Consider the following 121896-nt stretch of genomic DNA (forward strand, 5'->3'; position numbering starts at 1 on the left):
AAGCTGATTTTCTCGAACTTTCCTGCCTTTTTCTGTACCACCTCTAGATATTTGGTCATCCGAGGGCACCGCGCCACGAATCCTCCATTGACTTGGCATATTACCAAATTAGAATCTGAAAACACTGTCAATTCGCGCACACCCAAATCTTTGGCCAAATCCATCCCTGCTATCACTACCTCATACTTAGACTCGTTGTTCGAAGCCGCAAAACCCAGTTTCATTGACAACTCTAGGCAAGTGTTCTCGGGTGTAACCAGCACCACCCCAATTCCGTTCCGAGCATCTGTAGCTGAACCATCCGTGAATACCCTCCAACCATTCCACATGTCCCACGGATCCAAGGGGTCGTGATTTTGGTCCGTCTCCTGTTCCATAACCATCTCTTCTCCCCAAGTGGGTCCTCGGTCGGAAACTGGGCCAAAAATTCCACCATTGCTTGGGCCTTCTCTGCGGTTCTAGCTTGGTATTCGATCTCATAAAAGCTGAGCAGCACTGCCCACTTTAGCATTCTTCCTGACTTCTCGGCCCTCAATGCCTACTTGAGTGGCAAGTTAGTCATGACTACCACAGAATGAGCATTGAAGTATGGTTTCAACTTCAGCGCTGAGAAGACCAGCACCAGGGCATACTTTTCAATCCTATTGTACCTTGTTTCGACATCCAACATTGTTTTGCTGTGGAAGTACACCGTTCTCTCTGTCTTTCCCACCATCCTTATCAATACTAAACTAATTGCACACTCTGACACCCCCATATATAAGTATAACTTCTCCCCCTGTCCCGACCGCGACAGGATCGGGGCCTTGCCCAAATATTCTTTCAACTCCTGGAATGCCCTTTCACATGCCTCGGTTCACTGGAAGTTACTCGTCCTTCTTAACAGTAGGTACAAGGGCCGACACTTGTCCGATGACTTGGATATAAATCTATTAAGTGCCGCGACCCTACCGGCCAGCCTCTGAACTTCCTTCACATTCTGCGAGGATGGCATTTCTAGTAAGCCCTAATCTGATTTGGGTTTGCTTCTATACCGCAATATGTGACTATATATCCCAGGAATTTTCCGGATGTTACCCCAAATGTGCACTTCTCTAAGTTCAACATCAGCTTGTGTCTTCGCAATATGGCGAATGTCTCTCTCAACCCCTCCAAATGCTCCTCTTCAGTCATACTCTTCTCTACCATGTCATCTATGTAGATATCCATCCTCTTTCTGATTTTAGACTCAAACATCTTCTTCCCCACTCTCTGAAATGTTGCCCCCGCATTCTTCAGACCAAAAGGCATCCTGGTGTAACAGTACGTTCCCCCTTCCACTATGAACGATGTCTTTTCTTGGTCTGAGCCGTATATCACCACCTGATTGTAGCCCATCGACGCATCCATGAATAAAAAGAACTTATACTCTGCGGTTCGGTCCACCAACACATCTATCCGCTGCATCAAGTAACAATCCTTTGGATACTCCTTGTTGACGTCTGTGAAATCCACACACATTTTTACTTTCCCATTCTTTTTAGGCACTGCTACCACATTCGACAGCCATTCAGTGAACTTGCATTCACGGATGATACCCGCCTCTTTCAGTTTCTTTACCTTTTCCCGAATTCCTTGCTCATACTGTGGTTTCATACTCCTTATTTTCTGCGGGACTGGGCGGGCCCCTTCCTGCATATGCAATCTGTGACACGCCAACTCCGGGTCCAACCCTACCAAAACCTCGATTGTCCATGCAAACACATCACTGTTCTCGGCCAAAAGGGCGATCAGTTTTGCCTTCCTAATCCTTTGACAAACTTGCCCCCACATTCACAAACCTCTCCTTCTCGGCCACTCCAATGCTGACAACCTCAATCTCGTCCATTGTCTTGCGGCTGACAAGCGGCCTCTTTTCTTCGGCCGCGATCTGTAATTGCTATGCTAGATTGTCCCCTGTCTCCGGCGTCCCCTTACCGGGCGCGCGCACAAGACCCTTCGCTGTCACCTGATGGAGGTTTTGAGCTGCGACTTGATCCCCTCTTATCTCGTACATTCCCCTATTTGTCGGGAAGCGGATCACCTGGTAATAAGTGGAGGGAATCGCCTTCATCTCATGAATCCATTTTCTTCCCAGGATCGCGTTGTATTGCGAGTTAGTGTCCACTACCATAAACTTGGTGAAAACAGTCACCAGCCCCGCGGTCACCAGCAGTACTAGCTCCCCCAATGGCTCAGTCATGCTGCCATTGAATCCGAACAAGTTAGTCTGTGGAGGCTTCATCTGCTCCTTTTCTATCCCCATTTCTTCCATCGCACTCTGAAACAGCAAATCCACTGAACTTCCACAGTCTATCAGCACCTTCTTCACCATGTAATTCCCCATTGCTATGGTAATCACCAGCGCATCTTCGTGCGGCGAGCTCACCGATTCCAGATCCTTTGGAGTAAATTTTATCCTGTCCTTTTCTCTGCTACTTCAACTGGCCGCGGACTGTTCACGACTTCGTTGACCTGCTGCAGACTGGTTGTCCTCCTCACCTTATCCCTATGAGCGTTTCTCCGCTGAAGATAACATTTATCGTGCCCAGGATTCTGGCCATGGCAGGAACCCTTTCGATCAGCTGAACTTCCTTGACATGTTCCTTTAGCTGCCCTCTCCCAATCATTCTCTCTACTAACCATTGCAAAGCAAAGCATTCATTGGTAGCATGATTCCTAACATGATGGTACGCGCAAAATGGCTTTCCTTCTATCTCCTTAAGCGAGCTCCGCGGTTCTTCGTAATGTCATTGTCCCTTGATCAGAGGCAGGATTTCCTCCAACGGCTTGTTCAGCGGAGTCAAGTCTATCTCGCAATAGGGTTTTCTTTCCCTGTACTCCCATCGGGCTTGGTCCCTGCCCCTTTCTGCCCTCTGTGTCTCCCCCCTGTATGTTCCTCCATCCCGTGCCGCGGCCCTATCTCTGTCTCTCCCGTCCTCCGCGGCCACGGCGTGCACTGTCTTGTCGGGTTTCTTGGGTAAAAAAGTTTCTCTGCAAAATGTCCTCGTATTGGATATACCTCTCTACCTTCAAGTACAAAGCATGCAAGGTGGTAAATTCAATCTTTGATACCGATTCATGCACCCTAGTTCCCTACTTTAGCCCATACTGGAATGCTATGACCGCGGTGCGCTCGTCCAAACTCTCCACCCTCAGGGTCTCTTCCTTGAATCTGCATAAAAAATCTCTGAGCGTCTCCGCAGACTTCTGCTTGACATTAAAAAGATCCGCTACGTCCACCACCCTCTTCTTCTGATGGATGAAGTGATTCACAAAAGCTTGCTCCAACTCCTCGAACCTTTGTATACTCCATGACGCCAACCGATAGTACCAATCAAATGCTCCCCCTTTCAGACTAACGGGGAACATCATGCACCGGAGGCCATCGTACTTCGCCTCTTGCCACAGTGGCATCTGCTGACGGAAGTGATGCAAATGGTCCGCTGGATCTCCTTTCCCGTCGTACCTTTCAAACCGCGGCTGGGTGAACCTTTTGGGTACCTCCGAATTCCAAACTGAGTCAGCAAGTGGATTCTGATTCAGGCTCTCCACCACCTTCTTGGCTGCGCCGTGTTTCTCCTTTTCCACCGCGCGGTTAGCCTCTCTATCTCTTTCGATCATCGCCTGTACCATTTCCATGGTAATGCCCCTTGCATGGTCCACCCCGACTTCCTGAGGAAGTTCCTCACCTTGCACTTCCACTTCACTACTCGTAGGCACTACGGTTTCTGCTCCCTCCTGAGTGTCTTCCCTTTCTCTCCTCAGCTCCTCATTTTCTTCCCTAAGTCTGCCTACCTCCTCTTGAAGCAACCTAGTTGCCTCAGCCACCACATCTTCGACTTCCTCTTCCCCCACTTCTATGTTTTCCACGCTGTCCGTTTCATTCCTAACGGCCTCCTCCCTCGCCAGCCTTCCTCTGCCTCGTCCTCTACCTCTTCCCCTGCCTCTTCCTCTCTTAGTTGGAGCCATGTTTCGCACCTTCCCCTTCTTCTCAAATTGTGGACCTACCTCGTCCCCACAGACAGTGCCAAATGTATGAATTGAAATATACCCTTCTAAGATCCTATGTCTTGGTCTCTCCTCCCTCTCACTATATTTTTTCCTTCTTTCTTTTTCTCCCCCTCTCTTCTTTCCTTTATTGTTCCTCTTTATATCCTCCTCCCTACTTTCTTATCCGTTAATCTTCCTCCCATCTTCTGGTCCATATTGGCATACCTGTCTTCTTAGGGTTCCGTGGCCTTACTGTTGTACCCCCCGTTCCTTCTTTATTAAGTTGCCTCCTCTTTGACTCTGACCGCTCTGCTTCCATATGTTGTCATACTGCCCGACCACTTTTTCAGAGTCGCAGCCCTGATCAGGTGTTTCGCGCCTTCATTTTCTTATCTTACTTCAGGCCGGTGGACATGCCACCTCAGTGGACTAAAAAGGGGTTAATACATATTCATATTGGTTGGACTTGGAGGATGGAAGCTTCATGGCATCGTGAAACCCAATCGAAGATCTGTCAGTACAATTTGTCTTCCCATCCTCCTGAAATTTGTATGGCAATACTCCCAAGTGTGTTATCAATATATTATTTTTCGTTTTTGTAAGACTGCTAATCCTTGCACTTGGTGCATATGCATTAAGTGTGGAAGCACCTTCTTCAGAGGCCAGTACATTTTACCCGAATGAGCACTCAGTAAAGGCTAGAAGTATGTAGCAATGCATTGAATGGGATCAAACTTGAGACCAGAACTACTCAAGTGCACTTTAATATTAAGCTTACAACCTTCAAATTAGAAAAAAAAAATCAAATAAAGCAAATTGAGAAAAGATTGGAGCCAGTGTTGTGGAGCAACTATAAATTTCTACAATGTAAAGGTTTTGGTATATGTAATAAAATTTTCCACTGTTGATCAGAGTTTAGAATTTTGCACATGAAAGAAATATCACTCTTGCATTTTCAAAAAAAAAAATTATTATCTAATTTGTTTTTAGGTTGCCTATTTTAGCAACTATTGTGAACACACTAACACAAGTTCATAAAAGGACTTCAGAAACTGAGGATGTACTGGCCATGCTTCATTCATCTCTTACTCACATGGCAGAGTACGTGCATTTTTGCTAGTATATATATAGAGAGAGAGTTTATGACTATTTAATTAGTACCACGTACTTTCACTTTTTTTCCTAAATGGTACATGTACTTTATTTCTCGCCTATTCGTACCACGAACTTTCAATTTGTTTCAATTTAGTACCTCAGTCTCTTTTCCATCCAATTCCGTCCAATTTCACTAACGGCGTTAGCGAGCTCACGTTAACAGTTTTTTTTTTTTTTTTTTTTTTTTTTTAATAATCTTTAATCAATCTTAAAAATTCATTCTTAAAAAAGCAAAAAAACACACACACACTATTTACATGAACAGTGTTTTTTTTTTTTGTAATAATTTTTAATCAATCTTTTTTAAAAAACACTGTTCACGTGAATAGTATTTTAAAAACACTATTCATGTGAATAATGTTTTAGTTTTTAAAATACTATTCATGTGAATAGTTTCTTTTTAAAATAATCTTTAATCAATCTTTAAAAAAAACACACACACACACACTATTCACGTGAACAGTGTTTTTTTTTTTTTTTGAATAATTAATTTTTTAAAAACAAAACACTATTCACATGAATAGTGTGTGTGTGTTTTTTTTTTTAAGAATTAATTTTTAAGATTGATTAAAGATTATTAGCAAAAAAAAAATGTTCACGTGAGCTCGCTAACGCCGTTAGTGAAATTGGACAGAATTGGGCGGAAAAGAGACTGAGGTACTAAATTGAAACAAATTAAAAGTTCGTGGTACGAATAGGCGAGAAATAAAATACAGGTACCATTTAAAAAAAAAGTGAAAGTATGTGGTACTAAATAGTCATAAACTATATATATACACACACACACACACACACACACAGAGAGAGAGAGGCCTAATAATGATGCACCTTTAATTTGCTCTGTATTCATAGATGAAAAGTGTCTGCCTATCTTAGGCGAATTGAAGTTAATCATTAATTAGGGTAAAATGGCCTTATGTAATAGTTCTATTGCATCAAATAAGCGTTGGAAGTCTTGCTATTCTTGAATTGAATATGGGAATTAACTTGATTCTTTTCCATTTTGTTTTTATTTTCCATTAGTGGAAGTCAACCACCGTAGACCATCGTAAAAGTAATTAGGACAGTGGTTCCACTGCATCGAGGCTTCTTATCCTCGACTTTGTGTGATTAATAAGAAGCACTGGGTACAACATTGACTATAATATTTCTTTCGAGCACGTAGAAGGTTCTTGATGTCAACAACAACTCTTTGCATTTGATTTGCTCTAATCCTTCTTAAATAATGGATCATAAATGCACTACTTCGTGGAATGTAATATTGACTGCTTTGTGGAATGTATTCCTGACATGTTATTGGTTTCTATATTCTAAAGTAGACCGAGACATCTAAGAGAGATTTTTCTCTCTCCTAAGTAGCACTCTAATATGAGAGAGATATTTCTTTCTCTAGCCCTACCGTACCACGTCAAACCTGTACAAAATTTATAGAAAGGGCTGACTAGTTAGGAAACTGGAAAATCCTAAAATTCAATCTTATTAATTAGGACACACATTTTAAAAAGTCAACTTATGAAGAAACTAAATGACATTCTCTTCTAAATTAATGCAATGCATCACTTTTAGACTTTAAGTAAATAAGAAAAAAAAATCTATAATATTTCTCACGTATGTCAACCATGAAAATTGAACTCAAACTCCATTTCTTAAATAAGTAACTTTTCATTAAAATCAAACAATTAACACCAAAATTAACAATTGATTGAATCTTTGACTATTTTCCTTTTATTCCAAGAAGCTCTCATTGTCAATAATTGGTACATTTTCCAAATTACGACAAGTGTTTCTTATTTAAGGTGCATCTTTGTGTTTGAATGAATCTAATCAATCTAAATCCTATGATAATCCAACAAAAGGATCTTGATCACCTGAGGATAAAAGGATGTCGCTGAAAATAGAGAAAACAATTAATGAATGAGAGCATATCCCCTATGTGTCTATAACATCATATGTGATCTTTGAAGTACTAAACATTCATATTCTACGTGGATTTGTGCTTGATATATATATACTCGCTCTTAGAAGTACATACTTATTTTAATTTAAAGTAAGTACGTACGTAAAACATCACCTAGAAAATAAATTAAAACCTAATGTTTAGTGGATATGATATACTCACCATAAATATCATCTCCACAAAATTGCAGCACATTTGAAAACTTCTAATAGACAAAATATGATTGAAGAAACTCAACATTTTTGGACCGTTAGATTTCTTTTTAAAAATATTGACAATTTTTATATAGGTTAGAGGTTTCCAAATGAGCTGAAATTTTGTGGAGATGATCTTTATGGTGAGTATATCATATCCACTAGAAATTAGGTTTTAATTCATTTTCTAGGTAATCTATATATATATATATATAGCCCCGCTCTTAAGCGGATGTACTTAAACGGACTTTATCTAAATATTGAAATTTCGCGAAATAAAATCCACGATCCCTCAAAACCCAAAATCTCTCCCTCGATCTTTCTCTCTTTTTCTCTCTCCCATCTCTTTCGTAAGAACACTCCTCTCTCCCTACTCGCACTCTTTGTCTCTTTATATCTCCTGTTTTTCTGTTTCTCTCCTTCTCATCTTATAGCAAGTCCTAAACAACAAAAGAAAGGCAAAAACTAACTTCTCTTCTTCCATCTTCACTCCATCAGCCAAATAACAATTGATGGTCTGTTTCTTTTTTGCATCTAAATTTTCTTTCCACTTAAATTGATCCAGACTAGTAGCCTTAAAGTAGCATTTGTTGGAGAAAAGACAGAAGAGAAATGAACCCAATACAACCCATGAAGAATCTACTATTTTATTTCTGTGTCCTTTTCATTTCCATATCCTTTTTACCAACACAATCATCTGCATCCAAATTATCAGCATATGAAGTACTGAGAAGCTATGATTTCCCAGTAGGTCTATTACCACAAGGTGTAACTGGATATGAGCTAGAGCCAAAAACTGGGAAATTTGCAGCATATTTAAATGGGAGTTTTAGTTTTAGTATTCAAGGTTATTAGTTGAAATACAAGTCTAAAATTACTAGGTACATCTCAAAAGACAAGTTGACTCAATTAAAGGGAGTAACTGTTAAGATTCTTTTTATCTGGGTTAATATTATTGAAGTTACTAGTAGTGGTAACGAGCTAGGTTTCTCTATTGGGATTATTTCTGCTAATTTTCCTATTGAAGGTCAAAGCGATGGTTGTTCTATGCCTCTCATTCTTTTGAGAATGTGGAACTAGTTGCAGTTTGGTCCTGTCATTTTCGGTCCTGTAATTATTCTATTCCTACATTGTTTTCTGCATTTGTCAATGTCGACAATTTTTTTTTATAATTTCAATTGTTCTGTTATTTAGAGTAAAATAGAATTTTAATTTTGAGGTAACTACTTCCATCTACTAGAATTTGTTTAACGTTGCATTCCGCTTATTAGAACTTGGGTTTGTTATATTTTTTTTTTCCAGGTTACATTGAGATGGAAAATGAGAATTTTGAAATTGAGTGTGGGAGTGTAGTTGGGAAACCTAATCACATTTATAATCCCCAAGTATCAAATGATACCAAACCTAGAAAAGAACAGGAGTTTGAATCACTTGATGATGTCTACAGTTTCTACAATAATTATGCCAAAGCCGCTGGATTCAGTGTTCGTAGTTGGTCTGAAAGGAAGAAAGATGGTGAATGTGTAAGAAAGGAATATGTGTGTTACAAGCAAGGAAAAAGTTCAGAAATAGCGAACGTTGATACAAAAAGGCGTCGGGGCAATGTAAAAGAAGATTGTAAAGCAAAAGTTGTTGTGACAAAGTCAAACTCTGGTACATTTGTTGTTACTGTATTTGTTGAAGGGCATTCTCATCCGTACATCTTCTAAGATCTTACCGTGGTGTTTCTAGTGCCCAAAAATGTTTGACACAACAACTTGGCATGGTAAAAATACCACAACATCAGCAATTCAGTCTTCTTGGAGTTTAGTCAGGAGGGATAGAAATATTGGTTTCACACAGAAAGATTTAAATAACCAGGAAAGGGACAAGCGTAATAAGATGAAAAGCCATGATGGAGATATGTCTTATGAGTTTTTAAAATTGGAACAAGGGAGGAATCCTTCTTTCACTTTTAAAATTGAGACAAACGATGAACAGAGAATTGCACATTGTTTTTGGGCTGATGCAACCTCGAGACAAGCATACAAATTTTATGGTGATGTGGTTATCTTTGATTCTACCTACAACACTAATTGATATGGCTTGATTCTTGCACTGCTGTTTGGGGTTAATAATTATGGTCAGATAGTTGTTTTTGCTTGTTCATTTTATGTGATGAGACCACAGAATCATTTATTTGGTTGTTCAACCAATTTTTAGAAGCTATGTCAGGCAATCCCCCAAAGATGATTATTACAGATCAAGATCCAACAATGACAAAAGTCATTTCTCAAACTCTTCCAACCACTTTTCACACGTTTTTTATTTTTCTTCTTTTTTATTTTATTTTATTTTTTTATTTTTTATTTTTTTATTTTATTTTTTATAATTAATTTGCAGATGTTATTTTTTTTTATTTTTTTTACATGATGAAGCTTTGGGTACTCTGTCAACAGTATTTGCGGTTAGCTTTATCTTGATGAAATTTTCGATGAAAATAGATTCAGTTATATATAGTAAGTACTACACTGAGTTTTCAAACTGCATTTGGGGATCTAAGATGAAAGATGAGTTTGACTTGAAGTGGAATGGTATTCTTCATAGGAGTGGTTTACATGAGAACAATTGGTTGGAGTCGATGTACGAAATCCGATCACAGTGGGTGCCCACACATGTGAATCACATCTTCTCTGCAGGTATGTCAAGTAGTCAACGAGCGGAAAGCGCTCATTCATTTTTCAAAATCTATGTTTCAAAATAAAATTCTTTGGTAGATTTTATGGTTCAGTTTGGTAGGGGACTTGTGCGCCAACGTCATAGGGAATTAATGGAAGATAACAAAGATATGATTGAGAAACCAAAAATGAAAACGCCCCATAGCTTTTTGGTACACATGGTTGATGTTTATACACATGAGTTTTTCTTTAAATTTCAAGATGAGTTATGGGAGAGCTTGAATTATAGATTTGTACTTGTTAGTGAGAATGAGAAGTGTTGCATTTATAAGGTTCATAGAAAAATGGCGGCCGAAAAGTCTAGAGTGCAGAAAATTTCTTATCAAAAAGATATAGATTTTGCTTCATGCACTTGTAAAAAGTTTGAGAGGTTAGGGGTCCCTTGTAGGCATATTTTAGCTTATTTGAATATGATGCATGATTTTGATAAGTTGCCGAATCAATACATTTTGAAGAGATGGTGCAAAACTGCAAAGTCAGGGGCAGTCATTGATGATGGTGGAATGGAGATTCAAGATGATAAATTATACATCATGCAGCGGAATGAATTGATTCAAATGTCAACACTTGTAGTTGATAAATCCCTTGAAAGTGAAAAAGCAACTAAAGTGTTTACAGATGCTTTAAGTGGTGCACCTAAAAAAATTAGTAAGTTGGTTGGTTATGATACAAGTGTAGCAACACCACATAAGAAACGTAGTCAAGCGTTTGGTTGTGATACAAGTGTAGGAGTTTCTAGAGCAAGGAGTTCTAATTTGGCAATTAATTATCATGAACCGAGTCAAGCAAGACCAAAAGGATGTGGAAAAAGACTTAAAGGAGATAAAGAGAAAACACTCAAAAAGGCACAAAAATATAAAAGGAGACGGTATAATGGATGTAACAAGGTTGGAGTGTCACACGATAAAAGGAATTGTCCGGAGCTTAAGAAGAAGGGTAAAGAAGAGCTAAACAATGGGTAAGAAATGCAAAAAAAAATCTTCCTTTCTTTTTATTCCTATTAGAGTATTCACAAATTCTTTTCTTATGTTAATTGACTTGCAGTGAAAAAACTTGCTTGTACAACGAGGACACAACTTTGGACTCTAGCACAGATATGATGATGATTCTTATTCATCTTCGGGTAAATATAAATTTTTAATTATTTATTTATATGTATGTTTATTGTATTTTCATAGCTTTGAATATTCATATGTGTTTGTTGTAGGAATGTCGCTTGATTAAAGAGAGTTGCACATAATTAGATTTTGAAGGTCGCATTTCAAAGGTTACTGCCATTTTGAAGAATACAAGCTATGATGAGTGATGTGGAGCTTGCTTTTGGAAGTTTCATTTGAATGGTTCTGCATGTATTTGGAAGGGTTTATTCTAAGTTTTTTTTTTGCATTGAATGTGTAGAAAATTAACTAGAGTGTTCGCTATATCATTTACATTCAGCTGTTGTGTCGTCCTAGATAAGTGAAACTTCTATTTCTTAGCTAGAGAGTTGCACCATGGCAACTAGTTTCGCGAGCTAGATTGCTAGATATGTAAGACTCTTTTTCGGCCATACAATCAACAAAAATAAAGTCAAATAGTCGCGTGATATGTTTGATCGAGGTTGTATCTATTTCATAGTAAACTTTGCGACTATTTTTTAAGGTAAATTGGAAGTCATGCAGAGCTACATATAAATATAATAATAATTTCACCACTGGTGAATCATTTGCTTTGGAGTTTGGAATAAACTAGATTCCCATATTCTTTACTCAGATTTTAATGATTAATTTTCTTTATCATTCAGCAAGGAACTCCCAACGTCAAGATAGTATAAATTTTCTTTGTTGTATCATATAATGAGCATGAGAAGATGAAGCTCAACCTATCAATTGATTAAAAGGTCCATATTGCTGAATTTGAAATGCGGAGGAAAAGAGTAGAGAACTACTCAACTACCATCCTGAAAATTTCATGTGGCTCATTGCGAATAGATACCTGCACCAGAAGATTTAACAAGCATTCATGGAAATACTTACCATTTCATACGCACTAGTCTTTGGGACTTGAGTTTTTATGGATGACAAATTGACGATGCTGCTGCTAGAAATAAGATGCATGTCCCTTATTCAGTCAACCAAATAATATGTATATAGAGTATCAACCTAAACTTGCCTGAAGCTAGGCATCACATCTAGTTGATCACCCTAGGATTTGATCTACAAATCAATATATATGAGAGGTATAAAATGTTAACAGCAGGCATAGGCATTCATCTAGAGATGACTATTGTGACCCTGATCGCGACCTATAACTTTACTCGTACTCCGGCTCTCATTTTGGATCAGCTGCACCAATTAGGTTGCATACATACCCGTTTCGGGATCAAGCCGCCGTAGTTCACCTCCACTCCTTCTCTTTACCTCTCTCTCTTTTTTCATGAGTTGCCTCTCCTCTTTTCTTCTTCCCCCTCTCTCTCTCCTCCCCTCTCTTTCTTTTTATATCCCTCTCTTAGGTTCACTTCATGGGGCATAGTATGGTATTAGGCCTATTCCCTGGGCCCAATACATGCTATGGTCCATCTATGAAAACGGCTACTATATTTGTCCCCTCTCGGGTTTTGGCGGCAATGATGACGGCGGACCCGAGAAGTCTCTGAACTTCCTTCTCTCCTCTGTGAGCTCTAAATACCCGCAGTATCCTGAGATTGTACGCAGTCTTCTTCTCCTCGGGACGTTTCATATCCATGTACTCTGCTACTGGATTGTATGTCTGTAAAGTACTCAGTCCCTATATATTCTCTTTGTCTGCGTACTCTTGAACTTTGCACTCTCATCTTTCTTGACTCTGTGACTTTGTTGGCCGCGAATTGTATTATAATCCTCCACTCATCTCGCTCTTCCTTCATCACTACCCGAGTTCTCCAACCTCAGCCGATAAACTATGTGTATCTCAGATCTCTATAAGTTTTTGTTATATGTAGGTGCATTACATCTCTTCTATCCCCTTTCCTTGATTACACTTTCTCTATCTTTCTAGCCTCTTTGCTATGGTTCTTTTTGCAAATCTCCAATGGTTCTGCGAGCGTCAGCCGTAAATAAACTCTACTCCGCAATCCCTCTTTCGATAGTCTGGGACTGAAGGAGTCTTACTTTCGCAGTGTTTTCTTTGCTAAACGTCCTTGATCGCGTGACTCGAAATCCTCATTATCTTTCTACTATTAGCTCTCCTTACAGAATTCACTACCAATCCTCGAAGGGTCTCTTTCCCTTGGCACTCACTCTTCCACATCAATCATCATGTCTGCGAAGTATCTCAATCCATCAGTTCTCATTCATATAACTCATTAGCGTATCCACGAAGGGTCTCATCCCCTTCGCTCTCACTCTTCAAACTCGATCCTCATGCCAGCGAAGTGTCTCAACCCAACTATCCATTTTCCTCTACAAAATTCACTACCATGTCCGCGGAGTGTCTCACCTCAGCCATCTTCTCTCTTTCATAGATCTCGCTACCATGTCCGCAGAGTGTCTCGTCCCCTTCATTTCTCTTTCATAGAACTCAGCATTGGATCCGCGAAGGGTCTCATCCCCTCCACTCTCATTCGGAAAGCACGAAGCATATCCAGGGACAGCTCATCTTGCCCCTATGTCTGCAAGGTGTCTAACCTCAGCCACCATCTCTCTTTCATAGAACTCGCTACCATGTCCGCGGTATGTCTTGTCCCCTTCGTTTCTCTTTCTCGAAACTCACTACCCTGTCCGCAGAGAGTCTCAGCCCAGCAATAAGCTCTCCTTCACAGAACTCGCTGTTATGTCCGCGGAGTGTCTTAGCCTAGCCATAAGCTCTCCTTCATAGAAATCACTACCATGTATGCAGAGTGTCTCACCCTTTCATTTCCCTTTCGTAGAACTCAACCTTGTATCCGCCAAGGGTCTCATCCCCTTTGCACTTACTCAAGGAACTCGATATCACGTCCGCAAAGGGCATCATCCCTTTTATTTCTCTTTTGTAGAACTCAATAGTATTGTTTCTTCTGGATATATTGCTTGCTCCCAATTGCAATTTGGAACTCCAGCTCGCGGAGGGCTCATCCCCCCCACTGTCTCTACTCAGGAGTGGAGTCTGTTGAGGGGCAACTCAATTTGCCCCCAAGCTTGATTCGGATCTCATGTCCGCGGAGGGCTCATCCCCCCCGTTATCTATGCTCTGGAGTGGAGGTTGATGAGGGGCAACTCAGCTTGCCCCCATGTTTGATTCGGATCTCATGTCCTCAGAGGGCTCATCCCCCCCCTGTCTATGCTCGGGTGTAGTCCCCCATGAGGGGCAACCTTCAGTTTGCCCCACGCCACTCATGTCCCCCACGTTTGATTCAGATCTCATGTCCGGAGGGGCTCATCCTCCCCTTTGATGTCTATGTTCGGAGGGCTGTAGAATAAGTCCCATGAGGGGCAACTCAGCTTGCCCCCATGTTTGATTCGGGCATGAGGGATCGCGGAGGTCTCATTCCCCCCGCACTCATTCGGATAGCTCCACGCCATATCCGCGAAGGGTCTTCTCAAACCCCTCCACTCTCGTTCATAATACACATCTGGGAACAGCTTAGCCTGCCCCATATTTGATTCAGACACGAGGGTTCACGGAGGGCTCATCCCCCGCACTAATTCGGATAGCCCCACGACATATCTGCGAAGGGTTTTCTCGAACCCCTCCGCTCTCCTTCGGAATGCACATCTGGGAACAGCTCAGCATGCCCCATGTTTGATTCGGACACGAGGATCAATGGAGGGCTCATCCTCCCCGCGCTCATTCGGATAGCCCCACGACCTATCCGCGAAAGGTCTTCTCGAACCCTTCCACTCTCCTTTGGAATGCACATCCGGGAACAGCTCAGCCTGCCCCATATTTGATTCGGACACGAGGGTCCGCGGAGGGCTCATCCCCCCACACTCATTCAGATAGCTCCACACCATATCTGCGAAGGGTCTTCTCGAACCCCTCCACTCTCCTTCGGAATGCACCTTCGGGAACAGCACAGCCTGCCCCATGTTCGATTCGGACATGAGGGTCCGCGGAGGGCTCATCCCCCCCCCCCCCCCGGCACTCATTCGGATAACCCCACGACATATCCGCGAAGGGTTTTCTTGAACCCTTCCGCTCTCTTTCATAATGCACCTCCGGGAACAGCTCAGCCTGCCCCATGTTTGATTCGGACACGAGGGTCCGCAGAGGGCTCATCCCCCCCATACTCATTCGGATAGCCCTGCGACATATCCGAGAAGGGTCTTCTCAAACCCCTCCGCTCTCCTTCGGAATGCACATCCGGGAACAGCTTAACCTGCCCCATGTTTGATTCAGACATGAGGGTCCGCGGAGGGCTCGTCCCCCCGCACTCATCCGCTTAATTGGGCTTCATTGTTCCTCATGAGATATAATATCTCCTCTACATGTGGGTTTTTCTTAGCTTTCTGAGTTCCTCAAATTTAGCGAACAACCACATATATGTATTTCCTAAGAGCAGTTTCATACTCATGACCTCTGAATGCTACACTTACCTCACTATTCATTCTGCTCATACTTCGTGAAGAACGTGACACATCTGAGCCTGATGCTTGAGGCTCCATTTCAGTGCCTTGTCTCTTTGAACTAACAGGAGCAAGGTCTTCTAATCTCTCCCTAATGTCCATCTCGGAAGCAGAATCAAGGAATGCCAAAGATCCCGAGAGCTCTATGGTAATACATCATGCCTCTTACAAGATTTGAGCTAATGTCCGCCTCTATAATGCATTCCCGAAGCGGAGATCTTTTAGCTTGTTATTCCCTATTTCATTTTCATACACCATGCCTTCTCTGCGCATCCTCTCTAAGAAATTTCTCCACTCATCATCGTAAATTTTCTGCAGATAGAACTGTGTTGAGACGCCATCTTCATTCTCAATTCGCAACTATTCTTTGTTGTACAAAACTTCTTCGTTATAGTAAGGAGTAAGGACACTGAAAGCCATCATTTTTTCAACTTGGGGAGCATCGTGTATATTCATAAACAAGGAGTTGTTGAAGAAGGCAATACGGCGTCTTGCCTCAAGATTAATTGGGACGTTGACCATAGAGTCCCTAGATGTTAGAATTATACGCAAACAACGAACCTGGCGGTAGAAGGTAGCATTTTCAATGTCAGGCAACTCGATGGAATTCTCAAAAAGCCAACCTGAGTTAGTAGCTGGACTCAAAGGTGCTAAACCATCTTCTTTTAGTTGTTCTAACGTCCTCTTCACCTTTGGGAAATCTCGAATCAAAACCTCGTACAAGGCCTGCAGCGCGTTCACCAACTTGTTGAGATCTTTCTTAGGCTTATTCAGGAAATCCACAAGGGATACTAACTTCGCATGAATCTGTTGTACTGCAGTCGTTTTGTAGATTTTCATGAACTTCTGAATCCAAATTGAGTCATCATCTAACTCCACAAAAAGGTTGAAGATGATGCTTTTATCTTCTGTATTGTCTTTGAGAATGACACTCAACAAATGCTTGGTGCTATCATATGCTTCAATAGTAGCACACCCTCTGTACTCATGCTTGGATATTTTCCTCCAAATCCTCTTGTCTGATGTGTCTGACAACTCTCTTGCTTGACCGAGCCCGCCAATATTCATTGGACAGGAGAAAACAAGGCCATCTAATAACTCTAATGTTCCACTCATTTGCTGGCAATTCCAAGAGTTCCACCTCATGGTCACTTAAGATGTCTTCTTCCCTGAAAATTGAAATAATCTCATTCCATAGGAGGGTGACTTTGTTCGCCCCAAGCTGGTTTGATTCAAGCTTATTATAAGGCCAGCCTAGTCCATACCGCAACTTCAGTCGGTGTATAACATCATTGAATTTATTCATCATTGTACTTCTTGTTCTAAACTGTTGCTCCTGGGGTATGAGATTAAACTGCAGTGTACTTGTAAAAAACTGAAACCTTAGCCTCAACTGTTGGATGTTCCGAATCTCACCCAAATGGTCAAATAACCCACCAATGATCCAACCAAAGAAGAGAATATTGAGTACCATCTCTGTATATCCATAAGGCAAATCAAAAGCACTGGAAGCCATAATAGCCCGACCGCCAATCTGTTAGTGATACTAAATAACTCAAGCCAATCATAGTCTATTCTTTTAAGCTTCCATACAGCCTTCGTCGATTCAACCATGGGCATAATCTGGAAGTAGAAACTGAAACTAAACTTCGCGGCAAGAATGAGAATCTAGAAAACTGAGCACTCCATGTTGTCAACAATCCCTTCACTAAGGCCACGGCCAACAAAAATTCGCATCTGGAACCACCAAGTTAAGGCATTAAAGATTCTCCAGTTAGTTTCCTCGAGAAAGTTCCGCACCCAAGGTAGAACCAATAGAACCATTGCTAGTACCTCTGGGAGGAGATATACAGGTGCTGCTATAAGGAAAACCTTATGCATTACTTCTGCTTTGCTAGACCATCTCCAAACCAGTACATATATAACAACAAATGCAGCTGTCCATACTATAGCAGCAACACTCTTTAGCACCATCCTCAGGCCAGGCTACCTTGTCTCGCTCGACACCAATCCATACTGAGTGAAAAAATCTAGTAAGGATTGAAACAATCTAAGTCCTGCCCAAGTGATAAACACACTTAGTACCCGAAACTGCGCGTCAAAATTTCTCAAAACTTGCCACGGATAAGCCCACTTTGACTCTTCCTCCCACGCAACTATAATTGCAGCTTGAAGAAACAATAAATGCATAATCCATAGTCAATCAAAGCTCCTAAACACATTCAAAAATGACCTCTGCTCAACAAAACCTGTCTTACCAACACCCTTTCGCTTCCCTTTAGTCACATAAAAACTAGCATATATATAGTTACCCGAAAGGCCCAAGCCCAAGACCATGCCCAGTTTGCCAAGATCTGAAATGGGTCCAAACCGACCCATTTCCTCATCTTCTCCACCCGCCGCCAGACCTGATTGGAGCACCACCACCCAACATCAATCACTAACCAAAACTCCTAGAAACACGTATCAAATCCAACTCCACCACCTCATATCTAGCAATAACTCATTGTGTAATTTACAAGACTGAGTAAACTATGTTAGCAACGAACTGAATCCCGAAATTTTGCTGTACTGCAACTTGCATCGGCAACACCATCCCTCTTATTTTCCTTCAACTTAATCAATAATGGCAAAAGAAGAGAACACCAACACCCCCACCACTAACAACGACGAAGAAACAGAGATTCTTCGACCATCATTCCCACTGGGCAGATCGATTAAAGAAGATATATAATGAAACTAGACCAAGACATCACATAAAATAACATCAGAAACCCTTTTACTAATATCTCTATCCATTGATCTCTTCCTTCAGTTTCTCGCTGAGAAATCATCAGAAATCGCTGTCGAGAAGAAACGAAAGATTATCAAACTAGATCATTTAAGAACTGATGTTAAAGGACACCAACCCACCAACAATTTTCTCATTGACTCACTTCCGGTTCCGAATGAGTTCGGTGACAGAGTCCTTAGTGGTAAAAAAACGAGCTGAGCCTATTGAGAAACCGATCCCCACAGATGACGCCAATTGTTGCGACCCTGATCGCGACCTATAACTTTACTCGTACTCCGGCTCTCATTTTGGATCGGCTGCACCAATTAGGTTGCCTACGTACCCGTTTCGGGATCAAGCCGTCGTAGTTCACCTCCACTCTTTCTCTTTGCCTCTCTTTATTTTCTCATGAGTTGCCTCTCTTCTTTCCTTCTCCCCCCCCCCCCCCCTCTCTCTCTCCTCCCTCCCCTCTCTTTCTTTTTATATCCCTCTCTTAGGTTCACTTCATGGGGCATAGTATGGTATTGGGCCTATTCCCTGGGCCCAATACATGATATGGTCCATCTATGAAAACGGCTACTACAATGACAATACAAGAAACTTTCTTTTTCTACTATTTGAGAGTTTTCTTTTAATCTGAACTGAAACAGTAATCTAGGGACAGGTAAGAAAGTGTACCCTGAACCATGGCGAGATGGTGATGTTCCAGTAGATTGTCAAAACAAAAAGCTCAGTTCAGCTGACAATATAGTTCAAACTGTCTTTGCCAGTAGTCTTTGTGTTACTGGTGCGATTTCTGTTACACACTTCTAACTCCACTATAATACCACCAATTGATGAGAAAATAATAGCTATTTACGTTCTAGCTGCACAAAAAAATTCTGAATTGCAAAAAGTAAATATGAGATACGATAAACTGACATTGGCTTATAAAGCTTTGCAAATTGCAAAAACACAATACAGACATTAAAATTTGCTCCATACAGGTTAAACTTACAAAAAGATTAGCAAAAAAAAAAATGATCTCCCACTTTCCCAGTCACAAATACGCTTTGGTTCTTGGCTCCGCAGACACCTTCACCATTCACGGCCACAAGAGTTAGTCTCTAACTTGATTTGAGCTTTAGCCCTCTCAAAGTTATCAAACACAGGCAGGATGCACATTCTGAACTCACAGTGGTTCCTTCTCAATTGGACTATCAAAAGTAAGAAGCAAAAGCTCACATGTTAAACCAGTAAGAAACCCAGTATCGACTGCAAAAACCGTTGCTACGCCGAACCCATTTCGAACTGTACATATCCCACTTCCGAAGATTAACTAGATAACCCTTGAAAACAAGCAACGACACCACAAAACAAGACATTATAATCGCAGTATGAATCAAATATTTTTCATCCTTGTTTTTAATCAGATTCCAAATTCTATCCACAAAGAGAATGATGCCCAAAAAAACAAAAGGCTTAACAACACATATTTTCTTTTTAAGCTCCTCCAATATCAAAGGTTGGACACTCCCTCATCACTTCCATGATAGAAAATTCAGGGGCTTCTTTGAATGCTAAATATCACTCCGCAACTGACAGAACCCAGCCAAACCAACCAAAGCCACACCAAGCTAAGTAAAACAAATAAAAGAATACAAGCTTGTTTTTCGTACAAATCATGAGCCAATACTGGGAGCATAAACACTATAAGGAAGAATGTATTAAGTCCAATCCCGACCTGAATCAGCATCAAAACAAAATAGGATTGTACTTGTGGGGATTATGAAGAAGTGTAGTTGAAGCTTCTGACAATTTATATCTTGAAATTGCCACTCTCCAGTTTATATACATACATAATGAGATTCAAAACACATATATCATCTATTATCGGAAACACACACACACACACACACACACACACACACACACACACATATCATCTTATGTTTGCGCAGTTGAATTAAGTACTTGCCCTAAGAATTCTACAAATAGATTTTTATTTGCAACACCACATCAATAATTTCAATGGTTTGTCCATTAATTTCATGACTACTAGCCCAAATTCTCGCATCAACCATTTGATACGATTAAAGCCAATTATTCCCAACAAGGTATATGTCTTAAAAAAAATAGAACCAATTAATGATTCAATGGTGTAGCAACACTGTTTTTCTTTTGTTAGGAAGTAGATAGATAGCTTGCAAAGTTTCAAGTATGAGACAGTGTCAAACCTATTTTGAGTTTTGACAACATAATTCTACACAAAAGCACCGTGACTCCTGACTCACCCAAACAATGAAGAGTTGCAGACTACACTAAGTAAATTAACTTTATGTAAGTTACTTCACAAACTTGAATCCATATCTCAATTTTCTGTTTTGAAGCTTCTTATTCAAAAACAAATACTCCAAATTATTGCAAGCAACTGGAGCTGAAGAAATGGAGAAATGATCTTATGTTTACATCAGTTTGTATTAAATCAAATCTTGGAAGCTAGACTCAGAGCTTACCAAAAATACTCACTGATAATTATAAAATGAGTAGTTTACCTACGAAATGAACTATGAATTCAAAACGTAAGTAAACTAAAACTTAACTTTTACGAGTCTATTATCAAAGCTTCTACTCTCGATGCGAATTGCACTAAGTGGAGTAGGAAGTTCGTTCCACTCCTAGTTCCCTAGCATGGATTGTTTTCTAAGTCTAAGAAATCTCTCTTAAGTCAATGAGAGCTTTACGAAATGTTATGCTAACAAGACGCGTTATTTTAAATAACTAGATATAATAAATAACAAGATAAAATATAACTAAAGATAATCTACTGGCTACGGAAATACGATTGTTTGACTCTAGATAAAGGAATAGAGGGGAATTAAATCCACCTCGACTCCAACTTAATAACCTAGTATAGATTATTGTCGTATCTCGATTCTTACATTTTAACGGCAAGAATTTCGAGTCTAATCCCTAGTGTTCATGGCATTACTACGGATACTAACTAGCATGTGAGGTCGTCCACCCATTCTCATGGCATGAAAAACACTCGACCTTCTAGAGTGGAATAGATTCTACTACCAAATTCTATACTAACCACTAAGTTTTCATCAAGGCTTCATCAACCCCTCTAATGGAGGTTTAGCCTTGAGTCATCAACCCAACATTTCCCATTGAATCTAAACTAAACATAATGTAAGAAATTGAGATTTACTTAGTTAACAATAATGAATCTAATTTAATGGCTGGAATGGAATAATAACAAGAATTTAATTTAGATCTAGAATGGAAATGACAAAATTCGAAATTGACAGCTAACTATTTTATTAATCTAATCAATCAAGAACAATCATTCAAAGATTTAATCTAAAACAGGAATTCAAATGGAACTAAAACTTAATCTATTAATAAAACTAGATCTAGAATTCTATATATTAATTTAGGTCTAACTAGCTACCATTAACAAAGAGCTAAGCTTTTGTTTTTATACATCCAGATCCAAAATTCGTGCATGGGCTTGGAACCATGTTTTGGGCCAGAGAATCAGGCCCAAAACCCAATTCTTTCAGTCCAAAAAGGCCTCTTCAGCTGCAGTTGGCTTCCACAGACTTTTCATCCACTTCTGCTCCTCTGATTGGGTCAAGGCTTGGACCATTGGAAAGCTCTTTCCGAGACGGTCGTTTTGACATAAGGTAGGCCCAATTCCGAGGTTTGAGTCCAAAGATATGGCATTCGAAGTTCTGCTGACTGTTGCTCCTTTATCTCGCTAAAGTGGCACAGTTCTGCACATAATGGACTTTGAAGCCTGAAATGCATAAAAACACGTAATCAGTATTAACTCTTACTTATTATTCACATAATTGGTCTAACAGTATGATTATTAAGGGGTTAAAACTACAGTTTTGGGCTCTTATCACTCACCCAAGCCGCAACCCTTAAAATCAGACCCCAAGAACACGATCAATTCAATTTGTTTCAAAACTACCATACTCGGACTCCATAGCGATAGAATTTCAATCTCATGAATTTTGTGAACCGATTTGAGGAAAATAGGCGAAAGAGAGAGAGAGAGAGAGAGAGAAAGTGGTATGTAGGAGGGAGTGTTCTCACGAAAGAAAGATATTGGGGAGAGAGAAAATAGGAGAGAAGTTTGGGGTTTTCAGTTTTTAGGACCCGATTTTTAAAACCTTCACAAGTATATTTCGCGTGATATTTCAAATTTTAGATAAAGTCTATTTAAGTACATCCGCTTAAGAGCGGGGCTGTATATATATACCCGATCTTAGAAAATGAATTCAACTCTAATGTTTTGTGGGTAATACCTACATACCATAAAGATCATCTCCACAAAATATGAGCTCATTTGGAAATTTCTAACCTAGCTAAAAATTGTTGTCATCTTTAAAAAGAAATCTAATGGTCTAGAAAATAGTACTTTTGCAATCATCTTTTGCCTAACTAAGTTAGATATTTCCAAATGAGTTGAAATTTTGTAGAGATGATGTTTATGGTCAGTAGATGATATCCACAAAAAATTAGGTTTGAATTCATTTTTTAGGTGAAGTTTTACTTACGTACTTAGTTTAACTTAAAATAAGTATGTACTTCTAAGATCCATCCTGTATATATATATATATACACACACAGATCAAGAGGCCTCATAATGATGCACATTTAATTTGCTCTGTAATCATAGATGAAAAGTGTCAAACTATCTTAGGCAAAGTTAATCATCAATTAGGCTAAAATGGTCTTATACATGTAATAGTTCTATTGCATCAAATAAACATTGGAAGTGTTGCTATTCTTGAATTGAATATGGGAATTAACTTGATTCTTTTTGTTTTGTTTTTATTTTCCAATAGTGGAAATCAGCCACCGTAGACCATCATAAAAGTAATTAGATTAGTGGTTCCTATGCATCGAGACTTCTGAGCCTCGACTCCATGTGCTTACTAAGAAGCATTGGGCACAACGTTGACTATAATATTTCATTCTAGCGCATATAGTAGAAGGTTCTTGATGTCAGCAACAACTATTTGCATTTGATTTGCTCCAATCCTTCATAAATAATGGATCATAAATGCACTGCTTCATGGAATGCATTATTGACATGTTATTGGTTTCTATATTCTAAAGTTGACCGAGACCTCTAAGAGAGATTTTTATCTCCCCTAGGTGGCACTCTAATATTGAGATATAGCTATTTCTCTCTCTAGCTCTACCATACCACCTCAACAAAATTTATAGAAAAGGCTGACTTATTAGGAAACTAAAAAATCCCAAAATTCAATCCTATTAATTAGGACATGCATTTAAAAAAGTCAATTTCTGACGAAACTAATTTACATTCTCTCCTAAATTAAAGCAATGCATAACTTTCAAACTTTTAATAAATAAGAAAATCACTTTTAGACCTTGGACCATAGAAGAAATTTATTCAGCAGGAAAAGTCTTCTCCTCACCCTTGTAATTGACAGTAATCACAGGCTTGTCAGCAGGCCCAGGCGTAACCTTGAATGACCACAATTTCATGTCACTCTGAACAGAGGTATCATTAAAGCTCATTCCAATCAACCTCATCGCATCTAAAATCAAAATAATTAAAAAAAAAATAGTAAGCACTTCCCCAATCAATGTATTCAAAAATACTACAAGATATCCTCACCAAATACACACATTTAAATTAAATATCCAAATGTAATGCAATCATCGATTTGAATTACAAATTAAATTCATTATTCCAACATACAATCAAATAATTCGTACACAAATTCAATCAGTTGATTCAACATTCATTCATCTACACATTCTTCCAACTACTACTAACATATCAAATAGTTTACAAAAGATCTAAATCAATATAAATTTAATATCTTGAACATTAGATCTTACCAAAGACAGTGTTGATTGGGTTCATAGCAACTTGATTCTTAGCAGCATCGCCAATCAAACATTCAGAATCAATAAACGAGGGTATTTTACATTGAGCTCCCAAAGAGTGCAATTCTATGGTATTCAGCCCAAAATGATAGATAGTTATTGTTGATTTCAATTTTCGGTTTCAATTTTTGATTTACCGAAAATTGTTGGGTTTGGATTTAGAGAAAATTGGAGAGAGGAATAGGAGAGAGAAAACCCTTCGTAAGAGGTGATTAGATATATTTGGGTGTTTTGATTTAAACGTGATCCAACGGTGGATATTTTTGATCGGTTGTTTGATTTTGGTACATCTACCTAGCTCGATATATATATATATATATATATATATATATATATATATATATATATATATATATATATATATATATATATATAGGTTCCATTTACCACACTTTTTATATCATAGTTTATACCACACCCCGCTACAAAATAAGTTAAGGGCTAATAATTTGTGGATATGATCTACTAATCATAGATAGCATCTACACAAAAATTTATCTCATTTGGAAATCTCTAACCTAGTTAAAAATCATTGTCAACTTTGAATTTTTGTAACGACTCAGATTATTCGATGTTGCAATCATCTTTTGACATAGTTAAACATTATCAAATGATTTGAAATTTTATATAGGTGATCTTCATGGTTAGTTGAACACATCCACAAAAAACTATGTTATAATTCATGTTGTACGTAAAGTTATGGGGCATGGTATAAAAAGTGTGGTAAACGGAACCTGCTCGTATGTATATATATATATATATATATATATATATATATATATATATGAGAGAGAGAGAGAGAGAGAGAGAGAGAGAGCCTAATAATGATGCACATCTAATTTGCTCAATCTGTATTCATAGATGAAAAGTGTCAGACTATCTTAGGCAAAATTAATCATTAATTAGGGTAAAATGGTCCTATGTAATAGTTATATTGCATCAAATAAGCGTTGGTGGAAGTCTTGCAATTCTTGAATTGAATATGGGAATTAACTTGATTCTTTTCCTTTTTGTTTTTATTTTCAATAGTGGAAGTTAGCCACCGTAGACCATCATAAAAGTAATTAGGATATTGGTTCCTCTGCATCGAGACTTCTGAGCCTCGACTCCGTGTGCTTACTAAGAAGCATTGGGCACAACGTTGACTATAATATTTCTTTCTAACACGTAGAAGGTTCTTGATGTCAGCAACAAATATTTGCATTTAATAATTGATCATAAATGCACTGCTTCATGGAATGCATTATTGACATGTTATTGGTTTCTATATTCTAAAGTTGACTGAGACCTCTAAGAGAGATTTTTATCTCTCCTAGGTGGCACTCTAATATTGAGATATAGCTATTTCTCTATCTAGCTCTACCATACCACCTCAACAAAATTTATAGAAAAGGTTGACTTATTAGGAAACTGAAAAATCCCAAAATTCAATCCTATTAATTAGGACATGCATTTAAAAAGTCAACTTCTGACGAAACTAATTGACGTTCTCTCCTAAATTAAAGCAATGCATCACTTTCAAACTTTTAATAAATAAGAAAATCACTTTCAGACCTTGGACCATATAAGAAATTTATTCAGCAGCAAAAGTCTTCTCCTCACCCTTGTAATTGACAGTAATCACAGGCTTGTCAGCAGGCGTAGGCGTAACCTTGAATGACCACAATTTTATGTCACTCTGAACAGAGGTATCATAAAACCTCATTCCAATCAACCTCTTCGCATCTAAAATCAAAATAATAATAATAAAAAATAGTAAGCACTTCCCCAATCAATGTATTCAAAAATACTACAAGATATCCTCACCAAATACACACATTTAAATTGAATATCCAAATGTAATGCAATCATCGATTTGAATTACAAATTAAATTAAAATTAAATTCATTATTCCAACATACAATCAAATAATTCGTACACAAATTCAATCAGTTGATTCAACATTCATTCATCTACACATTCTTCTAACTACTACTAACATATCAAATAGTTTACAAAAGATCTAAATCAATATAAATTTAATATCTTGAACATTTTACAACAGAAATAATATATATATATATATATATATATATATATATATATATATATATATATATATATATATATATATATAAATCATTAGATCTTAGCAACCATGTTGATTGGGTTCATAGCAACTTGATTCTTAGCAACATCACCAATCAAACATTCAGAATCAATAAACAAGGGTATTTTACATTGAGCTCCCAAAGAGTGCAATTCTATGGTATTCAGCCCAAAATGATAGATAGCTATTGTTGATTTCAATTTTCGGTACAATTTTCCATTTTCGGTTTCAATTTTTGATTTACCGAAAATTGTTGGGTTTGAATTTGGAGAAAATTGGAGAGAGGAATAGGAGAGAGAAAACCCTTCGTAAGAGGTGATTAGATATATTTGGGTGTTTTGATTTAAACGTGATCCAACGGTGGATATTTGGTTGTTTGACGGCTGTCTCGATTTTGGCTGTCTACCTATCCGGCCCGATATATATATATACGAGTAGGTTTCCATTTACCACACTTGTTATACCATAGTTTATACCACACCCCGCTACAAAATGAGTTAAGAGCTAATAATTTGTGGATATGATCTACTAATCATAGATAGCATCTACACAAAAATTTATCTCATTTGGAAATCTCTAACCTAGTTAAAAATTATTGTCAACTCAAATAGTTTACAAAAGATCTAAATCAATATAAATTTAATATCTTGAACATTTTACAATAGAAATATATATATATATATATATATATATATATATATATATATAAATCATTAGATCTTAGCAACGACAGTGTTGATTGGGTTCATAGCAACTTGATTCTTAGCAACATCACCAATCAAACATTCAGAATCAATAAACAAGGGTATTTTACATTGAGCTCCCAAAGAGTGCAATTCTATGGTATTCAGCCCAAAATGATAGATAGCTATTGTTGATTTCAATTTTCGGTACAATTTTCCATTTTCGGTTTCAATTTTTGATTTACCGAAAATTGTTGGGTTTGAATTTGGAGAAAATTGGAGAGAGGAATAGGAGAGAGAAAACCCTTCGTAAGAGGTGATTAGATATATTTGGGTGTTTTGATTTAAACGTGATCCAACGGTGGATATTTGGCTGTTTGACGGCTGTCTCGATTTTGGCTGTCTACCTATCCGGCCCGATATATATATATATATATATATATATATATATATATATATATATATATATATATATATATATATATATATATATATCTGAGTAGGTTTCCATTTACCACAGTTGTTATACCATAGTTTATACCACACCCCACTACAAAATGAGTTAAGAGCTAATAATTTGTGGATATGATCTACTAATCATAGATAGCATCTACACAAAAATTTATCTCATTTGGAAATCTCTAACCTAGTTAAAAATTATTGTCAACTTTGAATTTTTGTAACGACTCAAATTATTCGATGTTGCAATCATCTTTTGACATAATTAAACATTATCAAATGATTTGAAATTTTATATAGGTGATCTTCATGGTCAGTTGAACACATCCACAAAAAACTAGGTTATAATTCACGTTGTACGTAAAGTTGTGGGGCATGGTATAAACTATGGTATAAAAAGTATGGTAAACGGAACCTACTCGCATGTATATATATATATATATGAGAGAGAGAGACTAATAATGATGCACCTCTAATTTGCTCAATCTATATTCATAGATGATAAGTGTCAGACTATCTTAGGCGAAGTTAATCATTAGTTAGGGTAAAATGGTCTTATGTAATAGTTCTATTGCATCAAATAAGCGTTGGTGGAAGTCTTGCAATTCTTGAATTGAATATGGGAATTAACTTGATTCTTTTCCTTTTTGTTTTTATTTTCAATAATGGAAGTCAGCCACTATAGACCATCATAAAAGTAATTAGGATATTGGTTCCTCCACATCGAGACTTCTGAGCCTCGACTCCGTGTGCTTACTAAGAAGCATTGGGCACAACGTTGACTATAATATTTCTTTCTAACACGTAGAAGGTTCTTGATGTCAGCAACAAATATTTGCATTTAATTTGCTCCAATCCTTCTTAAATAATGGATCATAAATGCACTACTTCGTGGAATGTATTATTGACATGTTATTGGTTTCTATATTCTAAAGTAGACCAAGACCTCTAAGAGAGATTTTTCTCTGTCCTACGTGGCACTCTAATATGAGATATAGTTATTTCTCTCTAGTTCTACCGTACATACCACGTCAACAAAATTTATAGAAAGGGCTGAGTTATTAGGAAACTGGAAAATCCCAAAATTCAATCCTATTAATTAGGACATGCATTTAAAAAGTCAACTTATGACGAAACTAACTGACGTTCTCTCCTAAATTAAAGCAATGCATCACTTTCAGACTTTTAGTAAATAAGAAAAAAAAAATCTATAATATTTCTCACATATGTCAACCATGAAAATTGAAGTCAAACTCCATTTCTTAATTAAGTAACTTTCTATTAAAATCAAAAAATTAATACCAAAATTAACAATATATTGATTGAATCTTCGACTATTTTCCTTTTATTCCAAGAAGCTCTCATTGTTAATAATTGGTAAATTTTTCAAGTTACGGTAAGTGTTTCTTATTTAAGGTGCATGAATGAATCTAATTAATTTAAATCCTATGGAAATCCAACAAAAGGATCTTGATCACCTGAGGGTAAAAACATGACGCTGAAAATAGAGAAAACAATTAATGCATGAGAGCATATCCCCTATGGGTCTATAACTTCATATGAGATCTTTGAAGTACTTCATATTCTACACGAATTTCTTTCTAGCACGTAGAAGGTTCTTGATGTCAGCAACAACTCTTTGCATTTGATTTGCTCCAATCCTTCCTAAATAATGGATCATAAATGCACTTCTTCATGGAATGTATTATTGACATGTTATTTGTTTCTATATTCTAAAGTAGACCGAGACCTCTAAGAGAGATTTTTGTCTCTCCTAGGTGGCACTCTAATATGAGAGATAGTTATTTCTCTCTCTAGCTCTACCATACCATGTCAAACCTGTACAAAATTTATAGAAAGGGTTGACTTATTATGAAAATGGAAAATCCCAAAATTTAATCCTATTAATTAGGAATGCATTCAAAATGTCAATTTATGATGAAACTAAATGACGTTGTTTACTAAATTAAAGCAATGCATCACTTTTAGTAAGTATGGAAAAAAAAAACTATGATATTCTCACTTATGTCAACAATGAAAATTGAAATCAAACTCCATTTCTTAAATATAATTAACTTTCCATTAAAATCAAACAATTAACAATTGATTGAATCGAGAAAACTCTTTTTTTCTCACACAACTATCAGCATGCTCTTCAACTATTATTTTTTTATTCCAAGAAGCTCTCATTCCCAATAATAGGTAAGTTTTCCAAGTTACAACAAGTGTTTCTTATTTAAGGTTCATCTTTTTGTATGTTTGAATGAATCTAATCAATCTAAATCCTATGATAATCCACCAAAATGATCTAACAGACATAAAGATGAGGTATATGTTATTGACTCAAAATCCATATATGAGCACTCAATGACCTATCCACAAGGTCCATTTAAATGGAACCATGTTCTGGGGTTACATTCTTGGTTTTCAACCACCAATAGGAAAGGTTACATTCTTGGTTTTCAACCACCAATCGCAGATGCCACTTCATTCTCAGCATAATACAAAAAAACATATGAAGTAGTAATATAACAACTTTTATATCAAAGTGTTAGTTTTTGTAATAAAAATGGTTTAAGACATTTTCATAACGCTGAAAAAATCTAAAAGTGGTAGAAGAGTCCTTTAATACCCACAACACTAAATAGGAAAGGTTTCCTTCCTAGGCGACCTCTTCTGATGGAGTTATGGTGACGTGTATATCTACTTGGCACTATCAATACCTACAAAACTAAGTAGGAAAGGTTTCCTAATAAATCGAATAACAAGGAAATTTTATAAAAAAAAAATTATTTTAAAGTACACGGGACTTCTCTAACATCCATGATATATACTCAATACTCATTGTACACATAATATTATAGATAATATATTGCTTAGAGATTACAAAGTGCAAAATGAAATTGGATTAGAAAAAAATTGTCATATCATGCACAATAACTTGAAGAGACCGTTGTCCAAAATCTAGAATAGTACCTATAATAAATTCATTTTGGAGTTTTGCTAGGAAAAATTGTACTTCCAGAGTTCCGATAGGCTACCAAGTACCAATAGTCCAATACGTCCCAAAACCTATATTAGAACTCGGTCAAAAAGATATACTATATAAAAATCCAATAGACTCATTTATCCCTCATTTTTACATTGAAAATTATGTTTCTTCCACATGGCATTGACATCTCATCCAACTTCCTAAAATCCGTAAATACCATTTAGACTGGGGCCACATATAGTTGGATCTTGCAAGAAATTGGTCCCAAGGCCCATTTTCAAGTGAAAATCACTCTCAGAACCAACGTTTTTTTTTTAATCACTCTCAAGGACAATTTTCAGGAGAAAATAACCCTGAAAAACCAATTTTCGAGTGAAAATAATCCGTAAGGACAAATAACCCAGATTTGAAATAAATATTTTCCACTTTTACCCTTTATGTCGATTTGCTATAAACAATGAGTGTTCATAGCTTATATTGATGTATAAATAATGTTTGTTCATACCCAAATAGGTGAACGTTGTACCTCATACAATATATTAAAGTATGAACAATGATTGTTCATAACTCATGTTAAGGTATAAACAATGATTGTTCATACTCTAATAGGTGTTCTTATTGATCATACATTATGTTGATACCCCAAATAGATATGAACAATTATTCATACCCCAAATAGATATGAACAATTATATACACCGAGTTGTTTCGGTTAGACTGGGCCTTTTATTATTTCACGACAGGAGTATACTTGATTTTTCATCTACTCGCCGTTTTTAATTTTGCATCAAGAGTATACTTGACCTTTTATCTACTCCAACCATGTGAGTGATTAAAAAAAACATGGTTCTGATAGTTACTGTTTTCCCCAGATCTGTACTGGGGTCACTCCCTGTGGATCTTGGATCAAGTTGTTGGGGTGTCATCCAAATTATGTATGCTGAATTCATTACGAGTGCGAATTTATTGCACATGCAACTGCTATATCTATGTGTTTGTTAACACTCGAGCTTATCCCTCCACGCGTCTTGTGTCTAGCTTCAAAGAAGTGAAAGTTAACAAAATCAAATAAAAATATAAAAGAAATAAATTATTCTTCCCCTTCTCTCTCTTCTTCCTTTTCTTTTTTCTCATAATACTTTCTTCTTTCTTCTCTCATGCTCGACCACTATACCACACGCCCACCTGCGCCAGGACATAATTAATTGATTTTATTTTAAATTTTTAAGCAACAATCCAAGTTCTCATTAAGAGCTTTTGAGTTATTCTCATTTTATTTCTTATTTCGATCTTAAATACCATTTTCCGGCCAAAAATCCATTAAAGTACGATGAAATTCCGGTGAACTAGACCGAATCAGAATATGTTTTCCACCTAGAAACTCCATGAAAAATTCACAAACTACAACACGTCAACACTAACAAAAGATGATGTGTTCCAAACACCAAATTCATTCTTAATGGATCTTAAACTAATGGCTTTGAAAAATCTGTTGAGGTTGAGGTGGGTAGTGATAATGCGTTATTAACTTGGTGATTTCATGAAACAAGAAATTTAGCTAGAGAGTTTCATTTTTTTTTTAAAACAACTCAAAAGCCCGACCAATGCTTTTTTTGGATTTTAATACCCCCTGCATTGTTTTTATCCACGTAAGTGTTTTTTTATAGAAAATCTTTAGAATCTAAGCTTTTGACTCGAGACCAGTTCGCCACCTATTATTTTTTAATATAATTTTTTATCTTTTTCACCCTTCCAAGATAACTACCAGAATAAGATCGAATAAGATAACTATGAGTAAAGCTAGTGTACGCAAAAGAGAGAGTGGTGTATTGAATCTAAACCACTCATAACAGCAAAAGGTACTGGTGTGATTGCTCCACAAAGTATTGTCCAAGGGCCTACAATATGAAAGGCGTAGCAATTTGTAAGTTTTTACACCATATGCATTTTAAAATGTAAAATATGTTATTATAAGTAAATTCTCTTGACTATTTATTAAAAATGTTGAGTTCAAATAATTTAATTATTTAGTTAAAATGCATTAAATCAAGTGTATTTTAATATTTATAAAATTTTAAGAGATTATGGAGGAGGAAATCTCGTTATTTCCAATAGTTGCAAATAAATAAAGAGGTTATTCTTGTCCATAACTTCCAAAAGTGACTGTCGAATTCTGGTTTTGGTCCAACTTAGATGTAAAAACTAAAAATATTATGCCTCTAGTTTTGGAGTCCAAACAATTCTCAACGGACTCCCTTAAACCAATTTTCTAGAAGCAGGAAAAGTGTTTAGAGAGAATAAAATGTAGAAGAGAGATAAAGGAAAGAGAACATTATTACTTTATTTTTTTCAGTTTATTTCGATTAACTTTATTTTTATTTAAAGATTGGACAGGTGGAGGATTAAGTTGGAGTGTTAACAAGCACACGGACTAACTGTGTGCAACAAATTCTCACCCTCTAATATAAAAAAAAAACAATTTCTCACTCATTGATTACTAAAAAGTCGCCACCCCACCCTAACCTGATTTTTTGCTCTGAAAGATATTTCCTCCAAAGTCTCCAAACCCAATCAACTAATCAAGAAGCAACACATGTCTATATATAATATTTTGAAATCCAACTATTAATAGCCGTTTTATTAGACTTACCAATTTGCCCTAGTCAAAATTTAAAGAGAAAATCTAAAATATTTGCTTAAAAAAAACAGGAAATGGTCTTTCAAATGTGTTTTTTTTTTTTCATTTTCTATGTCGACTAATGAATAGAATGATTCCCCATAAATCTCCTTTTTATTGGGGCTCAAATGATAAGGGTGATCTTGGACACACCCATAAAAATACTCATGTACCCCATAACTAACTAAGTTTTTGTCATACCCCAATAACCGCTTCAATCCAATAATATCTCCCAAATTAATTTGGGAGATTTCCAATAGGGGCAAAGAAAGAGAAAAAACAAATAAACTAGAGATCTGTTCCAAAAGGAAACAACAAATAAAAAAATTTGAAAGTAATACTCTAGAAACGACCTTGAAGAATCTTTGTGTTACTGTAGCACACTGCCATTATAAGAGAACTTCTAATAAAGGTAAAAAAAATGTCCAAATAACAAATTATCTTTTTCCTCTTCTAGAAATTGCTTCAAATTTTATTCTCTTTTTCTTATTGCAATTATTTATTCTTCATCATTGTAGTAACTTTAATAATTCAGATTCAAGTTCAAGGGGAAAACAATTATTAGTACTTCAAGCAATTTGCAAAATTTTCCATTAAAGGTTCATAAAAACACCATCAAATTTGAGACATTCAAACCCAATTTCAACGAAAAAAAAATAATAAATCTCATACGTTTATTAAGAACCAAAGAGAAATTGATTAGAACATTATAATGAAACTCAAATACCATATATCAAATCACCAACCCACTGTTGAAAAATTCAATGTCAGTTAAAAGTAATAGAACTCAGTAGAATGGCTAAAGGAGTTTAGTAGAAATATATCCAATTGGAAATTTCTCAAGCGAAAAATGAGAAAGACAACAAGGAGGAAAAAATGCATTAATAGGTGATGAGTGAGAGGAGGAAGACTTCTTTGTTTTCCCAAATTCTACAATTTTACCTTTTTCTAATTCCTTTCATATAGTTGTGGGGCCGGGCTAGAAAAAAAAAAAAAAAAAAAAAAAAAAAAAAAAAAAAAAGTGCGAAGGGTTTGTGTTTGCTGGAAGGATAAACACTTGTTTTGTTTTGTGCTGGATATACTTAATAAAAGAAATGGTAATTTAGGAACCTAAATGTGTCTTAACCAATTTTATTTATTTATTTTAAAATTGGGGTACGGGAGTGTTTTTATGAGTGTGTCCAAGATCACCCAATGATAATTATTGAATTTTTTTATTAAATAAAAAAACTAAAGAAGGAATTGTTGACCAATATTCTAAGGGTAAAATCGGAAGTGCAATCTAAATAAATATGTTTCTAGCTGGATCTCCACTATAGTTGACAGGTATTGTTTCTTGATTCGGCTTGGAGCCCTTGAAGGGAATATGGCTGGGAGCAAAAAATCACTCAATCTCCTTTATAAATCCACTTGTTCTCCTAAATAAGTACCTTAATTAATATTTAGAAAAAAACAATCTTACTATATTAGAAAAATATGGGGGTTAATGAATAGTGTTTTTCACGTACGTCACAGGGGTATTTTTATCTTTTTGCATCTAAACAACAGGGGCAGTTTCGTCATTTCACAACCAAGAGAAAATTCTTTACACTTTTTGATTTTTCCTCCTTTCTTCATCTCCACTCTTTCTCTCTCTGCTCAACCTTCCAACTCTCCTCCCCAGCTCTATCTCTATCAAATTAATCTGCTTAACGAGTGGAAGTTTCGTAATTCCTCAATTTAGCACAGGAGTAGAAACGTTATTTTGCACCTAATAGAGAATTCTCTAATACGCTTCTCAATTTTTCCTCTCTCTCCATTCAGTTTCTCTTCGTCTCCTCTCTTTCTCTCTCTTTGCTGAAGCTTCGAACTCTCCTCGCCATCTCTATAAATATGTTATAATAGCCAGTATTTGATTGTGGAAACTTGGTGAATTTGATTGCGGTAAGAAACTCTCCAACTCATAATTATTTTTGTTTTCGACATTTTCCTTCATGTTTTATTGTAATTAGACAATATCCTTGATGCATTATTGTACTGTAAATCGAAAATATAAAACTATCTCAATCAACAATAGTCGTGAGTCAACTTTCATATCAAATATCCCCAACACTAGAAGCGCAATTCAATTTACTAAATTTACGAATTCAATAATTGATACCAAGTGTTGAAATCACACAAATAAAAAATTTACGAGATAAAAAAAATAATTTACTTGATGCAAGGCATCCTACTCTTTTGATTGGTCTATTTTTTCATAGTACTTCATACTAATTAAAACAATAAATATCTAAAATACCGTGATAGAGTTCTGCATTATTGATTGAAACATTATCTGTTGCTACACTTACATTGATGAATTTTGTTCAATATGTCCAGTTTTAAAATTTGTTTGTGCGTTCTTTTCAGTGAAAAGACGAAGCAAGGGATGACATATAGATAAAACCTTTCGAAAGTTGGATTATTGGTCATTGGCATTAGTAGCAAGTATGCCATTCAACTCCATTGTTTTACTTATTTTTTTGATAATTTGTTTGATTATAATTTTAGCGCACATAGAGTTGGGCATGAATGAAAACATGTTCGGGTAAGTAAAAAATTATAATTACACAAATTATCAAATAAATAACGGAGTTGAATGGTGTTCTTGCTGCTAATGCTAATTGCGGGTGCAAGAATCATACACATAAAAACCCCGAAAATGCTTTGAAATCACAATTTTATGCCAACCACTTCTGATACACGTACAGTGCATTCTAACACAATACATTCTATGGTCGAACCTTTATCCGTGAGGTATGCATCTTTTAATTTATTGGCCCCTAGCTTAGTGAACACAATAAGTCCTAAGCCCAAGGTGTGGACCGAAAACCGGACTGGCTGGTAAGTGTCCTGTATCTACTGCAATGAAAGCTTCTAATTGTTCTGTCTACAATAGCTTTTTTAAGATATGTTTATAGAATTATAATCCCTTAGAGGCAAGTCCAATCTAATTGTCATTTCCCATCTGTTTGGGTCCCAGGTTTACGGGATTTGGAGGTCCTGTTCCTCACCGACCAGCTAAAGACGTAGCATTTTCAGTTGCTAGGTTTATACATAAAGGTGGATCATACATGAATTACTACATGGTAAGCGTATCTTTGTTTAATTAATTGAAAGCTATGTATCCAACTCATGTTTTCTTGAACTGTTGAGAGTGAACCTCTATCTCTCCATTTTGCATTTTCAATTTCATGCCAGACAAATTTCGGGCGTACAGCAGGAACTTTTATAGCCACTAGCTATGACTATGATGCTCCAATTGATGAATATGGTAATTGAACTATTTGGGAAATGTTTTTCTTCCCGTTCTTTGTCTTATTAATTGTCTACTGTTAGTGCTCCATTCACTAACGATCAATGTTACTAACTGAACTCTGCAGGAAATGGGCAGCTCACACTCGGTTGTTATCTATTCGGTCTTTAACTGTTCCCAGGATTCCATTTCTATACAGTGGTGAGATTTCATTTTTTTTTTTAATAATTAATTGAATTAATTTATCATTGTTTTGGTGTTATTTATAACTATTCATATGTTTATTCTTTTTATTCATTCATTTGTTTAAGTGTATAATTGATTGCTTAATAATTTAAATGTTCAATTGCTTTAATGTTTTTTATAACTGTTCTAATTAGATGCATTCACTTGCCCACCATTTATTTCAAGACGTCCATTTTTATGTGCCATTGTTAATCTCTACATAGATTTGAAAGTTAAGGGCATCTTGGAATTTTGAAAACAAACAAGAAGAAACATTATAGGCAATAACAATTTTTGTATTCAGCCCCACACTTTCCCCATCTTATCCTGCCACAATTGCTTTTGTTGGCTCTCTTTTAAATTTACCTTAATTATAGAGCTTTACATCTATAGTTCTACATACAAATTCATTGTTATTGCAATAAAAGTATACTAAATGAGTCGATCACAACTTTACTTTTCTGCATAACTACATTTTTGTCTTTATGCTCCCATTGCTTCAAATTCAAAACTTGCACTATTGGTTTGCCCTTGAGTTATATTATATAGGCGAATTAAGTATGTTTATTTATTCTGTAGAGAAAAAGGTATTTTTTTTTTCTCTTTCACATGTAGGGCGCGACCCGTGCTCACTTTTGCCTTGATAATGGCACGCCCTACCCTCATGCCTATGGTGACCTCCAGGAGCTTAAGCGCGACCCGTGCTCGTTTTTGCTTGGCCGAGGGCGCGACCCGCGCTCCACCATTTTCAGCATGAAATTCACTGTTTCGGAAGTTTTTCTGAAATAGTATAAATATAGGATTTTTCTGTAGAAACCTAACTTTTCTAAAACCAAGAAAGAGAGAGATTATAAGTGACCAATTCTTTATGAGTTGAGTGTTCATTCTTTGTGAGTGAATTGAGAGACTTATAATCTGTTACTCCGGACATCTAGTAAAGCTTGGAACTCTCAGTGTGGAAGTAGGCAAATTGCCGAACCACGATATATCTCGTCTTGTGGTTTGTTCTTCTTTTACATTAATTGTTTTACTTTATATGCTTGTTATTTGATATTGAGAAGTGTTGGGATATTGCTTGGAGGGTGTTGAAGTCTTGTCTATTGAGAAGGATCAATCCTTGTGTAGGATTGATCTATTTATTATGGGTAACGTTGTTTCCGCAGTTATTAATTCACAACAATTGGTATCAGAGCGTAGGTATACGACCTAGGATTTTGAGTTTAGTGCTCAAAATATGTGTAGACAAGGTGTTCGATTAAATTCCGAAGTAAAATTGTTTTTTGGGTTATTGTGTGTAACTTGAAAGATGACTCCCCAAGATGTCAAACGCAAGGTTTGAAGTAGAGAAATTTAATGGGAAGAATAATTTTGGGATTTGGCAAGTCCAAGTAAAAGACATCCTCATCCAACAAGGTTTGCACAAGGCTTTAAAGGGGATTAAATCTAAGGCGGCGAGTATGAGTAATGATGATTGGGAAGAGTTCAATCTTCAGGCTTGTTCATCAATCTGGTTATGTCTTGCTAATGAGGTCATGGATAGTGTGATGGGAGAAAATACCGCTGCCAGTATTTGGCTCAAACTAGAGTCTATGTATATGACCAAGAGCATGACGAACAAGATGTACCTTAAGAAGCGTCTTTATCGATACATGATGGTGGATGGTTCAATAATGCAAGAGCACGTTAGTGAGTTCCGTCGGCGCCTAGCGGATTATTTAAATGTGGGCATGAAGATGGATGATGAGGACCAAGCGGCATGTTTAATATTTTCCTTGCCAGAAAGCTATGAGCATCTAATTACTACATTTATGAACAGAGAAGACGTCAATCTTGACAAAGTTCAGAGTGCTCTTCTTTTTTATGAGTTGATGAAGAAGACACGTGTAGAGAATAACATTGATGCAGGTCAGGGGCTAGTGGCAAGAGGAAGGTCGTATGAAAAGGCTTCTACAAGCAATGAGAAGTCTAAGTCCAAGTCAAAGAAGCCTTTGACACATGCGAAGTGCTATAATTGGGATGAAAAGGGACATTATGCAAGTAATTGTCTTCACCCGAAGAAAGAGAACAAGAGAGATGGTAGGAAGAAAGGTAAGGCAAGTTATGCTTCAGGCTCTGAAGGGGACGAGTTGAGTCTCTGTGTGTCCACACAAGACTATATGGCCGAAAGGTGGATTCTTGAATCTGGATGTTCCTACCATATGTGCCCGAATAGAAAGTGGTTTACTTCTTATGAGAGCATTGATGGTGGTTCCGTTTTGATGGGTAATGACGTTACTTGTAAGACAGTAGGAATTGGAACTATACGGATCAAGATGCATGATGGTGTAGTGAGGACTTTAATTAATGTGAGGCATGTTCCTGAGCTAAAAAAAAACCTTATTTCTCTTAGTACCTTGGATTCCAAAGGCCACAAGTTTGTGGACAAAGGTGGAGTCCTAAAGATTGTCAGTGGCTCTTTAACTGTTATGAAGGGTCAAAGATATAGAACCTTGTATACTTTGATGGGTAGTACGGTGATAGGCGATGTAGCAGTGGTTGCATGTAATGATGATTTTGAATGCACTAAGATGTGGCATATGTGACTAGGGCATATAAGTGAAAAGGGTTTGTCTGAGTTATGCAAGCGAGGGTTCTTGAAGGACTTGAAAAAGCCAAGTATGGGGTTCTCAGGAGCATTAAGGCCTATGGGACGCAAAGGAGTCAAGCTCAAGTCAAGCAAGCACACGACAACAGGCATCCTTGACTATGTGCATACAGATGTTTGGGGACCCTCCAGAGTGGCTTATAAAAGAGGTAACCGTTATTATGTCTCATTCATAGATGATCATACCCGCTATGTGTGGGTGTATATGATGAAAACGAAAGATGAAGTGTTTGAGATATTTAAGAAGTGGAAGGCAAGGGTTGAGAATCGCACAGATAGGAAGGTAAAGATACTACAGTCTGACAATGGTACTGAGTATACCTATGGACCTTTCCAAGAGTTTTGTGCACAACAGAGAATTGCCAGACACTGGACAGCCAGGGGCACGCCTCAGCAGAATGGAATAGCATAGAGGATAAATAGAACCTTGCTTGAAATAGCGAGATGTTTGTTGTCTAATGCCAGTCTAGGCAAAGAGTATTGGGCAGATGCAGTGTCTATGGCGTGTTACCTATATAATAGGTCACCAGTTCCAGCTATAGATTGCAGGACACCTTATGAGGTGTGGTCAGGTAACCCAGCTGATTATAGTATTTTGCGAGTGTTTGGATCGACTGCTTACTACCATGTGAGGGAGAGCAAGCTAGATCCTAGAGCTAAGAAAGTCATATTCTTAAGCTTCGCAAATGGGGTAAAGGGATACATATTATGGAAGGGATACAGATTGTGATGTCTAGAAAACCACAAGTTCCTGGTCAGTAGAGATGTTACATTTGATGAGACTTCCGTGTTATCTTTCAGTAAGCCGGAAAGAGCTGGGCAGAATGGTGAGTCTATAGAAGTTCAAGCCACTGAGCTTGAGTTGTCTGATGCAGCAGATGACTGGTTGGTTCATGATGAGGTACCAAATCATGGAACCACACAGCAACAAGAAGAAGAGCAAAAGCATCCACAACTTGTATTGGCTGACCCTAGGCCAAAGAGACAAGTTAAAGAAGTGCACAAGTATGGGCATGAGAAGCCAGTGAAACACTATGGTCAGGTGGATTTAGTGGCATATGCACTGAATATCAAAGATGATGAGCCAGATAGTTTCAAGGAAGCTGTTAGAGATGCTCATTACAGAGATTGGTTGGTTGCTATGCAAGAAGAGATGGAGTCTCTTGATAAAAATCACGCATGGGACCTAGTTTTATTGCCAAAGGGCAAAAGGACTATCGGCAGTAAATGGGTGTTCAGAAAGAAAAAGGTCATTCCTGAGTCCGACAGTACTGTGTCTACTTTAAAAGGCTTCGTAGTAATGACTTCATCTATCTCCTACTTTATGTGGATGACATGCTTATTGCTTCAAAAAATATGGTGGAGATAGACAAGTTGAAATCTCAATTTAGCTCTGAGTTTGAGATGAAAGACTTAGGTGGAGCCAAGAAGATACTGGGCATGGAGATCGACAGAGATAGGAATAAGCGACGGATAGTTGTATCTCAGAAGAAATACCTTCAGAAAGTAATTTCTCGATTTGGTATGGAGAATGCAAAGTCGGTTTCTACACCTTTAGCTGGGTATTTTAGGCTTTCAGCTAAGTTCTCTCCTAGTTCGGTGGAGGAACAAAACCATATGGCAAATGTTCTTTATGCAAGTGTCGTGGGCAGTTTGATGTATGCTATGGTGTGCACACGCCCAGACATTTCACAGGCAGTTAGTGTTGTAAGCAGGTATATAGCAAATCCTAGGAAGCAGCATTGGGAGGCAGTGAAATGGGTACTAAGGTACTTGAAAGGTACCTTGGATGTGGGATTAGTTTATGGTGAAGGCACTTGTTATGTCAGTGGGTATGTGGATTCAGATTATACAGGTGATCTAGATAGACGACGATCGACTACTGGTTATGTGTTTATGATGCATGGTGCACCGGTTAGTTGGAGGTCTATGCTACAGGTTATAGTTGCTCTATCTACTACTGAGGCAGAGTATATGGCAGTGGCAGAGGCAGTGAAAGAGGCATTATGGCTTCGAGGTCTTCTGGATGATATGGGTATTGAGCAGAACAATGTTGCTTTGTATTGTGATAGTCAGAGTGCTATTCATTTGGCGACGAACCAAGTTCATCACGCTCGAACCAAGCATATTGATGTCCGTTATCACTTTATACGGGATGTCGTTGAGGATGGTGATGTAGCACTTGAGAAAGTGGACACCCATGACAATCCTGCTTATATGTTGACAAAGATTGTCACCGGAGTTAAGTTCCAACACTGTTTGGACTTGCTCCAAATCCTACATACTTGAATGAGCCCTTTGTGGGCATGGCCCTTTGGGGCAGTTGACTGCGAGTCTTCTTTGCTGGATGTGTTCCGACTGGATGTGTTCTTGTTGGATATGTTCGGCTCGGTTTTATGTGTTAAAACCTCACAGAGGTAGAGAATGTAGAGAAAAAGGTTTTTTTTTTCTCTTTCATGTGTAGGGCGCGACCCACACTCACTTTTGCCTTGACAAGGGCACGCCCTACGCTCATGCCTTTGGTGACCTCCAGGAGCTTAAGTGCGACCCGCGCTCGTTTTTGCTTAGCCGAGGGCACGACCCGCACTCCACTGTTTTCAGCATGAAATTCACTGTTTCGGAAGTTTTTCTGAAATAGTATAAATATAGGTTTTTTCTGTAGAAACCTAACTTTTCCAAAACCAAGAAAGAGAAAGATTATAAGTGAGCAATTCTTTGTGAGTTGAGTGTTCATTCTTTGTGAGTGAATTGAGAGACTTGTAATCTGTTACTCCGGACATCTAGTAAAGCTTGGAACTCGCAGTGTGGACGTAGGCAAATTGCCGAACTACGATATATCTCATCTTGTGGTTTGTTCTTCTTTTACATTAATTGTTTTACTTTATATGTTTGTTATTTGGTATTGAAAAGTGTTGGAATATTGCTTGGAGGGTGTTGAAGTCTTGTCTATTGAGAAGGATCGATCCTTGTGTAGGATTGATCTATTTGTTGTGGGTAACATTGTTTCTGCAGTTATTAATTCACAACATATTCCTATCTGATAAGTAGTCTTTAAGGACACCTTTCTGTTATATGGTGCAGACTGACTGCATTATATGGTGCAGTCTAAGGTTTGTTATGATTGGTTTTCTTTTCAAAGTCTATTAATCTTTGAGTTTTATAGTATGGGTCTTTTTTATTTTTAAGAAACTTTCTCCATTTACTTTATAGAAGTTTACCAATTTGTTTGTTTATTCTATGGTTTTATGCTTTTTGCCGAAATTTTGAAGAAACCGAAAGTAATGTAGCATGCAGTTTTTAAAACTTTCATAAAACTAATATGATTAGAATTTAGTATAAAATAAATCAATTTTTATGCTCTGTTGATTGTTGCCTCTATGTTGACATTGGAAAAATTCATGCATACCAAGAGATTGATGTTTTAAATGGAATAGCATAGGACAATGAGAATAACCGCCTTTTTTGTCTATCAGGTGCACCAGGAAACCATGTCTGAAAAAAAAATCCACCCTACTTGGCTTATGGCTTACCAGGTTGCTGCATTTTTTTTACTTCTGGTATTGCTAATTGCCAATGTTATTGTTGATGGTGGTGGCATTTCTTACTTCTACACACAATAAGAAAACTCTCTCTTCACATTTGTTTTGATAAAGTCCATGTTAATTGGAGAGCAACATACCTTTTCAGTTCTAATTCTATAATCTCTTTTGAACACACAATTTTATTATTATGTGAAGTTCAACAAATATGTTCTATATAGTATATGTCATTTTTCAGGATAATTATAAACAAACTTTCTAATTGTTTTGTAATTTCCAGTACAATCTTGACAGGTGGACTTTCACATTGGTTACCATCTATTTTGACAGGGACCCCATCTCGTGTCTCTCAAGTCACATCGACTGATTTGTTTCTATTTTAACTTGTAATCTCTATTTAGAACTTGTAATCTCTATATAAAAAATTGTAATCTCCTTAGAAATCAATCAAGTAAATATTCTCAAATCTCTCTCTCTCTCTAATTTATCAGTTATACCATAGGCAATAGAATATTAGTTGATAGAGAGGGAACACCACCACCACCACCACCACCACCACCACCCCACCACCACCACCACCACCACCACACACCACACACAATAAATGCTTAAAATTGTAATTGTCTATCTGTGCTCAATAGTATTATTTTCTTAGAATATACTATCTTCAATTACTTCCTGCGGTTTAATTTTACTGTTGTTTATGTATCTCATCATTCTCATGTATATTGTTTATTTTGTTTTATCATCCTAGCTCCTAGCTTGGGTCTTTGCTCTCTGTGTATGGATGCTACAAATATCGCAATAAAGTTAGTGGTGCCCGAATAGGTTCAGATGCAGAATGGTTTTCCAACACACGACGAAAATACAAATGCATTTGACTCAAAAAAGAATTTAGTTCCCCTGGATCAAGACCCTGTTCGTCAAACAGATGGTACTTGGGGTTACATCTTCCAAGTTATTTTCCAGGTAAGTGCTTGAACACCGGGATTAAGAGTTATTTTCAAATAACTATTCCATAACTAGAAAACCCAAATGAATTGCTCTGTACTATGAATTTTCGAACTCTTGCCACACTAGCTCTATCATCTTGCTTGCCTTTGTATCTTCTGTACATATTACCTGGAAACAATGGGAAAAATACTTATGCTGACGTAATATAAGATATATTCAATATATTGTAAGCAATAAATCAAGAGCTTGCACTTTGTGCATTTGCAGGTTTAGAGATTATTTTTGTTGGTTTGAAGTCTAACCATTTAATCAATAATCAGTAATCACTCAAACCTCCGATACATTAAAATTGGTGCTGATTGTTGAAATTAACCCGTCTTTCTTCGTGTTTTGAGTTGTAGACAGTGCATACCTTGCAAAGAAAAGAGGGGACAGGATGTATGTGGATAATCATTGAAGGATTGAAGATCGAGAATGCAAAACTGGAGGAGATTGACATGCTTCAAGAAGTTACTAAGCAAATTGAGGGGCACACCATCTGTGCACTAGGTGATGTTGTAGCTTGGCTGATGTAGTGTCTTATTATACATTTTAGGCCTGAGCTTGAGAGGAGAATCAAGGAGCTTGCAAACAGAGAATTATTAGATGATGTTGCTTGAGTCTTGCACCAAGGGTATATCTGGTGGCTATTGTAGAATAAAGTTTTTGAACAGCTCTATGTTTGGGGAAATAGCTTTTTCATGTTGTCCTTCTATTTATGTACTGAATATATTTTTTCAGAACTTTAATGATAGAAAAAATCAATGTTACTAAGTACTAATTGAACTGTGCAGGAGCTGGGCGGCTCAGCGTTCGATTATTGTTGTTGTGTTTTTAGACAGTTCATGTTCCCGTTGCATACGTTACTTGCCAATTATAACTTCGTGATTTCAGGTCTATTTTGTTTAGACGTGCGTAGCACGTGCATGATGCTAGTAATAATAATATTCAGAAACACTTTAATTAACATCTTGACCACGTCAATTTAAGATGGCCAACTAAATAAGAGTTATATGATGACCAAGTTCAGATCGGCGAACTATATATTCATCCCACCCCCAATGAAATTTAATTAGGCATAATTGAAAACTTCAGACTCCTCAAGACCTCGACAAGCAATCATTACACATACTTTCACTTCAGATTGAAAAAAACAAAGATGCCAGGGCCTGTGGCTGTAGGCTGTAGCGTCCTTCACCAAGCTAAGGATGATCGTGCCATGCCACTTTATAGTACAAGTACACCCATGATCTCACCAAAGTCGTACTCCTTTTATGATGAGACCGTGTCGCCAAAGAGTACCGATGATGAACAACTAAACGATGATGATTTTGACTTCCGCTCAGTATCCTTCAGAATGCCGCAAGGACAGATCAATCTCCAAAGTGAACTAAGCATTCCAGAAAAATGTTCTTGGCTTCAATCTCAACTAATAGGGAACAACGTCAAATTCGACACACCATTTGGGAAGCGATATATGACATATGTTGATCATACAGCTTCAGGAAGGGCCTTACACCACATAGAAAATTTCATTATCGATAGTGTCCTTCCTTTCTATGGTAATACACATACCGACGACAGTTTTGTAGGCCATCGTACTACAAAAATGGTGAATGAAGCAACTAAGTACATAAAGAAATGTTTGGGAGGAGCACAAGAAGATTCCTTATTATTTTGTGGTTCAGGTACTACGGCAGCCATAAAGAGGGTACAAGAAGTAATGGGCATCGCAGTTCCTTCTGTTATAAGGTCTAGAGTTTTGAAACAGCTTAGGCCTGAAGAGAGATGGGTTGTCTTTGTTGGGCCTTACGAGCATCATTCTAATATTCTTTCATGGAGACAAAGTTTGGCTGAAGTAGTGGAAATTGGAGTAGATGAAGATGGATTGATTGACATGGAAATGCTTAGAAGAGAATTGAGATCATCAAAATACTCTAGTAGGCCTATGTTGGGGTCTTTCTCCGCTTGTAGTAATGTTACTGGAATTTTAACTGATACCAGAAGTCTTGCTCGAATTCTACATGAACACGGTGCATTTGCATGTTTTGATTTCGCTGCAAGGTAAGAAAATTTATTAAATATGAATCCGTTGCATTGCCAGAAGAAATAAACATAAGACTGAAAACCATAATTCCTAATTATGCATTGAATTGTTATAGCTATTCTCTCCAATTCACTTCTCCTATAGTCTGATATGTTACTGTACGTTCCCCTTCCAATATTATGCTTCAATTCTAATTCTGAATATTCTTTAATTTAGATTACATTTTATAATATCATTTGATCTTCCATTGCAGTGGACCATACGTCCAAATAGATCTTCGATCAGGAGAACTGGAAGGCTATGACGCTGTTTTTCTTAGTACTCATAAATTTGTAGGAGGCCCAGGTACACCTGGGATTCTGCTTATGAGCAAAAGCCTCTATTATTTGAGATCCTCTCCTCCTTCAACTTGTGGAGGCGGAACAGTCTGCTTTGTCAATGGTTTCAATGAAAAGGTATTAATATTGCTATCGCAGCTGGAACCAAATGTGTATTGGCCATAAAAACTTTTTGTGCGGACCGAGTCTCACATCGGCAAGAGATTAAGAATAAGTGGATCTCGGTAAACTAGCTAGCATTGAGGCCTTTTCAGATAAAATCGCACACCTTGTTAAGGTCCAAGGCTCCTAGGTGGTTAAGCAGGAACAATTTCGTTGGTAGTGAGATCTTTGGTCCTAAGTAGCTCTTGATCACAATGTTAAAATCCAAAACATGCGGAATTTTTTTGTTCTTACTGTTAACATCAGAATATACTATAAATTTGAATTAAAATGATTTTAGCTCCATATTCCAACCAAATAATCCTACTCGAGTTTACAGGATACTCTATACTACGACGATATTGAAGAGCGTGAAGACGCCGGAACACCACCAATTGTTCAAAAAATCCGAGCAGCATTGGCATTTTGGGTGAAGGAATACATGGGCAACCACCTAATTGAAACACGAGAAAAAATGTGGACTGATAGAGCACTCCAAAGACTATTGCCTAATCCTAACATTCATGTACTAGGTAACACTTCGGTTAAGCGCCAACCAGTTATATCATTCCTTATCTACACAGCTTCACTGGATCGAGAGAAGGAAAGTAGAGAAAAGAGTGCTTATATGTGGAGAGAAAGAGCAACGAAGAAGGATAAACCTCTTCATGGACGGTTTGTGACAAAACTACTAAATGACTTATTTGGTATACAAGCAAGAGGTGGTTGTGCTTGTGCTGGTCCTTATGGGCATATCCTCTTGAATGTTGACAATGAACAATCATTGGCATTTCGTGCAGCAATTCAGAAGGTAGAAAATTTTGATCCTTTTTTTTTTTAAGTGTTTGAGAAATAGCTTGAATTTATACATTCTGATAAATAAGTAAATTAAGTTCTACAGTACATAGAGAAAAGTGGTTTGTAACCTTAATCTAAACTGATCGATTATTAAATCTTAATTTACAGGGACACAATGGACTTAAACCAGGATGGACGAGGATAAGCTTCAGTTACTACATGTCCATCACCGAATTTGAATTTGTTCTAGCTGCCATAGAATTCTTGGCAATGTATGGCCAGAGGTTACTCCCTCTCTATAGCTTCAATTGGAAAACTGGAGATTGGACATTCAGGAAGAATGTTCTGAAAAATGTTGAAGGAGAGGAACATGTATTGAATCTAATTAAAAATCTCAAAGTGACTAGTGGTGGTGGTGGCGGTGGTGCACTATGTAGTTATGGCTCAAATGATTCAAGCGAAACTGGTGGACATGAACATAAGTACGAAATGTACCTTGAGACCGCAAGCTACGTCGCTCGATCCCTCCCGAAATTCCCACCAAAACGACGGGTACCCGAAGGAGTTAATCCAGATTTGATAACGTTCAGAATCTAAATTAAGCGCGCCATGTGAATCTGTAGTATGCATTTTTATTGGTGTTTCAGTATCTTTTTAAATTGTTGGTTCCTCGTCCTTATATGGTAGGAAACTAGTGTAATCGTGAGTCTTCTAGTTACACTTCAATCCCCTACAGTCGGCAGGAGAACTAGCTCTTTCCTAAGCGCTAGGGGAGCGAATTTATTTACTAATACTCCAGTACTATATCTTTGGTTGTGTTATGAAAATCTTTAAAAAATGGGTTGAATTTAATGGAAACACAAAGTCACAAATATGTCTACGTTGATCCAACGAGCACTTTCAAACAAAGTAGCAAGCCATCCATTAGAATTGGGACCCCACTTCCTGATCTTTAACAAATTCCAAAACCTACCCTAAAAAGTGAACTTGATTGAACTCTTCCCAGATAGTAAGTTATAGTATCTTTTCCCTTGACGAATAAGTTGTGAGTTTTCAAAATGTTAATCAATTATATACAAAGACATTAAGACATAGGTAGTTCAGTTAAGTAAACCAAAAAGAGCTACTATGTCAGTGTGACCTAAGCAGTTAAAATCGGTTTTGAGACCTAATCCGTCCAAGAGCAATATGCGATTAATCGGTTATATCATATCTATTATTATAATATGTTAGTATTAGTATATGTTAGGGGTGTCTCTTTTTGCCGAATTTCCGATTTTTCTGAAATCCGACCCGAAATTGGTCTGGCTCTGGGTGTAGTTTTCATGGGCCGATTTTCCGATTTTCCAATTTCCGAAAATTCCGAAAAAAAATTGGATCGGATTTGGATATAATTCTAAAATCCGATCCAAAAATTCCGAAATTTTCGATATTATTGCCAGTTTATTCCGAAAATATATACTTCTCTCACTATCCACTTGATTAGATTTCGACCGTTCATTCATTTTCTAGTTTTTTACTTCCAAAAACAAAACAAAAACATAACCTAGCCGCTACTTCTCCACTTGAATTGGACCACTCTCTTTGTCATTTATACGCCCGCATAACAACAATGATATGAAAAAAAATGTCATTGAGTCATACAATGACTTCCAGGCCAATCCAAAAACCAAATTCCAATAGATAGAATATTATGTAAAGCTACTTAGAGTCCAAGACCATAATCCATTATTTATGTAGACACTTCACGCTTCAATTTCCACACACGAAAAAAGATTGAAACATTACAAATACCTAGACCTCAACAAAATGCAATGCTTGCTATTGGTGGCTGCAGGTTCTTTTTCTCTTTTTTTCTTGGATCACTTATTTGAATGAAAATGTGTTTTCTCAGTAAACAAGTGCGTATTGTTGTTAGTACATTGGTGTTGTGGACATGATTTTCTCTCCCTACAATGAACATTGGCATATGATATTCCAAAAATAATTGAAAGTAAAGAGATCTTTGAAAATTTACCAAGTATTCCGAAATTTCCGAGTTATTCCAAAATTTCCGAAAGTTCCGAAATTGGAAATATATTTTGAATCGGAAAAAAAATTGGATCGGATTTGGCTAGCATATTAGGTTCCGAAAAAAATTTGGAAAAATTCCGAAGGAGGTTAATCCGATCCGATCCGAAGTCACCCCTAGTATATGTCCAATATAGAAAGTCTCATATTTCTATAAGTGTGGACATCCATATCTAGTAGTTGCTATTATCATATTTTAGGTTAGTATAAGTATGTAATTCTGGATAGAGAACAAACTCTCTCTGAGACTCTAAACTCCAACCCTAATCAATCTCTAGTCTTCTCTGTTCTTATTGTTGGTTTCTCTAATATATCAATGTTACAACTCTCCTAGCATCACCACTAACATAGAATTCAACATGTATATATTTGACACTTTCAAAATATAATCATACTAAATATTTGATACAACAAAAAATATCAAATTCTCATAATCACAACTAACTAACTCATCAATTTTGAAGTACTACAGAGATGTCAAACACAACAATTAAATTAAATATTAAAAAGAATAAGGGGAAAGAGAAGCGATAATATATATTAGAGATATAATACAATAATTTTGTATATTTAACTTTCTTTAAGGGAAATAAGTAAACTATTAGTTTTGTGTGTTGATTAGGTTCTATTATTATTAATAAGGTTTAAGAATCCAATTCGTTAATTTTATGTATTTTTTTGGGTGGAGAACCGATATTTTTTTTCTCGGTTTAGCGAGAAATAAATCGGTCATCTCGGTCGATTAATCGGTCAATTCAGTGATTAAATCGGGTCGGTGAGAAAAGTTTTAAAATCGGTAAAAAATAATCGTTTACAAGCGATATGCGATTAATCGGCCGAGATGACCAATATTGATAGCATAGTGTATGACATAGTACAAAATATCGCGATATATTTTGAGAATTTAGAGAAAGATATCCTATGGGGATATATTCTAATGTAAATATCGTCAATATTTTTTGATATATTGCGATATTTTAGCAATAGGATGGATATGACAATATATCACTAAACATTTGAATTTATCGTGATATATATTTCAATGATATTTTTTATTATTGGTGTCAATTGCTAAATGTAAAACTTATTCATACAGATTGTAAAAATTAACAAAATAGAGTTTTTAATAACAATTAAGTATGTTGTTTGGTGGTTTTTACAAATTTGAAATAGGGGCAAAATTGTCAATATACAAAATACTAACGTTTGTTACACATAAAATTGACGGAGTGGGGGGCAATCAGTAATGATTTCTAAAATGGGGGGTTATCTCAAAAAGGGGGTATACTTTCGGGGGGTTAAGTCAAAAAAGCTCTTCTTTGTTTGGATTCATTTGTTGTACTTCTTAAAATATTTGAACTTGTACTTGGAACTTAAAACATGGTTTTATAAAGATATATAACAATCCTAAATATGTGCAAATAAGTTAGTTAGCATTTTTCGACACTTGAATAATTTATATTAAAATGTCGACGATTTGCAGTCAAAAAATACTCACTCGCAATCTTATTGTGTTGATATTTGCAGATATGTGTTGATATATCCACAATATTTACAGATGCCCCAATGTAAAATTCAGAAAATTAGTTTAAGGGAGTTGGTTAAGAATTGTTTGGACTCCAAAGCCATAGGCATAATATTTTTAGTTTCTACACCAAAACCATAATTTGACACATGTTAACCTATTTTCTAAAAAATACCATCTTTTAATTATTTGCACATATTGAACAACTATATTTCCTCTCCCATAATCTATAAAATTTCATAAATTTTAAAATGCATTTGAAAGTAAGCATTTAGTATTGCACTTTAACTCAACATTTTAAAATTCATTAAGTTATTTTGATCTCATCAATGTTTTACAATGCATTTTCAAAATATTATAATTCACTTATAACCGACCACCTGCTTTGCATTTTAAAATGCATATGGTGTATCACAAATTAAACTTGTTGACACTAGACCATAAGCCTAAACCCTAAACCTCTACACACTAAACCCTAAATCTTTGTAAACTAGACCCTAAGAATAAACTTTAAACCCCAATAGGCTAGACCTTAAGCCTTACCCCTAAAAACCTCTAGACACTAAACCCTAAGTGCATAAATCATAAACCCTTATAAACTAGACCCTAAGCTTAAACCCTAAACCTCTAGACATTAAAACCTAAACCAACTCATTGCAATTCATATTAGTTGGTTGGAACTACTAAATAATAAAATACATTTTGTGTATGCACTTTAAAATGCATATCATTAATAATTATGCATATACATTTTAAAATGCATTAGTATTTTAAAATAAGTTTACTACGTTGGTGGTTTATATTTGTGCATATGTTTTTAAAAATACAAAACATGTGATTATAATTGAATTATATTGTTTTTAGTGAAAATATTTAATTTGGTAATTATATAAGGGTAAAAAAGAGAATAAAATGGTTACAAATCTCAATAACATTAAATTGTCCACTTCCTAAAAACGTGGGTAGTTATAGATAACACCTTTGAATCTTGTTTTTTCTGTTGTACAAGTAGTTTTCACTATATAAAAAAGGTAAGTAGTAATAAATCTATAAAATAATATTCCTCAATCTTTTAAGTGTAAATTTTCTAAAAGAGGCTCCCTAATCTAATTTCTTTAATGTAAAATATCCTCACAGAGGGGGATATATCAACGATACATATCCATAAATCAGAAGTCGATAAATAGTTGTATCTTGATATTTTGTACTATGTTGTGTGACATAGAATATATAGTTGATTTGCAATTTGGTGGAGATATAAAATACTGTCAAAAGCACTCGAAGTCTCAATTAACTATGTTTTTCCACTTCTAACATGCTCAAGCATATATCTTTCGATCTTTTCATTTTGTATGGTAAAAGAGTATATATTTTTACTTGTTATTTGAAGCATAAGAGCATCACAAATGGTTGTGTCAAACGTTATATTTGACGTGCACCCCAATGGCTGAGTCATATGCTAAATAAGCATGTTATTTGTCATTTTGTTTTGTATATAGCCATCGGTTATTTTCCTAGCCAAATATAGCAAAACAAAATGACAAAATAACATGCTTATTTAGCATATGACTCAACCATTGGGGTGCACGTCAAATATAACGTTTGACACAACCATTTGTGATGCTCTTATGCTTCAAATAATTAACAAGTAAAAATATGTACTCTTTTAGCAAACAAAATGAAAAGATCGAAAGATATATGCTCGAGCATGAGTAAAATAAAGACTAAATGCGGCAGAAGATTTGTCGTATGGTAGAAGACTTGCTACATTGTGAAGAACTATGACTAAAAATCAACTTTTACAGTTGGGTTTGTGGTTTTTGTTGCTGAGTTTTAGTGTTATAATCAGATAAGACTCACTTACGTGACAAGTAATATATGAAACCACCTTTGGTATGCTATGAGCTAGGTTGAGATTCAGGGTTCACCCACCGAGTATATTATGGATTGTAGAAAATCATGCCCCTTGTGAAGTTGCAGACTAACTCTATGAGGACAAGGATTTCAGAAACATTTTTTGTACTTGTTGCCCAGTTAATGCATGATATGTTTTCCAATGGGGAGTCGAACTCAACAAGTAAAACTACATTGATACAGAAAAAATAACACAGTCAAGACATAGTGACATGGCATGTTGCAACATCAATGTTGCAGTGGTAAAAACATATTGAACTAGTATTACTCCCCCACTAAATGAGCCAATTAGGATCCCCCCCCCCCCCCCCACTAGATGGGAAATTAAGGTCTTCCCAATACAAAAAAAAAAAAAACATGATCAACCCAATTTGACTTTTTTTTGTGTGTATTTAGGGAGGAGATCCTAATTGGCTCATCTAGTGAAGGGGATAATATTAGTTAACCCGTAAAAATAAGAGCAAAAAATCTCTTCTCTCTCTCAAAACACTTCTTCTCTTTCCATTATTATCTTTCTATTCTCATATTTTTTTCTTAGCAAACCATCCATTTAATTGATTTTTCATGGTGCAACATTGATGTAGTAGTGGTATTCTCGGTGCAACATTGACGTTGCAATGATATTTCTCGATGCACATTGATGTTGCATGTAGTGGTATTCCTCGGTGCAACAATATTGATGTTGCATGCAATACGTGGTATTTCCAAGTGCTACAGTCTAAATAGTTAATATCATATTAAATCGTTGATGCAGTGGTATTTCCAAGTGCTGCAGTCTAAACAGTTAATATCAGATTAAACAGTCGATTAATCGCTTATCGTGGTTAGAGCGATGAAATTTTTTCAATATTTTTGGTTTCTTGTCAGTGACTGATTAATTTGGTGATTCCAGCCGAGGTGACTGATTTCTCACCCCTATCGCTCAAAATTAGCCGTCGTGATTATCGGTGCCCAAACAAAAACTATGAAAATAACTTTGGCTATCTCTACAAGAGATGAGAAGTAAGATAAGAGAGAGGAGGGAAAGTGTCGCCATTTTGTTGGGAACTACACACATATGGCTTAGGCTCAAGACATAGTCATTTTTTTTCCATTCTAAGACATAGTCATTAAGGTTTGTTTTCTGATGGGCTACCTATTAAAATAAGTAGTGTATTTGATGGAATTACTAAATCAATCAATATATTAATATTAAAGCTCCCGTAAAAGATATTTTTCTAGCTCTCTTAAAATTTCACATCATCAACTCAAATTAAAATGATAATTCATCTCCTATTGAAAAGAGAAATTATAGCACTTCTAATCAAAACGTGAATCACACTTTTAAATTAAAACGAGATCTCTTCCCCGATTAAAAAATGGGTTTTTGGATCTTTAAAACTTAATTAAAACAATTTATTGAGAAATTAAAACAGGTTTTTAGACTTGATTCAAACAATTTTTTACGAAATTAAAACGGGTTAGCGATGAAAACATAAATAATGATTTGTTAGAAAAATTTTATATATATATATTTATAATTGTTAAGTAAGTTTTTAGAAGAGCTGGTGCGTATACACAGATCTACTTTCTAGTAAGTAAATAGATACTCTATCACTACTAGCACATATGCACGCCCTCTGGGCGGCAAATTGAATCAGTGCTACACCAGCGGTTCTTCTAACATTTTGTCCGATAAAAGAACTTCAACTTTGACATACCTAAGCGAAATAGATTCAAAAAGAAAATTGACAAAATTTGCAGAAACAATAAGGAAAGAGAAATGTATGGTGCTAGATAACAAAATTGCAAATTAGGTTATAATGTTGTGTATAATTGCACAAATATGTACCAACTTACATGATTGTGTTATGGCGTGCGTTCACCAAACCCATGCACACAAATTTCAAGTGGAAATTGCAATTACAATGTGATGAATTATTGTCAACAATCATCGACATGCTACAGGACGAAACTATATGAAACTTGAAACCATGCACTCACATACTCTAGCTGGTAGTTTGCTTAATACATGTTTAGGACTATATCACATAAGATGGGACTCGGGATATTTGAAACAAAAGTTCAAATTTGGCCTCCATGCCCGTGAGTATATCATCCCGCTTTAGTGCAATTGATTGGTGATCTTTGAGTGAATTTCCTTATTAACATATTGGATATTCCGGCATTCTACTCTTATATCACCCACTTATAGCTCCAAGAGCTCCACTTCTGCTGCTCACGGTTTTCTTATAAATCCAAATATTTCATATATATCCAGTTTCTCATAAAACTCTTTGAGCAATGTTATTCACCATAGCAGCTACAAGTGGAGTTAGAATCAAATGCTAACAATTAAATCACACATGCAAATCAATCAAATGATAGGAAGTACATGAATGCAAATAATTGAAATGGAAAATACCATTTTTTACCAACGTTTTGAGCTTCCTCAAAGGCCTTGTGTGCAATATCCAAAACTAAATGTTTCTTTTTATTAAAGTAATCCCAAATACGAACATGAGAAAATACTAAAGAAGACACAACATTTTTTTTATTTTTCCTTCTCTACATAATCAGTCAAAAACACCACGTAAAAGTTTGTAGTAGTACTGAAAGATAGAATGTAACCTAGCAAAGAATATCCTTTCCTCTCCTAACCCAAGAAGCACTCTAACCTTGTCGTAGAGTTCGCCTACAGAAGGCTGCAAGACAAACTTTTAAAATCTTGCTAGAAATATTTAAATAAGGTTCAAATCCATTGATAAACGTAACAAATGTAGGGCCAACTCATTACAACGTTTAATTCTAAGCTACTGCACTCAGCTAGATGTAAAGTAATCTAGTAAAAGGTTGGTGCCTCGCATAAGTTTCACTTTCACATCTAAACGATGTAGAAAAAGAAACTAAAGTGCAAGAAACCCTTTTAATTATCCAGATAGCATGATATCTGCCATCTCTAGCAACAATTAGTTGAAGGCGAAGGGGATATACTTCAACAGCGAAAGTCTTTTTAAGTTCACCTTGGGAAATCACTTTTCTAAGTATTGTAGGTCCATTAATAGGTTTCTTTAAATGTTCACAGCTATAATATCATTTGTTGGGCATCGATAAAAAAAAAAAAAAAAAAAAAAAAGGAAAAGTCAGCACTGCAATGACAGAATTAGAGGCACAATAATATTTTACTTTGAGATGAGGTGCTCTTACCCCTTGAGCTATACATGAACAAAACACAAAGAATTACTTTCACTCCATATCACCATCCCACCCGTCAATTTTCCCTTTACTCTATAGTGACCATCTCTACAACAAACGATAAGAAGAGGTACATCAGCTGCAGTGTGGGTGGCAAAACAGTTGATGAGCCTGTTGATGTGAAACAGGGAGAAAAAGTCCGGGAATCCCGCAAACGCTTGAGGATTGTCGATGTGAAACGTGGACTGGACGAAGGCTTGGATTGGTTAGGGAAGAAGCTTGTTGTGAAGGGCTGGGTTCAAACACTAAGAGTGCAGAGCAGTGTTACATTTCTCAAGGTTGGTTATAAAAACATCCTTAAACTTTCAATTGTTATGCTCTTACTGTTTGTTTGTTTGTAACAAACTGTCTATAATAATGGGAATATATATTTCTGCCCCTTACTGTTGCCTATGTTGTGGTGGATTGTGTTAGCCTCAGGAAGGACTAATGGTTATTTTCTTCATTCTGTAATGTGTTCCTTGTCTGTTCTACAGGTTAACGATGGCTCATGCCTTTCGAACATGCAGTGTGTGATAAATTCAGATGCTGATGCCTATGATCAGGTATATATTCAATGCAATCACAACCACTCTGTCTCCTCGAGTTGTTATTTTGTTTCATTAAATACCTTTATCAATTTTCAAAAGAAAGATTCATTGTACTAATTTGATTTGCTTATAATTACTGGACCTCCATATTTATAATGATTGTGAGAAGTATTCGCGATTGCCTTAAATTAGAATGTCTTTGTTATGAGCATTTGAGATGACAATGATGTGTTAGTTTTTTAAAGTATACTATTAGGGGGAGTAGAGATTTCCAAATTCTTATATCTTCTTATCGTTGCTTTACGGCTTGTTATAATCTTGATGAACACTAACTTGTTGGTCCAAACATAAACTTCATAAGTTAATCTAGTTTTCTGCATTTTCTATTAATTGTTACCCCATAATCCTTTTCATTTATTACTCTGCCTCCTCTCTTCTCTATTTTCTGTCTTTGCATAGCATCTCCTTAAAAATGCTTTTGGTCTTGCTAGGTCGAATCTGGCTTCATTTCAACTGGTGCATCAGTATGGGTAGAGGGTGTTGTGCTTATTAGTCACGGATCGAAGCAGAAAGTTGAGTTAAATGTTGGGAAAGTCATCACAGTAAGGAAATTTTCTTTTCTTGTCAGAAATTTAATTCCCCCGCTCCACCTATCTGTTCTACATGTCATGCACATGTTGCCTAAAAACCATGTGAAGAACAGACCATGCATATGGCTCATGATTTTAATCTAGTTGATCTATCCAACTGTAATAAATGCTTGCAGAGAGGATTTCTGAAGTTTGTAGTGCTCCCAATTTCAAAGTTTTTGACATGACTACAATAATAAAATAATAAAATGTAGGATGAGGTGTCTGACAAACTTCTACTCACCCTCTTTACCCTTTAATCTTGTAGGTGGGGAGAAGTGATTCTTCTTTTCCTATTCAAAAGAAAAGAGTGAGCAGATAATTTCTGCGAACAAAAGCTCATCTTAGATCCCAAGGACAAACACTTTTGGTGCGGTATGCTTTTGTATCTTGATACATTGGTTTGGTATTTTGGTATATTCCAGAGGTTGGTTCTTGTTTTTCCTATTTTGGGAAATAATCTGGACCATGTTTTCTGCTCAAGGTTGTTTCAGGTTGCTAGAGTGAGGAATGCTTTAGCATATGCTACCCACAAGTTTTTCTAAGAAAATGGGTTTGTATGGGTTTCAAGCCCAAGTATTACTGCTTTGATTGTGAAGGAGCTCAAGAAACAGCCTACGTGTTACTAAACTAATATTGTGTGATCTTTAGCTCTTTTAGTTTTTTGAAGTTTTAACTGGTTATTATTGTGTGAAGACTCCCTCATTTGTATGTGGACACTACCATAACGCGCAAGCAAGATTATATCGCCACCTAAAGAATACTACTTGTTTGTGAAACCCTTTTTTCGAATGTTCTTCTCTTATTTTTATTTTTCCAGTTAGAAACTTTCAATAATCAGGTACGGGTAATTTAAACAAAGAGTAGGAGTAAAAAATAGCCAAACCTGATCAATGTGCACTCGAACGCATCGTAGGCAGTAGGTTCATCTTCCTCCTAAAGCAGTTTTCCTATCTCCGCCTTCTTTAATACATTCTTCACCAATACTCACTATATTTTGCTAGATATGAACCTTTGGCTTAACATATTTCAGTGTTGGGGCCTGATTTTTAAGAAGATAGTAAAGTTAGATTAGACATACATAACGTGGTGGTATATCCAATAAATCCACATATCTGAATTCACATATTCTTCCTTTTAGCAAGAACTAAATAAAGACACTATCGGTGCACAAAGAAAAGGCCACATAGAAATCCAAAAAGCGAAAAATAAAATAAAACATATAAATAAAATATATGTTTTGATATACGCAAATGGCAATTCATAACTTGGAAGTAAATGCCCAAAATGTATGGAACATACCAACACCTATCACAAAACTTTGCCAAGTACCTAAAATTTGAAGCCTCCATATCAGCAACAACTTTGCAACTCACTTACCAAACAAAAAATGGAAGACAAACAAATTTTAAAGTGCACATACGCGTCCCTGGATTTTTGTGTGGCACGTTTGACAAACTGAATCATTTATTTCCCTTGCACCTAATTCAACTCTGGTCTACAAATTGCTTCGAGTATAAAAAAAAGTAATCTATATTTTCGGTGTTCTGCAAATTGGGATCAAACGCTTAATTTTGATTACACTCATATTGCAAACTAAAAATAAAACAATTCTGAATCAAAAGTCAAAAGCATCCCAAAAATGGAGGAAAAAAGGGAAAAATATGGAATCGAGCAAATACTTTGAGGGCTCGACGATGGGTATAAAACCCCAGCGAGAAATATGGTCATTGGCACTGCGTTGTGAGACAATTCTTAAAATATAGTGGTTACGATTTCATCCACAATCCAGGCAAAGTTATTCGTTTCGGTTCACAGAATTAGCAACAAAACTGACCAGAAAAACATAACATACCTTTTTTATCGTACTATCATCCATAGCTTTATACTCCATATTTTTCAATGCAAGTTCTACGCCGTAAGCACCCAAGTTCATAGAGTCAGTTGTACCAACAGCACCACAGGGACTTGTAGCTTTTTCACAGCCATGAGGTAAGACAGGTCTGACAACATATCTAACTCTTCCCTATAAGCATTAAAACTTGAGTCGACCGGCATGGGAATTTATCCAAGCCACGACAATAACACCAATAAGAGAAAAGTTGGCATTTTTAACCCGATAGATTGGTCATTTAATGAGCAAGAGGAGGGAAATCAAGATGCAGGGATGCAAAGACATTTTTTTTACACCTAACTACTTTCACCTGAACCAAAGCTTTGACCTGTAACTGTAATAAAATCGCTTCAGAGTGATCCATCAAGCTCTAGAACAAACATGACTTGCTTGACCCATGTTTAACAAATATTCTTGTGTTCTTTATTTGTTGTACAACAGTCATCAAAATTAAACAACTAAAGTTTTGAAATGTTGACTCTAAAGCTGCAGAGCTAAATTTCTAGCAGATTTCTACGGTTTTCAAAATATTGTGGGAATGAGCCAACAAAAATGCATCACTCATGTGAAATACGGGGTTAAGAATAAAAGAATTCACTTTACATAAAATGGTGACATATATCATAACAAAACAATATAACTCCTGCCTTTATTGCACTTTCACCGGAATAAACTACCTAACCATGTTTGGGGCTTCTCTATGACCCCGGTATTTTTACCGATTTCATCTTCTAGAAAACAATTTCATATAGCATTCAAATGTAGGTGACTTATGCATTCGAACATCCTGTGCACCGGGAATCATATAAAGAAGAAATAAACTTAATATTCTTTCTTGAAGTACAATCTTTAAACCAGTTTTTAAAAAGGAAATAACATAAGGAAAGGAAAGAGAAGGTGATAAACTTACCTAAACACCCAAATTCGATACCGTGAGAAATAAGTTCGCGATAAATAGGAAGCATGGATCTTGGAGAATCCTTCCGATGGTCGCCAATAATATCACTGCAAGGAGAAGGAACTTCGGTGTTTGCACACTATTTAAGAAGAAAATCTCCTCGAACTTCAAAAACAATATTAATACCTGCATGTTTCCCAACGATATGGTATTCCAAAGGACATTTGCATGCAATGCCTTCTCGCACTTCTAGAAGATTGAAGTACAACTGCAATGTTTCTCTTCTGTCTCGCGGGGATCATATGATATAGACATCCTACGCTGAGTAAAATCAAATGTCGTTAGTTTATAAGGAGTTGGAGTGAAAATAAAAGACGAAATAATCTTATATATAAAGCGGATACCAGATTTCCCAATTAGTCTCCGTATTCCCGGTTTTAACACAAAGTTTTTAATTGGAAGGGTACCGGAAAGTTAGACAGCCACTTATTTTTTGTTCTTCATTAAAAGGGTAAATTTGTAAATACGCTTCCCCCTTTCCATCCCTTAAATTACAACTGAAATATCTCCGAACAGACGTACCCTTTCCATCACAATGAAAGAAAAAAAACGACACATATAACTCTAATTCTCACAAACTATCTCTACCGCTTTTTCTTTCACAAATCTCTAATTCTGTTCATCATCTCACTCTCTCTTCAATTTTTGGTTTTCTTATTGCTGTGTGTCGATCTTCTATTTATTTATTTTTCGTTGGTTTTACATTGCCATAATTCAGTATTTTCTTTTCTTTCAGATTAACTTCAATTGTCTGCCATTACTCTTAGGTATGGTTATTCAATTCTCTGCAATTCAGTTTGAAGTATTTAATGTTTGTTCCAATTTTGTGATTCGCCATTTATGCTAATAGTTTCTCACTGTCACCATTTATGACAGTGAGAATATTAGGATTGATTTTGTTTTTTTAAGACTCTGTTTCGATAATTATTGCCTCATTTTGGGCCTACGTTTTGAGGATTGTACTTCTAATTTTGCAGTTTCTCCAGTCATTTGAAGGTTGGAGACTTTGGATTAAGCAAGCTCATCAGGGTTCAAAAATGTTATGATGTCTACAAAGTGATTGGAGAAACTGAAAGTTGTGAGTAAATAACATTCTCGTAAAATAGTTGTCGTAGACTCGATGATAGTTTCATATGCTCTATAATATATCTATAGATTATAGATGTTCTGATTTCTTTCTTAGAACTTTTTTTTTTTTTTTGAAAAATCAATCCATGTACATAAAATAGAAATGCAAGTTTGAACCAGTGAAAATACACAAGGATATACCCCTTTAAAGAGAGATCGAGGAGAGTCGGCAGAAGGTAGGGTGTAAATGAATTGACAGAATTGTATACAAATTATGATTTCTTTTCAACTCCTTTACATCCTTGAATATCCTCTATGTTCCTCATATTGTTCCATGAACTCGTCGTTGAACTTCTTAAAACTTTCCATGATTGCAGGCATGTCTTCTTCAGCTGGTAAGATGGTTGTCCTTAGGTGGAAAACCCCTTCTTTCTGACCAAATCCAGAACCAGGGACGGTAGAAATGCCAGTGGCTTCCAATAGCTTCAGACAATAAAATACATCGGGGACTTTTCCAGCCTTTTTCGCAACTTCAATCGCTTTTGGTGGTAATCTTATTTGTCGGCCTTTTGTAAAGTTGCAAACTACATTTCTGCAACTGTTGAATCCATTAGTCATTATGTGGGCTCTCCTCCTTAATGATTCAAGAACTGAGTTGCTCTCCTGAACATACTTCTGATATGAGATGTCTCTTGGCTTGGGAGGACTGACCATCAAACCCATAAATATTTGTCCAGGAACATTTGGACTGAGTGATATGGACGCAATCTTATAAATTTCGTCAACAGTCTGTAGAGGAATATTTGCCATTTTAATGTACCCTCCTCGCTGTCCGCATTCTCCCCAATACCCTTTAGACACAGTGTGGAAAGATACAAGTTGGACTTCCTTGCTTACGGGTAGACCCATGTCCAGCAAAACCTTTCTCGCACTTAAGAAGGGTTGTGCATCCTGGTATATGTTCTGCTGATAAACTTCATCTGCCATAAGGACCAACTTTTCTCAATAACAAAATTTTAGTATTTCCTGCAGATTGGCTTCGCTCAAACACTGACCAGTCGGGTTTCCTGGGTTTATAATCGCCATGGCCCTCACAGTTATGCCTCTTGAACGGGCTCCTGCAACTGACTGGCGAAGGTTATTTACATCAAGACCCTAATTTTCAGTCTCTTCCAAGTAATATGGAACAAGAGAACCACCATATAAAGATATTGCAGCTGAATAAAGTGGGTATTGTGGAATTGGAACTAGAATCCCATCACTTTGACCACGTATAATTGTATTCAAGATTTGCATTACTCCTTTGCTAGCACCATCTGTCAGATATATCAGTTCTGGGTCACTTGGATAGCTATCACGCCTTTCAATAAACTCTGCCACTTCCTATTGCACTCCTGGAAGTCCTCGGGAATCTCTGTAGGCACCTAGGCCACCCGATGTCAAAGAAAGGTAATGTTTAGCTCTAGCAATGGCATCTACTGGGAAGACGAGTCCCACATTAGGATCATCCAGTAGAAATGGAGCTTGGCATAGAGCCACAACCTGGCGAGGGAAGGTCAGTGGCTTCTGTCCTAAAGCATGCGGGTTGCCAACATTTGTAAATATAATCTTCTTACCTTCCTTCTGAAGCTCGGAAGCTCTAAGATAGAGCTCACCTCTCACAGCATATTGAGCCTTCTGCATGTTCTCAGTCAGTGTCTCATGGTCTAATCCCTTTGACATAATTGAGTAGTTATTAGTGTTCCCAGTGCCGATATCTAAAGCTCAGATTTCCAACTGGAAAGTGGAAACTGAGGTTAGCTACGTGTAGAAATGAGAAGTGTTAAGGCACAGGGTATTGTTTCAGTGAAAGGATATCCCATTATTATATATGTGGTGTTCTGTGCCTTCTTTCTTTCGTAGAAATTGATAAGGTATATAGTGTCAGTTCCATTCCAACAATGACAATAACTATAGTCACATCCACCTAAAACCCATATATTGCAGATGTTTTCAGTAGCTGGGCAGTATTCCGCCCCTAGCACATGATTGGATCGGGAACAGCAAAGATTGTGAGGAGTGGTTCTTTGATCGTAAGTAAGCGAATGAAATTCTTATCTGTACCTTTGTTATGTTTAGCTCTAGGCTTCTAGCTATGGGTGTAATAATTGTTTATTACAACTCCAAATACCTGAAGCCAATACTTTGCTCTTTCCAATCTTATCTAATTGAGATCTACCGTGTACAGGTATTGTTCGTGACTTACCAGTTCCAATTCCGGGCTCAGGGATGCAACTCACCAACATTTCCCATGTTAGGGACTTATCTTCTATGCTCACCACGGCAGTTGAAGATCCAATTGTTTCAAGCGGAAATATTTACAACTGTGTAAGTATTGGCTGTTAAAATGTTGTCTGTTAAAATGTTTGAAGATGACCCCAGTAAGTCTATTGACTATTAAAATGTTATTTTGTTGCCTCATAGGTCGGATGGTAACCTATGCCAAATAGCTCGGATGGTGGTGGGTATGTGGAAGCTGAGTTGGGTATGAAGATTGCATGTGGATTTGACATTATGTATCAGCAGAGAAAGAGTGAAGGATCCCATGGCAAAGGGAGTTTGTGGGAAGCTTTTCGTGAGAGCTTAGAGAGTAGTGTATACTTCAAGGAGCTTCTTCCTGGGTCAAATAATTAAAAATAAATAAAATTGTTAGTTCTTTCAATCTTCAATCAACCATCGGTAAGTTCTATGCCTTAAAGTATGTTATCTGTTGCCATATTTTATTATTTGTAACGGGAGGTGTTTCAATTAGAAAATTGAATATTATTTTGTTAAGAATCATGTCCTGGGCAGGGCAGCTCATTAGAAATTCAATACTTCTTGATACAGATATTACCATTTGAAAATTCTGATGAACCACCTGCAACCTCAACTAAGGAAACAAAGCCTAAACGGATGCGTAGAAAGTCCGAATGTGTGGTAAATATACAACCGCGTTGACTTTTAAATATTTGTTTTTAACTTTTTATCAATTCTTTATCCTTTATAACTAACACGGGGGGGAAAAAATGTGTGTATTATGTTGGCACAGGAAACTTATTCATACAACTTTAATGAGACCGTGGAAACTTCAGACACGACTGTTGCATCTAAGAGAATCCGCAAAATTTACCAGGTAATACACTTTAATTATGGTCAGTAGAATGCTAAACTTCCATCTATTGTGATCTTTAGTTTAAATAAAAGTTTGATGAAAGAATATGTCGTTATAGGAGTAAATGTTTGTGGTGTTGTGGATGTGGTAGTGTATGGTGTGGTGTGGTGTTGTTGAGGTGGTAGTGTGTGTGTGGTTTTTTGTGTGTATGTGTATTCTGGCAGGTCATGTGGTAGAGTGTTGGGTGTGTGACGCGCTGTTGTGTTGTGCTGTGTGTGTGGTGTTGTGTTGAGTGTTCGGTGTTATTGCTGTTGTGTACTTGGTGCTGCATTCTGCCTGCTGCTGCTGTGTGTGTTGGGTGCTGCTGCTGTGTGCTTGGTGCTGATTTCTGCCTGCTACTACTGCTGTTCTTCCGAGTGCTACAGCTGCTGCTGCCTGATGCCTGGTGGTTGGAGTGTGGTGAGTGTGCTGGTTCGTATCTGTGTGTGGATTGGTGTGTGATGCTGTAGTGGTGTAGGTGGCAGGTGGTTTAGTAGTGTAGTCGACTTATTCTGCTGCTGCTGTAGTGGCTTGAGATTGGAGCATGTAAACAGTTATAGGACTGAATGCTGGAGATGGATTGGAGCATGTTGTTATTATTATTGTCCTCAACTTATTATTGTTTTATTATTTATGGTTATTAGATATTTTGTTGTTGGAATTTTATTTGTAATACAACAGTGATGTTACTAATGGCTACTAGATTTGCTCTGCCATGTAATAGTGATGCGATAGGATTTACATAAATAGTTGTTCTATAAAACTACTAGATTTGATCTGCCATGTAATAGTGTTTGTTATGATATTGGTAAACAAACACTTTCTTTGAAGGCCCCTCACGATTCAGTTGCAGCTACTGCCTACCATGTAGTATAACCATTGTTGCTTAATGGCCCAAACCATTGTTGGGCAATATTTCAATAATGAGTTAGTACATAATGTCCAAAACCAACTCATTATTTTGCAATACTCAAGCTCAGAACAACATATAAAAATGGGCCAACCCAGTCGATCATGAAATGCTTAATATATATATGGTGGACCAAATGATTATTATTTTGAAAAAGGTTCATAAATTGGGACCAAAGAACCAAGGCCCAAAATATCAAATTCGGTGAATATTTCGATGTACTTAAAAACCGATATATATTGAAAATATCGAAAATATTAGAGATATTTCTTTTTTTGTTGACCAGTCAAATTTTTTTGTATATTGATATATAAGAAATATCGTTGATTATATCGAAAATATCATTAATATATCGGTCAAAGTCAATAATATTTGGTCAAAGTCGACAATATCGATCAAAATCAATAATTTATATCGTATATATCGTTATATCGGAAATTCCAATATATATCGGGAAAAAAATGATTCAATATTCGGTGGATATATATCGAATATATCCATATCGGTGTACCAAAAAAATGATATATATCGGTGATATATCGAATATATCGACGATATTTTGGGCCTTGCAAAGAACCAACATTTCATTGCATTATGTTAATCAAGTGGAAGCTTGAAACCTGCAAAGTTTTGCATGTGCAGATTGGTGCTAATAACATTTTCAGAATAGGGACCAATAAACAATGTAAGAATTGATCAAAATATTGTGCGACTAACAGCATGATGAAACAGATGTAATTCAGTGATATAGCTAACATCTATAATTTCTTCCTTCTGTCGCCTCCATACAAATGGATTGAAAAAATTTAAGCCTCCATCATTTGAATAATTCAATCTCCATACACATGAAATTGATCCACATTATATTAAAAGCTTTTAAATTATAATCTTGCCACATATAGCCATCTTACCGAAAGCTATTATTTACACATTCAATTCAGTCCACATATTATATCCGACTTAAAGTGAATGTTTCTAAATAATAATAACAAAAAACAATGGCTTTTTTAGCTAGCAACAATTTCTTTCTCTATCCAAGCTACTTACTTATTTAAACCAACCAAAATATTTAACGACAACAAAAAAATAGCTGATGGATTCGCTAGATCATTTTGAAGACAATAATAAGAAAAAAGTTATTCTTCTTGCATTTTTTTTAGATATTTTATTATTCAGTTTAGAATAGCAATTATGTTGCACAACATGATGTAATATTCTTATATCTTGCAGGTAGTACACTCATATAAATCCAACAATGTTCCTCTATCACATATAAATGCCCGACGAATTACACAACTAGCAGCACAAAGGTAAACTTCATCAACATAATACCTATTTTTTAGGTAAATTAGTTTGTGGCATATACAATACTAATTACATACTAACTAAATTACAAACAGTTAAATACCTCTTCAAATATATTTATTCGCAGCATGGCAAAGCAGCAAAAATCGAATCAAACAAAGAATAAAACTAGCGTATTCAAGTGTTTTTTTTCTTTTCTTATTGAAATTTTTTGAATATAAAACATTTTACATAATCCATTCAGACAAATGTAGTATGTAATATTTTACATTTTATATAATTCTTTCCTTTGATTTTTTTCTACCCCAATTTTATTTCCTAGCACGTGCAACGCACGTGCCCGTTTACTAGTGTAATTAATTTGAATAGGACATGTGGCTGAAATCCATTTTAGTAAATCAACAGCATTGAATTCCTTTAAAATCTCATATCCTTGTCCACTAATTTGTGTTACCAACTGCCGTCCTTTTATGTGGGGAAGTCCTTTGACAGTTAGGGTAGATTAGGGGTGTCTTGGTCAGTTAACAGTGAGCTATGAAACTTTAAAACGTGTGCTGCCATGTGGTTGTGTCTTTGTTCCAGTGGCTCCTAGAAGACAGTAATATTCTAATGCCAAGTGAACTTGCCATTCCAAAATTTTGATCTGTTTCGGGAAAATTTGGGCGTTACCGTTTGCACCAAAAGGTTTTGGCAATGAAATCACCAAAGGCAAATTGTAAAATCATACACTAAAATACACTAATATCGAAGTCAATGTGATCTTTCTCTAAGAAAACCGAAGCGAAATGAAGTTGGGATTCCAATAGCACACAAGGGAAAAAAATCCGTGAGGGAGTCACCAGATTAAGGGCGTTTCGTGTGTCCCCAATGTTTAATCAACTATAAAAATGATTGTTAAACTGAATTTAATTAGGTGCCTAAGCTGATATGCTCCTTAAAAGAGCAAGGTAATGAAGCTTAAGCTGAAAGCCCGAAATCGGTAAACTACCATCTTTGGTATTTCAGTTGGAATATTTCGATGCCACCAAAGCTAGAAATGTACCAAGTTAAATGGAACCATTAAGTGGTTTAACGATAGATGCGAGGGATTTCAATGTATAGGGTAACATGAATAGTGCAAACAATAATTGTTATAGTTGCAATTGAAAGGATAACTAACGGAGGAGAGCTTACATAGCGACTTCTTAACTTACGCTGCGAGATACTTTTTCTTGCAAGTAGGTGTAAATATGTTGTAAGGATCAATGTTTCCTTGTTCAGATCTGCCATGTCGAGCCTTATTGCATTCATCATATCGTGTTCTGAACTTCCAAGTCACAGTGGATATTCAGAGTTTTAAACGTAGCATCAGATATCAAACCATGGGTCCACCAAGACTCAAAGGTGCCCACATAGTCATTGTAATCATCAATAACAGCATTCCCCACCTAGAAAGCAAAATCCAAATCATCACTCCCATAAACCTTTAGGTACCTAAACTACTAACGACATCAAGGTCTATATTCTTACCATGAACCCTTTGAAATTAAGAATAGGATTCTGAATTCCCTTGTTTCTCTCAGATACAAGTTGAGACAAATGAGGAACATAATGACCTTCAACATATACAAACAATAAGAAACTTTTATCATAAGAAACACATTACAAACACATTGTGTGAAATAACGATAAAAAGAAATATAGGCAAGTAGACCTGCATAACTTTCTCCAAAGAATATAGAAATCTCTATGCTTGTCTTGTGGGAACCTTTTCAACCAATTCACAAGGAATATATATGCATCTTCACTACAAATTCCAAACACCCCACGCTAAAATTACATAACCGGCTTTCCTATATTAATATAAGCCGTCAACTTACCAGTCCTTCTTTAGTTCTCGCTTCGATCTAACCGAATTGGAAGCATAAAGCAAAAACCAAGATCTTGGAAAGAGTTCATGAAGAAAGGAGGGAAGTTGAAAGAACTTCAAGTATTAATGGTAGTTAAGTGGGTATTAATGGTATTTAAGTAGGTATTAATGGCAAGGCAACAACGTACATGTCAATATAAGGCGGATTTGGTTTTGCCCCTGAATTTACATAAAATTCCTCGTAATGCGTGTGTTTGTAATTGAAGGGTATAAATAGAAATAAAAAATTAAATGACGAAATAGTCCTTTTTAAAGACATTGAATAATATTTTTTTGTATTTAATTAGGAGTATTAGGTGGTAGAAAAAATGCTGGTCTAATTTAAAAGGCCAGATTAATTATGGTGTATTTTACTAATAGAGATATAAATAAATATATAATTATATCAACATGATTAATTGCGATTAAATTACCGATTAATTGCATCTCACCCTGTGACCGATTAGTTCCGAAAACCGATATTAACTATATAAGTTGCAGTTGTGGTTTTTCATAGTGCATTATTGATATTGCAGTGCCACGTCACTGTGTCAGTCAACTATGTCAGTTTATCTGTGTCACTGTAGAATTATTGCAAACTCAACACCTAAACCAGAAAATGCAATAACCAAACCAACCTGCCAAGCCAAACTAGTGTTAAAATACTTTCAATTTTCGTTTTTAACATATAAACTGATTTTCCTATGAACTGGTTTCGGTAAACTGATTTTCCTATAAACTGATTTTTGTTTCAATTAAGTCTAAAAATTATGCAATCCATATCAAAACTTATTAGATAAATAAGAATAGGTAAGACCGAATTGAACCATTGTTCAACCATTTGAACAAAAAATCGGTTCAATTAGTGGTTCGGTTTTTCAAACATTGATTACAGCGCATTTAATTGTGTAGTTTAGATCAACAGACGATATTTATGCCACCACAATATCATACAGTATTCCTTTTTTGAGGATTGATAGCGTCCTGCCTTTTTATGGGATAGGACCATCCTACCGCACTAGAAACAAAAAAGAGTGACATGTTCACGGTTCACCTACTCTAATGGTTCCAACTAAAACACACTAAGTCAACTCGTCCACCACCAAAGCGGCTACCCACTACACCAGCCACCGTCCAATGGAATCCGGTCATCTAATTTAACTGTGACAGGGGAGGGGTGTTGACAGTGACTTATAGCAATGTCGGATCAACCCTTAAACCAGTTAGGCAGCCACCTAAGGTCTCAAATTTGGAAAGGCCTCAAATATCCTAAATAATGTGCATTTTCATATTTTCTTATTTCTTTTGTTATATTTTGGATATTCTTATTATTAGATAGTATAAAAGCCTAGTTTAATTAGACTTAAGTACTTGACCATTGTCTATGTACACATTGATTTTTGGAGAGATTTCATGGAAAGTGATAAGGCCAGACAATATTATAGCATATCTAAGTGGTGGTAGTATTTCCTTCAAATTTGAAGGCGAAATTTGGAGAAATTGGACGCAAATTTTGACCAACTCTAAGTGGTCGCAAATATCATTCGTAAATTTGAAATAGGGGTACCTTACGTGACATTGATACTGTCGCGTGACATTACCATTGTCGCCCCCAAGTTGAAAAAAAAAAACTCATGCGACATTCTCATTTATTAGCCCAATTGAAAAAAAAAAAAAAACTTCGCTCAAGCGACATTAGCAATGGTGCGCGATGACAATCTATTGGCGGCGTGGTCTTTGGTCAAAGTCAAAAAAAAAATTTGTGACGACATTTGCAATGGCACACGACAACCACTGTTGCTCTGCATCAGCATCCGAAATGTCAAATTTGTGAACAAGAATGCGGCTGGACAGGTGATGCGACCGAATTTGCTTCCACCTAGAGTTGGAATTCCATAAAATTTCGAGTTTTGGAAGCAAATTTGAAGAATTTGGGAGGTGATACTACCACCTAGAGATGCTCTTAGAGTCCATCAATCCACTTGCATGAATATAATAGAATCTCATGCTTCTAAAATTATACATCAAATTTTTCGTGAGATACCCTCCTTGAATCTTGTTTCAAATTAAAAAAATTCTCCAAATCCATATCTCCACATTCTCCATCTTCTCACTCTCACAAATATTAAGTCAAGCGCTCAACAACAAATTAGTAGTAAAATTTTTGTTCTCATATAGAAAGTCAAAGTCATCATAGGGGATAAAAAAGATCTCCCATCTATAGTACAAAATATCACGATATATATCACGATATATATCGAGATTTCAACAAAAGATATATAAATATCACGATATGCTTAAAAATATATACGACTGCAAATATCGATGATATTTACGATATTTTGGGATATTTTGAGATATTTCGAGATATTTTGCGTTGGTAACAATTTTATTTAATATTTACCATTATATTTTAAATAAATATAAACTATATATCATGATATTTCAAGAAATATCCACAATATCTACGATATTTATCGATATTTTGGATATATCCACGATATTTGCATATGAAACAATGTCAAATATTTCCAGAGAAAATAATATATCCACGATACATATCCATAAATCAGGAATCAATATTTTGTCATATCCTGATATTTTGTACTATGCTCCCATCAATTCACACCGCCCTCAAATAACCTGACTTATAGTGGAGAGGTTGAAGATGGGTTGTATACTTGTATGGAGAACTTGCTAAGGACTCGGACTCATTTGAGAGAGTCGTAAGTTTTAGACTTTTAGTTCTTTGAAATTTGCAAGTAACTAGTCACCCTTTTTTCGTATCTAGAGAGGTAGGATGGTCCTACCCCTATAAAAGTACAGGACGTTAGCAATCCTCTCCCTTTTTAGTCCAATTCAAAAGGAGAGGAATTGATCAAGTCACAAGTCACGTAAGTATCCCCTGCTTGATCATTGATGTTATTCACGGAGAATAACAGTGTCATGCCCTTTGTCACACAAACCGTGGTACACCCTCACCGATCTCGCTCTAAATTCGTGCTCTTGCGCTCTAGACACAAAACCGCGCTCTCACAATTTGTAAATCGCGCTCTTTGTTTGTTGCAATCGCGATCTCATGTGAATAGTCAAAATCGTCCCAAACAAACACAAATCCAATAACCCACATAGTGATAACTTATGCCCACACATGAATTGCTTCAATTGGCACTAAAGAGTATGAAATCCGAAATAGATTTCACAATAGATCAAGTTCGATCTTGAAACCCATCTCGAATCGCTTCATTAAAAGGAAAATATAGTGGCTGAAATAACTTCAAACTTTAAATTTAGTTATGGACTCATGGGATATATTGTTACAATCCTGGAGAAGAGTGATTGTTTAGCTTGAAGATGGAAGCATGGTTTAGAAAGAGAAAACAGCAGTTTTAAACTTTTAATGAAACTGGTTTTCATTTTTTTTTTTTTAAGATTAAGCTAGGGTTAGGCAAACCCCCACCTGTATTAATATAATATATCCTTACATTCATAGTACCACTCACATCCTCGTTTATAATCACGAGGATTTGCAAGTGAACCGTGGACAATTCAACATCTTGGTACAATTAAGCAACCATGCTAGTACTAACTACGTTGAAACCCCATTAGGCAGGGCTCAAACTAGGTTCAAACATAGGAGACCAAAAGCTGATGAAAAACCCCTTAGCCCGTCTCAAGTCTACGCTCTAGGCTAATAAACCGGCCCAACTAATCGGGCCAGAATCCAAACAACCCGAGCCCAACCAAACCAACCCGCCTGAGAAGTGGATCTGGATCGACAACCCACCACCTTCTTCTCTACCCGCCAGCAACAACTACCACCAACTTTGGCTGCATCTCTTTCCCATCGCCACCAATCAACCAACCAGTCCCTCCATGCAATGTTCTTTTTCCCCGCCCCACCTCCCACGGATCCCCAAAATTTCCCTAGAAACCAACTTCAGCAGCCAAGAATCCAACTCTCGATCCAAATTCAAAACAAACCCGTCCAGAGAGGTTGTATAGGCCATCTCCTACCACCGGTCACCTCCAGAGTTCCAACCAGCCGCATCTTTGAGTCAAGTTCTGAGCTTTATCCAACACATCTCTGCCATCCCAAGCTCACACACCCAATCCAAACCACAACACAGTCAAACCTCCATAGTAACCAAGAGTAGACTACACTACATAACCAGTCGGCCTTGTCTTGTTTGAATTCGGAGACAATCACTTCTTCTTGCCGCCTGAGCATCGGTCTACTAGAGTTATACCAATCAAACCGCCAAGAGAAGGAGCAGGGACCAATCAGGGGGGCGAAATCACTTCTAGGTGGCAAGGGATCTGAGGGAGATCCAAGAGAGATCCTGAAACACCTCTCACCAGACCCCCGAACTCATACTAACCAAACCCACAGACCAGAGAATTGAAGATATAAGAATGGTGAGAACCAGCCACCATGAGAGAAAGGGGCCATATTGATGAATAAGAATGGTTTTCATTTTTTTGTTAAACAATAAGAATGGTTTTCTCGGTATAAAAGGAACTTTGGCGGGACTTGGTCATTAGGGAGTTTGAGTGTTTCACGTCTACACGATTTTACTGTTTTTTGTTTTTATTCCTTATTTGCGCTTATGAGTTGTGACTTAATCACATATATTCACTTCAAAATGACCTTTTTAACCAAAAAATAAGATATGTGATTAATCATTTGGGATTTTTTTGACAAATCTATGTGATTAATCCTTATTTAAATTAAATATAATGTAATATGTATAATACTAGAAATTGCCCGTGACTTTGTCATGAAGCTTTTAAAAATAATCGTTCTCCTAATTGTTTCTTGTTTGTACATTTAACCTTTGCACTTAATTGTTACGGTATATGAGATTATAGATGAGGAACATTTTTTTTTTTTGGATAAGTATACATCTTTATTTTACTTTACCCAAACATTGATGATCAACTAACCACGGTCAATAGAATTAGGCAAAGAGTTAATTTCCAACTTTTTTTTTTTTACAGACCACCTACAAGCAATTAAAAGTCATATAGAGGCCATCAACAGGACGTGACAAACTATTCAACAACTACAATATGCCATCAGGAGGCCACTCCATGGATGCTGATGTTTTCAACATAGCAATTAAATATTGTGAACAACAAACTAAATTACAAATCAAAAATTATAAAACAGTTTTCTATGCATGTTGAATCTAAGTTTGCCATCACCTGCATCGTGCATGGACTGGCAACACTGTCTTTACGTCAGTACGTGTATTGAGAAATCACCTGCAAGTGAGAAATTATCTTATGTTATCACTTCAGATAATCATGATCAATAGAATTATAGAACTTCTATGTGGATGTCCCAATAAACTTTGTGAAATCAAGTGTAAAAACCAACAAGCCGTGTCTGTCCATTCACCAACCACAGCAGGCCACTACTTGGACCACACACTGATTTCACCTCAAATCTCAATGCACCACATCAAAATGCTGATAAAGCTTTCTCATGTGATACAGGCGCATAAAGTTAAATTTCTACCACACTAATATCTTTATACAAAAAAATAAGGGAAAAAAAACTTGCAACATATTTTGCAGAATCACCAAGAAAATGAATTATTTAAGTTGCAAAATTACGAAGTAAAGTAACCAAAAAACCACAACTTTTGAAACTAAGGATGACATATAGGTTTATTCCAACAAAACTTCTGGATACACGATATTTGTAGTGCAATTAGAAGCATCTGGTGGAAGGATGACACTAATTCTTTTTAATGATGTGCATCTTGAGAGGGCCACATACAATTGTCCATGACTGAAAACAGGTGTCCATAGATCTATCCCAACGTACTTGACTTATTGTCCTTGTGATTTATTTATCCTCATTCCATACGCGAGTCTTATAGGGAATTGACGTCGTGTCATTGGAACTGCCATGTCATTAGATGAAGGCGCCAAAGAAATTCTCGGGAGAAGTATTGGCTCACCTGCTTTGTCTCCATTTAAAATCCTAGCCTGAATCATTTTAGGAGCACATTGAAGAACTATTAGTCGTGTTCCATTGCAAAGTCAATTTCTTGGTGCTATATTTTTTAGCAGCATAATCGGGCTCGAAATGAGGTAAACTTGAAGGATCAAGTGAATTCAAAAACTCACTTGGATAATCACCTCCATTCGCGGGAGAGTTGCCATCTTTTTCAACTAATTTATCTGCTGCTAAATATTCAATAACATCTCCAGGAAACAATTTTAAGATAGTGTCATTGATTTCCTTGACATCGTTATTACGTGCAGCTAGAATAGTACGCTCTCTTAGAAAATTAGCTGAAGTTGTGCCCTCCACGTTCAAATTTGGGTACACAGAGTAATGAGTTATTCGAGATTTCTGCAATGTCGTATCCCAGATGGAAGCTCTACCGTATCTTTTGGATTCGTTCCAATCTAAACAAATCAGTTAAACTTAGATGATGAGCTACTACGTAAGTGTATTTAACCCGGAAGTAAGTGTTTGATTCAATTTATATATAATTTCTTTTTTGAGAATACTAATATCCAGGGGCACTTGGGAGAAGAAGCTGGAGTGAAACTCTTAGTTTCCTTATTGACCCCGGTAGTAAGTGTTTGATTCAATATAGATTTCTTTTTTGAGAATACTAATCTCCAGGGGCACTTGGGAAGTTTTGGCGGTTTCAGAAGAAACTGGAGTCAATCTCTTAGTTTCCTTGTCAAGAAATGGGCCTCAGCCCCCTCATTTCGGTTCAATTACATGTAAACCCCCTGCTTACGGACGTACCCATAAAACCTCCCTATTATTCAAGTCTAACCAATTAACCTCCCTGCTTTCTATAATGGACGCAAATCTCGGTCTAATTTTTATCTCCACACTTATCTGTTTCCTTTTTTGCCCTTCTCAATAAATAACCACCGTATATTCTTTTTTTGTTGAGTTCGCTCTAACGAGAAGCCAACGAAAACACTGATTTTAACTTTGTTTCTTTCTCCATTGAATAGATCCACTAGTATTTGATTCTTATGTGAAAATACTCTTTACCACATACATCTTCATAATGATATTTATAAGCCAATGAGACATTTTAGGGACTTTGAACTAGGGCGTTATTAGCACTCGATGATTGATGAGAGATCAGTAGATTGAGTGGAATTTGTTTGATGAAATGTTTGTAGGAAATAAGTTGGTGTTTATTTGATCTGAAGAGGTTAGTGAAATAGGAGATCTTGCATGGGAGAGAACAATCGCTTTAATCTACTCAGAAGTGATGGGTAAGGAGAAACCAAAGCAAATGCAGAGACAAAATTGGAGAGTTGAAATTGTCTGATGCCTTGACAAAATATATGTAAATATATATTTGCATAGTAACTTGACATATGTAAATACAAATTCACATATACAAATACAAATTTACATATGCAAATAGAAATTCACATAGTTTATTTAATTTACATGCAAATACAAATTGGACATATGCAAATTTGAATTTACATATGAAAATTTAAGTTTACAGAGTAGTTTGATATAAGCAAATTGGAATTTACATATGAAAATTTAAGTTTACATAGTAGATTTGTGAAACAAAACAAATGTGATGAAAAAATGTATGGAAACTTTATATTTTCATAGTTGTTTAACCTATGGAAATTTGTATTTACATATGAAAATTTAGATTTTTGTAGTAGATTACTAAAATGAAACAATTATAATATCGGACGTATGCTATGAAAATTTTAATTACACAAAAGATTAACCTATAAAAATTTTAACCCGCATACGTCGTAGAAGTTCTTTTTGTTCAAGATTAACATGAATTTTCACAAACTTTTTTTTTGTCATCTGACAGGTGACACAGTCTATGTAAATCGGAATTTACATATGCAAATATGAATTCTCATAAACTTTTTTCTGACATGGCTATAGAAATCTGACAAACTGACAAGCGCATCAGGCTCAACATTACGTAAAAGATCAAAGATTTACGTCCATAATTCAAACAAAATTGGGATCCCAAAGTGATCCACCAGACTACCAATAAAACACAACACATCATTTCAAGATCTTCTTTCTTTAGAATGTTTTCTTAGTTTCCACCACATAGATATCAGATATTTTCTGTATCCTCTTCCTTTCTTTTAAGTTGTATATTGAATTAGGCTTTCCCACTCCATTGTCCTCTTCCTCCCCATTCAACTAAGTCTCTCCAATGTCCTTTAACAAAAACCATAAAAAATGTGTCCAAAAAGAGTTTCTTTCGTCTTGGCAATATGAACATCTCTAATTCTTCTTTTGGACTCTTGCAAAAATGCTAGCATAGGCAAAACAGTAGAACGGAACACCTTGGTAGAGTTAGTAGGTTTTATCTTGGAAGAAAGGAGGCAGCGAGAAGAAAGAGAGAAGAGATAAATTTGAGATATAGGTTTCACGGGTCAATTATGTGTGGGGGTATTTTAGTCAGTTCGGGTATTTTAGAAAATTAGGGGGTTTTTATGGGTTAGTCCGTAGTGAGGGGGTTTTTATGTGGGATATTCATGAACCAGGAAGATTAAACCCAAAACTTGGTTTCCTTATTGACCCCGGAAGTAAGTGTTTGATTCAATATAGAATTTCTTTTTTGAGAATACTAATCTTGAAGGGGATGAGATTAAATCTCAGCCACCACATAGCTTTTCCCAAAACCAATCCTATTATGTTATATTGATTTAATCGGCTCTCTGGAGGCGCTCTAGATTACAGAGCTTCTCAACTTAGGCGCTTTCACGATCCCGCTTCCACTCTTGCTCCACGATCTAGTGACTAAGGTCATGCCAAGGGCAACTAATAACTAGGGCTGGAAATGGAGCGGGTTCGGGTCGGATTCTCACTCAAAACTCTTTACCATATTTTGATCCATCCGGATTCAGGTCGGATTTCGATATCCATATCCATTAAAAAACACCAAAAAATACACTATTTTAATGATTTTCATATATAAATGTAAGATATAAATTAATTTTTAGGCATCAAAATATAAATCTTGTTAAAATGATTCGGGTTTTCAGATATTCGAGTCGGATTCTAGTCACAAACATAAAAAACATATATGTTAAAATGGATTCGGATATGGTCAGATTCGGGTCGCATCGCGTACCATTTCCCGCCCTACTAATAACCTCAAAAAAACAAAGGGGGCAACTAATACTATTAACCTCACTTTATTTTTATTTATTTTTTAAATCTTATATATAAAACGGGTAAGGGATTTTTCAATTAGTTTCCGTATTCCCGGTTTTACACCAAAGTTTTTAATCCAAAGGGTACCGGAAAGTTAGACAGCCACTTTATTTTTGCTCTTCACAGAAAGGGTAAAATCGTATATACATTTCTCCTTTCCATCACTTAACTTACAATGGAAAAAAAACCCAAACATACCCACCTTTCCATCGCACCATAAATCACAACAACAAAAAAACAGCACACAAATTCTCTAAACTCTTTTTCATCATCATCCCAACTCTTCTCATTCAGACTCTAGAAAATAATCTTCGCAGAACAGACACCTTTTGGCAGATATATCCCAATTAAAACTCGTTCCTCTTCTTCTCCATTCTGAAACTCTCGCCCATGAGACATTTAAAATTAAACCCTTACAGGAACCCAGCCCCAAGAGAATGGAACCGAAAAGGGGCAAATCTATCCATCATATTCTTATCCCACCTATCGATCAGAAATATTGCCATCCCACCCCGAGAATCCCGGATTTGAGTCTATTCCGATTTCGCTACACATCAACACTTGAACTCCGAAACTGAATCCCTATGAACAGGCACTACATCTGGGACATCCGGAATGGAATCACAAGAAAACAGAGACACCGTTAGTTCGTCTCTCCATTCCTAATATTCCCAATTAAAAGCCCATTAAGTTCGCTCCCTCCCGAATTTAACTCCGTCATTCCACCAAAATCTTATTTTCACTAAAAAAAACAAATTCGTCATTCCTCTACTGATTGAATTGATGAATTGAAACCTACTCTAAAGCGCATAGGTAGGGATTTTGTTTATTTCTTCAAATTTGTTTGCAATTTTCGTATTGTTCTATTTCTTACTTTTTCCTTTTCTATGTTTTTTTTTGTTCCAGTCACAGAATAGTGCCTTTATCATTCAGGACTTTTTTACCCAACTTCCCGCCTCAAACGGAAAGGTATGGTCTTCTAATTTGTTGCCCTATTTTCTTATACCAAGTTTTCAATTATTTTTTTCCCCAACCAACCGTTTCGATACTTTCCCAAAAAAAATATGAGAAGGTTGATAAGGTCAGTGCGTAGATATCATTGATAGTAAATAAATTTGATTGCTAAATTTAATTATGGTCATTCTCTCAAGATTTCAAACTGGTGTTTTCCTCTTCGTAGCAGTTCAAACAACTTTGGGACCATATTTGGTGCTGAATCGAGGGTGAGGAACTCTAATTGGTGTTATTATTAAACAATATCCTAAAAGTCACATTAAGGTCTTTAAGGTGTTCAATATGATGTGGATCTTGAGATAGCTTGCTTTAATGATCTTATTCAAGAGGCTTGGATTCCCAAGTGCACATATCATGCGCCATTGAATGTTTTTTCTTGAGTCAGTACAGGGTTTACTCAGACAATGAGGTTGTATCTGGCCGGGCATGTATGGTCCATGCCAAGATACAACTGCAAGAAGCAAACATAACTTAGTAATACTTGCCAACCGATAAATTCTCTTCTGTGTTACTTGGGCAGTTACAAATGATTGAAAATGGGAAACTGTATGTTAACAGTATTGATTAAAGTTTTCAGTGTGGGATTGGAAATTATAGAAAATGAGTTTGGCATTGATATCTATCCAAATTTGAATGACATTCCTTGATACTGCGATGGGATGGTAGACCATTGCTTCTATAAAATGCTTCAAGAGCCACCTTCACAAACAATCCATGGCTAGCAGCACCAAAATAAGGTATAGGAAACTCGTTCCTAATAGAAAAACGCACCGATTGGATAGTTTCCCTAATAACTAACTGTACCAATTTCACGAATAAAAATGACGCTCTCTTCTTCTCTCTCCTTCCAAGTTTTGATCTAAATTCCATGGCGAATAAATTCTCCGTGGGGGTTTATTCTTTGATTCGTTTAATTCGTAGGCAATTGCAGAAAACTTCTCTTCTTAGAAATAGGTTACTTACCTTTTCTTTATGTCCTGTTCACTTTTAATTTTTTGAGAAAATGCAAGATAAATTTCATCCTCACATTTACGTTTTATTTGGATTGGTTAGTCTCACTTTGTCAAATACAGGTTGCTGCTGGTAGAAGGAGTGCTTCATTACATAAACACGGCCAGGTATGCTTCAAAATATTTGGGGAATCTAAATATTGTTTGTTTTTGTAAAACTTTATTTTCGTTCAGAATCGTTGTCTTCTTTTTCACTCCTTTTTTTCACATTTTAATTAATTTTCTAGTTAAGTTTTTATTCCAATTTAAGACTTCGAAGGAAAAAAAATGAATGAAAAGGCATTACTAATTTACTACGTTCTTTTTAAAAAGAATTACTACATTCTTTCCTTTTCAAACGCTTTAGTTAGGTCCTGGAAAATTTATTCACTTTGAATTTAGTTAAATGGAATCATTGTTGGTATGACATTTAGCCCATCTATATTTCTCTTTTGTATGAGATTGATTGTATGCGACCTTCACCTGTTTTTGTATGTGACCTTCTCACCTTCAATATATGCGTGGGAAAAAAATATATATATGTGAATTTCTTAGTATGTCGTTCATAATTGAGATAAAACATAATTGCCTTTCATTTTATCTTTGTTCTACTTTAGTTCATCATGGTTCAAAGGATGCAAAAGAACAACACAATGCTCAAATCAATGTTACTAACGAGAAAGTAGACACCGACAAAGAATGGCTCATATGCTCAACAAATTAAAGGCAAATCCATCAATCCATATTGTCAATGAACATGTGAAAGGTATTGGTCTAACCTGAAACTACCCACGCTTATTTGTCTTATTTTCTGTTTTTCTTGGTTGTTGTCCTCTATTTAATTATATAAGGGGTGTATTACACCTACTAGTTGTGACAACTGAATCAATTGATGATAAACAAATCTCATTTGATACTTCTCTGAGTACTGACTACTTTGATACTTCTCTGACTACGCAATTTTGATTAGCAATTAATGATGGATAGACAACTCTATCATTTTTAAATCTCATTGTTAATCTTCATTACATCAGTTGAACTTTGGTTTACGTCTATTTTAGAGGGTTCTCACTTTAGAGGATCCTTGCCTTTTTTGCTTATTCCAAATAAATTAGATGACCCCTTTATAAGATCTGCCACTAACAGTGACAAGCAAATACGTTACTTGGGGAGGAAGGAATTGGATAGGAGGTTGAAAAATGTAAAACTTTGTGAAAAATATATCTAGAGAAAGGTTGGAAGCTCTGCTCTTAATGAACCCTGTATGCAGGCTTCAAACACCTTGGAACATGTACTGTATTGAGATGTATTACAAGTTCTGATAATCTTTCATTCCTTACTTCCAATCTACTGATTATTGATGTAAAACATCAAGGCGCATACAATACAAGTGTATGCGCCTTGATGTTTTACATCAATAATCAGTAGATTGGATGCATACATTGTATTGTATGCGCCTTGATGGTTGATGACGTAGGTAACCATTAGAATGCATTAATTACATAATAGTAGTATGCATTTGTAAATGGAAGCAAATGAACATTATTTTTTTACTTTGTCACTTTATTAAACAATTCTTTTTAAGTTTCTTAAATTAGCTTTTGCGATAATCGTAGATGAATATGCATCACCTGGAGGCTTTGCCCAAACAATCCAATGCAATGGCAACTCTATCAGCACAACAGTGAGCCATACACTCATACCCGTCTATTTTGCCCATTGATTACTTATGTAATCTGGTGACTAAAATTTTGCTTTTATTGTAGATTTATGTTAATGGATTAGATCCAGGTGTAAGTGTGACAGTGTCGGATTATCGGCCTATTCAACATGCGTTTGTTATACTTTTTAAATGGGATACATTTGTTAGACTGCTAAGTGAAACTCAATCAGAAATTCAGCCGTACAAGTTTGCTTTCGCTGAATTTGACAACATCAGGAGTCGTTACAAACAAATCACAAATCTAACAGGTATCCAAGGAATGAAGCAACTGATGAGATTGTTGTTGCGTCCTTTTTTTTTGTTTTGTTTTTTAAATAAATTTCATTGTGTGTTATTACATCATCATTAAGGGTTCAGTAATTAGGGATATTCTGGATTCAGGGATGCTTTGAAATCTTTTCGCTGTCTGGGTCTTTCCTTCATAGTAAGTAGGAGGAGCATCCTCAAGAACCGGTGGGCTCAGTGTGTGTCTCTCTAGCACAGATGGCCAGGTTGTTAGAGGTGGAGTAGGTGGGCCATTGACTGCAACTGGCCCCGTCCATGTAGTGTGTTTTTTTAAAAGGTGTTTTTGGTTGTCATCACGCCATCACTTCCATTTTGAAAGGGGAAGAAAAATTTTTTGGCAAAAATAAAAAGAAAGTATAGAAAGTCGTGTCTTCTTATTTTCTTTAAACATCAAAATTGAATTTGTGTGCAGATCGTTGTTGCGTCCTTTTCTTTTGACACCACAAAGAACACAAGTGCTGATGAAAAACTTGAAGCTTCTCTTAACACAAGTAGCGGGAAGGCCATCAATGACAGGTCTCAACTTCCGACCTGCACCAGATTCATCCGGAAGAATATCTATCAAGAAAATTGATAATCATCAAAATTTTGTAGGTAGTTTCATGCTCCAACCTCGAGGAATGGATGTGACATCTCCTCACTCAACTGACTGGAGGGGTGGTTTGGGTGCTAGAGGTAATGCAACTTATTCTGCTAATTCAACCTTCTATATGTTTGTCGCAGAGGCAACACCAAAGACGGTGTTCCTGTGGTAAATTTAAAATTAGATATATACATTTATCTAACCTTGCCTGCATAGATACACTTTTATTATTCTCAAGCTATTTGTGTTTACTTGCTCTGGTTATTTAAAAATTGGCCCTGATCTGATTTTTCTGCAAAATGCCAAATATTGATTTGGAGATCATACCTTGCCAGATGGGTTTCATCAAGGGTAACTCAAAATAACTCATCCTATGAAGTTCAAAATAAAACTTAACACGCAAAATATATGATGAATGTTGATAGAGTTCTATGGTGGGAAATCTTTGTAGGTTCGCGATGCCCCGCATATGCCCCACTTATCGTGCAAGTTTTCACATGCGCTTTTCATGTAGGCATGAAATCTGGTATTGTTGGCAGAACAGGCAGTGGCAAAACAACACTCAAACAAACTGTATTATGCTTAGTTGAACCTACTACTGCTAGACAGATCATGTTAATTAAGGGGGTAAGATATCATCCATTGTTAGTTATTACATCATACTATGAGATATACTAAGAAGCCAACTCTTAAAATTTTGGTTCTTTTTTTTCACCTGAGCAACTATTCCTTAATGTAGGGATTTCTGTACTGCAAGCCTCACTTTGCCTAGCTCTTTAAGGATTCTGCGAATTTCAACTAGAACTTCCAATTACGTGTACCTTCTTGATCACGTCAATCGAATTTCCTTTGAATTTTTTACCAGCTGTCCTTCGGTTTATTCACGCATTGCATTTAGATTTTCGGCGTTGATATGTTGTGCGGGTTTCAGACAAGGTCACCTACCAAGGCTGCTGGATTGTTTTCTCACTTTTAGTGGTTATACAAGGTTGTTCAAATTTGACATGGATGATGGAACTATAACAATTACCTTACCATGTGGAAGAAATTTGGTTATTGGGAAGGACCGTTTTGGGTGGTGCCCAATTGCGAACCACAGGTAATTTGTCTATTAGTCTATCACTCAATATCTTTCCTTACTTTCTAATATAAGTTACTTTTATATTTTCTTTTACACACTATTATATCTGTCGTCTGTGGTGTTGTTCTTTGTCATGTACACTTTTCCTTTGATTTGTAGTTTGAAATTTAGGCATGTGACGCCCAGAATTACAAACTTGGAATTCACGACTTGACACAAAATTAAAGGCTATTTATTTACCTTTTCTCCTTTGATTTGTAGACTGAATTAAGGCTTGATTAGGAGATGGCCACAATCATATACTTGAAATCCATGGGATAGTCCCCATTTTCTAGCAAAGAAAGTACAATCAATATATGCTGTGTCTTTGGGATTGCGGAAAGCTCCACCATTTTTTAAAGCAATACCAAGTGGGACATTAACTCTTATTGCATACTTATCTAATATAAGCCTATAAGGGATCTACCTAAAATGTTCAGCACCAATGTACAATAGTCTATTTTTCATTAAACTACATGCCATGTTTTCTTAGTTGGATTATATGGCCTGATTAATGTAAAAGATATTGTTCTAATCCCAGACAACATATTTTGTAGGTCAAGAAAGAAGTCCCGAAGGTGGGGAACTACAAAACTGAAATTATAAAAGAGAGTTGGAATGACCTTCTAGCCGAGCTTTTAGAGTTGGTCATATCATCTCTGTTTCTTGGTGATTGCATTCGTTTTCGTCTTACTTGCAAATCCTTGATATCCATCACGCCACAAATGCGATCAAACCCGCCTCTTACACAGTGTTAATCTAGGTGTCAACGCATACCATGGCTGATGTCCTTGCAAAAGAACAACAGCACTGAATGCATATTCTATTATCCTATATACAAGAAATGTGCTACGTGTTGTAAAACGGCTTATCCACTAGAGAAGGTAAGTGCTACAGTTGTTATTCATCTGAATGAATTATGTGCTTCCTTTTACTTGGCTTCTGGTTTGTGGACTATCTTTGACAACATTATGGACCTTATTTCAAGCTTTGCCTTTACTATTTCCTCCTTGAACAATAGAATGTCTAAAGAACTTGATTGTTTTATTATGTTGCTTTTCCTTGCTCTAAGGAAGTCCTTCGCCCTGTTGTGTTTGAGAAAGGGAATTGTCAGTAATGGATATAAACCTGTTCCTCGAGGGTCTAGCCAAACTGTTGAGATTGAAACAGATAGGGAGAATGTTGCATCACTTGCCAAAGCTCTTTACACAGCAATAACAATTCCAATGACTATATGTTGCTTCATCTACTCCTTCCTCTACTGCACTTATCCAAGAGACAGAGCGAGAGCATGAATGTAACCGTTAATAGAATCAGAAATGTAGCAGATCGAGTTTGACAATCCTCCTATCGGAGGTGAGTATTCCCAAGTACGATTTTCAGAATCACACAAGCTCAATGGAAAGGAAAGCGTCACTGAGATTGATTATGAAGAAGAGGATGATGGTATAGAGATCGACGAGAGTGATGAGAATAGGTTACTTTCCCACCAATTGACATTCTCAAACCTAGGGGAATAGTAAGTGTATAAGCAACAGGTTACACGTGTTTGAACTCCAACACTTAACTCGATCATGAAGAAGGCTTAACATATGATAATTTTTGTGAGGCTTTTGTATATCTACAGATTAAACACATCAATGAGCTTTAATTTCCTGTACGATAAGTTTGTGTACTCAAGCACTCTCATGTCTCATGTGAACTGTAATTTTTAATCAGCGAATTACTTTCAAATGTTTAGTTCCTGTGTACAGTTTATTGACGGTTTGATAGTTTGAAAACTCAGTAATACACCATATGCTTCTTCAAAAAGTATAGGTTGTATCTTAAGTTTTTTTAGGTCTTGCTCTCAATTTAGGGGGACTGGACTACAAAACCATGATCACTCTTCACATTGATGGCCCTCTCAACCAATGCGCATCTCCAAGAGTTCGAGGCAAATATTAAGAAGTTGATCAATAATCTTATGTCCTATTCTTTGTCATGCACTATTGCTGGCTATCCTAGCTACCCTACTTTCTTTTTTTGCAAAATTGGTTTACGTGGGTCTTGGTGCAACCAACTGTGTTTTCACCGCGTGTTATGCCCATGAACTCGGTTTTCGGCGTAATTCAGCAATGCAAGGACCTTTATAATTATGTACTGATGACAGTGTACATCATTTTTTTTTTACTCTATCATGTCATCAATACTTACTACTATCTCAGTCACAAGCTTATATGATTAACGCCATCAAATACGCTAACATAGAACCTACTAGCCCAATCTTATGTCTATGTTAGAGCAATATAGAAGCTCACTTAGACTCATTACTGCATTGTTTCATCATCTCTTTTTTTTTTTCATAGTCCTGTAGTTTTTTTAAATGAAATAGCAGTCTTTCCATGGTCTATATTCCTCTGACTTTAAAATTTTATAGGCTTCCTTTGAAATGACAATGCCGGGATATCTTCCTTTGTATGACATAAATGACCAGGATCAGCAATGCAAAATTAAGTTCTGCGTCTCTAGAAAATGGAGCATCGGAAAAGAAGTGCAAGGAAAAACTAACAGATTTGACATGGTTTTGATAGACGATAAAGTTAGCCAATTTCATTTGAATTGCACAAATTCCTTTTCCATTATTTTTATTGCAAACAATTACTAACTACTTTCGTATATTTTGGTTTCAGGGAAATCAAATGCATGCAATTGTTCTAAAGAAGCAAACAGAAAATAAATTCTCAAAAGTTATCTGAGAAGGTTGCGTGTATGCTGCTGAAAATTTCATTATACAAACAGTCTCGAATTATCGACCTGATGAAAATGAGTTTGTTATACTTTGTAAATGGGACACATTTGTTAGACTGCTAAGTGAAACTCAATTAGAAATTCTGTTGTACAAGTTTGCTTTTGCTGAATTTGATAACATCAGCAGTCGTTACAAACAAATCACAAATCTAACAGGTACGTTGAGAATATATATATATATATAATAAATATCTCTTTATAATCTCTATCAGATGTATATGGCGTGCTTGAAGGAATGTCAGCCATAACGTTTAGCAAATGAATGAAGCAACTGAGAAATATTCACTTGAGGACTGAGAGGTCAACTTTCAATAATTTTGTTTTTTAATGAATATGAAAAACTTCGTATCTGTATCTATATACTCACAAAACATTATCACCCAGTGGGAAAAAAAATGAGGATTACATTATGGGAAAATAGAGTAGACTTGGTTGACAAAGATATCATTAACTCTATACTATGGATTAGCCCGTGGTCGTTGTAACATCGTTGACTGTTGATATCTATAATGGTAACTTCATTATTATGAATATAATTATCACTGTATATTACTATATTATTCCTTCGCTTGGAATGAACTAATTTTTAAAATATTTCAAGTGTATACTATCTAAATTCGACAAGGGCAACAAAAATTTATTACAACTTGAAAATTCTTGAACTTAAACATCTAATGAACAGGTAAAGTTCTCACACGTTCATATACTTTACATTACTCAAGTTAATAGAAATTTAACTTTCAATTTTTCAGTTCCAAGAACACAAAAATTGCACTGCTTGAAGGGTCATCATCTACAGATCGTATATCGACTAACCGACAACTCAAGAACAAGAAAACTCTTTCTGAAATTCTTAATTCATTGGACAGAGACCCATTACACTTAATTTGACTCTCAAAGAACTAACATTCCATTACATTATGTTAATCAAGCTGAAGCCTGACGCCTGCCAAAGTTCTGCATGTGGCGTTGGGTGCTAATAACATTTTCAGAATGGGGACCAATAACCAATGTAAAAATTCAGCGATGCAACTAGCTAGCATCTATAATTTCTTTCTTTTGTCACCTCCATACAGATGGTTCGAAAAAATCAACACTCCAACATTTGAATCATTCAATCTCCATACACATGAAATAAGATCCACATTATATTGAAAGCTTTTAAACTGTAATCTTACTACATAACCATCTTCCGGTAAGCTATTATTTACATATTCAATTCACTCCACATATTCACTCCAAATATTAACAGTGTCCAATACATTTTTTCTAATTGTTTCTAAATGTGATCGTTTCTAAATAAAAATAATAATAATAAATAAAAATATATTTTTTAAGCTAGCTACAAATTTTTTCTCTGTCCAAGCTACCTACTTATTTAAACCAACAAAAAAAAAAGAACTGGTGGTAGAGCATCATAATTAGAATCGAACAAAGAATACAACTAGCGTATTGAAGTGTTTTTTCCTTATTGAACTTTTTAAGTTACTATTCTAATTTACATGCGATCATTCTTTTTTCCAATTTTTCTTTCCTAGCACGTGCAACACACGTGCCCGTTTACTAGTACTATTAACCTCACTAGAGCCACTAAGTTGTGACTTGTGAACCAAAATAGTATGTTGATAATGTGACTGAATATAAGAGAAAGGTTGCAATTAATAGATCTAAATAAAACTCATGGCAAATGACTTGATTATTGGCAATGGATCCCTGTTTCTAAAGGAAAACTGGTAGGGTATTTGACACAGAATTTATTTAAACGATTTTGGCTATTGTTATCATACAACTTAGAGCTGTATATTGCATTATTGCACTATTATGATCAATATATAAAGGGACATCAATACTCAATCATAAGTTACGAATGTGATCACCAAATTCCCGCCGCTTATTAGTTAAGATATTTTGGCGCGCAATTTGCCGTTCACCTGCACAACCCAAACCAATTGATTGCATCTTTGTTGACTAGATTTTGGTCTCAATTCTCTAACCGTGGATGCCACTATCCCCTAGAAACCCAAAATAATTTGGCAGAAGCATATGATGGTAAAGATTGTTAGAGGTCTTGAGAGGAGAAAGTCAGTAATTGGATGCGTATACTCGGAACATGCCAAAAAAAATTCTCCTTGCTATCCCAATGTTTGGACTTAGACAAAGCTTTGAATGTGGGGTCCTACTTCTCATTCCGTATTGTGGATCCACGGATTCTGGATACTCCCGATATTGAAATAATTTGGCAGCTGCCAGTAATCTCAAATTCCCTCTATATAAACCCTTGCCCATTTACACCTCTTATCTATCAATGCAAGTCTCCCCAAGCTGGCAAGCTTGAACAATATTTGCAAGAAATCCCGAAACATTATCATGGATTCACTATCTGTTAATGTTCCTAGATGGACCCCTTCTCCAAGCCCAACAAGATCACCACCTAGGGTGAAAAATGATGATCTAGAGTTGAATAGTTTCAACTCACAAGCAGCGCATAACATACCCTCTCAAAATCAAACATTATTCCCATTTAGTAGTTTCACTTCTCCTCCTCTTCCTCACTACCGTACTCAAACTCAACCTGAACGTATTCCAGACGCACCATCTTTTCAGATTGGCAATGAGATTAACAGTCCTATTGGGTCTGAGACAGTTAGTCTCATGAATACAAGACAAGCAAATTATATACAATATAATGCAGGTGGACTGCGTTCGCAAAGTGATGGTGTGCTCTTGACATGGGAGGATCTATGGGTGATAGTTTCAGCTGGAAAAAATGGAAGTCGTTCAATTCTTGAAGGGCTCACCGGGTATGCGCAACCCGGTGAGGTCTTGGCTATAATGGGTCCTTCTGGTTGCGGAAAGTCGACACTTCTTGATGCCTTGGCAGGTAATAGCTTTTACATTTACAGCACTTTACGAGTTCATGGCAACCAATATCCTGCATTTGAAATATTACACCACACAATTTATCTCGTCTTTTGTATCTTTTAAAAGTTTTAATGAAAGCTAATTTTAAAAAAACCTACTGATTGCAGGGAGATTAGATTCAAACACAAGGCAATCAGGTCAGATCCTTGTAAATGGCCATAGACAAGGACTAACTTTTGGGACTTCGGTGAGGAAATTATTATTGTCTTCTTTTCTTTCAAGTGTAGCTTTAACTTTTATGCAGCAAAATATATGGCCTAATTGCCAAGTCAACCACGCTTTTTGTGAAGGCAGTGATTAAGGGTGATAATCCTATAATGAAAAAAATAAAGGTTAAAAACAGTTGTTGATTACTCTTAGAGTACGTTTGACAACTGAGACTGGAAACTAATTAGGAATAGAATGGAGTTGGAAACCATTAGAATGAAATCTACTATAATAGAATTTGATTCAAACTTACAAAATGTGTGTTTGGCAATCGTTCAGAAATCATCGGAATTATATTCCTACTTAAATTAATGTGTTTGGTTGCCGTATAGAATCTTCTAACAGACTCCAACTTTTAATTTATTTTATTTCATTTTATTTTTATTTTATTTCATTTTATTTGTTTCTCTATTTTCGGATTAGAAATAAAAAACTGATTCCTTTGAATTAGCAGGGTCTGTCAAAGACTTAATAAAAAGAACTGGAGCCCATTTAGAATCCAATTCTATTGGATTTCATGCCTCCAACACAGGCCAAAGTGAGTGGTCCACCAAAGATTCTAATTAATTCCACTCTTCAAGTCTGATTCCCAGTAAACAAACACACCCTTAATCTATTTATCTAGCAATTTAGGATTTTAGGTTAATGACAAAAGTCAGTTGAAATATGTCAAATTCACAAGAACCTTGCACAAGTCAACAGCAACCAGTAGGATTTTAGGTTAATGACAAAAGTCAGTTGAAATATGTCAAATTCACAAGAACCTTGCACAAGTCAACAGCAACCAGTTCTTATTCAAATTATCGGGAAAAAAAACAGTTCTTATCCAGTTTAATTAATATATTGGATTTAGAACAAATCAACTAGTCCAGATACAATAAGTGTTAAAATTATTGACTTAGGCCCCATTTGGCATTACTCTGTTCTTTTAATGTAAGGAATTTCATAGCTTAAACCTAGTCGTACAATACACATGGCATACTTCAAGCGTGTAAGGTGTATGTGTCCAAAGAATTGAAAGGGGTTAAAAAAATGTTTGAAATTTACAACATCTAGCCACGACAATTTAGATGGAATGAGCACAGGTGAGTAAAGTACAAATCAAAGAGAATAGCGGTTTCTTGTTCCAGCAATGCCATTGGACCTTAGTTTTCTTAGTTTGAATATATTTGGCCAGAACATGAACAGTATAAGTGCATAGACACTATAATTGCCATATCAGCGATTTAAATCAGTTTCTGTTCCACTAACTTATTACAGTCATATTCAAAAAAATTGAACCATTTATACAATATATGAATGTATAATATACGCTATTGATGTCAATCTTTCATTGTTTTTTATTTATTGTTGTTGGATTTTTTTTGTCACCAGGCTTATGTGACTCAAGATGATACGCTAATGACAACATTAACAGTAAGGGAAGCTGTTTACTACTCAGCTCTACTACAACTACCTGATTCCATGTCAAGATCAGAGAAGAGAAAAAGAGCAGATACTACAATAAAGGAAATGGGATTACAAGATGCAGCGAACACAAGAATAGGAGGATGGGGAAATAAAGGAATAAGTGGGGGACAAAAGAGAAGAGTCAGTATTTGCATAGAGATCTTAACGCGTCCAAAGCTTCTGTTTTTAGATGAGCCTACAAGTGGATTGGATAGTGCTGCTTCATATCATGTCATGAAAAGAATTGTAGGTCTTGCTAAACAAGATGGAAGAACTGTAATAGCATCAATCCATCAACCTAGTAGTGAAGTATTTGAGCTCTTTCACAATCTTTGTTTGCTCTCATCTGGTAAAACGGTATACTTTGGTCCAGCTGCTGCAGCAGAGGAGGTGATTCTTTTAGGCCAACTTACACATTTACTTTAGTTTCATATTAATTGGAGATGTTTTTACAAATACAACTTCTTGTTCAAATTTGTGTAGTTTTTCTCATTGAATGGTTTCCCATGCCCAACTATGAGGAATCCATCAGATCACTACCTTAGAACCATCAACAAAGATTTTGATCAAGTAAGAATTCATTCATTTAAGACATTTCACAATCTTCTGTCTTGGATTATTTGCTATATTTACTTGAAAGTTGAAACTTAACTTTCTTGAATTATTTCAGGACATTGAACAGGGCTATGGCAGGTCAATAACCACTGAGGAAGCAATCAACGCATTTGTGAATTCATATAAGTCATCTCAAATTTGCCAGCAAGTTGGTAAAAAAATAGCAGAGATACATAAGAAGGTAGTATGTAAGGCACATATATGCTATTGCAATTTCTAGTGAGCATCTGACACCTAACATATGGAAGCAAGTGACGAACTAATTAATGTTTTTAAAATGTAGGGAGGGGGATTATTGGAGAAAGGCAGCCAAGCAAGCTTCATTGCCCAGTCTATGGTTCTTACGAGAAGGTCCTTTGTGAATATGTATCGTGATCTAGGCTACTATTGGCTACGCTTTGCAATCTACATTGCTCTATGTCTATGTGTGGGAACTATCTTTTATGATATTGGTCATTCTTATGGCTCAATTCAGGTATCCTCTTCACCGTAAAATGAACCAAATTGTATGGAATAGTAGATTTTTTTTTCCTAGTGTTCAGAGTAAGGTGCAGTATCTCAAAATCCTAACCATTTCTAAATTTCCAGGCTAGAGGATCAATGCTTATGTTTGTAGCCGCGTTCTTGACTTTTATGGCGATTGGGGGATTCCCTTCTTTCGTAGAGGACATGAAGGTATTAGACTTGAGACATTTCATGTATATAAATATTATAAGAAGCTAATCAAACCTATAATATACTTGCTCAGGGACCTCCCATTTGGGTGATCCATAGGGGAAAGAACACTATGCGCTCCTTGTTTTGTAAACTCACTGAATGCTTAGCAACCTTGATCTTCTATGAAATTGGCTTCTTCCCCAAGTTGGAGTCAGCTTTCTGTAAATCAAATTTCCCTTACATATGTCCCATCTTTGTTGCATCCACCATTGAATTTGAGAACCTCCAAAGGCATGTATAGCTGCCGCAGTTTAAAACTAATTACAAACTTCTAAACATGTTGATATAAAATATTATACCTTGCGGTTGGTATGATCAAATACTTTTGTACAAAAGTTTTTATGTGGCATTTTTCTCTGTTGAAATCAGATCTTCGGACGCGAAAGATTAAATGGACACTATGGAGTTGCTGCTTTCGTCTTTGGCAATACATTTTCTTCTATTCCCTACTTGCTCCTAATTTCTATAGCTCCTGGAGCTATAGCTTACTTCCTTGTTGGCCTTCAAAGGGGAATTGATCATTTTGTGTACTTTGCTCTAGTACTATTCGCATGTATGATGTTGGTTGAGAGCTTAATGATGATCGTTGCAAGCATCGTACCGGACTTCCTCATGGGTATTATTACAGGAGCTGGAATTCAAGGCGTTATGATGTTAAATGGGGGTTTTTTTCGATTGCCAAATGACCTCCCCAATCCATTTTGGAAATACCCAATGTACTACATTGCATTCCATAAATACGCGAATCAAGGATTCTACAAGAATGAGTTTGAAGGTCAAACTTTTCCTAGCAGCCAAATAGGAGGGGGTCCTACCATCAGTGGTCAAGAAATTTTGAGAGATGTGTGGCAAATGCAGATGGGCTACTCTAAATGGGTTGATCTTTCTGTTTTGTTAGGGATGGTGGTGCTATATAGGCTTATGTTTTTGGGCATTATAAAGACTACTGAAAAGGTTAAGCCAATCATTAGAGGTCTTCTGTCAAATCCAAGCAAGCAAAGAAAAACAATTATGGAGAATCCCTCGTCTACGCCAGTACATGAATGAAGTGCTCTGTAGCTTCTCTGACTATTATGTACGCAGCTTAAAAGCTTAAACCATGGTTGAAATAAATAAGCTCCTAGCTAGTCAACATAGTGAAAGTTGACTAGTATGATTTTCAGGATATTTTTGGTTTTTGTTTGTATAGTTTGTACATGGTGGAGGGATGGATTGATAAATAATGGAAAGAGGTTGTTCATCTTGACCATTGTAATGAAATATGGGTTGTGTATTACATTTTTTTTCCCACAAATCTCAGTACATTTCTAGACTTGTAGTACTTACAAAGATTTTAACTTTTGGTTATCAAGCTGGTTCATGAGAATGATGAGAGTCTACTATAATGGATAAAGTTTTAATCAAAAATGTCAATGAACGAATAAGCTGGTTCATGAGCTGCCAACCAGTTCTGGACTTCTGGTCTTATTATATTTGTTTTGCTTCCTAGATGAAAAACCAAATAGTGACCCATTTCGCCAATTTACTTCAGATTCACATAATCTCAATGGTAATTCCCGCCCAAACTTTAGGCCCGTACTGGTGCCCAAACATCTCACCAACCCAGAGCATATAATTGGTGTTCCGTTAATCAGTTATGTTGAAGACTAAATTCAATTCATATAGCAAGTTTGGGCAGTTCTTTATTTTCATTTTTTCTTTTCAATAAAATATTAGACAAACATGTGAGATTTTGGAGGAACGGGGTGGAATACTATATAGCTGAGCTTTTAAGATTCAACACCATCAAATGGGCTACCAAGTAGCAAACGACCCATTCAATTAAGACTCCATTTCCACATCTCTAAGACTAACAAATTCCAAGCCTACCGTAAAAAGTGAACTTGATCGAAACATTCCCGTAGCCTATATTTGTATGTTTACTGGCATTGTTGCCTTGTTGGTGTATTTTTATTTTTATTTTTGGTAAAGCTTTGTTGGTGTATTACTGACCAAGTTTTGAAAATCATCAATTAGATATATTTGTAATAGCGGTACAAAGACTGAAAAACATTGGTAATTCAGTAGTCCAAAAACAGCTATATTACGAACAAATATATAATATGTAGTTCTTTTTAAATGTTTGAATATCTTTTTCAATTCACTTGGTATTTGAGGCACCAGGTTTGAGTTCCAGGGTTTACCGCGTATTGACTATAGAGTATATACTAACATTAAAACATATATGCACCTTGTGTAGTTTTACACCAACTCTATGGGGGCACTTGGGATTTCAGAAGCAGTCAAGATAGGTATTTCAAATTTTCAACATCTATATATGATGAAAAATTACAGCCCATTCAAGTGTGTAGTTCAGAACATTTATACCTTTGTACATTATTGATACCTCCTTCGTCAGTCCAATCCAAAAGGAAGAGAGATTGAACCAAATCACAAATAGGTCCGGTTCATTAATGTTAGTGTGATGCTACTGGCTAATAATAATAGTATAATACTAGTAACATCCCCATAAAAAACCAGCCCAAAAAACAGTAGACCAAATAAAGACCCAGCCAAGTCCAGCTGACTCATACTACGACGAGACGCATCAACAAGTAGTGACGACAGATGATTTCAACCTTCGAGCAGTCTGTTTCAAAATGCAAAAAGGCGGTATAGATCTCCAAAGTGAATTAAGCATTCACGAAAAATGTTCATGGCTTCAATCACAACATATAGGCAATGACATCGAATTCGACACACCTTTCGGTAAGCGACGCTTGACATATGCTGATCACACCGCTTCGGGAAGGTCGTTACTGCATATTGAAAGCTTTATTGTCGAAAATGTTCTTCCATTTTATGGTAATACACATACCGACGATAGTTTTGTAGGACAGCGTACAACGAAAATGGTGCATGAAGCAACTAAGTATATAAAGAAATGCTTGGGAGGAGGACAAGAAGATGCCTTGATATTTTGTGGTTCAGGTACTACAGCAGCTATAAAGAGACTACAAGAAGTTATGGGCATGGCTGTTCCTTCAATTATGAGGGCTAGATTGGTTAATGAACTTAGACCTGAAGAGAGATGGGTTGCCTTTGTTGGGCCTTATGAACACCATTCTAATCTTCTTTCTTGGAGACAAAGTTTAGCTGAAGTTGTAGAAATTGGAGTGGATGAAGATGGATTGGTTGATATGGAAATGCTTAGAAGAGAATTAAGTAGTTCAAAGTACTCTAATAGGCCTATGTTGGGGTCTTTCTCAGCTTGTAGTAATGTTACTGGAATTCTTTGTGATACTAGAGGCATAGCTCGGCTTCTACATGAACATGGTGCTTTTGCTTGCTTCGATTTCGCAGCCAGGTAAGAGATCAAATCCATTACATATTTGCATTTGAGATTTAGTACTCTGACAATAGCATTACCAAAAATTTGTCGGCACCATTATTTCATCACTGTAATAATAATGTCTGTTATTTCAGGGTCAACATCTTTAATATATAGAAAAATGTAGGGTTGAATAACAGTGTTTTAATGTAGGTTTTAGGAGTAATTTAGTAATTTTCAAAAAAAAATTCTTTTTGAAGAGTAAAATAGTAATTTAACGTTTATAATTTCTTTTTAAAAACTCAATAGAGCCTACGTGGTACCACGTGCACAGTGGCTAGTTTTAATAAGCAATGTAAAAATTCTTAACTTTGCTTGAATATAGAATCTGCATACGTTCTAGAACTTAATTTTAAAATTGATTTGGTTTTCATTGCAGTGGGCCTTATGCGAAAATCGATCTTCGATCAGGCGAATTGGAAGGCTATGACGCAATTTTCCTTAGTCCTCATAAATTTGTTGGAGGCCCAGGCACACCTGGAATTTTGCTTATGAGCAACAATCTCTATTATTTGAAATCCTCAGCTCCTTCTACTTGTGGTGGTGGAACAGTGGGCTTTATTAATGGTTTTGATGAAAAGGTAATATTAATTTGACCAAGTTTATTTTTGATAATTAGATTTTCACTGGCCGGTTCAACCACTACTCAGTAGGTAGTCTGGGCATGAGAATTACTTAAAAAAATTAGAAGCAAATACCAGTATGTTTAATGAATCATTTCAGTTATTGATCATTTCCGACCCAATGACTTGAAACTCTGAACCTTCCCTTTCACTTGATTATGGATATTGTTTGACCATAATCTTATAGATGCCCAGTATATATATGTGTGTATTGGACTAAGTAACAATAAAATATATTAAAACATTTCCTGGATAAGCTTCGTGACCCGATGGTTCTTTGTAATAGGAGAGACCTTTAGAATTTTTTGTTTTTTTTTTTAATATTTAGATGGTTAAGTAAACCCACACCAATTACATTGAAGAAGGACAAAGTCCCAAGGCTAGTCAAATCCGAAAGAAACCTAGCCCAAAGACTCTTCTCGATATGCCATTTTGAATAGACCTATAAAAGAGACCTTTGGAACTAGGGGTGGGAATTTGGCCCTAACGACCCTAACCCGGCTCTGACCGACCCGACCCTAAGCCCTATAAAGCCCTCACAACTAAAGCCCTCACAGAGTTTAGGGTCGGCCCCCGGCCGCCCCCTAATGCCTTCTAGAGGCGGGCTTAAGGGCTAAGATTCTAAAACATAGGCCGACCCTAACCAAGCCCTACCTACCCCTGTTTTTCATACTTTCACTATAAATACACATATCATAATTGTCCAACTTTTGTTAAATATTTTCAATTAAAATAACATCGTTGTCGCTGTAATTTATCACTTACACCCAAGAATACTTCCAATAACTTGTTTTATATAACAAAACTTGTTAACTTAGCGCCCACGAAGAACAATGAAAGCTAGCCTAATAAAAAAATAAGACTTTATTCCTTTTTGATCATCAAGTCAAAGTCCATAACTTATTATTCTTTCTTTTTTCTCACTTATTTTTATAAATTATATTTTTATTCACATCCAAGCCAAGTTTAAAAACTAAAGGTTTCCTTCCACACCATTAAAACAAAATACGAGCGGACATTTGTAACATAGAAACCAAAAACACCCTTTGTCGGAAAAAATAACATTTGTAATCTCAAACCTTTCTCCATCACTGCTCAAAAAAGCCAATATTTTCATTTCCATATACAAAGCTTGAATCACTTTTAAATTAGAAGAAAGGTAATATTATATTTGTTTGAATCTATTATAGAAATAATTTATGATATTACAAATAGTTTAACAACTTCCATGACCCTTAACCAAAACTATTATGTTTCTTCTTTATATCTATTACTTCTTCCTTTTAAAATGATAATATAATTATTTGTCTATGTATTTCAATGTTAAATGTAATTTTAGTGAGGTTTGAGTCTGAGGAAGAACAAATTCAACTCTCGATGTCTTTCGATTCATTAGATTGTGGATGTGCATTTTAAATTTTTGGACTTATACGGGATTATTACTTAGATTGGTTGGACTTTGAGTTTGTAGATTATTACATTTTTGTAATATAAATGAGTTTTAAACCCGATGTAGTAAAAAAAAAGAAAATATATAGGCCGACCCTAAAGCCCTTAAAGAGGCTAGGGTCGTCGGTCGAGATTTGAGATTTAGACTTGTGACCCGTCTCGACCCGGCCCTATACTGACTTTAGGGTTAGGGCTAATATCTGAAGGGCTTTAAATGTTTAGGGCCGGGCTAGCCCGACCCGGCCCATTGCCCACCCCTATTTGGAACTCATTATAAAGTTGAACATAGATGTAATGGGAATTTCTCCATTTGTCCCTCTACAGCATACAATCTCCTTTGAGCGAAAAATTTAGTATGTGAGTCTTTTTGTATGTGGGCATGTGGGTCAAATAGTATGTCGCCATGTGTCTACACAAATTAACTATAGTTAGTGAGAGTTTTAGTTTTAATAGAAAAGTTAAATATTGAGAAAAAAAAAAAAAATTGTGACATTTATCTAGTTTGTTTAGAAAATACATGATTTTGATCAAAGTGAAAAGAATTGCCTCCCACAATTTTGAACATTATAGTTATCATCGATAATAGAATATTTATCTAATTTTTTTGTCATTGCATTTTTTTTCTCGTTCTTTTTCTTTAGTTTGGGTATTGGTATGAAGTTTTATTTTTCTTATTTTGGACAATATATAAACACTTTAATGGAAGTTATTTTTTTATTTTATTTTCCCTCTTCAATATAGACTATATTTTTTAAGTCACTAGATTTTTGTTAAGACAAAGAATAAAATGATGGAAAATTAGTCGGGAAAAGGGGGAAAATCTCACAAACTATTTTTTTTTTCCCCCAATATTTTAGTTTAATTTTTCTTTCCATTTCCTTAAAAACTAGCAATGAAACTCTACCTTATTTACTTTCCTATCTATATCTTAATATTAAATAGGGCAGGGGAATAGGGTCGGGTAGACCTAAATCCAACTCGACCCGATTACCGAATACATTGGGTTCGGGTTGATTTTTATATCCGTTTATGTATTCAGGTCGGATTCAGATTCGGGTATGTCGGGTTCGTTCGGATTCGGATTCGGATTCGGATTCGGATATATTTTTTGGTTTTTTTTTTAATTTTTAGTGTTATCCGATTCGGTTAGTCGGGTTCGGGTCGGGTTTAGATATTAAATTTCGGATATAATTGGATTCGGGTTCGAGTTTGGGTTCAGATACTGTGAAATTATTCGGATTCGGATATAGTCATATCCGACCCGAACCCAACCCGATCTCTGCCCTAATATTAAAGCTCCCACAAGGGGGTATTTTTCGAGCTCTATTAAAATTTCACGTCATCTCCTATTAAAACATGAATTTCTCTCCTTTATAACGGGAATTCTTCTCCTATTAAAACAAATTCTAGCACTTATAATTAAAGCGGGAATCATTCTCGTATTAAAATGGGAATTCCTCCCTTATTGAAAAGAGAAAATCTAGCATATCTAATTAAAACGGGAATTATTCTCCTATTAAAACAAAATCTCTCTCCCAATTGAAAAAATGGGTTTTTAAAACTTAATTTAAAATAATCTGTTAGAAAATTAAAACAGGTTAGCAACTAAAATGGTAATCCCAATTTTCTAAAAAAAATCTAAATGTTTTCAAAAGAGCCGGTGCGTATGCACGGGGCCTACAAACTAGTTAAAACTAAAACTCTCAAACTAATTATGATTAATTTGTGTGGACACTAAAAAAAAAAAAAAAAAAAAATGTGTGGACACATGACGACATACTATTTGACCCACATTTCCTAAGATAAAAAAAAACCCACATACTAAATTTTTCGCTCCATTGAGCATCAAGGTTCAAGGGCAAAAAATTTGCTTAAACAATTGTAGATTTTAATGATACAATTGAAAACTCCTTTCGTTAAGAATTTCAATTCCCATGTATAAAACATTTGGATACACTAACCCATGGGCCTATAATGGACAGAATTAAAGCTTTCATGCGTTCGGTGAACACAAGGTCCACAATAACTGTGTTTTTCCTTTTTGCCAGCCTTTCCACTTTATGAATCAAAATACAAATTTAAACTGATGCAGAGGAACTAAGTCAACTAACCACTAAGCAACTGTAGCGGGGGGAAAAAACTAACCGCTAAGCTTTACAGGATACACTATATTACGACAACATCGAAGAACGTGAAGACGCTGGAACACCACCAATTATTCAAAAAATCCGAGCAGCATTGGCATTTTGGGTGAAGGAATATATGGGGTACCATCTCATTGAAACACAAGATAACCTATGGATAGATAGAGCACTCCAGAGGTTGTTACCTAATCCAAACATCAATGTATTAGGTAATACTTCAGTTAAGCGCCAGCCAGTTCTTTCATTCCTTATCTACACAACTTCATTGGATGAAGAGAAGGAGATTAGAGATACAAGTGTTTATATTTGGAGAGAGAAGGCAACAAAGAAGGATAAACCACTTCATGGAAGGTTTGTGACCAAGTTACTTAATGACTTATTTGGTATACAAGCAAGAGGGGGTTGTGCTTGTGCTGGTCCTTATGGTCATACTCTCTTGAATGTTGACAAGGAAGAATCATTGGAATTCCGTGCTGCAATTCAAGAGGTACTCTCATAACTTTTGCTACTACTTTTGTACCTGAGTCACAATTATATATAGATATCAGCGCATCACTATGTACAATAATGTTCATCTGATGGTATAGAAAACAATCCCCCCCCCCCCCCCAAAAAAAATTCATAACTATGTAAACTGATCAAGTCTAATCTCATTTTGCAGGGATACAGTGGTATAAAACCAGGATGGACGAGAATTAGCTTCATTTATTACATGTCCATGACTGAATTTGAATACATTCTAACAGCCATAGAATTCTTGGCGCTCTACGGCCAAAGATTCCTCCCACTCTATCACTTCAACTGGAACACAGGAGATTGGACATTCAGGAGAAATGTTCTAAATAATGCAGAGGAGCGTGTATCGAATCTATTTAATAGTATGAAATTAAGTGGCATGCAGCCACTTGGCGGTGCTGGTGTTGGCAGCAGCAGCAACAAAGCAGGTACTCATGGCAATTCTAATGATTCTTGCTCGAGCCTATCAGATAAAAATGTGGAAAATAAGTACAAAATGTACCTTCAGACAGCTCAGTATACCGCTCAGTCTCTTCCGAAGTATCCCCTACAACGTCGGATACCTGAAGGAGTTGATCCCGAACTAATCACATTCAGAATCTAAATCAAGCATGGAGAATTATAGTGCTGCATATATGCCAATTTAGTTTTATTTTCTTTTTTAGTTTTCATATTCTAAGGTTTGGTCTTGTAAACGGGATTTGTTCTTGTGTGCATTTAGCTTTGAACTGAACAGACATGCGTGTATGACCTGTTCACACAACTTTTGTAACTCTTTGTAAATTTTAATATACTATTCGTCTTACCAAGCAAAAAAAAAAGTAAACGGGATTTGTTCAGACCAATAGGTTTTGTCTCTTTTGTTGAATATTTGGTTGGCTAAGTACTGCTGATTCTTGTAAACATATGTAAAGTAACGACTTCTGTGTAAATTATTTGCGTCTTGCTGAAAAACTCTTTGGCCAGGGAGTGGTTTCTATTGATTGTATTTTGTACTTTTAACGTTGGCTTTCATGAAATGGAATGAGGAAAGAAATGGAACGAGCAATGATTTAATTTCGTTACCAAATAACTGATTGAACAACTGGGATTTAGTGTAGTTACAACTTACAAGTTACAACGCTTCAAACAGAAAACACGAGATCAACATAGATATCATACTTAGCCCTTTTATCAACAAAAAAAAATCATACTTAGATGAAAATTGAATATTTCTTGCAATTACTTCTTGTTTACAATCCTCATGAGGGGCTAATAGTTTTCATTTCCTATCTCATGAAACGCAACTTTCGCTTGCTTAATATTAACAAAAAATTATATCCCCTTTAGTTGGTTCTTTTGTGATGGGTTATGTAGGAATTAAGAACTAGAATATCGTTTCTAGTGACTCCTATAGTCCTAATCGGTATTTTCAAACAACTTCCTAGATGATTAGCCGAAAGGTTATCTTATTGACAAGGTCAATATTAATGACAGTGACAACATGGATCAATGGATCATCATTGACTGCCAAAGCTTGCCTTAGCTTACAAGCAATGAAATCAAAGTACTTTATTTGTCATTTATAACATTAGAGTTGAAGAATTTCAAATCCAAGAGTGGAAACCTAAAGATAGATGTAAGCAGCAATTGTTGTGTAGTTCAATCAGGGACGACCTCTATATATTTATATCACTGAGATTAGTGCAGCTGTGGGTGAAATGACATCACCACAAGGTGCAATACGTATTCAGATCCCTGAACTTGTTAAGCTTTAAATTACAAAAATACGGCTTGATACTGACTATAATCGAATTCGGCTTTGCCACACTTCATTATGTTTACAAGTAGTGGATAACCGGAGAATGGAGATTGAACTTCGCTTGGAGAATGATAATGATCCAATCTCGTTTATTATGGTTATATGACTATCTAACAGGTGTTATTTGCGTATTTCATGGTCCAATATTCACCTCCTTTTCTTTATCACTATCCCGCATTAATACAAGCATGAATACAAACGTTGGGTAGACCTCATACAATAACTGTCCTAGTTCTACCGTATGTGCAATTTTCATTGATCTCAATTGAACTCTATTACAAACTTTGTAAAAAATCAAAATGTGATAATAGAACTAGATTGAGACTGGAAATTAAAGGTATCTTTTCCTGTTAAGTTAAACTTGATCAAAGCACTGGTTGAAGCATAAAAGTTCAACTTTGCAAACTGCAAAGAACTAGATTATAATGTTGAATAATTTGGAAATACGTAATAAGCTTTTTATTTGCATGAAAGTGAATCAGAGAGAATTTAAAGGAGAAAGTGAGAAACACACCTTGAACTTGATCTCTGAATTTTGAGATAAAATGAAAGAACACTAAGATATTGGCACGGCTCAATCAAAACTGCACCATTCATGACTTGGAAGTAAATTGTGATAATTCTTTCACACGTGTTTGTTTCTGAGTGAACCGGGCCAACATCATAGTAACCATTTCAACATAGAAACCATCACCCCTTTCTCCAATATTTTCATTCTTTGATGTTAGTGTAACAAGAACACCAAGCAACAAAGTGACTTACAAGCAGCAGAAGAAGGTGATTAGAAGGGAAAGGAGAGATGTTTTGGGCGAAGGGAGAGAGGGGAATGTCTTTGTTATCAATACAAACTTATTGAAGGATATGAGATCTGCGTAAGCATTTACACCCCTCGACTACCTAACCAGCAAAGACATTAATAATAAGAACTAACGCCCACTCAACCACTACTATCTCCCTACTCTTTCTATACCTTTGGCTACCAAACCAACCTACAATCCACTGCATTGATAGAGAACTGAACCAAAGATTCTTTCTTCTTTCATTTCTCCTAAGATGAATATCCTACTCCCAGTACTAACATAGTTATCTATATCATACTCAATTTTCTTAGATCTTTTGGCCCAACCGGGGAGAAAAGTGCTCAAGGGAGTTGGATGAAATGCAATACTAAATCTCGACGCGCGACCTGCCCCCATCCCCAACACCAACCCGCCCTGCCACCCACACACACATCGTTGTGATCTGAATTCACAATTAATCCAACCACTCACAACTACCCAGTGGGCATAGTGAATCAAATTGTTGCGAGCATATGGAAAGTTAGCACGCTGGTTTTGCTGTACTCTACATGATGAGTACATGGTTTGGTACAAAATGCCGATGTGAAGTTGATTGCTATTAAAAACCTTGAAGAATTTCTCGTGAGTTGCACTCCTGACCGCATACAGACCCTTACCTGTAACTGCAGTAAATGCATGCTTTTAATGGCTCTGGTTTGGAATCGGTTAATTTCCAAAAAGCCAGAGCGAGCCAAATCGAGCTACTGTTGTTGATGACTACTTGTTAGATGAAAAATACTAAGCAAAACACCCTTGTTCTGTTGTTCATATGATAGTCCAACCAAATTATTCCACTTGGCCTAGCTTTCAATGATTGTTTATAATTTATATACAGACCGTACCTGGGATTTAAGTAAATAGCCGATATCCACTGTAAAATCATATGCAATAACAAGTATGACCAAAATATCTACTAATTTTTTTTACATATAAAGAAAATATTGTTCTTAGTTCTTACTTCTTAGGCGGAAGTTAAACAAAATTCTATATTGTTTATACTAACTGAAATAATTTCGAGATAATGTCATAATAAGGTGAAGAACTTAATTGCTCATCATAAGTAGGTTCTGAATCCATAAAACCTCTCATTCTCTCTACAGTCTAATAGAGTTCTGTTGCTTTTAGAATAGATAACCAGCTAAGAAACTGAAACTATTAACCCAGATCAAGTGACTTGCATGATCTTACCAAAAAAAATATAATAATAATTGCATGATGAAGAATAAATCTAGTTGAAATTCCAACATATATGTTGAGTGAGTGAGATACGGTGTAAACTGTAAACCATTTTTTTTTTCCGATCATCTATGTGAAATCCAAAGATATCTTGCTGGCCGGGTTTGTTAAAAACAGAGAGCAACCACCGAGAAAGAAATTCCATTACATGTAACAAGAAAATCCTAAACTAGGCCAATGGGAATCTAAGGGGTATATTCTTAGAAGGGGCTAGAAATAAGTTCACCTAGGAAGACAAATTATGGGGGAATTGTGAAAATTACCAACTGTATTATAAATCTTTGAACTAAAAGAAGAACGGAGGGTTTAGACAGGATCTAGAGCAGTAAATGAACGTAAGAATGCTCATGGACTGAGGACTGTACAAACAAAACTAAGTAATACCTTCAAATAGGGTGCGTATTCAACTGTATCAGTATATTCCGAAAGACATATTTCCATCGAACCATTTGACAAATGCATCCAACAGATTTACAGTAGGTAGGAAATCAAGAACAGACAAAAGGTTGACCCATGCATGCCATTTTGTTCTTATTCATTCCGTATCTCAATTTCAATCATGTGGGCACTTTTAGAATCTTCTAATCTTTTTCTACGACTTCATACGTCTGTGGGTGCCCATAGTTGTTGAGCTTAAGCCTATCAGCCTATCAGCCTATCAGGTAAGGTGGGGCAAATTTGTTTTGGACAATTAGTTGGTGACCTAAATCCACTAACAAGACTTTTAAATCAGAACTTTTTTTTAACAAAATTACTGAAAATAAATTAAAATTATTGACATCACTATCCATTTTAAACATTGGCGACCATCAAGCCTGCAGAGGCACACTTCTTTCTTATTTTAGTAATTTCAGTAGTAACCCCATTCATTTCTTTTGTATTTTTCTACTCCATGATTCCTAAAGTGTATTTTTCTACTCCATGATTCCTAAAGTGTATCTTAGCCCAAGATTCTAGTGGAATTGTGTGTGGCGGGCACATACACATGTGTTAACTTACTCAATGCACTCGCCATAATCTTCTCTGTAAATAGGGCTTCCCTATATGGCTAAGTGGATCTATAATTTAATACTGCATATTGAGAATAAACGACGCTAAACCCTATAGAAAACAAGGAAACAAAAGTCGAGGCAATAGAGGTCAAACAAGATTAAGAAGCAAGCTAATATAATTCTTAATATATGACTACGCAGGTATACTGATCATAAGAAATGATGATCAGTTGCTAGCTAACAGTCAGGTAGAGTGCACATGACATTTCATAAATTTCGGATTTAGCTTTGTAGTCTCAGTGCAAGTAACAAACGAAAATAATATATAAATACTAACTCCATAAAATCCAATACAATGCTAATAAACAAATAAAACTAACGCGATAACAACAAATTGGGGGGTGTATTTGATCAATTCTTCAAAATTAGCAAAGGCTTGATCTGTGTATAAATAAATATAACAAAATGGAAATTGTGCTGTATAACCCTTCAACATTTTGCTGTAAGAAGTTACTCATACCTGAGGGTGAGCATTTTATATATGAACAACCGATAATAGCTTGGAGTGAGCGTGGTAATTTCTTCCGGTACCACTTCCTCTCTACACTGTTCGCAATACAAACAATATATCTCATCCAAAAAAGTGAAGCTGATCAACCAACTCCTAGACGTGCGATGAACATCATACCAATTGGATTAGAAAATGGATTTAATCAAGTCTAAATCTTTGACAATTTGATCGAAACTTTCAGTTAGTGCATGAATCTCGCTGGCAAGGGGATGGGATCTATCTGATGCAACAAACACATTAACTTTGTTATTCAAGTCGATCCAACTATGACCAGGTTGCTTTCTGATCCCATTTCTTTCCATCATCATCCTAATTTCCACTGCGTCATCCCATCTCCCTGCATCTACATGCATGTTGTATAGCAACACATAGGGGGCAGAGCTGTCTGGCTCAAGTCTCATTAATTCCTTGGCAGCCATCTCGGCCAAATCCACATTGTTATGCACCCTACAAGCTCCCAATAGCGCACCCCATACAGCCCTATCTGGCGCAACAGGCATGCTATTGATCACATCCATTGCTTCTTCAAGATGCCCATGACGCCCGACTATGTCCACAAGGGAAGCAAAGTGTTCAACATGCGGTTCAATCCCAAAATCACTAACCATAGACATAAATTGTCTGCGACCTTCATCAACTAACCCGGCATGAGCGCATGCATTCAAAACCGACACAAATGTTATGTGTGATGGCCTAACTTTAAGTCGTTTCATCTCCCTATAGAGCATTAGTGCCTCAATTGCATGGCCCTGATAAGCATATCCTCCAATTATAGCATTCCATGACACCACGTCCCTTTCTGATTCCATTTCACTAAAAACAGACCTTGCCTGTGCTATCGCCCCACATCTGGAATACATGGTGATGAGGGAATTATATATCGGTGTATCCGCATTAACTGACTTCGTAACCAGTTGATGCATCAACATTCCGTGGTACAAAGATGCAAGCCCCGCGCATGCACCAAGAATCGAAGAAAGTGTGTGTTTATCAGGTTTCACACCTTCCACTTGCATTTGACAGAAAAGCTCGACCGCTTCTTCATAGTCTCTATTCTGCTCATATCCAGCTATCATTGAATTCCATGAAACTAAGCTTTTCTCTGGCATCTTATAGAAAAAATCACGAGCAATCCCCAGATTGCCAATTTGAGCATATCCTGACATCATTGAATTCCATGTTTGAGCATCGGGATCTGGCAGTTTGTTAAACAGATTTGAGGCTGCTTCCATATCTGATACATGAGCATAACCACCGATCATAGTGTTCCACGAAATGATATCCCTTTCGTCCATTTCATTAAAAAGCTTCTGCGCTGAAACAAGATCCCCTGCTTTAACATAGCACATGATCATGGAATTCCACGATACCACATTCCTTACAAAACAATTTTCTTCTTTTCTCCCATGCAGTGGACACATTGGAATTCGATCAAAAAGGTCTCTAGCTTCATCAACTCTCCCACTAGCACCATACCCAGCAATCAAAGTATTAAAAGCGTGAACCAAATCAACTCCACCATTGCTCACATTCCCACTTTTCCCCAGAACATCACCCGCTTCATCTAACTTCCCATTCTGAATAAGTCCCGAAACAAGCGCACTAAGCGAAGCCCCGTCCCTCACAGGCATTTTCTCAAAAAACTCAATAGCCTTAAAAACATCACCATTCTGTAAAAACCCAGTAACCATAGCATTCCAAGAAATCACATTCCGCTCCGGCATTCTACTAAACAACTCCAAAGCATCATCCATCATCCCATTTCTAGCATACCCACTAATCATAGTATTCCAAGTAACCAGATCTCTTTCCAACATTTGATCAAACAATAATCTCCCTTCTTCAATATACCCTTTCCCTCGACACGAAACATACCCACTAATAATCAAATTCCAAGACACAACATCTCTTACAGGCATTTCATCAAACAGTCTCCTAGCTTTAAAAATTTCTCTATTTTTCCCGTACCCACTTATCATAGAATTCCATGTCACTGTGTTTCTATATTGTAATGAGTCAAATACTCTTTTTGCTTCATTTAATCTACCTGTTCGTATCAAATGAGATATTTTCTTGTTCCAGTGAATGTAATCATGTGGTGATGAACTTAAGTTACGGGAAGTTACGTACGGGGTTTTGAGGCCGTTGATTTTGGTTAAGTGATGAAAGATTTGACGGTGGAGATTTCTTGGCTTTGATGTGAGTTTTAAGATGAAGTAAAAGTTCATGGAAGTGGCAGTTGAGAAAAGTGTAACTACTTTAACGGGTTTTTTGTTTTTTTTTTGTGGGATATTTTTGGCGCGTGATGAGTTTACTGTGTTTTGGTAACAGCGGATTTTGAAATGAGTGGCGGACCCAGAGTAAGCCCTGGCTAACCCTGATTCCAGCTTAGGTATTCAGACAGGTTATGCATAGTTGCATACCGCCCTAATTTAGGTATTCAAATTGACTGTTGTTGGGCATACTACAGTAGGTATGCCGTACCTCAATATCTCAAATTGACTGTTGTGTCAATGGGTTTCAATAACCCGATGACCGATCCGAACCAAACCGATAAAAAACGGTTTGGGTTGTGGTATTTTGGTTTGCTCTCTACTGAACCGAACCGATATGAACCCAAACCGATAAGACGATATTTTAGTAATATTTATAATTAATTTTGTATAAGTTTTATTAATTGTGTGGCTGAAATTAATTGATTTTATAGTTTTCGGTTCGGGTTAATTCGGTTTCAGTTTCAATATATGTTATCGGTTCGATTTCGGATGAAATATAATATTATCGGTTCAGTTCAATTTCAAGTACCCAATTATCTTATCTCTTCGGTTCGGATTTTCCAGAATTCGACCCAAACCGATCAATTAACAACCCTAGTTGCGCATACCATACCAAATAAGTTAGGTCGTTTTGGTATGGCCAGACTATCAGGGCCGACCTTGGGCCCTATGTAGTCTAAGCTCTTGCATAGGCCCCCAATGAAAACCCAAAATTAAGGGGGGCATTCAGCTTTAAAAAGCCCACTACTATGTTCAAAAACTAACAAAATAAGTCAATACTAGCCATTGAGCCCGACCATGCCAGGATTGTTACATTTTTTTGTTTTTAATATTACTATAAAATAGGAATAGGTCAGCCATTTCATTAAGATAATTGAGATACTTATGCGAGTCATTTGGCATAATTAATAATGAAAAGAAAAGTTGTACTTATTCAGTGAAGCCTTTCTTTCACACAACAGGAATATTGATCCATCATAACGTCCTCTACGAACCAAGGTAGTATATTTTTTTGTAATGGAACCATCATATTTGCTAAAAATTCACTAATAGATGCATACTTTTTGATAGATAGGGATATATTTATTATTATAAAAATAAAATAAAAAAATACAATAGATGAAGATATCTAAAATGACTGAAAAGTCATTGTAATAGCAGTGATCAATTTTATATAGTGATAAATGAAAAGACATTAAACCTTCTCTATGTAGGCATGCTAATTATGAGCAGCTCTATTGTACATATAAAAGATAAAAGCCCTACATACTGACAGGTTCACTATATGATTTCTTCTATAAATAGGTCCATATATGCTTAATGAAGCATGTTTCCTTAATTACAATTTCATTATTGGTTGGAGACTTAAATAAATCCACCTTCAGGCTGCAGATATTTGGGAGGTGCCCGTGGCAAGATAATTGTAAATGACTTTTTCTTTGACTTCTTTGTAATGTCAAGGTTAGCCATTGCTCTGAAACAATATCAATCCTCCTAAATTTTGGTACCAAACTGTGAGGCTTCTGCTTAGGCTATACTTCTCTCGATATTTGTTGTGGTTTGAGCATCTTCATAGGTGTTCCATTACTTTGAGTTTTTGAAGAAGACCTCCTGAGCTCATTTGGTATCTCCAACTCTCCAAGTCCCACATGTAACGCAATCTGGATCAAAATATTAGATGAGGTATCTAAGTTATTGAAATCTCAGCATTCTTCAGCACATCATAGGCTTCTTTAAAGATGACATGTATATACACATACATCAACTTAAGCAATCAAATCAATAATAGTTCAACTTACCACTTCACTTATGCCTGGGATAAGGTTGAATTTATAGCTACATACTGGCAATGCATGCCTCTTGGAGAAGTGCAATAAAGAAATGTCAGAAAGACAAAAATGACATAAGAAACTTTCATAGTATATTACTAATATAACTCGGGTTATTTTATACTAAAATAAACTCTACAATAATGAAATTAACCATTGAGTCTCAAAATATGTTACATAACTGACAATACACGGTCCTAACAATAGGTCATTCGTCTACCATCAATCTACATACATACTTACGTGAATACTCAAGGCATCAACTTGGTATTGTAACCAAGATTCCACAATCTGCTGTAGTGATGCAAAAGGAAGTAACTTGTAATATGTACATATGTACATCTATATGTGCTAAAACAACAAAACTAGATACACAAATTTATATTGTCATTACCAAGACACATTCATGTCAAATCCTAATTCAACCAAGTAAATATAAGACATTGAGATGTTACGACATTAACATTAAAAAAGAACATCAATCCAAGTTAGCAGTCGAATGTTTATGGTGTAGCTGTCGTCCCTCATTTGCAAAATACAAAGAATTGGCACTCTCAATAGAGAACCCTCCAGAAACTCCATACACATAGGAAGGTAAAACGTGTCATACATGATACTTCTATTTGATCAAGACATTGTCAAACATGGTACCTTATTTCACTTGGAAGTTTATGTTTTTTTTAAGTGATTATCGCTTCTATTTGTAAATAGCGTATATACCTACCACAATTACTCAATGCCAACATATATATCCCAAGTTGGGGGAGACATAAACCTCTAGGTCATCCTTGAATAATTATGTGAAAACAATATATGGAATCGTTTAGTTTCGATTAATCATAATCAATTCAAATATAAATAATGCATTCGAAAATAATCAAAATATCAACAAAGTATCAATACCTTGGTTATCGATAAGAGGTACGTGCTTTCATTATCCCTTGTAGTTGGGTTTCCGATTTTTTGCAGTGACGATAGCATTTAAAATATGTAACTCTCCAAATTCAGTATACACTAAGAATTACATTTTCCAACTCATCATCCCAGTCTTCAAGCTATTTCAGTGCTTGGAGATTGAAATAGCTTAATACCAAATACAACTGCACCAAAATACAAATTATATATGCATTGGTTAATATTATTGTCCAAACTATCATAATAGTAAAAGCAAACAATAGCTTGGTTTCCTACTCATCTTGTAACCTATTACATTTTCTTGTAACGTTGCTTGACTATCATTGGTTGATGCTTTTCCTACAAAATAAAAGGAATAGAAACATGATGATGGATAATATACTTGAGAAAAATTCTAAAATAGATATTCACAATCTTCTAAGAATTTTCATTGACTTAATATATATACTTATCATGAGATCGTTATGGTTTTTCTGCTTTTTTCTTTGTGATGCTACTATGAGCCAGTCTTAATCGTTCATAGAAAGTAGTAATTAACTAATTGTGCATGTATGAATTTCTAAAAAATATACTATGGTCAGAACTTATTCTTGCAACGTAAAAAGTTGTAAAATAGTACAATTAATATTGAAAAAGTATGGGTACACAACAACTCTCATTAACACTACTAAATACCCTATGAGAAATAAACCATTTTCAAATAAAAAAAAAAATACAAAACTTTCAAACTTAAACTTAATAGATCAAATTTTCAAAGTCCAACACATTGAGAGAAAGACAGTGGTGCATAGTGTCATTGTTAAAAAAAAATAGTGTAAATCAGTGATCAAGCATTAAATGTCAACAAGGCACTTTAATACTGTGCATTATGATCAAGCAAAATCAATAGTGCTCATCCATGTTAGTTGGTGTTCTTGGAACAACAAAAGCCTTAAAAGAAAAAAAATATATATGAGCAGCTCAAGATAGTAAACAATATTTAACTGCAAAAGTAGAGAATTGTGTAATACTCTCAAAATCATAATTGAACCGTGGCCTTACCCTTAAGCACTCACTGCAAGGATTGTAAATTGGCAAGTCGATTCCCTATTTAATTTGTTGTGCGCAATTTATCTAGTATAGACGACTGAAAGGATAGCAAAAAAATTATAGGCAATTAGTTGGCAAACAACATGGGGGAACGTGAGCAAGTCGATACCACAACCCCTCCAAGTCAATCTGATCCCCAATGCTCTATTTTTTTGTCAATCTCCAACACAGTGAACAATAAATGCATAATACAAATTATATCAGATAGTTGCTCCTACTTGTTTTAAATCTTTTAGGACTATAAAAGTGCTTCCCAAAGTTTTAATACTTCATCTACCCTTCCCTAACCCCTAGCCTCATCTGAAGTCATTGCTTCTCATCAATGTCTTTGACTCAAAGCCTCAAAGCAAATGAGATAATAGTAAAAGGATTTCAAACTTGGCTTTATGAGCTGGTAGGTAAAAGTATTCTTATCTCGTCATCATAATCTCTAAAGTTCCAAAGAGTGGGTGGAGCTAGGTAGGATCGATCATCATGTAACAATAGTCGTAGATGAAAGTGGTATGCGTTGCTGGTTTACTAATCATTATAGAAATTTACAAACTGTGGCTGTTGAATCTTTCAAAATTATGTGGATAGAATCAGAGTTCTAAGCACATCTAATTGAAGAACACTTAAAGAACTAAAGTAAAATTGGAGGAAAAATAATCAACAATGAAGTAAAAGTTCAAATATTCTACAGATTAAAGTGGATTCCAACACATGTTAAATGGTTGTTAGAATTTGTATTCAAACAAGAAGAAAAGTTACGTTATTTATAATTTTGATTGAATAGATTTTTAACCCCAAACAATCTACGAAAGTACGAAGAAGGTTTTTTGAAAAAATTGCTTACTTGATTGAACTGTCTAGAATGACCTTTGGTGTCTTCTTCTTCGTTGTGATTGGCGGTTTCCTTTCCTGTTCAGAAGAAGAAGAAAAGTTACGTTCTTTAAAACCCCACAAAAATAAACAAAAAAAAAAATCAATAAAATACACTAAAAAAGGTGCTAAAACAAAACTAAAAGAAACTTACGAATCAATGGACTGCAAAATGTGTAAATATAGTCTGTTGATGTGATTTCTTCTTTGTTCGTGTCAATGAGAGCCTTTCTTCTTCGTGTCAATGAGAAGTTGAGAACTGGTGGGGCTTTGGGTGTTTTTTTTTGGGTTAATAGAAAAAGTTTTTTGGGATTTTAGGATTCCTAGTTGAAGTTGGGGGGTTTTTTTTTTAAGAATCAAAATTTGTGTTTGTAACTTTGTATTGATTCGTAGTTATCGCGAATTGGTTAAAAGATTGGGCGTGTAATTGATTTTCGCTTGATTATTTGTATCTCGACTAGATCTTTAGAATCTCGAGATGATCCTATATCTAATGTAATTCACCTTAGGGACCAATTTGTAATAAATGAAGAACATGTCTTTGATTGTAATTAAGAATGCGTCCTTACTTAAAAATGTTGGTGACGTGCCCTCCTGAAATCCCTTATGAGTATTTTCGCCTACTGTGCAATAATGGTATTAGATAGTATAAAAGCTCATTTCATAAAATAGAAAAGCCCCAATTTTGGAAAGTTTGCATTGAGCCTTTTTAAAACTTAGGGCTGGCCCTACAGACTGTTTTGTATTTTCCGTAAGGGTAAATTGGACCATTTGCATCTCGGTCTTTTTCGGTGATTTTGAATAATGGATGGGTTTTCGAGTGATTTAAAGCAAGTTGACTTTTGTCGTCCTTCTCACTCACTCTCTATTGGCAAAGTTTTCTTTCTAGTTTGACAATATAAAATTTTAAGAAAGTCTAATCTTTTTTATGTACTACTATAATCATCTTGTTTTTTCTACTTCTCTCCTCAACATTTGTTTTAGAAGCAAGTAGAAACAATTTAAAATTGAAGGAATTGGTGAAGAGTTAAGGTAAGAAAAATACTTTTCTAACTCATTTGTTTCATATATTCTTCACTACCGTCTTTTTCCCTTTTCTCAAATCTCTACTTCCACCACCACTAATATATGGTTGTTGGTAGAGAGAATAACAATTACTTATCGTGATATATCGTCGATAAATTGTGATAAATATCAATAAATTCAATTGTGTGATGTGATTATATGTTATATCGTCAAATTATACCGATGTTTAGTGATATAAGTTGATATTTACGGTTGAAAGTATCAATACCAATATCTTAATATTTATGTATCATTTCTCAAAATTTCAATAAATATCGTGATATATCATCATTAGATATCACGATGTTTTGTATGTATGAGGTCATGCAGTCTACTTTACTACCTCTATAAAAACCCCAACTAACTCACACTTTTTCTTCTCATTTCTTCACAAAAGGAAAATACGAAAAAGGATAAAGGAGAAAATAAATAGAAAACACTTACCTATAAAAATGTGAGAGACATGAATCTCTCTCTCTATTTTTTTTAATCAGTATAATCAATAAAGAGTTTAGAAAACTTACCCATGAAAATGTGAGACCCTCTCTCTCTTCTAATCAATAAAAAATTTATAAAACTTACCCATAAAAATGTGGGAGACTTAAATCTCTTTTGCCCACACACTTTCCACTCTATTGTCTAGCTACCACTATAAAAACTAATTAACACTTCACAAAACAAAAAGGAAATAAAAATAAAAAAGTAATAGAGAGAAGATAAAAAGGGGATGATAGCTAATGCGATTAGGGCTAATTTCGAAAATATACAGTTCCTCCGACCTCAATAGAGAGTCAACGATAGAGAAAATGAAAAAGGGACAATTAGCTAGTGCAATTAGAGATGATTTGGAGAACATTTGGTTTAGCTGTTGTTACATTATATTTTCCTTTTTTAAGTGTTGTTTTTATATGTTTTTTTTTACCAATTTTTGTTGGTTTAGCTGAAATGTATGTGGTGGGGAGACCTGTGTGTTAGAGAAACTACAGTGAAGAGGTCGACTGAGGTTGAGAACTCATTCGGAAAAGGGTTTACAAACATTGTTTAGTCAATATGTATATGGTTTTGACTCGATTGTTTTGTTGATGTTGAGTTTTTGAATTTTTTTGTTTCATAATTTTGATTTAGCATAATCATATTAGGTTTGTTTTTGAAGAAAACGTGGATTTTGTCTTGGTAGATAACATCAAAAGTGAAGAAAAACCATTTCATAATGGTACTTTGTCTTACACAAAATATCCCTATATGTATAATTAAATCAAATACCTAGATATTTATTAATGAGGACTACTTGGTTCTTTTATGACTTTGTGAATTCTTGGTACCGATATTGTCCTAAAATTAAAATGATGTTTAACACCTTTGAATAGGAGTAATCTATCCTTTTCATGTGGCGGTGAATTAAAAAATCAAATCCCTGCCATTTTGAATTGTACGCACCACTATAAATGACATTTAATTAGCAATAATTGGGTAATTTAATTAGACGTTAAAGAAAATGAAAAGTCTAGGGAGAGAATGCGAAGGGATGAACCCAAATATTATCTTATTCTCGCCCTGCCCAACCATTATTTTCATTAAAACCCAACTAGTTTTTGTTTGCTCACTCTGTAATCTCTTCGTATCCATCACTCCGTCACACGCCATGGAGGAGGTGAGATACTGTTATATTTTTATTCATAGATTTGGCTTCATCTCTTTCAGATCCCTCTTCAGTTGTTTAGCAAAATTGAAATCCAAATTTTTATGGGATTATTTGTCAAGTAAGGCTCAATTAAATGGGAATAATGACTTTTTTGTTTGTTGATTTATTCTTTTACTATTTTCATTTTTATTTTTTAAATTATTTATGAGAATCCCTCTTGAGGTTATGCGGAAAACTTTTGTAATTAGCAGGCGTTAACTTGACAGATTTTTATTTTATTTTTTTGTTATGGATACTGATTTATCATTTGTCTATGTTGTTGTTATGTAATTGATAAGGATTGCTATAATTGTGTATTGTTTCAGAATTTGGCCCTGCTTCAGCGGAATCGATTGGACTACATCCCGCAAACTTGCAGAGGTATGGCTTTCCCCTTCGTTTATGTTAAAAACAGAATTTAAGTGTGTTTCCTCCTCTTGTCTCCCACTCTTGATTATTTCAATTCATTTATTTTCGCTTTTCGACCTTAATACAAAGAAACACCAGATGTAGCATTTGATTTAGTGTTTGTAGAATCTTTCATGCATGATTATTAACTTTGGTTCCTACAATTATTTGGCGTCAGTCGTTGTAACTTCAATAAGATAATGTGTCCCTTGAATAACATTATGCATCCCATTAAACACAGGTTTTCCTATCGATCTGTTAGATTTATTTGATTGGAGATGTTTGAGGGTAATCTATGAATGCAAACTAAGGTATATTTATTTTATTATCTTTTATGGCTCCTGTATGTAGTTCTACGTTTTGATCGCCTGTGTTTTGTTTATAGTTAGCAAGTTACTATATATATAGGAAGCAACAAATCATGATTCAATCAATTCATGATGTCTTCACCAACTCCAAGTTGTTTTGAAGGAGTTCTGGTCATGTCTTATAGACACAATTCAATGACTGAATATTTCAAATATTATCGTACTCCATGTGTCCCTGATTTAAGGAGTTGAATATCTTACTAAAAAGCTGAGAAGTTTTGACTTAAAAATCTTGGAGTTGAGGCGTATACTTGAGGAGGACTCCGAGATATATGATCCTAATTGGATTTCAAAAGATAAAGTAATACTTCCAAGAAAGTAGCAACATATGGATGTTGGTTTTTAAATTGTGCCTAAATGTCTTTATTGGAGGATGACCGGGTTATAGATGAAACAGTAGTTGGAAAATCATTGTTTTTTTTTTTTTTTTTTTTCAACGGTGTAAAATTCATGAAGCACACTGATCCCAAAATAGGTTGATCATTGCAAGGATCGCGCATTACAGCACCACTTGAAACCTTAAGGCCAACAACTTCCTGGGAGAGAATAACAGCTTCAGGACAGGGATTTGTTGGTGTTCTGCCAGATGAGCGAGGGTTTGGTTTAGTAATGGAATGACTGATCAAGTGTCTTGGATCAGAATATGGGAATGCATTTGCTTTAGGTATGGTCCTGCCCATAATTTTTTGTCATATTTGTTTGCTTTTGTATTGTATGAATATGGTACCATGGGCGTAAGTTGTAACATAAACTGATATAGGGTGGTAACAATTCTGCATAGTTTTGAGTACTTGAAACTGCCAAACCCAAAAAAGATACACCACTATATAAATTTTGAGTGGAATAGTAAAAAAAAAATATGGCACCTTGAAATTTTGAAAGTAAGAATGTATAACAGTAGTTTCTCTATGCCCCTTTATGAAAATGGGGGAATAGCTAAATGTGTTAGACTAAAGTCCATTGGCTGTTAAATTTAATTTGAATATGGATGTGCAACACAGTTAGTTCCCTCTTATGGGACTCAATGCAAATTAAAATTGTTTAGGGTTTTTTTGAAAAGACGTACTATCTACTGAAAGAAGTACTTTTATCTTCTTTTTATTTAGTATGCATTTAGGAAAATGATATTAGTGATCTAGATTTGACAATAGCAGATTGGATCTCTGCCTTTTTGTCTGGTCCTCCTGATTTTGGAGTTGGGCAACTAGATACAATAAGGTATGATGAACAATATGCTGGTAAGGGGGAGGATGCAGATCGAGCTTGCTTCATGGGTAGACACCTTTCTTCAAAGATTTGGTAATTTTGATTTAGAGAAACTAACCTATTTTTTGCATAATCACATTTTTGAAGATTAAACAATATTTAACTTTTTGTAGGCTATTATGGTTGTCCAACTAGGTGTTTGCTTGGATATATTTGCTTTTACAAATGAATATACTGACTTGACATCTCTCAAGCTTTTTAGCATTGAGAGTGGAGGGTCATTGTTTTTGTATGCAAGCACCAATGATTCAATACTTCCTCAGACACATAAGTTTTAATAATGCTTGGTCTAACAAACTTCAGTGGTGCTTTGCCTGTGTAGGTTTTATAAATAAGTCAAATTGAAATGAATAAGGTCATAGATGGGATTGGGAGCATGTTTTGTTTTTGGTAGATGAGTGCCTATTCTATTAATGAAGAAAAATATAAAAAAGTGCGAGGAGAAAGGAAAAGAAAAAATGTAGCTAGGTAGCATAAACTATGACAAGTCATAAATTTTCAATTGGCAAATGTGTTGTCTCAAGTGTATTTGCAGTTTTCAATTAGTAAATGGTTTTGATAATTTCTTTGTTAATTAGAGCATCGTGATTGTGTTTTGATTACACTAGAAACACGTGTCATATTTGTTGAGGATATTTAATTAACTGGAAAAGAACATACCATTTATCAGCAGGTGTACGTGTTGTACGGAGGATCTCTAGATTAGTAGTTTTAGAGAGTTGTTGTTAATTAAGTCGCAATGAATACTTTCTTAGCAACGAAGTTCGTGGTGGTGATCATATATAGACGTACTCAGTGTAAGGCTTTTTCCCCATTTATTGTCATGTCAGTTTCATCTTGAAATTGGGTGTAGACAGGGAATTTTTTTAGTGACAACAATTTCTTATCTCATGTACATGATTTAGTTATTGCGTTATACACATATTAATCGATGGGGTGTAGAAGTGAAAATCATGACTTATATTGAAATTGAAGTTGGCAGACTTTGCTGCAAGTGAACCAGTTGTGATTGTTGGGTTTGGGCAAGTGGGACAATTTAAAACCATCATATTGAAGAAGAGACCATCACTTTGTTCATCTCAATTTCATTTGGCCTATTGTTTTTTGTCAGCGAGATTGTTGCTACATGACATTTAAAAGCTAAAAAATGAATGCATCCCTCTGTATTATTATTATTTTTTAAATCCACAATTGGTTATTTACTTATTTATATATGTAATCACATGTCGTTATTTACATGAAAACATACATGTCATTGAACTTTTCAAGTTATGCTGCTTTTGTATAACATTCATATATTTGGTTTAACTATTATTTGATATATACTTATGACAGGTGCCTCCGGCCAAAGTTCATAATGTAATAATGTGCTTTTATTGAATTAAATTTTCATATGACAATCTTATGACATAGCCTAGTTGGTGTTGAGAGTAGCTTTTTAGTTTAAGGTCACAGTACTACACTCAACAATATTTTTGTAAACCCTCCAACAAATTAAAAATAAAAGATCTTATGACAGGCTTTATTAGTTTGGAATCACGTTAGATGCAATAGCCATGAAAAGAAACATGCCATTTGCACGTTTAGTTGTTCACATTACATGGTAGTCTAATTTGCTTATTACCTTGCAAATGGTGAATAAGAACAAACAAAGGGACCAACAAAGAGAAGAGAAAATGCACTAGCAGGTTATGGAGTAATGTATATATCATGTGGGACGGGCGACACATATGTTCGTCTTTATATTGTGAAGCTCTCCAGCCAGCAAAGAGGAAGGTGGAAGTCAACCAATACATTTGTGAGCTTGTACATTATTGTGTCATTTGGGACACAAGCTATGTCACAGCCCGAATTTATAAACAATTACAAAGTGAATATTTGAAATATAAATATCTCAAACATCCCTATGTTCAATTGTCTAAACACACAGGCTATGACGGAGTGAATACAACTCATGCCAAAATCGAAAACCCACATCATAACATAATCAACTTAACAGCAAAATATCTCCATAATTTCTCAATTTCATCATTTTATTAAAAGACTATCTTCCGTCCAAAAACCATCAAAACAAACTCTAAGAATAAAAGGTCTTCAACATTGTATTCTCATGTCATATGAATATGCAACTACGTTATTACATACTTCCAAAAGGATCAGACCTATAAAATTATAAACTCCCGGACTGCTCCGGAAACAAATCCAAATCAAACGCCGCGGTTCCACTGCCTTCCGCCTATGTTCCCAGAACACACCCACGTTGCCAAAACAAAGCAAACATGGGTCAGCAAAAATGGAATTTGCTGGTATGAGTAGACTAACCACATATAAACATTTACAGCCTTTACTTATCAAACTAACACTATAAATATATCATAACTTAATCATTTTCAGCTTGGAAGACAGGTAGTTCCGTCATCTCAACCGACATAGTTTCTTCCCAAGCAAGATTTCCATTCTATTAACTCGTTATAATAACTTGTTTTAATAACTAAGTAATTGAATTAAAACTTACCGATATCCACTATTATATAAGGGTAGGACCGCGTCCCTACACAAAATATTATTAAGTCCTACCCTCCTGCAAAAGAAAGTTAGAAATTTTATATAACCTATGTAGATATCATATAGGTATTAAAATGTAAGCCCAACCACACTTGCATAATCAAATTAATACAACTAACCCGCAAGGCGAATACCTTAGTTCCTCTCTAGGGCAGTCCAAACAATCTGGTCATTCATGGCACATTCAATGAATACCCGGGTCATTCATGGCACATTCAATGAATACCCATATATAATGCTAACGGGCCATTTATGACACATTCAATAAATGCCCACCTAACATATGACATCATCAGTCATAAAACTCAAATCCAAAACTTGAGGCGTGAAGAGTTCTAAAAGGGTGCGGTAAATTTGTTTACGCATTATTGAACTTTATTGCATATATTATTTCAGAGAACGTACGCGTATTATGTTTCATGTATTTTTGGTTTACGCGTTATTAATTAGATTAATGTCTAAGTGTCATAACGTTGCATATCATAAAAACTGAAATATTACATAGTAGTTAATATACGTACACACGTATATGTAAATGTCTTAGCCTAAAGACAAGCATGCTAATAGCCCTAGACCTATCCTAATAGCCCAAATCATAATCTGAGTTAAAAGGTCAAATTGGGTCAACTGGTCAAAGTCAACCCTTGCCAAAAGTCAACTCTGGTCAAAGTCAAAGTCAACCTGCCAATAGTCAACATCAGTCAACCAGTCCCAAACTCTTCTAACCCAAAAGCCCAAAGTCTAAAACTAAAATCTAAATTGAAATTTCAAAAAAAAAAACATTCAAGCCCACGTTTTTAGTTCGGCCCAAGCCCAAACCAAAACTAAAATCGCACTGTTCATCTTCCTCCTCACAGGGCCTTTCCCACCAGCCACCTCTCACCACCACTTTTTAACCTAGCGGTTTGATCCCTTGTGAAAACCCCTACCCAATGATACCAGCAAAACAAGATTTCCCATCAAATGCTAGGTCGTCTCTTCCACATTTCCTCCACCACCACAGAGCTCGCCGGACCACTACTCACCTCCCAATAGTTCGGTTCGCTCCCTAGCAAAACCCCAACCCAACTATACCAACAAAACAAGATTTCCCACTCATATCATACAAGCCGATCCGACTCCAGTAATAACCATTCCACGCCTCCACAGTACCCATTCAAACCTCCACACAATTTTAACCCAACAAACACCAACCACAGTTAAACCAGAACCCAAAAACAAACAACGACAGTCCGATCAAAACAAAATTCTTTAACACACCAACACTCAAACAGAGAATCAACAATTCTACTGATACTAAGGACCTTGCCAATATATACTAATAACTACAATGGTTAGTTTAATTAATCAGATTCGAAATCTTTTATCACTAAAGTTTTTGCTTATCGTTTCGACAGTATAACAATATCTAACATGGTTAGAGAATAACAAAACAAGACAGTATAAAACTTGTATTCTCTACAGAAATCTATTATAGTGCAGTATAGGTTGGAAGCCACCAGAAAATCCAATAGTTTAGTAAAAGGTAAAATATCTACTCACTGTTTATAAACCGAACAACTTTCCGAAAGCGGGAAAAATCCCGAAAGACCGAAGTCTACTGTTGCGCGAAAGGACGATCTTCCTCGTTCAAAACCTTTTCTTCTTTCAGTAAAACTCAAATTTTTTTTTTCTAAAACCCTCGCTGTGTTTTTCCCTCAAAACTCTATGTGAGAAACATTTTTTTTTTGTTTTTAAAACCTCCCCGAAAATAAGGGTTGAAACTTATCTATTTTTACTTACGGGACTTTTATCCCTAAGCTGATAGTTATCATATATTTAGTTTAACCTATTATCATTATTCTTATTATTATAGGAAAAGTAAAAGTAAAACACGGGGTGTTATAAGCTAGGTTCATCTAATGGACTTAGCACAAATGCGACTATTACCAGCCACCAATGGTTCTTACAACTTTATCACATTAACAGAGGAAGGAGTTTATCTGTTTATTTTTTGAGCATGTCATGTGTTTTGCATTCGTTGTTGTAAGCTGTGTACGAATTGTTGAAATGGTAATATGTTGGGGGAAAACAAATATTTTTCTTTTAAATGATGTTTGTTTTTGTTTAATCTTACCAATTAAG

The 121896-nt window shown here is 35.9% G+C and overlaps 9 protein-coding genes, 4 long non-coding RNA genes, 1 other non-coding gene and 2 pseudogenes across 20 annotated transcripts in view; 8 read left to right on the forward strand and 8 right to left on the reverse strand.

The window, feature by feature from the left end:
• The window catches only part of LOC147491779 (uncharacterized), a 522-nt gene extending 423 nt beyond the window's left edge, over positions 1 to 99 (reverse strand). Inside the window, exon 1 of the mRNA XM_086567328.1 lies at positions 1 to 99. This exon is cut by the window's left edge and continues 423 nt beyond it. Within this exon, the coding sequence (XP_086423454.1) occupies positions 1 to 99 (99 nt within the window).
• A 1819-nt stretch (positions 100 to 1918) lies between these two features.
• LOC147491780 (uncharacterized) lies at positions 1919 to 2365 on the reverse strand. The gene has a single exon (XM_086567329.1). The coding sequence runs from the start codon at positions 2363 to 2365 to the stop codon at positions 1919 to 1921; it is 447 nt and encodes a 148-aa protein (XP_086423455.1).
• A 6265-nt stretch (positions 2366 to 8630) lies between these two features.
• On the forward strand, positions 8631 to 9026 carry LOC147491781 (protein FAR1-RELATED SEQUENCE 5-like). The gene has a single exon (XM_086567330.1). It carries the CDS (start codon positions 8631 to 8633, stop codon positions 9024 to 9026), a length of 396 nt encoding a protein of 131 aa, XP_086423456.1.
• An 833-nt stretch (positions 9027 to 9859) lies between these two features.
• Positions 9860 to 11274, forward strand: LOC147491782 (protein FAR1-RELATED SEQUENCE 9-like). The gene is made up of 4 exons (XM_086567331.1): positions 9860 to 9995; positions 10074 to 10992; positions 11079 to 11157; positions 11242 to 11274. The coding sequence occupies exons 1-4, from the start codon at positions 9860 to 9862 to the stop codon at positions 11272 to 11274; spliced, it is 1167 nt and encodes a 388-aa protein (XP_086423457.1).
• A 4129-nt stretch (positions 11275 to 15403) lies between these two features.
• LOC147491783 (callose synthase 12 pseudogene) lies at positions 15404 to 17974 on the reverse strand (annotated as a pseudogene).
• LOC147491784 (small nucleolar RNA J33) lies at positions 15685 to 15766 on the reverse strand. The gene has a single exon (XR_015200487.1). It is a non-coding gene; the product is annotated as a small nucleolar RNA J33 (small nucleolar RNA).
• Positions 17975 to 36408: 18434 nt separating the features above from the next.
• On the forward strand, positions 36409 to 44169 carry LOC147491785 (uncharacterized). The gene is made up of 4 exons (XR_015197474.1): positions 36409 to 36482; positions 36592 to 36665; positions 42807 to 42866; positions 43627 to 44169. It is a non-coding gene; the product is annotated as an uncharacterized LOC147491785 (long non-coding RNA).
• A 745-nt stretch (positions 44170 to 44914) lies between these two features.
• On the forward strand, positions 44915 to 48010 carry LOC147491786 (uncharacterized). The gene is made up of 4 exons (XM_086568810.1): positions 44915 to 45929; positions 46166 to 46367; positions 46732 to 47202; positions 47358 to 48010. The coding sequence occupies exons 1-4, from the start codon at positions 45025 to 45027 to the stop codon at positions 47784 to 47786; spliced, it is 2007 nt and encodes a 668-aa protein (XP_086424936.1). The 5' UTR covers positions 44915 to 45024; the 3' UTR covers positions 47787 to 48010.
• A 7133-nt stretch (positions 48011 to 55143) lies between these two features.
• Positions 55144 to 60204, reverse strand: LOC147491787 (uncharacterized). Its single transcript, XR_015199759.1, has 5 exons — positions 60070 to 60204; positions 59896 to 59990; positions 58394 to 59117; positions 57978 to 58133; positions 55144 to 55382 (listed from the first exon to the last, which is right to left on the reverse strand). It is a non-coding gene; the product is annotated as an uncharacterized LOC147491787 (long non-coding RNA).
• On the forward strand, positions 55379 to 57428 carry LOC147491788 (asparagine--tRNA ligase, chloroplastic/mitochondrial-like). Of its 2 annotated transcripts, XM_086568757.1 has the most exons (4): positions 55379 to 56210; positions 56409 to 56477; positions 56954 to 57064; positions 57360 to 57428. In XM_086568757.1, the coding sequence occupies exons 1-4, from the start codon at positions 55899 to 55901 to the stop codon at positions 57411 to 57413; spliced, it is 546 nt and encodes a 181-aa protein (XP_086424883.1). In that variant the 5' UTR covers positions 55379 to 55898; the 3' UTR covers positions 57414 to 57428. The 2 variants fall into 2 exon arrangements, with proteins under 2 accessions (XP_086424883.1, XP_086424882.1); XM_086568756.1 differs by lacking the exon at positions 57360 to 57428 and having other exon boundaries at positions 56954 to 57346.
• A 1002-nt stretch (positions 60205 to 61206) lies between the features above and the next one.
• On the reverse strand, positions 61207 to 62778 carry LOC147491789 (glutamate--glyoxylate aminotransferase 2 pseudogene; annotated as a pseudogene).
• Positions 62779 to 88280: 25502 nt separating this feature from the next.
• On the forward strand, positions 88281 to 93184 carry LOC147491790 (ABC transporter G family member 1-like). Its single transcript, XM_086565465.1, has 8 exons — positions 88281 to 88879; positions 89028 to 89107; positions 90502 to 90966; positions 91060 to 91146; positions 91247 to 91372; positions 91475 to 91666; positions 91780 to 91866; positions 92278 to 93184. The coding sequence occupies exons 1-8, from the start codon at positions 88366 to 88368 to the stop codon at positions 92953 to 92955; spliced, it is 2229 nt and encodes a 742-aa protein (XP_086421591.1). The 5' UTR covers positions 88281 to 88365; the 3' UTR covers positions 92956 to 93184.
• A 1230-nt stretch (positions 93185 to 94414) lies between these two features.
• On the forward strand, positions 94415 to 100855 carry LOC147491791 (uncharacterized). The gene is made up of 4 exons (XM_086565466.1): positions 94415 to 95254; positions 95658 to 95859; positions 99511 to 99981; positions 100156 to 100855. Exons 1-4 carry the CDS (start codon positions 94548 to 94550, stop codon positions 100612 to 100614), a joined length of 1839 nt encoding a protein of 612 aa, XP_086421592.1. The 5' UTR covers positions 94415 to 94547; the 3' UTR covers positions 100615 to 100855.
• On the reverse strand, positions 99699 to 102702 carry LOC147491792 (uncharacterized). Of its 2 annotated transcripts, XR_015198320.1 has the most exons (3): positions 102326 to 102702; positions 100513 to 100573; positions 99699 to 100014 (listed from the first exon to the last, which is right to left on the reverse strand). It is a non-coding gene; the product is annotated as an uncharacterized LOC147491792 (long non-coding RNA). The 2 variants fall into 2 exon arrangements; XR_015198319.1 differs by lacking the exon at positions 99699 to 100014 and having other exon boundaries at positions 100400 to 100573; positions 102326 to 102462.
• A 2591-nt stretch (positions 102703 to 105293) lies between these two features.
• Positions 105294 to 107892, reverse strand: MEF9 (mitochondrial editing factor 9). The gene has a single exon (XM_086568835.1). The coding sequence runs from the start codon at positions 107675 to 107677 to the stop codon at positions 105575 to 105577; it is 2103 nt and encodes a 700-aa protein (XP_086424961.1). The 5' UTR covers positions 107678 to 107892; the 3' UTR covers positions 105294 to 105574.
• Positions 107893 to 113316: 5424 nt separating this feature from the next.
• On the forward strand, positions 113317 to 118530 carry LOC147491794 (uncharacterized). Of its 5 annotated transcripts, XR_015199870.1 has the most exons (5): positions 114975 to 115135; positions 115492 to 115546; positions 115815 to 115884; positions 116417 to 116605; positions 117096 to 118530. It is a non-coding gene; the product is annotated as an uncharacterized LOC147491794 (long non-coding RNA). The 5 variants fall into 5 exon arrangements; XR_015199868.1 differs by lacking the exon at positions 114975 to 115135 and adding an exon at positions 113317 to 113451 and having other exon boundaries at positions 116417 to 118530; XR_015199867.1 differs by having other exon boundaries at positions 116417 to 118530.
• Positions 118531 to 121896: the final 3366 nt, after the last annotated feature.

This window comes from Coptis chinensis, chromosome 6 (assembly GCF_015680905.1).
Source record: "Coptis chinensis isolate HL-2020 chromosome 6, ASM1568090v1, whole genome shotgun sequence".
In the NCBI taxonomy this organism is placed as follows: Eukaryota; Viridiplantae; Streptophyta; class Magnoliopsida; order Ranunculales; family Ranunculaceae; genus Coptis; species Coptis chinensis.

Excerpts from the sequence above, each read along its gene's own strand:
- LOC147491788 (XM_086568756.1), top strand. The coding sequence starts at position 55,899 with ATGAACAAAACACAAAGAATTACTTTCACTCCATATCACCATCCCACC. Across the intron at positions 56,211-56,408 it reads GCAGTGTTACATTTCTCAAG|GTTAACGATGGCTCATGCCT; the intron begins GTTGGTTATAAA and ends TCTGTTCTACAG. Across the intron at positions 56,478-56,953 it reads ATGCTGATGCCTATGATCAG|GTCGAATCTGGCTTCATTTC; the intron begins GTATATATTCAA and ends TGGTCTTGCTAG.
- LOC147491780 (XM_086567329.1), bottom strand. The coding sequence starts at position 2,365 with ATGGGGAATTACATGGTGAAGAAGGTGCTGATAGACTGTGGAAGTTCA.
- LOC147491790 (XM_086565465.1), top strand. The coding sequence starts at position 88,366 with ATGGATTCACTATCTGTTAATGTTCCTAGATGGACCCCTTCTCCAAGC. Across the intron at positions 88,880-89,027 it reads ACTTCTTGATGCCTTGGCAG|GGAGATTAGATTCAAACACA; the intron begins GTAATAGCTTTT and ends TACTGATTGCAG. Across the intron at positions 90,967-91,059 it reads CAGCTGCTGCAGCAGAGGAG|TTTTTCTCATTGAATGGTTT; the intron begins GTGATTCTTTTA and ends AAATTTGTGTAG.
- LOC147491786 (XM_086568810.1), top strand. The coding sequence starts at position 45,025 with ATGCCAGGGCCTGTGGCTGTAGGCTGTAGCGTCCTTCACCAAGCTAAG. Across the intron at positions 45,930-46,165 it reads TGTTTTGATTTCGCTGCAAG|TGGACCATACGTCCAAATAG; the intron begins GTAAGAAAATTT and ends CTTCCATTGCAG. Across the intron at positions 47,203-47,357 it reads TTCGTGCAGCAATTCAGAAG|GGACACAATGGACTTAAACC; the intron begins GTAGAAAATTTT and ends CTTAATTTACAG.
- LOC147491782 (XM_086567331.1), top strand. The coding sequence starts at position 9,860 with ATGAAAGATGAGTTTGACTTGAAGTGGAATGGTATTCTTCATAGGAGT. Across the intron at positions 9,996-10,073 it reads GAATCACATCTTCTCTGCAG|ATTTTATGGTTCAGTTTGGT; the intron begins GTATGTCAAGTA and ends ATTCTTTGGTAG. Across the intron at positions 11,158-11,241 it reads TGATTCTTATTCATCTTCGG|GAATGTCGCTTGATTAAAGA; the intron begins GTAAATATAAAT and ends TGTTTGTTGTAG.
- LOC147491791 (XM_086565466.1), top strand. The coding sequence starts at position 94,548 with ATGCAAAAAGGCGGTATAGATCTCCAAAGTGAATTAAGCATTCACGAA. Across the intron at positions 95,860-99,510 it reads TTAATGGTTTTGATGAAAAG|GATACACTATATTACGACAA; the intron begins GTAATATTAATT and ends TAAGCTTTACAG. Across the intron at positions 99,982-100,155 it reads TCCGTGCTGCAATTCAAGAG|GGATACAGTGGTATAAAACC; the intron begins GTACTCTCATAA and ends CTCATTTTGCAG.
- LOC147491781 (XM_086567330.1), top strand. The coding sequence starts at position 8,631 with ATGGAAAATGAGAATTTTGAAATTGAGTGTGGGAGTGTAGTTGGGAAA.
- MEF9 (XM_086568835.1), bottom strand. The coding sequence starts at position 107,677 with ATGAACTTTTACTTCATCTTAAAACTCACATCAAAGCCAAGAAATCTC.